General features: G+C 40.5%; 1 protein-coding gene across 2 annotated transcripts; it reads left to right on the forward strand.

Annotated features, from left to right (window-relative positions):
* The first annotated feature begins 26122 nt into the window (after positions 1-26122).
* Positions 26123-96699, forward strand: ATP10B (ATPase phospholipid transporting 10B (putative)). Of its 2 annotated transcripts, XM_042947547.1 has the most exons (20): positions 26123-26836; positions 28636-28721; positions 32598-32704; positions 36121-36252; positions 39602-39729; positions 41679-41931; positions 43033-43271; positions 53279-53470; positions 54951-55551; positions 57904-58013; positions 59851-59977; positions 62894-63078; positions 67084-67405; positions 70179-70255; positions 71612-71737; positions 79017-79217; positions 80294-80374; positions 81712-81816; positions 91045-91232; positions 96123-96699. In XM_042947547.1, the coding sequence occupies exons 1-20, from the start codon at positions 26819-26821 to the stop codon at positions 96358-96360; spliced, it is 3516 nt and encodes a 1171-aa protein (XP_042803481.1). In that variant the 5' UTR covers positions 26123-26818; the 3' UTR covers positions 96361-96699. The 2 variants fall into 2 exon arrangements, with proteins under 2 accessions (XP_042803481.1, XP_042803486.1); XM_042947552.1 differs by lacking the exons at positions 26123-26836; positions 28636-28721 and adding an exon at positions 31452-31465.
* The last annotated feature ends 47480 nt before the right edge of the window (positions 96700-144179 follow it).

The following is a 144179-nucleotide window of genomic DNA, read 5'->3' on the forward strand; positions in this document are numbered from 1 at the left end:
GTTAGAAACCTCTCTTGCTGTTTATTTCCCTCTTAATAAGCCCCATCTCCTCTCAGAAAGCCGTTTAGCACGGCACCACTTAATTTCTCCTCGAAGCAGAATCTGCCAGATGGAGTCTTCATCCCAAGCCATGTTGATTTGTCTTATTTTTAAACAGCAGTGAACATCCCATGAAACTAAAATAGCAGTCAGTTCCCAGGTGTGACTCACTGAGCATGGAGGTGATCAAGAGCGTATGGACACATCCACCTGAGGCAGCTGTTCCAAATGACTTCCTCAGGTGGCACCCAGCCAGCTGCTGGCCACATCTGGATGTCACTCAATGCAGGGACATGCTGATTTTCCGCATCAACTGGGTTCAGCCACTCATTACCTCCTCTGGCTGGACCCCTTGGGCTGTGCATCCTTGCCTTTTCCACAGACATACTCATATTCCTGATTATAGGAATATAGGGAGACAAAGTGGACTCCAGAGGACCAGAAGACTAGCACAAAGTAGCCAAGTGAAAGAAGGTCTCATTTTTTACCCTGATATCTCATTGTTTTCCAAAAAAATTCCTTTAAAATTTGACTCTGATTTTATAACCTAACTATGCTAGGGTTAATATAAACATAATTCTTCAAATTATGTACCAGCTAAATTACTAAACTGTATCCTCTCACCCAGCCCCCCCAAAAAACATGTTTTTTGAAACTAACATCCCAAAATCATGTTGATTCTGTAGCCTCTGTATTCCCAGACACACATAATGGGATGTGTGCCTGAAGCATGCATGTCTCTGTTTGAAAAGCACTCATTCTGTTCACAGAGATGTGCATTCTCTTTCTTGGGGATGGTAAGCCTACAACAGGGACTAAGAATGTTTCTTTACCACCGCATATCATCCTAAGGAAAAGAGGATTAATATAAAGCAAAGACAGAGGTGATTGTTACTAGTAAGGCAGTGACTTCCCTGAGATCCAAGAAATAATAGAAGTCAGAGACTGGTCTGACTTACAGACTCTTGGGCGGCTCCACTTACCACATAACACCTATCATCATGATGGGAATTGACAAGACAACATGCCAGCCCAGCTCACAAAAGTGACCACTTATAAATATGTATATACCATAAGCTCATCTCCATAACCCTCCATCTTCCATCACCCTTATAGCCCAGATCCCATAAGAAGCAGTGGTGTCCTTTATTAGAAGGGGGAAGAATGAAATTCACTATTCATGGATGGAGGTATGTTGGCCTTGCCTCCAATATGTCTATATATACACCAATCCCAACTAGCATTTGACAATCTTCTGAACCAGTGCGCTCTGGAATAGTTGGCAATCAGGATATTCCTCAGAGTCAAAGCCATTCTCACTAAACCCAATCTCAAATACCAGTCAGAATGCTGAGATTATAGCAATCAGCTGATACCCACCATCCCCAAAGGCATTATCTGATAGGACACAGAACTCAAAGAGGGGAGGTGGGGAAGAATGTGGACAAGTTCAGTGATAATCCTTTATCACTTGGAACAATTTTGCTACAATATTTAGGAATTTTTTGTTTTGTTTTAAGCACCCCCTCAAAAAGAACAATAACAACAAAAAAGCAAGAGAGAAATCCAATCTTTCTTTGGCCCTGTGAGATTCCTTTTCCCATGGAGAGTACAGGCCATTCCAGTTTCTTTAAGTAGTCTTATAATTGAACATTTAACAGGTGTTCTCAGGGCTACTCTGAAGAAAAAAACAAATCTTTCCCTGAATCAGCAGAGAAACCATGAATTATTTTACAGTAATGTTCACCTTTCTGATGGAGGGGTATCCACCCTAAATATATCCATAAACAGATAAATATATTTCTGAAGTGCCACTGAGAAATAAATATGGGGGGTGGGGACTGACTGTCCTTGTTCTTCACGGGGGAAAAAGAAGGTGATAAAATAAGCTGATGGAATCAAAAATTGTTTAGAAACCTGTTAAATGTCCTTCCATGGAAAGAAGAAATATTACTAAGATGCTACAGATGCATTGCCTCCCAAATCCTCAGAAGTGATTTCAATAGACATTTGGGTGATACTGCCCATCGACTGATTTTGCCAGTAGCTGCCGTGCTGTGCTTTCTGGAGCCACAGGAACTTCCAAAGAATTCTATGGGTCTTTAGCATGGCAGGGTGTTCCCCAATACTAATGTCCCTGATTATTTTGTAGACTCCGATCAGACCTTCCCTTGGTTGGCCTTCCAGATAGAAGCACACTCATTCAGGGGACTAGGGGAGTCATCTTCACAGATCTTTTATGACAAGGACAATGGGGTCTTAGGAGGGCTTGTTCAGGGTTCTCCAGGGGGCACCAAAGAGGAAGCAAGACCTCAAGCCCTTATCCTTCTTAGGGACTTTTATGAAGTCAAAAGAGAAAAGTGAAATTCCAGTCACATCTCTTTCTCTGTGGAAGAGTAGTCTTGTCATGCCTGGGCACCCAGATTCTAACAGAAACTGAAGCAATAACATGCCCAGAGGGGTTCAGCATCCGTAGAGAAAAACAGCAAAGGAGAGCTTACCTCCTTAGGCCTGGCTGGTCTGAGAGGCATCCAGCTGCAAGCCAGCTGGGCTCAGTTGAAAAGACCACATGTAGAATATTGGTTTGGTTCCACATCCCATATTTATTTATTTATTTTTTTTTTATTTATTTTTGGGACAGAGAGAGACAGAGCATGAACGGGGGAGGGGCAGAGAGAGAGGGAGACACAGAATCGGAAACAGGCTCCAGGCTCCGAGCCATCAGCCCAGAGCCTGACGCGGGGCTCGAACTCACGGACCGCGAGATCGTGACCTGGCTGAAGTCGGACGCTTGACCGACTGCGCCACCCAGGCGCCCCCACATCCCATATTTAAAGAGAAATATTTCCAAATGCAGCCTTAGACGAAACAGCTCACACCTCCAGGACAGCTCTTGAAACTATCATTCATACAAGAATAACAGAGGACACTTGGAAAATTAAATTTGACTTGGGAAGCCCAAAGGTTTCAGGGGACACCTGATGAATGCCTTAAAATATTTACAAAATGGTAGAAGATGGAATATATCAGGCTCTCCAGGAGAGCAGATCTAGCTCAATATTTGGCTATGTAGTTGGAGGACTTTCTAAGATGAAAGCTCCTTGAAATAGAATGTCTTGCCTTGGGTAGTAGGGAGTCCTTTTGCTGTTGGTGCAAAAGCTGAGGCTGCATAACCACCTGAGACCCGAGGAGGGAGGGGGATACTTTTGAGGCAGTAGGATCTCCAAGCATTGAAAACTGTAGGGATGTGTGTCAAGCTGGACCTGGTCTCAGGTTTCAGCTCTATTTTTGTAAGACCTTGGAAACTTTTCTTGGACCCTCAATTTCCTCATTTGTGAACTGGGTCTAACAATATCTATTCTAGTGGGTTATTATGCAAGTAAATAAAGTATTAACAAACATTAATGCTTGGCACAGTAGAAATCCTACATTTGTGATTATTGTTGCCACTGTGATATCTGAGCTTGATAAATTGAATAGAAAGAGACAGTTCATAATCTCCTCAGATTTCTTTAGCCCTCTGATTCTATGATCACCATGGGTCCCATCTTATAAACCTTACTGTTGCTGTCTTCCTAATTCCCTGACTGCCCAGAGTTTTCTGTTTCAGCACAGCCCCAGATCTTCCTCCACAATGGTCTATATCCTCACTTTCCTACTGCCACTTTCCTCTCATAATTAGAAATAATCTTTCCTTGCAACCTGCTTTCTACAGGTTAGCTACCTATTCTGGAAAATTATGTATATTAAGAGTACTATAATAATAATATAATAATATGACTATGTAGTCACCTTCTCCCTCTTCCTTCTTCGGCTAAGAAGCAAAGCTAAGCACAGTCAACAGCCAGCAGTCAATCAAAACTCTAAATGATCGTGAGAACAGATCTTCTACTAGTGGTATTCTATAGGTCATGCTTAGCTTTTCTAGAGAGATTATGATGGTGGTCATTTGGAGGTAAAATACTAAACAGTCTTGCGACAGGCTTCCTGTGGGACATTTAGGCACAGGTGGGACCTTCTTCTGTTCACTCATTTAATTTTCTAGAGAACCTTAAAACTCACTCTGACCCCTGTTGTTCTCCCACCCAAGAAAACAGCAGAGCTACGTGAAGAAGTGCTGGAAGGATGTGCGTGTGGGCGACTTCATCCAAATGCAATGCAATGAGATCATCCCAGCAGACATACTCCTGCTCTTCTCTTCAGACCCGAATGGGATCTGCCACCTGGAAACTGCCAACCTGGATGGAGAGACAAACCTCAAACAAAGGCGTGTTGTGAAGGGCTTCTCACAGCAGGTAAGGATCTTTCTAAGATTTCCAAAGGTGAGGTCAAAGGGAAGAAGCAAGCCAACTCTACTGGAAAACTGAACTCAATCTGGTGCCAGAGGGAAAGTAGGAGATGCCTCCTTTTCCCAAGCACTTAGGTACACTTAATCTTCCCAGCAAGCCTCTTAATGGGTATTATCCCTATACCACTGATGGGGAAACTGAGGCTTAAGAAAGGTAAATAACTTGCTAAAAGTCTCAGAATTCCTAAATGGGGGCCCACTATGTTTAAGGAAACTGTGGTCTCTGTTCTAAACCAAGGAGTCTAATATCTATTTGGTTACCCTTAGGACCAACCCGCTTTCCATGTTTATGCAGCCCTGCCCATCCTGCCCAGCTCTGCTCCCTCAACCTCTCCCTCCCTGAATCTTCTCTAGTACTACTTTGACCCCAGCATAAACTTATAGGAAGGTATTGGTAACTATTTTTTCACTTGTGTACATCTTACCTTCCCTCCTAGACAAACAGGGAACAATTGCCAACATCTTTATTTAACTCCCACATTTACACATATGGTACCTTGAACATCATGGGGAAGTCATTATTGTCTGGAGGTTTAAGAGCCCAGGCTCCGGAGGTTGACAGAGCTACACTACCATTTTTAGCATTGTCACCTCAGGAAAGTTACTCCTCTCTCACTTCTTTATTCCCTCACCTGGAAAATGGGTATAAAAATAGTACCTTCTCCATTAGAGTGATTCTTAAGACTGAACAATATGTATAGCAATTACTTAGTATGAAGGTAAACATATAGTAAGAGACCAGTAAATAGTCTGCAGTAAATATCAACAGTGTTCATAGGCAATGTATTGAGTAATTGAAACTGGGTGTGATTGATATTCCAATTTTTAATTAAAAGTCCCCTTGAAAGGGTTGATTTTCAATCTGGAACCTTTCTCTGCACATGGAAAAGAATAAAATTCTATCACTTTCTTCATTCTGCCAGTCTTCGGCAGGAGAGAAATTGGATGAGTCAGGGGATTTACGGGTGAGAAGGCAAGTGCTTCATTCCTCAGAGATTATCATAAGCTAGAGTTAGGTTATCTAGATTGAAACTTCTTGAGAGAAGACAACTCCACTTACCTCACTTTGCCCCTCCCAAAGCACCGGATGAGCAGTTCTCACAAAATCTCTTTGGTACGATGGATTCCTCAGGAGTCTCTTCTCTTGCCTCTGCGTGTTTCTCCCCTAGTTCTGTTATGAGATTCACATGAGATAAAGGAAGGAGGGAATGAAATATAGGGCTTGGTGCATAGTAGGCCCACAGTAAATGGTCTGTTGCTGATACCTCAGCTGCACTTACTGCCCTGGGCATGGAAACCACCATGACCACATGCCTGCCATCTGCTTTTCTTGTCATTTCTCACGTTCAGTTTTCCATTGGTCTCCAGGCTCCACCCAAGTCAGTCACTGCACTGGTGCTGGGTGTCTAAGTTTTCTCTCCTTTGCTTGTCCCCACCACATTCACCAAATCACCCTAGAGTTTACAAGGGCAGGATCTGAGGAAAGTTCACAAAGCCATTCTAGATACACAGCAATCTATTTCCTGGCTCAGGGCCCTGTGGCCTGCCCTCTAGATCAGAGACTTTTAAGCTTCTTTAAACATAATTCACAGTAAGAAATACATATTATGAATGTACAACACACACAGGTGGATGTGTGTATGTGAGATGTAAAATTGCCACCTGATACTACATGCAAAGCACTCTGAGACTTTCTATTCTATTTCATTATTTTACAAAGCTCTGGGAGCAGTGAAACTTGTGTTTGCTTACAAACCTACCCCTCTGCCGCCCCTTCCCAATCTCCTCATCTCTGTTCTGAGTCCTCTTTATTCTCTCTCAGGCAGCGGGTTTTCAGGGTTGTTGAGTTTCAACCAGTAGCTTCTCTTTTTGTCTCTGGCAGCAGCTCCCAAGCTGTTTCTTGTATTTTAATTAGTCAGATAGTTTGGGATTTGACTGGAATGAAGAGCCAGATAAAAGGGTCATTCACACTCCAGTGCCATAGACCAGCCAATTTAATAACATCTCTCAAACTCTAACCCTGAATTCTCACAGGGTAGTTGGCATAATGATTTACAAAAAAAAAAAAAAAAAAAAGTTAAATTCATTTGTGAAGGGAAGAAGATTTATTTGAGCTTGAAGGTTTTTAGCGTTCTCTATTTGTTCCTTCATTCTCCCCCTCACTTTGCTTAAGTGTGTTTTTCCATTTCTATGAAAATAGTTATAATGATGACGTACTTTTATTAATTCCTTACTGAGCCTTTGCATGATTATCTCCTTTATCCTCACAAATCCCCACTGAGAGAAGGGCTATTATTGTCCCCACTATACACCTGAGGAAAATGAAGCATAGGAAGGTTAAGTAACTTGTCCAAGGTCACTGAGCCAGGAAGTGCTTGAAACAAGATTCAAAACCAAGTTTATCCAAAGTCTCAACTCTTAAGGTTTGTAGAAGCTCATCTCCCTGGCCTATTGACTATTACCCAGAGTTTACCCAGAGATGTTTACTTGAAAGCACACATTTATCATTTTTAATATTCTTTTCACATATAAGTAGTACATGGTAGGAAGAATAAAAGTAGGCTTATCCAGGTCCCTGAAAAAGGAATCTGGGCTGTTCTTTGCTATCTTGTTTCTCCCTTATGTCATCAGTGCAAAAAGATTTCTGAATATAGGTAGAATTCTCTTCTAACTCTATACTATAGCATTTCTCAAATGTGTTGGGCAGACATTGATGACAGTTGCAAGAAAAATACATTTTGCAAAATCAAAAAGACAGAAGACATTAGGTTACAAATTTTCAAATATTTCAAATATTCCTGCCAGACTGCTCAGGTACTTTGGTAAGCCCAAGGAGGAGAGGGGACAGGTACTAGTATGTAGCATTTCTAAACACTTAACCACAGAAGCCTTTTATTCCAAGGAACACATTCCAGGACTACTACAGGAGATGTGGGATCACAATTTAGGGATTTGTCCCAAATACATTAGAGGTGTTCAAGATGTACCATAATTACCACAGAAAGAATCTTTTAAAAATATACATGCATCCTTCCACATTATCACTAAGTTATGGCTCACCAGGACTGAGTAGGGGTCAAGTGTTCATATGTTTTATTTTTATTTATTTATTTATTTTATCTAAAAGGATCATTTATTTTTTTTACAGATGAAAATTTGAAGCATAGCGATTTTATTTTTTTTTCTTTTTTTTCCAATATATGAAATTTATTGTCAAATTGGTTTCCATACAACACCCAGTACTCATACCAAAAGGTGCCCTCCTCAATACCCATCCCCCACCCTCCCCTCCCTCCCACCCCCCATCAACCCTCAGTTTGTTCTCAGTTTTTAACAGTCTCTTATGCTTTGGCTCTCTCCCACTCTAACCTCTTTTTTTTTTTTTCTTCCCCTCCCCCATGGGTTTCTGTTAGTTTCTCAGGATCCACATAAGAGTGAAAACATATGGTATCTGTCTTTCTCTGTATGGCTTATTTCACTTAGCATCACAGTCTCCAGTTCCATCCACGTTGCTACAAAAGGCCATATTTCATTCTTTCTCATTGCCACGTAGTATTCCATTGTGTATATAAACCACACTTTCTTTATCCATTCATCAGTTGATGGACATTTAGGCTCTTTCCATAATTTGGCTATTGTTGAAAGTGCTGCTATAAACATTAGGGTACAAGTGCCCCTATGCATCAGTACTCCTGTATCCCTTGGGTAAATTCCCAGCAGTGCTATTGCTGGGTCATAGGGTAGGTCTATTTTTAATTTTCTGAGGAACCTCCACACTGCTTTCCAGAGCGGCTGCACCAATTTGCATTCCCACCAACAGTGCAAGAGGGTTCCCATTTCTCCACATCCTCTCCAGCATCTATAGTCTCCTGATTTGTTCATTTTGGCCACTCTGACTGGCGTGAGGTGATATCTGAGTGTGGTTCTGATTTGTATTTCCCTGATGAGGAGAGACGTTGAGCATCTTTTCATGTGCCTGTTGGCCATCCAGATGTCTTCTTTAGAGAAGTGTCTATTCATGTTTTCTGCCCATTTCTTCACTGGGTTATTTGTTTTTCGGGTGTGGAGTTTGGTGAGCTCTTTATAGATTTTGGATACTAGCCCTTTGTCCGATATGTCATTTGCAAATATCTTTTCCCATTCCGTTGGTTGCCTTTTAGTTTTGTTGGTTGTTTCCTTTGCTGTGCAGAAGATTTTTATCTTCATAAGGTCCCAGTAATTCATTTTTGCTTTTAATTCCCTTGCCTTTGGGGATGTGTCGAGTAAGAGATTGCTACAGCTGAGGTCAGAGAGGTCCTTTCCTGTTTTCTCCTCTAGGATTTTGATGGTTTCCTGTCTCACATTCAGGTCCTTTATCCATTTTGAGTTTATTTTTGTGAATGGTGTGAGAAAGTGGTCTAGTTTCAACCTTCTGCATGTTGCTGTCCAGTTCTCCCAGCACCATTTGTTAAAGAGACTGTCTTTTTTCCATTGGATGTTCTTTCCTGCTTTGTCAAAGATTAGTTGGCCATACGTTTGTGGGTCTAGTTCTGGGGTTTCTATTCTATTCCATTGGTCTATGTGTCTGTTTTTGTGCCAATACCATGCTGTCTTGATGATGACAGCTTTGTAGTAGAGGCTAAAGTCTGGGATTGTGATGCCACCTGCTTTGGTCTTCTTCTTCAAAATTACTTTGGCTATTCGGGGCCTTTTGTGGGTCCATATGAATTTTAGAATTGCTTGTTCTAGTTTCGAGAAGAATGCTGCTGCAATTTTGATTGGGATTGCATTGAATGTGTAGATAGCTTTGGGTAGTATTGACATTTTGACAATATTTCTTCTTCCAATCCATGAGCAGGGAATGTCTTTCCATTTCTTTATATCTTCTTCAATTTCCTTCATAAGCTTTCTATAGTTTTCAGCATACAGATCTTTTACATCTTTGGTTAGATTTATTCCTAGGTATTTTATGCTTCTTGGTGCAGTTGTGAATGGGATCAGTTTGTCTTTCTGTTGCTTCATTACTAGTGTATAAGAATGCAACTGATTTCTGTACATTGATTTTGTATCCTGCAACTTTGCTGAATTCATGTATCAGTTCTAGCAGACTTTTGGTGGAGTCTATCGGATTTTCCATGTATAATATCATGTCATCTGCAAAAAGTGAAAGCTTGACTTCATCTTTGCCAATTTTGATGCCTTTGATTTCCTTTTGTTGTCTGATTGCTGATGCTAGAACTTCCAGCACTATATTAAACAACAGCGGTGAGAGTGGGCATCCCTGTCGTGTTCCTGATCTCAGGGAAAAAGCTCTCAGTTTTTCCCCGTTGAGGATGATGTTAGCTGTGGGCTTTTCATAAATGGCTTTTATGATCTTTAAGTATGTTCCTTCTATCCCGACTTTCTCAAGGGTTTTTATTAAGAAAGGGTGCTGGATTTTGTCAAAGGCCTTTTCTGCATCGATTGACAGGATCATATGGTTCTTCTCTTTTTTTTTTATTAATGTGATGTATCACGTTGATTGATTTGTGAATGTTGAACCAGCCCTGCATCCCAGGAATGAATCCCACTTGATCATGGTGAATAATTATTTTTATATGCTGTTGAATTCGATTTGCTAGTATCTTATTGAGAATTTTTGCATCCATATTCATCAGGGATATTGGCCTGTAGTTCTCTTTTTTTTACTGGGTCTCTGTCTGGTTTAGGAATCAAAGTAATACTGGCTTCATAGAATGAGTCTGGAAGTTTTCCTTCCCTTTCTATTTCTTGGAATAGCTTGAGAAGGATAGGTATTATCTCTGCTTTAAATGTCTGGTAGAACTCCCCTGGGAAGCCATCTGGTCCTGGACTCTTATTTGTTGGGAGATTTTTGATAACTGATTCAATTTCTTCGCTGGTTATAGGTCTGTTCAAGCTTTCTATTTCCTCCTGATTGAGTTTTGGAAGAGTGTGGGTGTTTAGGAATTTGTCCATTTCTTCCAGGTTGTCCAATTTGTTGGCATATTATTTTTCATAGTATTCACTGATAATTGTTTGTATCTTTGAGGGATTGGTTGTAATCATTCCATTTTCATTCATGATTTTATCTATTTGGGTCATCTCCCTTTTCTTTTTGAGAAGCCTGGCTAGAGGTTTGTCAATTTTGTTTATTTTTTCAAAAAACCAACTCTTGGTTTTGTTGATCTGCTCTACAGTTTTTTTAGATTCTATATTGTTTATTTCTGCTCTGATCTTTATTATTTCTCTTCTTCTGCTGTGTTTAGGCTGCCTTTGCTGTTCTGCTTCTATTTCCTTTAGGTGTGCTGTTAGATTTTGTATTTGGGATTTTTCTTGTTTTTTGAGATAGGCCTGGATTGCAATGTATTTTCCTCTCAGGACTGCCTTCGCTGCATCCCAAAGCGTTTGGATTGTTGTATTTTCATTTTCGTTTGTTTCCATATATTTTTTAATTTCTTCTCTAATTGCCTGGTTGACCCACTCATTCTTTAGTAGGGTGTTCTTTAACCTCCACGCTTTTGGAGGTTTTCCAGACTTTTTCCTGTGGTTGATTTCAAGCTTCATAGCATTGTGGTCTGAAAGTATGCATGGTATAATTTCAATTCTTGTAAACTTATGAAGGGCTGTTTTGTGACCCAGTATATGATCTATCTTGGAGAATGTTCCATGTGCACTCAAGAAGAAAGTATATTCTGTTGCTTTGGGATGCAGAGTTGTAAATATATCTGTCAAGTCCATCTGATCCAATGTATCATTCAGGGCCCTTGTTTCTTTATTGACCGTGTGTCTAGATGATCTATCCATTTCTGTAAGTGGAGTGTTAAAGTCCCCTGCAATGACCACATTCTTATCAATAAGGTTGCTTATGTTTATGAGTAATTGTTTTATATATTTGGGGGCTCCGGTATTCGGTGCATAGACATTTATAATTGTTAGCTCTTCCTGATGGATAGACCCTGTAATTATCATATAACGCCCTTCTTCATCTCTTGTTACAGCCTTTAATTTAAAGTCTAGTTTGTCTGATAGAAGTATGACTACTCCAGCTTTCTTTTGGCTTCCAGTAGCATGATAAATAGTTCTCCATCCCCTCACTCTCAATCTAAAGGTGTCCTCAGGTCTAAAATGAGTCTCTTGTAGACAGCAAACAGATGGGTCTTGTTTTTTTATCATTCTGATATCCTATGTCTTTTGGTTGGCGCATTTAATCCATTTACATTCAGTGTTATTATAGAAAGATACGGGTTTAGAGTCATTGTGATGTCTGTATGTTTTATGCTTGTAGTGATGTCTCTGGTACTTTGTCTCACAGGATCCCCCTTAGGATCTCTTGTAGGGCTGGTTTAGTGGTGACAAATTCCTTCCGTTTTTGTTTGTTTGGGAAGACCTTTATCTCTCCTTCTATTCTAAATGACAGACTTGCTGAATAAAGGATTCTCGGCTGCGTATTTTTTCTGTTTAGCACACTGAAGATCTCGTGCCAATCCTTTCTGGCCTGCCAAGCTTCAAAAGAGAGATCAGTCACGAGTCTTATCGGTCTCCCTTTATATGTGAGGGCACGTTTATCCCTTTCTGCTTTCAGAATTTTCTCTTTATCCTTGTATTCTGCCAGTTTCACTATGATATGTCCTGCAGAAGATCGATTCAAGTTACATCTGAAGGGAGTTCTCTGTGACTCTTGGATTTCAATGCATTTTTCCTTCCCCAGTTTAGGGAAGTTCTCAGCTATTATTTCTTCAAATACACCTTCAGCACCTTTCCCTCTCTCTTCCTCCTCTGGGATACCAATTATGCGTATATTATTTCTTTTTAGTGTATCACTTAGTTCTCTAAGTTTCCCCACATACTCCTGGATTTTTTTATCTCTCTTTTTCTCAGCTTCCTCTTTTTGCATAACTTTATCTTCTAGTTCACCTATTCTCTCCTCTGCCTCTTCAAGCCGAGCCGTCGTGGTTTCCATTTTGTTTTGCATTTTGTTTAAAGCGTTTTTCAGCTCCTCGTGACTGTTCCTTAGTCCCTTGATCTCTGTAGCAAGGGATTCTCTGCTGTCCTCTATACTGTTTTCAAGCCCAGCGATTAATTTTATGACTATTATTCTAAATTCACTTTCTGTTATATTATTTAAATCCTTTTTGATCAGTTCATTAGCTGTTGTTATTTCCCGGAGATTCTTCTGAGGGGAATTCTTCCGTTTGGTCATTTTGGAGAGTCCCTGGAGTGGTGAGGACCTGCAGGGCACTTCCCCTGTGCTGTGGTGTATAACTGGAGTTGGTGGGCGGGGCCGCAGTCCGACCTGATGTCTGCCCCCAGCCCACCGCTGGGGACACAGTCAGACTGGTGTGTGCCTTCTCTTCCCCTCTCCTAGGGGCGGGATTCACTGTGGGGTGGCGTGGCCCATCTGGGCTACTTGCACACTGCCAGGCTTGTGGTGCTGGGGATCTGGCGTATTAGCTGGGGTGGGTAGGCAAGGTGCACGGGGACAGGAGGGGCAGGCTTAGCTCGCTTCTCCTTAGGTGATCCACTTCAGGAGGGGCCCTGTGACAGCGGGAGGGAGTCAGATCCACTGCCGGTGGTTTGGCTCCTCAGAAGCACAGAGTTGGGTGTTTGCGCCGAGCGAGCAAGTTCCCTGGCAGGAACTGGTTCCCTTTGGGATTTTGGCTGGGGGATGGGTGAGGGAGATGGCGCTGGTGAGCGCCTTTGTTCCCCACCAAACTGAGGTCTGTCTTCCGGGGGCTCAGCAGCTCTCCCTCCCTTTGTCCTCCAGCCTTCCCGCTTTCCGAGCAGAGCTGTTAACTTATGACCTCCCAGATGCTAAGTCGCGCTTGCTGTCGAACACAGTCAGTCCGGCCCCTCCGCTTTTGCCAGCCAGACTTGGGGGCTCTGCTTGGCCAGCAGGCTGCCCCTCCGCCCCAGATCCCTCCCGCCAGTCCGTGGAGCGTGCACCGCCTCACCGCCCTTCCTACCCTTTTCTGTGGGCCTCTCGTCTGCGCTTGGTTCCAGAGACTCCGTTCTGCTAATCCTCTGGCGGTTTTCTGGGTTATTTAGGCAGGTGTAGGAGGAATCTAAGTGATCAGCAGGATGCGCGGTGAGCCCAGCGTCCTCCTACGCCGCCATCTTCCGCATCTGACCAAGCATGGATATGTTTTAAATGTTCCCCCTTATATCTCAACATGAACCTACTACCTTCTTGAAAACCTGTACAACAGGTGTCACCTGTGTCACCTTGGGCACCTAAAAAAAACACTTTTAATAATAAAAAAAAAAGCTACCATCTCTGTGCTTCTTACATGTGCTAGTTTCTTTGCATGCATTGTCCCTGTTAGTCCTTGCAACCACCCTGTGAGATGGATATATCTATCCTCCTTTACAGATGAAACTCTGAGGAATAGAAATAGCAAATTTTACCATTGTCTCAGAGAAGGTTTTGGGTACCTACAGATATGGTTTGTATGGAAATTTGATATCTTAAGTAATAAGTATCAATGGCTTTTGTTTGTTTTCCTTCTAAATCCTTAGGGGTTAATACCTTCACCTTGCCAAAAGGGTTTTTACTAACAGATTTCTAGAAATTTTCCACCCCATTCGTACACCCACACTCATTTTTACATCTTGTGGATGATGAGAGATTAGTATATTCTGTTAATTCAAAATCACTAAGACAAACTTTGTCCCAGCTCCCCTATATCAGCATTTCTCAAAGTGAAGTCTGCCAAATGCTTATCTCAAGAGAGAGTTGTTGAAAAACAAGGTTCATGGTCAAATCTGGATGGAAAAATCTGTGTCCTGTCGACCTCTCTTAGAGGGTCCAGCATACATCAACATAGTAAGGTCTCTGAGAAGATCTGCAGGCAACAGATCTTTTAAACTTTAACCCTGAGTTTTCAGAACTGTTCTTCAAGACAACAATTCTAGCATTCCCATGAAAATTTGGGGGAAAAATTAACCTGGATTGTGAAGCACACATGATCAAAGCAGGTGAGCAGTAACAGAGAAGTTAACAATCTTCATGACTTAGGCAATTCATTCTCCACTTACCCAAACAGGTTCCAATGAAATTATAAACATAAAAGAGCTTCTCAAAAGTAATTTCCTCCCGTGACATGAGACATCATTCTCAAGGTCTCCAAAGGGTTGCTTTCTTTTTTTTATAATATTTTTAACGTTTATTTATTTTTGAGAGAGAGACAGAGAATGAGTGAGGAGGAGCAGAGAGAGAGGGAGACACAGAATCCGAAACAGGCTCCAAGCTGTCAGCACAGAGCCCGACACGGGGCTCGAACTCACAAACTGTAAGAATCATGACCCAAGCTGAAGCCAGCCATTCAACCGACTGAGCCACCCAGGCGCCCCCCAAAGAGTTGCTTTCAAATTCTTTTTCTCAGAATTCAACTTGGACCAGGCCAATTGTTTTTTCAATTCAGACTTTTATCATGCTGGGTGATCTTTGAATTCACAAAATTATTGACCTATTCTTGCAGTATTTATTCCTACATCCCATTGCTGAGGAAAGGGAAGGGATCCAAAATTAGTCTTATGCTAAGGTCTGCTGAGCAGGTCAGAGGACTTTATTAGAGAATTAAATTGTACCATTTTCTCTTTGGTGACATTCTGATACCTGAAATCTCTTCTTTAAAAGGATTTCCTAGATGAGTACTGGGAATTTAATGCCTGAAAAGGAGTATGTGACATTTATTTTGGTAGATGTAAATTACCAAAGCCAAAGAGTCAGAAATGAATTCTTCCAGTTAGTATTTCAGATCAAACATATTTCTGAGTATATCTTATCCAAGTCACTGAATCCTAAGTCCTACTAAAACATGTGTCAGATCATTTCCCAGTAATAAACAAGTGCTTGCTACAGCAAGTATGATATATGGACTAACCTCTTCAGCATCAATTGGAAGCTTGTTAGAAATGCAGAATTTCAGGCCCTGCCCCAACTCAATTGGAATTTGCAATTTAACAAGATCCCCAGGTGATTCCTGTGCACAGTAAAGTTTGAAAGCAGTGGCCAAGGGCATCAATGATTGATGTAATAATTGTGCTTATCTGTTTATTGCCCAAATTAAAGATTTTTAATTGACTCTCCTTTTTAACTAGCTTGCATTCCATGATGATTAGTGATTTTAAACCATTTTCTCAATTATGAAGAACCATTGTAGCTTGGATCCTCTGCAGTGAATGTGTACACTGACTTTAACATACTTAGGCAGGAGAGCACTTTGCCAAAAGATTGAGATAGGGTAAATGAGTTATTTGTCACCCTCGTGGTTCACTGATGATGCACCTGGAATGAAGCAAAAGGTAGATGTTCTCTCAACTCTGCCTACCCTGACAACCAGAGAAAAAGTCCCTTTCCTGGTGGATTTTGTAATGGAACCTGCCCCTGATAGGCTGTTGTTCCAAGTTTCCTTAAGAAAGACCCTAAGGGGTCTTTCAGGGCCCCTGGGTGGCTCAGTTGGTTAAGCGTCCAACTCTTGATTTCAGCTCAGGTCATGATCTTGTGATTCATGATTTCAAGACCCACATTGGGGCTCCACACTGCTGACAGCACGAAGCCCGCTTGGGATTATCTCTCTCTCTCTCTCTCTCTCTCTCTCTCTCTTTCCCTCTCTCTCTCTGGCCCTCCTCCACTCACACACACTCTATCTCTCAAAATAAATAAATTAATTTAAAAAAAAAAGAACGATAGACCTTCTACCTATTATCCACTGCTTAAATGTTGAGCAGAGATCAAATTTTCTAGTATCCCTTTAATATAAAATCTACATGATGATATATAATGATAATAAATAATGTCAACAGATAGGTTGATTAAACATACTGTGTGCCATAGGCAGTTCTCCTAAGTGTTTTATACCTATTATCTCTTTATACTCCCCATAAATAACCCTGTGAGATAAGCACTTTGATTATCGCCATTTGACAGATGAGTTAAGTAACCCTGCTAGCAGTGGACTAAGCTTGGACTTAAACTCAGGATTATCTTATTTTAACTCTTTACTATGAAAATTTTCAAGCATATCCAAAAGTAGGGAGAATAATATGATAAGTTTCTAATGTGCCCATCACCTGATTTCAACAATCAACTCATAATCAATCTTGTTTTATCAATAGCCTCACACTCTTCATTCTGCAATTTATTTCAAAGCAAATCTTTAATGTTGCAACATTTTACTGGCAAACATTTTAATATCTATCTCTCAAGGATAGGATTTCTTAAAAATGCCCCTATACCATTATCATTCCTAAAATATTAGCATTAATTCCTTGATATCAAATTTCAATTCAGTGTTCAATATCTTCCAGTTTATTTGAATCAGAATCCAAACAAGTCTAGAGGTGCATGGGTGGCTTAGTCAAGCATCCAACTTCAGCTCAGGTCATGATCTCATGGTTCACGAGTTTGAGCCCCACATCAAGCTCTCTGCTTTCAGCACAGGGTCTGCTTAGGATCCTCTGTCCCCCATCTCTCTGCCCCTGCCCCACTTTTGCTCTGTCTCTCAAAAATAAATAAAAACATTTTTTTTAAAAAAAGCAGAATCCAAATAAGTCTAAACACTTAGATAAGCTTAACTCTCTTTTATTCGATAGGTTCCCTATTCATCTTTCTTTTTTTGTTTGTTTGTTTTTCTTGTATATTTAGTTCTTGTTGCTGAATCAATAAGATTGTTTGTCCTATGAAATTTCCCATAGTCTGGATTTTGCTGATCGCATTATCTCCCAGTTATGTCATTTAACATGTCTCCCCATTCATTGTATTTCTGTAAATTGGTAGTCAGAGCTAGTGCCTAAATCTGATTCAGGTTAGATTTGTGTTTGTGGGTGGATATGTCACTGTTGCATGAATTGATTCCCTACCATCCTGCACAGGTGACCAATGAGTTTGTCTATTTTAGTATCAATATGCACTCATGGATTTAAACATATTTGATGTGTGTCAAATCAGTGCGTTTGTTATCTTTATTGATTGCCCCATTTTTAGCCAGCGGGACCTTCTTCACATTGGCTCCTGAGCTCTTTTTCATGACCTCAATAGTCTTCAATAGATCTAGTCACTTTTAAGAGAAAATGGTGTTTAGAAATCACAATAAGTACATGTTGAAGGTACATATTGGTATTGGATTGATCATTATTTCTGTGCCATTAAATGGACAGAACTAGGACTTTTTAAAGATTAAATAGATGAGGATTTATGCTGGTACTTGAAATTCAGGACTAGAGGTCTTTACACAACCTCACCAATATTAAATATGTAAGTCCTTCTCCCACATTAGACAAAGTCAATTAGCCTCTGTAGTACGAAGTATACTGTATTTTGATATTTGACAAAAACAATCCTTAGAAGTAGAAAAGGGAAGAATTAGTAATAATTTCAAGATGGGGAAACAATTTCTAAAAGATTAAATCTTATCAAAGATTACTCAGCTAATGCAGGGTTATGCCAAACTTGGAAGGCAATTTGGATGTACCTGATTATTTTTCCCTTTGCTAAAGTAATTCTTAGATCCCTTTACATGTTTATTTTATTTCTCAAATAAATACAATTTCACAAATATGAAAATAATGAAACTATACAATTATTTGCAATGATAATAATGAGACCATGATGGACACAACCCTACAAAAAGCTTACTTTTATTTTTTGCAGTCCTCTGACCTTTTTTTGGTGATTCTCCCCTCCAGAGGTCTTCTAAGGCATGAGTGCGTGCGCGGGCATACACACACACACACACACACACACACACACACCACAAACATGGGAGATCCCTTCTCCTTCCCAGTGTTTAGCACTATTTGAAAACTTCTATTAAAAAGTCTTTTTTAGGGGTGCCTGGGAGGCTCAGTTGGTTGAACGTCTGACTTTGGCTCAGGTCATGGCCTCATGGTTCATGGGTTAGATCCTGCTTCCAGTTCTGTACTGACAACTCAGAGCCTGGAGCCTCCTTCAGATTCTGTGTCGCCCTCTGTCTCCGCCCCTCCCCTGCTTGTGCTCTGTCTCGCTCTGTCTCTCAACAACAAATAAATGTTAGAAAACATTTTTAAAAAGCCTTTTTTTAATTTTTGTCCCTTTAGGGCCTTATGAGGAAGCTCTGCTAGGTTATATGAAAGATATAATCATCTAAAGGTGTTAATAGATGATAGCTTCAAGTTTTCTTCTTTCCCACTGTCTCCCTGCCCCATGATAACATATTTACATTTTGGTAGTGGTCTTCACAGTCTTAACCACTAAGGATAACTGTGAGTATTTCAGCCCAATGTGGGAAATATTTGATGCCTCAAAGGAGAACCATACCAATCTAGTATAAGGATTAGTCAAGACTCTTGACTGCATGTGACAGAACCCCAATTCAAAATAGCTTAGACAGAGAATTTATTGAAAGAAAACAGGGTGAATTGGGCCTTAGGGTCATGTCAACCAGAAATTTGGAATCCATCAGTGCAATGCTCATTTTTTTGTCTGTGTTTCTCTCTGTATTTGGCTTTCATCTCTCACAAACAGACCTACACTCACAGCTTCACCTCCTGAGAGGGACTGGGAAAGAGACACAGATTGGTCTGGCTGGTATTATGTACCCACCCCTAGACCAATTAACTCAGGCCAGAGGGAAAGGCATCCTCTGCTTCAACTGTATGGTGGAAATTGGTCTAGGTGCAGGAGAGTTCTGAGCGGCTCAGTAATAAATATCCATTATATAATTATGCTATATACACCCAACTTACTGTTGACCAAGTTCCTCTATCCTTAAGGAGAAAGGCCTGAGGTCGTCTGTCTCTCTCCCATGCCCCTAGTGGTATTCCCGCTTACAAAACCTTCCTTCCCTATCTGCCTTCTCTCTGCCTCCAGGACATCCTCTGCAATGTACCCAGAGTGAATCTCTCCTTCCTCTGTGCTTCCATAGACTTATCACTCTCAGCAGTAGTGCCTACCTCACTGTGTTTCAGTCAATAAATTCATTTACCCAACTAGTATCTGATTAGATCTGTGCTAGGATATTTTGTTGTTGTTCATGAGAGGTGACACATTATGGTCATCTCTTCTGTGACTAACTTAATATTGAAGTTTCTCAAACCAGAATTCATACTGGTTTTTTTTTTTTGTGTGATCTTCTTTGCCAAAAATATGAGGTACAAAATATTGGATGTCATGTTACTTTCTTTGGTCTCAGTTATCCACAGCAAGAAAAACTGATGCAGAAAAAATTTGCCAGTTTAACACTGTATTCTGTTAAGGCAGCACTGCCCACTTGGTGGCAGATGTCCATATTTCAGGTATCATGTATTCACTCATTGATTCACCAGTGAGTCCTTGAATATATCCTCTGTGCCAGGTGCTATAGTGTTCAGCTGTAAATGAGAGAGAGGCTGTGACTCTATACTCTAACAGGGAATCACAAAGACATTTATTAATAAACAGTCCCACAAACAATTAGTAATTGTTTCCTTTTTTTTTTTTTTTTTTTTTTTTTTTTTTTTTTTTTTTTTCCAACGTTTATTTATTTTTGGGACAGAGAGAGACAGAGCATGAACGGGGGAGGGACAGAGAGAGAGGGAGACACAGAATCGGAAAGAGGCTCCAGGCTCTGAGCCATCAGCCCAGAGCCCGACGCGGGGCTCGAACTCACGGACCGTGAGATCGTGACCTGGCTGAAGTCGGACGCTTAACCGACTGCGCCACCCAGGCGCCCCAGTAATTGTTTCCTTTTAAGAATGACAGAAAACATCATTCTTTTCCCAGTATTTTCTTGCCATGTCAAACCCATGCCTTATAGCTTGGAAAGTGTCATAACTTGATTTTGAGATTAAATTTAGTCTTAGTCTTAGCCCTGAATAAGAATCAGAACATTTGTACACTTGAAAAAAGGCCACACAAGACTGTAAGGAATCCTTAGATTGAATCTCCTGCCCACAGCCCTGTAACCCAGTCTGTGTGCTTTGGTGGGAATCTCTTGGGCAGGCAGGGACACACACCCAGGTGATTGCATATGCAGATCATTTCCTCACCCAGAGTCAGAAAGGAAAGTAACTGCCAGTCACTCTGTTGCAAGTTATCTTGAAAAAAACCTCAACCACTGGCCAGGAACAGGAAGGTTATCAAATGCTGGTAACTGTCATTATTTTTCAGACAGAATTCTCAGAAATCAGAGGGTTGCTTATTTGTATGCCAGGAAGGAAACCTCAGTCACCTGGATCAGCAGCTAGGGAGTGAAGAACATTTGATTTGAGCATTCTCCAAACTAATAAGCTTTAAAAAAGAAGTGAAACTTTAAAGAGTATTCTCCTAAGGTTGCATGCGGTGTATCTCCTGTGTAGCCCCTGGAAGGCTGTAATCTGTGTATCTGAAACCTGGCTCCACCTCCATGAGCCCTCCACAAAGACTTAGTTCTGCTTTGCCATCCTCTCTCCAGTATGGGGCTGATTTTCTAGTCATCTACCCTGAGGGTCATGTAGAAACAGAGACAGAGCTGCACCAAAGCTTGGTCATCCCTGATTCAATTCTTTTTCACACATGTCCCTGGATCAAAGTAAAAACTCTGTAAATAAGTACATTCTGTGTTTAAGGAAAAAATTTAGCTGACTTCTGTCTCTCTTCTACTAACAGACTCTTTCTTGAATATTTCCTAATGACCGTGGTGGGGTTTCAAAGTGATCTAAAGTATACTTCTTATCCTCTAAGAATTTAAGACTGTGGGTACCTATTTTTTTTTTTAATTTAAAGACCCTTTGTGATTATCAAAAATCTTTGAAAACCTTACCCCTCCCCAACCCTCCTACCTGAAAGCAATTGTCCTTTGAGTGTCCATTATTATGAAAATAAAACAAAAAGCTGTGGATTTGGATTTGTAATTTGCTGATCTCAAGAATCCCTGCAGAAATTGGAAAACCATGTGTATGAGACTTATTTTTACTCTGTCTACAGATGGCTTCTTGCTGCATATAGGGATTTGTAGATAAGTTGCAATGTTGAATCTACCAATTGGCTTGTAGAAATGGCTTGGTATTTAACTATTAAAAGTGTAAGATATTACAAGTTCCAAGTGAGTAGTATGGATATTAAGAATTGTCTGTTCAAAGGAAGGAGAGATTGCTATTGTCTGTGGTGGACACATGGGTCCTTAAGAAGTCTAATACTTGAGCTTGGCAATGGAAGTTTAAGAGAATTATCAATATGGAAAACCTGCAAATAAGCATGAAAAAGGCCCAGAGAGGGGCACCTGGGTGGCTCGGTCGGTTAAGCATCTGACTTCGGCTCAGGTCATGATCTCACGGTCCGTGAGTTCAAGCCCCGCGTCGGGCTCTGTGCTGACAGCTCAGAGCCTGGAGCCTGTTTCAGATTCTGTGTCTCCCTCTCTCTCTGCCCCTCCCCTGTTCATGCTCTGTCTCTCTCTGTCTCAAAAATAAATAAACGTTAAAAAAAAATTTAAAAAAAACATTTAAAAAAAAAAAAAAAAAGAAAAAGGCCCAGAGGGTTTTTTTTTTTTTTCCTGTAGGCAGATAGCATTAAATGCTTACATTAAGGAAAGGACATGTATAAGCTTTAGAATCAGACAAACCTTGGTGCTCATGAGCTGTGTGACCTTGGGCAAGCTACTTAGTACAATCAACACTCAGTTTTCTTTCCAATAAAATGGGACTAGCCTGTCCTGAACTCTCTACAGGAAATCTGGGAAGATCGATTAAGATCAAGTAAATAAGGGACAGCATTTTGTGAACTGCAATTTCACCAAATAAATAAAAATCATTAGTTTTTAAAGATGGAGATCTATCCATGCAATTGAATAGGCCACTGTTTTTATCAGACTTCTTTTTGCAAGAAGCAGAAATAGTTCTGGCCAACTTAAGCAAAATAGTATCCTTGCAAAAATGTGGTGGGAGGTAGGGTAGAAGGGAAGAAGAAGCACACAGTCTGGCTCACAGAATCAAAAGAAAGTTGAAACCCCAGCTCCCAAAAAAGAACCAAAAAAAGGAAATCTCAGTGCAATGGGAGAGTATTGGAAGAAGCAATTACTTCATGATCTCATTTGTTTTTCCTTCCTTGAGTCATTGCACTCAAGTCAAAGTCCCAGAGTGAGCGAGTCTAATGGGAAGGGCATCCTGACTTAGAATTCATCAACATTACAAAGCACAGAGGAGAGGTAATTTCTCAAAAGGAAGTCAAAGGATTGTTAAGGAAAAGAGAGCAGATTGGAAGGTGGGTAGCCAGAAGGCAACTATCTACTACAAATAATTTCAAAAACTCATTCATACATTTATATAATCATATTTATTAATCAACTTGAAATTCATTTGTGAAGAACAGTGGAAAATAAGTCTAGGAAAATAAAAGTTGAGGTCAGTGCAGGGGAAATAGCCTATTCTGGCTACTAGAACATATGTCATCCTGTTTGCTAAACCTTGGCCTTCCCAGCGGTCCTTGGGGGATGCAGCTTGTTGGTTCTGAGCCGTAGGTCAGTGAGGATACCTTAACCCCAAAGAAGGGGTTATACATATTTCCATTGATGTACCTGGGATAATCTGGGAGTTTTGAGTTATTTTATGATTGCAATAATTGACTTGTGTCAGAAACCTCTCCCTGGTGGGGCACCTGGGTGGCTCAGTTGGTTATGCGTCCAACTTTGGTTCAGGTCATGATCTCATGGTTCATGAGTTCAAGCCCCACATTGGGCTCTCTGCTGACAGCTCAGAACCTGGAGTCTGCTTCAGATTCTGTACCTCCCTCTCTTTCTGCCCCTCCCCTGCTCATGCTCTGTCACTCTCTCTCAAAAATAAATATTAAAAAAAATAGTGAAGAAACTCTCCCTTCTTTCTGATTCTCACTTTCCCCCATGCCTCATATATAATGGATATTCAATAAATGTTTGAATACATGAATGAATGGATAAGAGACTAGTCTGGCCCATGTTGGAATGTTGGGATCTAGGACTTTATTTTTTTTAATTAGTTGAGCCAAAGAATTTCCTTACAAGAAGTCCTATTCCCATGAATCAAAGTTAAGATTTGTCCCTGGGGCTTTTCCCAATTGTTTTGGGTGATCTTTACAGAGAGGTCTTCCTTTCATCTCTTCATCCATCACCTTTCAATATATACATTCCTAATATCACCCTCTCCAGTACTAACCTTATCTCAACAAGTCTTGGTGGTATGCCTGTTGCCACAAGGTATTATGGGAGATGCCCCAGAGGCAGCTAGCAGGCTATGAGAGGAAGCATAGATTCAGATATGTAAGTGTTAAATGGAGTCATGAGCAGTGTGGTGTGGAAGCACATAAAAAGGAACAATTCTCATTGGCTGGGTGAAAGGGTCTGTGGAGATTTGGGTGGGCTTCACAGAGGAGGTGGCAAAAAAACCCCTCTTGAGTGCTTAAAAAATTAATATATGTATATGTGTATGTATGTATGTATGTATACAATCCTCAAAAGAATGTCCCCTATCTGGGTAGGGTCTTAACCTCTACCCTTTGAAGGTACCCCACTTTAAAATGCAAATATACTTGGAAAAGATAACGCATTGCATTGGTTATTAGTTGTGGTCTTTTCTATATATTTTCTACTATATTTTAGACAAGGAATTCACTTTTTTCCATTATCAGTTCCCTTTTATTTTTAACCTTAGCACAGTACATATATTGCAAGGAAACCCCCACCATGCTTATATAATAGACTCCATAGTTTATATAGTATAGAGTGATATATGCAGATGTCTCTTATTACAAGTCATTAGGACCCTCCCTCCCCCCAGTCATAAAACCTAACCTTTTTTTTCCAATTGAAGAGAAAGGAAAAAAAATCCTATCATGTCCTCTCCTGATGGACAGATAGGTTAGAGGGTGTTCTCAATCTGGGCAACTTTATATCTCCTTACCCTGAATTTGTTCTAAAGCAATGCTCAGTTCTATGCAGGAAACACTGGGCAATGTCCTTAAACATTTTTGGTCATCACATCTGGCAGAAGGGGAGAGTGCTACTGGTATCAAGTTCTTAAAGACCAGGAATGCTGCTAAAAGTCAAAGAATTATCCAGCCCAAAATGTCAATAGTGCCAAAGTTGAGATACTCTGGTCTAGAAATGCCTTGACCTGCCTACCAACTAGCTGTCTATATAGATCTTAAGAAAAAGGATGAGAGTGAGCCAATGACTCTAAGAAAAACCTTTTATAAAACATAGAAATCTTTTAGAAACAATCAAAAACATTCAATAGAGGCAAATCAAAGGTCAGTATGACAATATTATGTAATTTAGTTTTTTTATGCTTCCTTATTTGACCCACATTAAAAAGGATGATGCTGATCATGATCATGATAATAATGATGATTTCTAGGCATTGGGATTTGCTTATTTTTTTATTAAGATATAAGTCACTTACTAGTTTTAGGTAAATAACATAATTATTTCATATTTGTATATACTGTGAAATCACAATAAGTCTAGTTAACATCCATTACCTCACATAGTTATATTTTTTTTTCTTGTGATGAGATCTTTTAAGATGTACTCTTAGCAACTTTCAAATATACAGTACAATATTATTAACTATAGTCTTGCTATACATTGCATTGCATGACTTATTTTTTAACTGAAAGTTTATTATCTTTTGATCCCCTTTACCCATTTCACCCACCCCACCTCTGGCAGCCTCCAATCTGTTCTCTAGATCTATGAGCTCAGTGTTTTGGGGGTTGGTTTTTTAATTCCACATATATGAATTTATTTATTATATCAGATACTTCAATTATAGAAAGTAGGAAAGGAACATAGGAAAGGAAATGGAGCCAAGAGGAGACCTTAAACACTGATCTTTACTTTGTGCATCAAAATAACACCATGGTTTAAGAGAGCAAACCATATGACATCAGAAGTCCTATGGTTAAATCCTGTGTTCTCATTTTGCTATCTGTGTGTCACTGGGAAAATCACTGGATCTCCTTGACCTTAATTCCTTCACTTGTAAAATAGAGATAATAATCATACCTACCTGATAGCATTATTGTGTAATTTAAAGGCAATAGTGTATATAAGATATTTAGTTCATTCTTGGCACACAGCAAGCACTCAATAAGTGCTGTGGCAAGAACAGTAAAAATAGGAGGACAAAGAGGATTAAACACATCGATGATGGTAACACCAATTGACCATGTCGACAACAATGATGGTAATTAGCTTTGGATTCCAGTGATTTGAGGGGCAGTCATGGTCCTGTTACCAGCCACAAGACAATTGCTTTACTTCAGTCTCCATTTGCACATCTACCAGTTACTGTGAGAACCTAATGACAGGTGCCTGGCACATTGTGTGTGTTCAGAGGAGGTGGGTCTGGCCTGAAGAACTGCAGAGACATACACCTTCCTCTCTGGAAAGGCTTTATCTTTTCCTGGACCCTGATGGCTCCCCAGGCCTTTTTGCTTATTAGTGGGGCTTTCTCAGGTAAAGGGCTGAGTCGGAAAGAAATGTCAGATAGGTAGGCTACATCCGCAAGCTAAAAAGAGCTGTGTGGTAATGAATCAGAAACTTCTGACCAAGGTCAGAACCTCTGACCAAGGTTAAAATGAGGACCCTCAGGACACCTGGGTGACTCAGTTGCTTAAGCCTTGGGCCCAGATCATGATCTCAGAGTTCATGAGTCCAAGCCTCACAATGGGCTCTATGCTGACAGCTCAGAGCCTAGAGCCTGCTTTGGATATTCTCTCTCTCTCTCTCTCTCTCTCTCTCTCTCCCTCTCCCTCTCCCTCTTTCTCTCTTTTTCTCTCTCTCTCTCCCCCTCCCCAGCTTATGCTCTGTCTCTCATAAATAAATTAACATTAAAAATAAAAAATAATGACCCTGACAGATTTATAGGGTTTCATATAGTACCCCCCCCCATGCCTTCCTATCCTTGGTTCTCCTGGCAGCTGCCTGGAGTGGCTATAGCAAGTCCTTCAGAACAAGTAATCCTGAGAGGTTATCTTGGAAGGTAGCAAGACCCACATGCCCCTCTTCACAGCCCATCTTGAGGAAGGAAGTAGGAAGCCCAGGGAAAAGGTAATTAGAAAGGGCGAAGTCACTTCTCCAGGATAGAGGGAGACAGAGGACCCAAGGCCAGTTCCCAGAAGAAAAAGAGAACATGGGACACTTGAGGAGGAAGGTGACCAGGAAGCCCCAGCTGAGGGACAAGAGACGCAAACCTCACATTGCTGGCATCTGCTGGGTGTGATTAAACAGACACCGCGGACTGACTGCAGCAGGATCATTAGCTCTGAGACCCGCTGCCACTCATACCTGAAATGAGTTTGGATTTAGAAAGCCTGCAATGAGCCGAGAGGTATAGCTCAGAGTGAAGCACACGGCTTAATCAGAGGCATGAAAGCAGCTGACAAATTACAGCGTGATTTGTCATCATCTCAGGACTCGGCAAGTGTTTGTCCCTGAAAGAATCGATACCTGGAGAGAAAAGGACCATATTTTTAGAAACTCCTGGATGGGTAATTTATTTCAAGTGAGTGGAGAGTTTATTTATGTTGGCGCCCCCACAGATCCAATGGACAGTATATTTATACGAAGCCAGAAAATGCTATCATTTCTTCTAATCAATTTGCCCCTTTGAACAGCTGTACCTTGAAGCTTTTGGCAATAAATTCAGCCCCCATGCCGAAAGCTCTACCCAGGAAACCATTTCTAATCCCATCTTTAACACTCCTTCCTTCTACATAGCATGTTACATCTGCTAAAACTTTCCACATGAATTCTATCTTTCCAGACACAAATGAAATGGACAGGGAAGGTGGTGTTAGCCCCAGTCTACAGAGTAGGAAACTGAGGCTTGAGAATTGAAGGGAGTATTAGCCAACGTGGATAGAAAGCAAGATCTCCTCTTCTCCAGTTGTGTCCCTTGCCCCCAACATTGGATTCTAAGATATTGTACAACTAGATAACCTAATGAAAGAGAAATCATGGAGAAAAAGGCAAGAATGTGTCTGAAGTACTTAGCTATAGGAATGTTTACTTGGGCGGGAGGGGGCAGCATGCTGTGCAAGTAGAAAACAAGGGGCCTGCAGTCATACTTGGGTTCAAATCCCAGTGCTGGTACAGCTATGAGCAGCCTACCTACCCTTCTGAGCCACGGTTTTTCCATCCCTAAAGAGAGGATGATTAGTATTCTTCATAGAATAATTATAAGTGTAAAAATAAATAATATGTGGGGCACCTGGCTGGTTCAGTCGGTTGAGCATCCAACTCTTGATTTCAGTTCAGGTCATGATCTCACGGTCATGGGATCAAGCCCTGCATCAGGCTCTGCACTGGGTGTGGAGCCTGCTTGGGATTCTTTCTCCCCCTCTCCTTCTGCCTCTCTCTCACTCTCCCTCTCTCTCCCTCTCCCTCTAATATATATTTATATAATGATAGTATGTCCTCATCACAGCATCTAGAAGAAGCAAGAGTACAGCAAAGCCTGTTTATTAGCTACAGTTTTCACATCATGTTTACAACAGAAAAACAAATTGAGACAATATAACTGTTCTCTAGTGAAATGGTTAAATGAACATGGTGGCATTCATACACCAGGTTTCTATCCAGGTGTTAAGATGTATAAAAAATTTAAGATGTAAAAACTTTCAGTTTATATGAACACCATCTCATCTTCCAAAATCCATAAATGTGTGCACATTATAGATGTATGTGTTTTGTACAATTTACACACACACACACACACACACACACACACACGTATATATGTATTTTAACCCTGGAAGTATTATACACACAAGAATATTAATTCTGGTTACCTTTAGGTGGTGTGATTTATAATCTCTTTTTTATTACTTCTGTGCTGTCCAATGTGGTAGCCACCTACCACATGTAGCTATTTAGCTTTAATTAAAATTAAATAAAATTTCAAAATCGATTTCTCGGTCCTATTTCCACATTTCACCAGGTACACATGATTAGTAGCTTCCACATTGGGCAGTGAGGATTTAGGACACACCCATCATCGCTGTGAGCTCCGTTGGGCAGTGCTGGTCAGGAAACTCAAACCCAGGACTGCCAGAGAAATGTGAGCCAGGCAGGAGCCTCCCTCTGCCCTACATCTGACTTTCTAGCATTTTCATTGCACCTACTTCCTCCTTCTTAATGAGGATTTCACTTTTCTTCTCACATTTTATAACTCTTGCAGTGTGACAAAGCAGGGATTACCTTATTCACAGTGCTTCTAACAGTGATTAGCTCTCCTAGTGATCCTATTAAAACTGGATTCCTCTGAATTAATAACCTCATGGTGATCTCTCTCACACACAGGAGGCACAGTTCGAACCCGAATGTTTCTGCAACACCATCGTGTGTGAGAAACCCAACAACCACCTCAACAAGTTTAAGGGTTATATGTAAGTATCTAATGCCCCTGTGCTGCTGGAAACATTTGTTCTTGAAATGGCCAAAGAGAGAAGCATTGGGGTCCTGAGGATGTGTCTTGCTTTTTGCCTTAAAGAAATGCTAGGGGCACCTTGGTGGCTCAGTTGGTTAAGTGTCCAACTCTTGATTTCGGCTCAGGTCATGATCTCACGGTTTGGTTCGTAAGATTGATTCCTAGTTGGATCTGAGCTGACAGTGTGGAGCCTGCTTGGGATTCTCTGCCCTTCCGTTGCTCGTGCTCTCTCTCTCTTTCCCTCTCAAAATAAATAAGTAAACATTTTAAAAACTGCTAGAGAAACCTAAATTGGGAAACTTTTCCTACTTTTTTTTTTTTTTTTTTTTTTTTTTTTTTTGCCAGCATGGCAGTTAATTATCTTGCAGGGTTAAATTTAACAATCAGACTACACTCTCAGGAAAAGCTAGTATGACGTCATTAAGGTCAGTTTTCTAAAAGAGCTTGTATCGCATCACAGGTAAGAACAGGGACTTTTTAGTTTGACAGACTTGGCTTTGAGTAAATTAACCTCTCTGGGTCTTGGTTTTCCTATCTGTTAAATAAAGATTCTGAGATCTACATCATAGGACTTTTCTAAGAATTAAGTTATCACATGAGAAGCCCTTAGCACAACAACTAGCACAGAGTAAACACTCAGTTAATGGTGGCTGCGCTGTTGCAATTGTTATTCTTATGCCTCAACTTTGGTTTGGCCTCAGAATCTTACTGTGTTTCTGCTCCCACATCAGACTACTTCATGCAGAGAAAGACCAAAAACAAGCAGTGGTAACAGATGTGAATACATGCCCTTATAATAGCCTTTAGAGTACTTACACGGGACATCACCTCATTGAATCTGTACAACCATCCAAGGAAATGAGTATTATGATCTCCATTTTTCAGATAGGGAATCTGATGATCTGAGGCTTTTCCATATAGACCCAAAGGTGCACAATAGGTACCAGACAACACCAGGACTTAAATTCAGGTCTTTCAACTCGTGTGTTTCCTCTTGTTGTGCAGAACAGAGCTCTGCTTGATAAGGGAAACTCTTGACCAAGCAAGTCTGGAATGAAGCTTAAGTAGACTTCTTAGAAGGCAGATGTCTGTGCTTTCTCTCCACCCACATTTTCTCAGGCGTGTATGGGATGTCATGAAGAGCAGTATGAGAGGGGAAAGAATAAGAACAATACAAGATAACCAGCAGCTCTTAAACACATATTATTTCCAAACACACAGAACAGATGGAGACAGGCAGAGAAGGGCCTGAGCTCCTGGCAAAGAGGAGAATTCGTTGCAGACATCTGTTCAGGTAGAGCTTGCCACCTGCCCCAGCAAAGAGGCCCTCCCTCATGCTGTGGTTTGTGGATTTGATTCATCCCAAGTCAGCTGTGAAACATTCTCTTGTTAGAATCAAAAGAATTGCAAATCAAGGGCGCCTGGGTGGCTCAGTCAGTCAAGTATCAGACTTCAGCTCAGGTCATGATCTTGCAGTTCATGGGTTCAAGCCCCACGCTGGGCTCTATGCTGACAGCTCAGAGCCTGAAGCCAGCTTTGGATTCTGTGTCTCCCTCTCTCTCTCCCTCCCCTGCTCATGCTCTCTCTCTCTCTTTCAAAACTAAGTGGACATTAAAAACAAATAATCCAGTGAAGAAATGGGCGGAAGACATGAATAGACATGTCTCTAAAGAAGACATCCAGATGGCCAACAGGCACATGAAAAGATGCTCAATGTCACTCCTCATCAGGGAAATACAAATCAAAAACACCCTGAGATATCACCTCACTCCAGTCAGAGTAGCTAAAATGAACAAATCAGGAGACTATACATGCTGGCGAGGATGTGGAGAAACGGGAACCCTCTTGCACTGTTGGTGGGAATGCAAACTGATGCAGCTGATGTGGAAAACCGTGTGGAGGTTCCTCAAAAAATTAAAAACAGGTCTACACTATGACCAACCAATAGCACTGCTAGGAATTTACCCAAGGGATACAGGAGTGTTGATGGACAGGGGCACTTGTACCCCAATGTTTATAGCAGCACTTTCAACAATAGCCAAATTATGGAAAGAGCCTAAATGTCCATCAACTGATGAATGGATAAAGAAATTGTGGTTTATATACACAATGGAATACTACATGGCAATGAGAAAGAATGAAATATGGCCTTTTGTAGCAACGTAGATGGAACTGGAGAGTGTTATGCTAAGTGAAATAAGTCATACAGAGAAAGACAGATATATGTTTTCACTCTTTTGTGGATCCTGAGAAATTTAACAGAAGACCATGGGGGAGGGGAAGGAAAAAAAAAAAGGTTAGGGAGGGAGGCAAACCATGAGAGACTCTTAAAAACTGAGAATAAACTGAGGGTTGATGAGGGGTGGGAGAGAGGGGAAAGTTGGTGATGGGCATTGAGGAGGACACCTGTTGGGATGAGCACTGAGTGTTATATGGAAACCAATTTGACAATAAATTTCATATTTACAAAATGCAAATGGAAATCACTCTGTGATTCCATGCAAGTTAGTGGGGAACCCTAGTGTTGGAAAAATGCATGAGGGCTGGTATCTGTGGCCTGGGTTTTTGAGTCCTAGGATATCCCATGTACTAGGTGTGCAAACTTGGAAAATTCTCTCACCCTCTCTGGGCTTTATCTTTTTCACAAGGAAGGATAATCACCCTGCTAACTTCCCAGAGCTATCAAGAATCAAATAAAATGATGTAAGTAAACTTAGGTTATAACTACTGTAAGGAATTGTTGGCATTAAAAGGCATATTGAGTGGCAGTATAGCACTTTAGAGCCAGACTTTGTGGACTTGAATCCCTATTCTGCCATTTACTAGCTTTATGAGCTTGCCTCAGTTTCTCTGTCTATAAAGTGGGTATAATAACATAACCTATCTTACAAGGTTGTCATGACGATTAACTGAGTTTGTAAATGGAAAACAATTATAACTGGACCTAGAGAAATGAAGCATTTAAGAACTGAACAGAGAAAAGCCCTACAGGTTCAGATTACTATTTTTTTTGTTCCTCCTAATGTTTTGGGGAAGTTATATTTAAATGACCTGAATATCCCCAAGGAAGAGCATTAGGATCGAGTAAGGGCCAGATCCCAAGTAATAACAGGTGTTGGTTGGCCTCAGAAGTTTCTGGTGAGAGGTGGAAAACTGCCATGCACCTGAGGCTAGAGCAGAGAAAGAGCTCTCCCTCTGCTTTAAGGAGCTGCCTCCCATACACTACACAGAGGGCCACGTCCACCTCCTTGGAGGTCTGTTTATTTCACAAGAGACTGAGCAAGAGGAGGGTGATACAGGAGAGAGGCGTGTGAGAGATTTAGCTCCAAACAAGAGGAGCTTTGCCATCTCACAGTGTGAGAAATGGGGACTGTCTGGTGACTTTGATGTTGACAGACTTGCACATTGAACTTGTGCCATCTGGTCCCAGCTGTGGGGTGAGAGTGAGCAGGGAACACTGCCTGAGGAAACACAGCACAATCTTTGTAGGGCCACAAGCCAGTTCCCACACTGTGTCCCAAAAATTGTTTTGAGTGAGAAATCTGAATCAGCCAAGGTTTTTTCAGCAGAGCTCTGACTTGAAGGTGGGTGAGTGATGATTTCCAGAGGAATGGATAATCCCCTTGTAATGGTCCAGCCCCCACCAGGACTCCCAGGAGCAGTGGAGTTTGCACTTGAACATGAAGATTAGACACAAAGTTAATAATGTCCACCGCTCTTCTGAAAATGAGACTGGAGAGAGGTCGAGTTCACTCACCACTTCTAGTTTTACGACACTAACCAGTGACAGCATAGAGAGGCCACCAAACCACTCTCCATATTTCCTCATCCCCAGGGAGCATCCTGACCAGTCGAGGACCGGCTTTGGCAGTGAGAGTCTTCTGCTTCGAGGCTGCACCATCAGGAACACCAAGGTGGCTGTTGGCATTGTCATCTACGCAGGTCATTGACTTATCTTGTGGTTTCCCCTTATCCTCCCCCCTCTTTGTCTTCCAAATCCATCTTCCATTAGTGGGAATTCACATTTATAAGTGGTACAAGAAACTTCCCATTTCTCAGCTAAGCAAAGAGAGGCTAGAATCCTAACAGCTCACTCCATCTACAAGAAATATATTTAGATTCCAAGCTAACACCACTCATCTGAACAGAAAGAGAAATTCATACTTATTCACCTCGAATGGTGTTTTAACACTAACTAAAGGCAGGAAAAAGAGTGTATCTTGAGCCAAACTTAACAACTCCACCTTTTTGTGAGAAGTGTGATGAGTTTCCTCATCTATGCAATGGCAAGAACATTTGGCTCAGACTCATAGCATACTCATGATGATAAAATGACCCAACATAGGAAAAGCACCCAACACTGTGTCTTAACAAACTGAATTCTCAGTGGGTTTTAGTTGTTGCATATACAATTATGCATTTATTATTATCTTTATTCATTTTGAGGTGCTCTAGTTCTCCTTTATGCTTTGATTTTGCTTTCCAATGGGGAAAAAAAGATAACATTCACAATGAATCTGAAGTCTGAGGGTGCAGTCTTGGGACTGCTATATCCCTCCTACTTCATGTCCAGCATTCAATTGGGGCTCCATCAATTTCTTTTCTTATATCAACAGCTTCAGACTTCTTCCACAGAGAAAACACAGTCTCCCTTGAGTGTCTACCTTCATTGGAAGATCCTAGAACATGTTTTCCTGGGTCTTCGACTCCCTAGGATGTCTTGATATATTTTGCTTGTTCATTATTTTCCTTGATGTGATTTGTTTCAGAATTCATAGAACTCCACTTTTGATGGACATGGAAGGGAATTTAAGATGCTAAGATTCACTTTTTGGGACTGTCAAAGAAAAATAGATCAAGGAAAAATAATGTCCCAATATATCTAGCTTTACCTAACTTGGTGGAGGCTGGTTGTGCATGTCAGTTCAGGTAACTCTTTTCGAGGGTCTTTGGCAATGGAGTTCAATGCCATCTGGTGGACCTACTAAAGATGAACTCCCCCCCCCCAAATGTCCACCCCTCCAAAAAACCCCTGGTCACTTTTCTGCCTGATCAGAAGCAAACTCTGAGTGGGTGATGGATGTGGTAAATGAGGGGGCAGAGTTGGAAGAGAGTGAATCATGACTCTGAGGAGTCAGGCTGCCTGGGGGTGAAATCCACTCACTGGATGCATGTTCCTGAACATGCTGGTTAAGCTTTCAACACAAGGAGACTAATAGTTCCCACCTTATAGGGTTATAAAGTTCAAATGAGATTGTGAAAAGGGGTTTAACACAATGACTGGCATATATTAGGCTCTCAAAAATCGTGAGCAAAAATGGTACCAAGTGTTTTTAGTGTAATTGTCTACAGCAAGGGGTTCTCCACCTTGGCACTATTGAAATTTTGTTCTAGATTGTTCTTTGTGGTCAGGGGCTGTCCTGGGGAATGTTTAGCAGAATCCCTGGTATCTAGATGCCATTAAGATGTGACAACCCAAAATTTCTCAAGACATTGCCACATGTCCCCTGGGAGATAAAATCACCCCTGGTTGAGAACGACTAGTCTAGAGTCATATTTTCTCCTCTGATTATATGGATGGAAAAAATAGAAGCACCTCAGAGACAAAAAAAGGCCAAAGTTAGCCTTCCAGAAGAAAGAGATACAATGTAGAGGTGTTTGCTCCTCACTCCAAACATTTGAGCCCCTACTATGTTTAAGGATGTAATTTGTGTACTTTGTGTATATTAATTCACTCTCCTACCCCAACATACCCACAACTATTATCTCTCATTCTGAAAATGAGGAATTGAGGTACAAAGGGATTAATTCACCCAAGGTCATTTATCTCCTGAGATTAATTCCTTATAACCTAATGTCAAGTATCTGCAGGGCCAAGCCCTGTCTGATTCTGGAGACCACATTCCAACCATTATACCATGCTACCTCCCCTGTGAACCCAATGTTTTCCAGGAGAACAGAGGAATCTCAGAAGGTGAGAAGCAAGATGGGTGGAAAGGGTGCTCTGATGACCCCTTACATGGGGTGAGCCTGAAGGTAGGAAGGCCACAGTGCCTTCAGTGCAGTCATCCTGTGCTCATTGTGCTGTGGAAATTCCCCCACAACTACAGGGACTGGAGTCTGGTTAATAAGCCCAGAGTTTCCTCACTCCTACTGTTTTGCTGCTGCTTTAAATCCACCAGGCAACCAGCTAAACAGCATTAAAGCCATTCACTGCTGGAGCTGATGTATTGGTTTTCTTTAATTTTGCACAGCAAATATGTGGTGTTTTTTAATTTGCTGAGGAATACAGCATGGTGGTTAAGTTTAGCAGCCCCAAAGGACTGTCTAAAGACAGTCTCAGTTTGGCTCTCAGCTCTTAGCTGTATGGCCTGGGTAACATGGATTGGTGGAAGGAGAAAGAGAATGGGAATCAGAATCCTGGGTTCTCAGTATGGCTCTGATGTTATGGCTTATTTCCTTTGGGCAAGTCCCTTCTACTGATTGGTCCCCAGTTTCCAACTGGAACAAGGGTGACTTAGATGAGATTGGTACGTTTCAAATATGTTGTCCTCTCTTTGAACAAAATTTTATGCAGAACTCCAAGATAGGCATGGAGCAGCTCAAGGCTAATGCTGCGGTGGAGGCCCTTACCACTCTTGCACAAGTGAAACCAACACCTTAGGCTAAGAAGCACATAGAAAACTACTGGCCTCAGACACTGTCCTGTCACAGGGCCTTGGCATGTACTGTTCCCGAGCCTAAAACCCTGTTCTCCCAACTCTTCTTTCTCCCTTAAGGTCTTCCTTATATGTCACCTCCTCTGAGAAGCCTTCCCTGACCATGTTCTCTAACACCATCTCTTATTTACCAGCCCATTGCTTATTTCATGGGACTTATTACTGGCTATAATTATTTATTTGTTTTCTTGTGTATTTTCACCAAAATGTGAGTCATCTGTCTCATCCTTGTATCCTACCATTAGCCCGTAACAGTGCCTTTGTGCAAATTAGAAAAAAATAGCCCTTCCTCCAGAGAGCTTTCTGTCATTTGCGTAAATTTATCCTAATAAACCTACAAATCTGACAACTTAAAAAATGAGGGGTGTTTCTAGAGTTGTGCAGTATACAACCTGTACATAGTAGCTCTGTCAGCACATACCACAGCGTCTGGTGCGTAGGGGATGCTCAGTAAAACACGTGGTAACAAATTGTGTAAGGCCTCTACAGCTGTTCTCAGCAATCTCCCTGAGGCAGAAAATATTTAGGTTAGAGGATGAAGCCTCTTTTCTATTATAAGCTCTTGGAAGAGGTAAAGACATGATCCAGGCCAGAGAAAAACAGAAGCTAAAGGACTTACTACCTCATTTTCTTCCAAAGGCCATGAGACAAAAGCCATGCTGAACAACAATGGCCCACGATACAAACGCAGCAAGATAGAGAGGCGCATGAACACAGACATCTTCTTCTGCATTGGGCTCCTCTTCCTCATGTGTCTCGTCGGAGCTGTAGGTATGGAATGTTCGGAAAGAACAAGACCACAATAATCTTCTGTTTCTTTAGGCAAGTTGTTTCTTTAGGCAAGTTGTTTCAGCTCTCTGAGCCTCGATTTCCTCATCTACAAAAAAGAACTAATAAAAAATAAGTCCTATCATGTATTTGAATAGGATATCAATTGAATAAAATGTTTGTGAAAATCTACATGCCTATATAATCTAAATATTAGGAATATCATCTGTTGTTTATTTCTCTGAGAAATACTAATTAAACCTAGGCACTCTCTCAGAATAAAAGAATAAAAAGATGTATCAGTATAAGGACTGGTCCTCAAAGAGCTCATAGTTTATCAGGAAGGAGTCCAATTGTGAACAGGATTGATAACAATTTGTCCTACACATTGAAGACTGCAGAGAAGTACTGTATTAGTTTTCTATTGTTCCTATAAAACCACAACACAAACTTAGCAGTTTAAAACAACATTTGTTTATTCTGTTATAGCACTGGAGGTCAGAAATCCAAAATTAATTTCACTGAATTAAGGTCAGGGTGTCAGCAGGGCTTACCCCTTCTGGAGGCTATGAGGGAAGAATCTGTCCCTTGTCTTTTTGACATTCTAGTGATTCCTTTCTCCTTCTTCATAGTGCATTACTCCAATCTCAGCTCACATGTCCTTCTCCTTTTTCTATAGTAATATCTCTCTTGTCTTCTTTTTTATAAGGACATTTGTAACTACATCTTTGGGCCCATCTGGATAATCAAGGATACTCTTCCCCATCTCAAGACCTTTAACTTAAATCACATATGCAAAGCCCCTTTTGCCATATAAGATAGCATATTGAGGGGCACCTGGGTGGCTCAGTGGGTTACGTGTCTGAATCTTGATTTTGGTTCAGGTTATGATCTCATGCTTTGTGGGTTCCAGCCCCGCATTGGGCTCTGTACTAATGGTGCAAAGCCTGTGGGATTCTCTGTCTCCCTCTCTCTCTGCCCCTCCTCTGCTTGTTCTCTCTCTCTGTCTCTGTCAAAATAAATAAATAAACCAAAAAAAAAGATATATTGATGGGGCTGGGGAATTAGGATGTGGGCTTCTGGGGAGGCTATTATTCACCCTACTATTGGTAATATGAGAGCATCAGGGGAGGAGGTCTTCCTGGAGGAGGTAGACAGAGCTGATTCCTGAATGCAGTAGGTTTTCATCACAGGACGTAGGTGGTAGAGGCAGAATGGGCAGGAAGCTTTAAAAAGAGAGAAGTTACTCTTAGCCCTGGAAACAGCACAAGCAAAGCACAGAGATAGGAAGAAGAATCCTTTTATGCAGAGAAACATTTGACTGTTTGGTGTGGCAAGAGCAAAGCCAACCATGGAGACCTGATTAGAACCAGGCTGTGACCAAGTTCTACAAATGCTGAGTGTGGAAAGCTGCAGGAGGTATAGACATTGGTAATCTCAGCCATTTAAAGTTGATTCTCAGAGGGCAAAGAGGACACTTGCTGTGCCCACTTTCTCTAAGAATGGCCCTCAAGACCTTAAAGGAACCCTCCCCAAAAGAACGAGGGACATTCAAAAGGAAACACTTATGTGCTGGCTCCAGACCCCACCCCCACCCCGTTGACCCCAAAACAGTGGGCAGCAATTGTATTTGCTCTTTATTTGCCTTGGTTGGAAATTGTGTCCATTGCAGTTCTTGGAAAATCATGACTGAAAGGCTAAGACCTCCTAGACCTCAGAGAGATTTTGTGTGCCACCATGGTGAGGACAATGGGATTTAGCCTTGTGAGTAGCCTGCAGTTTTTAACTAATACACTTCCCAGTTGTGTCTAATGGCACTCCAGGTGAGTGTCACCCACAGCTGGAAGGAGAACACCTAGAGGGCCAGGGAAGCAGGCAAACAAAACCATCCCCATGTGGCCACCTCATGTCCTCAGAGACACTGCAGGAACTGTTGCCTCTGCTTCAGAAAAGGCTTTTCAGGGAATGTCCGAGCTGGAAAGGACATTTGAGATCATCTCACTGTGTCTCCAGAGAAAGGAAGTTAATGATTAAAAGGTCACACAGTGAGATAAGGTATAGGCAAACAGAATCTACTTGGCAGATGGCCCAAAATAATAAATAAATTGAGAAAGTAACAGGAAGGGGCAGAATTGTATGCTGAGAATCAAGACTCATACAGAGTGACAGGCCTCTGGTGGCGCCTAATTAAAGCACAGCCCTTGCTGTGAAAGCTCTCTAGTGAGTGCCATTTCCAGAGTTCTCTATCACCTGCTTACTTGGATTGTGTCAGGGTAGTGTTTCTTTTTTCTCTGCCCAGAATGCCCTCCTCAGGCATTTCTGATCACCTTACACCTTCCTTCCTGGTCTCCAGGACACCTCAAGGACTCCTCCTCTGTGCAGCCTTCCCTGGCTTCCCCTGAAGACCAGTGGTCCTTACTCTGAGTCATGTATTTGGCCCTTGGTCATTTGCCCTATAAAATTACCTTCAAATAACCTCATGTCAGTAACTCCCCTTTCTTCAGCCATATATAAAGGCATTGGGGCCAGCCTCTAACGTCTTGGGCAAAGAAGCATCTTGGGGGCAGGGTACATCCATTATATCTTTAATACCCTGTAGTTCCTACCCTGGGGCTGAGAGCATTATACACACTCAGTCTATTTTCATAATAACCCTACAGAGGAGGTATTATTACTAATTGGCAGATGAGAACACTGAGATTCAGAGAGCTCTGAAGCACTTCCTCACACGACAGATGTTGTTATCCCTGTCTGCAGACAAGGAAATGGGGCTTGCTGTGCATTTGCAGATGCTCTGTGTAGTACCTCTCACAATCTGTGGGATTTGTCCCTTTACATCTGGCCTCTGGATTTTTAGCTACCTGCTCAAAGACAAGAACTGAGATTGATTCCTTCCTGAATTAATAAATGGATAGGTGGGTGGATGGATGAATTGTGAAAGGGTGGATGTGTAGATGGATAGATGGGTATGTGCATGGGGGAAGGAGAGGGCCCAGCATACAGGTCTGTTAAGATCCCCGACCATGCACTTTCTGCCACACAACTAAAAAGAACTGTGTTCCCTTTTCTCTTTCCAATCCTTGTATAACATGACTTCATCAAAATATAGGTAATCCCAATGCTAGTCTCCTCCAGGTAAGACAGACTTTAATGTCTATCAAGAGATTGAAATGTAGGTTATGTGAAGGACCACTTTAGATGAATACTCACACACTAGGACTAGGATGTAAAGAATAAGAATGGGTTCCTCCAAAGCACACTCATTTCCAGGAATATATTAAGGACTGCTATAATAGACCAATTTAGAATTAATTAAGGATTCTGCTTCATCTCTGATTTTGCCTCCTCTCAGGTCACAGCCTCTGGAATGGGACCTTTGAAGAACACCCTCCCTTTGATGTTCCAGATGCCAAGGGCAACTTCCTTCCCCTTGCCCTTAGGGGCTTTTACATGTTCCTTACAATGATCATCCTGCTCCAGGTAGGAAGCCTTCCTTAACTAGGGGCTCAAAAAGACCTGTGGCCAATACTCACTCAATTTTGTGAAATAAAGAAAAATAAAATAAAATAAATAAATTAGTTAAAAACTGGCTGACTCAATTAGTTAAACATCCAACATTGGTTCAGGTCATGATCTCACAGCTCATGATTTCGAGCCCCACATCGGGCTCTGTGCTGACAGCTCAGAGCCTGGAGCCTTCTTCAGATTCTATGTCTCCCTCTCTCTCTGCTCTCTGTCTCTGCTTTCCCCCGCTCATGCTCGCATGCATTCTCATTCATTCTCTCTCTCTCTCTCTCTCTCTCTCTCTCTCTCTCTCTCAAATATAAATAAACATTTAAAAAATTTAAAAAAAGAAAGAAAAATCAGTGCTGGACCCAGGAAAGAACTAACTGAACTAAGATGAGAATATGCTCATTGCTTTCTTGTGGGTCTTTGAAAGTACTCAAATTTGGGACAATGTCAGGGCCAGCCCTACCTTGTGGAAGGAACCTTGCCCCAGATAATAGTGGACAAAAATATTTATCAGGCTTTACTGCTTAAGAGTAAGATTACAATAGTGATCCAAGTATACCTGTACCTTTGCCAGATATAATAGAACAGGTAAAATCCTAATGACCTGGGAACAGAAGAAGATAAAATAACCCAGAGAACTACAGGGAACTGTCAATCCCCAAGCATGGGAGAAAGGAACCACAGGTTAGTGTTTTAGCATCAAATAGACTGAGAGGGAAAAAACACAACTGGCCCTGTAAAGAAAAAAAAACACAAAAGCATAGAGCCACCTACAAGAAAGGGGCAGTCAGGAATAAGAGGATGAATAAATTCTTCAGACTCTGTAAGAAATTACAGTCGGTGAAAAGATGAAGTTGCAGTTTTGTTTTATGAAGCTCCATTTACATTCAATTTCTTGCAGTATTTGAGGGTGTTTTATTGTCCTCTTAAAGGTGAACTTTTTCAGTCAGTTCATTCATTCATTCAGCAGAGCAATGCTTTTTAAATGTGAGTTGAGTCATACCCTTCCTTTGCACAGAACCATCCAACGGTTTCACAATCCACTCAAATCCGCAGTCCTTATGGCAGCAAATGAGGCCCTATGTGATTTGGACCCTGACTCCCTCATCTCCTAGCCAACTCCTGCTCATTCATACCAGACCTGCTTACTCTTACCCCTCAAATACCCAGCCCACTCCCACTGCCCAGGCTTTGCCCACAGTGCTCCTCTTCCCACAGATAAGTTTCTGGTTCACACCCTCATTTCTTCAGGTCTCTGCTCAAAGGTGATCATTTATAAAAGAGTCCCTCCCAGCTACCTTCTACCCTCTTGATTTTTCTCTTTCAATGCCTGATATATATTTGTTTACTAGAATATGAGGTTTTCAAGGCTAGGGATTTTTTTTCTGCTCACTGCCATCTTCAGGACCTAGAACAGGATCTGACACATGGCAAGCACTTGATAGATATTAAGTATTTAATCAGTGGACAGTAATCAACAATGGGTCAGAATACGTTTAAAAGTGAGTGGCAGCCACTGGTGGCATAGAGATCTGAGGGGTGTCAGGAAACTGTGGACAGAGGCACTAGAGCTCCTCATCCCCTAACCACCCAGGCACCCAGATGAGTGCCTACTCCAAACCAGATCTCCCTTATTAAAGAAGGCACATACTTTTTGACTTTTTAAATACAATTTATTGTCAAATTGGCTTCCATACAACACCCAGTGCTCATCCCAACAAGAGGCACATGCTTTTCAAATGCCCCTAAGAATTCTTAGGGAGGGATGAAGTCATTGACCTTTAGTTTCTCAGAGAAAGTCTATGATGTGAGCTGACCACAGCTTTCCATTAAATGCCTTCGCTGCTCACTGGTGAGAGTTCTAAGACTTGGAACTAGCCTGCTCTCTGACACAGTGGGAATCAATCTCTCCACAGGTGCTGATCCCAATCTCCCTGTATATATCCATTGAGCTGGTGAAGCTTGGGCAAATCTTCTTCCTGCAAAATGACCTTGACCTGTACGATGAAGAGACTGATTTGTCCATCCAGTGTCGAGCCCTCAACATCACTGAGGACTTGGGCCAGATCCAGTATGTCTTCTCTGACAAGACGGGGACGCTGACTGAGAACAAGATGGTGTTCCGGCGTTGCACTATCATGGGCAGCGAATATTCTCACCAAGAAAATGGTACAAGGATTCTCAGGGGCTTTCACCACTCTTTCTAAATGAATCACTCTGCTCTCCTAAAAGAATGGTAATGAAAGACATTTCCCTGGTTCCCCACAGTTTTTCCTGGCTCTGTGGCAGGTTGCTTCTTATAGCCCTGTGGGCTTCCTTGTCCTAGATCAGTGCTGTTTTTATCACCCGTAAACTTTCCTTTGTTCACAAAGGCCATCAGTGATCTCCTGTGTGGTAGCCCTCCAGTCAGTCTTTGGTGCCATTTACACACAGGATTTCTATCTGTCAGGAATGGATTGGGGATATGTCCAAATTGTTTACCCATTATACAGCCAAGTTTTAAGAATTTGGGGGGTCACTTTACCTGACATGCAAGACAGCCTCAGTGTAGGTACATGGTCAGATTCAATACATCCAGGAAAAGCCTTCCATGTTAACTCATCTCTTGGATTTTTACTGAGGGAGAGCTTCAAGTTGGGAGGTGTGGCTGAATAATGCCTGAAATGTCATCATGCATGAACTAAAGCTGGCCTGTAAAGCTGACCTGATTTTCTCAGCAGCAACCCTCTGCCATCATCACCACACACTGCCCACACTTTCTAACTAAGAGAAGGAGTTTCAAGAGAGCAGCATTCATTCCTTTGAGTGAAAGGAACAGAGAAGAAGAAAGCAGGAGATACTATGGGGAGCCCAATCACCTTTGCCATGTTGGTAACCATTTACATGGGAGCTTCTGATCTCTTCTTAATAATAATAACAACTACCATTACCAGTACTTAGAGTATTCTGATCACTTTGACACATTATTTCATTAAGTCTTCAAAATAACCCTATGATAGGTATTTTTTAAAACCCCTAATTGAGGAAATAGAGGCACAGGTTTAGTCAAAGCTCAGTCACCTAGCTAGGAAGTAGTAGAGTCGGATTTAAATCTGTGCAATTTAGTTGCACCCTTCCCTCTCCGGTCAAGGTAGTCCAGCTGCCCATGCTCCAGGGCAGCAGAGTGCTCTTATCCTGTGCCCTTTGCTCCCCCCCCACAATGTCTGGGATTCCCCCACCTGTGACTTGGCCAAGGTGGACTGGTGCAATAACAGGACTCCTTTCTTGCAGCCAAACGACTGGAGACCCCAAAGGAGCTGGACTCAGACAGTGAAGAGTGGACCCAATACAAGTGCCTATCCTTCCCAGCCCGATGGTCTCAGCGCCCAGCAACAGTGGGAGGCCAAGGACGAGCCCAGCCTCTAAGGAGGTGCCACAGTGCCCGGGTACCTATCCAGGGTCACTCCCGACAAAGGTCTGTGGGGCACTGTGAAAGCTCACAGCCTCCTGTGGCCTTCAGCAGCTCCCTAGTAAGTCCCTGTCTTTTTCTCTTAGAGTTGCAGTGGCTTCTGTTGCAGATAGATGGGAGAGGACTCTGGGGTGTGAAAGAGAAAAGACCATATAAGCCCTAAAGACCTCTTAAAATGGCAGCCCTTTAAGTCTTATATGCAATCTGCATTTGTGTTTTGTTGGGTAAATACAACTCTCATTCATTTTAAATGTTTAGTGTTTAGAAATTGGGAGATGTCACATAAACATATAGATTTCTGGCTTCTTTTTTATTTAAAAAAAATTAATGTTTATTACTTTGAGAGAGACAGAGACAGAGTGCGAGTGGGGGAGGGGCAGAGAGAGAAGGAGACACAAAATTTGAAGCAGCCTCCAGGCTCCAAGCTGTCAGCACAGAGCCCAACGTGGAGCTCGAACCCACAAACCGTGAGATCATGACCTGAGCCAAAGTCAGACGTATAACCGACTGAGCCACCCAGGTGATCCTCTGGCTTCTCTTTTAAAAAAGGAATTGGAAAATTTCTTGACACTAAGCCAGTATTTCCTTGTGGCAATAATTGGCCTTAATGACCAAGTTGATGCTCCTTAGACATGCTCCTTAGAAGCAGGTGGGCTTCTGTTCAACACAGACTATCCCCCTTCTCTGTTTACCCCCATCACTAAACTGAAGGCCAGCAGTGTGTCCATGATACATGTATTTCCAAAATACAGTTCAAGAAAAAAGAAACAGTTGTCATGCTATGTTTCTATAAAGTAAAGAAACAAAAGACGAGCCTTAAGGCTTGCAGATTTCAAAAATGAAGAATGTACTTTTTTTGTGATAATCAAAAAGAGTCTTAAAGCAAAGAACTTCTATATCAAAATCAACCAGCACATTTCATTCCCTTAAATTAATTGCCTGGCCCCTGTGGGGATTTAACTCTGGTCTGGAGTTTTTGTATATGGTTCTTTCACATGTGATCCAATGATACAGCTATCACTAAACATCCAGGTAGCATGTAAAGAAATTGAGTTTCTTCCCCAAGATTACACACCATTCCCTCAAAGGCAAGGCCAGAACTAGGGCTTTCTGACTTCTGTTCCATTTTACTTTCCTCCATACCATGTTCTTTCTCTAGGAAACACACCACCTAGAATCTTCTACACTTACAGAAAAGACCACAGGGAGCCCCAGCTATCTTGAACAAAACACACATATTACAAGAAGTGTGTGCAAGTGTGTACAAGACTGAAGTGCTATTATATCATTATTAGAAAATTATCCTCATAATTTCAAAATTATCCTCATAATGAATTTCCTTCCAATTTTTATTTTCTCCATTAATACACACATAACTACATATATGTAACATTTTTGCAGTCATAATACCTATAAATTAAAGGTTCTGGGTTTTTTTTTAATCTGATATGATATCAAAAGTATCAAAAGCGTCTTCCATATTGCTACCTGGTTTTCATAATCCAGGACTGTGTTTTCTGATCATGACAAAGTAATGCTGTGAATCTGTGTGTTCTGGGTTAGAACTTATCTAACTTCAGGTGAGTACAGTTAACTCTCATGTACTGTCTTGACCAACAAATGCAACATTAACAAGGATAAAACATGAGCCAGGTGTTAAGGCCTATGATGCTCATAAACATACAAGAGGAATGATCCATGGATGCCTTTGGAAAGATTTTTTCTTTTCTCTTTTCTCAGGTGAGATAACAGGGCATGCATATTGCATCTTTTCCTTCTTTGATTTAATTCTGACCCCTCTGAATGAAATGCTCTTCCCCAGCTCATTACCTAAATATTTGAACAACGAATTTAGTGAATTCTCATCAGGCACATGTTCTAAGTCTTGCACTACTTGTGTCTTTTGGCACCTTCCAGTTCTAAGCACCATGGGCATCCCATGTGCCTGAGAATGTCTGCCCCAGGACACATGGGCAGAAGCAGGAAGATTTCCTTTGTAGATCTCAGTTGGAACACAAAGATTCACTGCCCCTTGTTCAACCTGACAAATCTTAGTCACCCAGAAAAAGTGCAGCCCTTAGCCAGCCAGTGTGACTTTTATTTAGGACCTATCATTAAGGCCTACCACCATCACTGGCTGTCCTAAAAGTTAAATCACATGATGTTTATGATGCCCTGCAAGGTTCCTTCCAGCTATAAATTAGCACATTTGGGGTCAAATGTCCCAGGTTTTCATCTCAGCTCCATCATCTATAATGTGACTTTGGTCAACTTACTGAGCTAGAACCTCAATGTCCCCATCTTTAAAAAGGAGTATTGTTCTGTCTCATTACTTTATTTTGAGGACATAACTCTTAAAATTATAGGTTCTAGATAGATAACTAAAAGAAGTCTTAAACTTCTAAATCTTTCTCAAGGAAATCTGTCTTCCTTGCACAAATGTTTGTATCTGATGATATGGAGTGGGAGATGGGAGCTTTCATAAAATGCGATGTCAAGCTCTCTCCCCTGAAATTCTGGTATATTGGTCTAGAATAGGGCCTGAACATTCATATTTTTTTTAATTTCTGATGATTCTAGTGAGCAACCAAGGTTGAGAACCTCTCTAAGCATAGCATTGCCCCGCTAGGAAATAATCTTCATTTGGCTCAAATGGGTATGTTCTACGGCTTGGGAGGCATTGGCTGAACGGGATGATTCATGCTTCCTTAAGGGACTCTGACGCTAATCCATAAAATATCTGTGGCTGGAGTGGCAGATCCTTGAATTAGCCTACAGAGAATATCTGTGGCAGCCCCAGGTGGACCTCCTGGCTCCTGCCCCCACCCAATCTTGGCAGGCTCTCTGAGCTTGCTTCCTCTTCCACCCGCCCATCTGGCATCTGGTCTGGTAGGGTAATACTCTCCAGGCACCACCAGGTCTTTATCTTCCCTTTGTAAATTAGTCAGAACTTTCTCTGAAACCTCCATGATGCCAAATCCTGGCAGTGCAAGCACCCTTCCACATTCTAAAGAAACCAGTTGTTGGTTTTCTTGGAAATTTGCCCTAAACCCCAAATAAAATGAGCATCAAGGCAAACAGCAACAAAAGATGGCTTTTTTTCTTTTACTACAAAGAACAAGGAAGCATCAGTTATTGCTGCCTAATTGGCTGCTATAAAATCTGTGGCTTTAGGGTGGGGATAATATACTTAGGAAAGTGGTGATTTCTGAGCCAATGTTTAAGAGTACTGGCAGATGGAAAATGAAATTCCCCCCCCTCCCCCGGTGTATAAGAAGCCAAGCTTTGAGCAGAGAGTCTTTGTTTAAAAGTGGCACTTGCAAAAGGTTTTCCAGAACCATCAGACCAAAGAATATCTTCCTAATCATAAAATTTGCCGCTTAGGCTCCTCCAGATGGCACCACAATTTCCTTCCGTGGGCCTGACTTCTCCTGTCTGGAAAGAACACAGTTAAGGTAAAGGAGGTGTCTTTGGCCCTCTGCCTCCTTTCCTTAACTTGGTTTTCCTTCCTTTCTTTCCAGACTGGCAGGGACAGCCCACAGATACACACTCCCACTTTAAAGTTAGGTAAGAGGGGCGCCTGGGTGGCTCAGTCAGTTAAGTGTCTGACTTCGGCTCAGGTCATGACCTCACGGTTTGTGAGTTCGAGCCCTGCGTGGTCGGGCTCTGTGCTGACAGCTCGGAGCCTGGAGCCTGCTTCTGATTCTGTGCCTCCCTCTCTCTCTGATCCTCCCCCACTCATGCTCTGTCTCTCTCAAAAATAAAAAAAATAAACATTAAAAAAAAAAAAAGTTAGGTAAGAGTCCTGATTTAATTAGCCAAGCACACAAAATCTTTTTGGAAGTAATATGACCACACAGGGCAGGAACAGATAAAGCCTATCTCAGCTGGGCCTACCTTAACTTCCCAAAGGGTCCCAAAGGGCAGCACACAATTGCAGTGACCCTGTTCACAAAGGGTGGGGTCTTGCAAGATCTAGAAAACTCCCTTCTTGCTCACCCACTTAATTTCTTTCCTTGAGGTTATGTCCCTTTTGGACAAAGCTTACCTTAACAATCCACATGCTTCTATTTAAGCAAATATTTGTTAACATTGGGTTCTCTCGGTTCTTGAATGGAAGGCAGTATCCTCTAGGCCACAACCTCAACCTGGGCAAAAACATCAATCCCCTAGGGGCGCCTGGGTGGCTCAGTCGGTTGAGCATCCGACTTCGGCTCAGGTCATGATCTCACGGTCTGTGAGTTCGAGCCCCGCGTCGGGCTCTGGGCTGATGGCTCAGAGCCTGGAGCCTGCTTCCGATTCTGTGTCTCCCTCTCTCTGCCCCTCCCCCGTTCATGCTCTGTCTCTCTCTGTCTCAAAAATAAATAAACGTTAAAAAAAAAAAAACAAAACACATCACTCCCCTAAAACATATTTGAGCCTCCAGCTTCCCAGCAACCAGTTAAATTTGTTTCCACGATAGTAATATAACCACATGGTTAAGTAAGTAGTGGAAAGTAACTAAACTTCAAAAGGTAAAAAGTAAGTCTCCCTCTCTTCTATGTTCCCCACAACCCCAGCAGCAACCATTATTTGAAGTTTCTCATGTATGACCCAGAGGTGTTTCACCTATATAGAAGCATACAAGTGTGGTAGACACATGAGCACATCCTTTACTGCACATAGGAGCATCCCCTACACATTGATTTGGACTTTGGCATTTTACTTAGTGAATCTGAGGGAATATTTCATATCTGTAGACAGACATGCTGGAGATCTGCCTCATCTTTTTATTAATGGCATTAGAATTTGTTGGATGGTTGAGCCATTGCTTACACATGTATATTTTTCTATAGTATTCATTCTTCTAGCATAATTGTTAAACTGTGTATACCTTTTTTATCTTGATTGATACTTCCCAAGAGGTTGTACCAGTTTAGACACTCACCAAAAATATATAGAAGTTACAGCCTAGTAGAGAGGTGAGAAGAACACCAGTGCCTACAGAAAACTGCTCTTGGTGCTGAGTGTATGGGTACAGAGGGGCTATAGGCATCCAATGAATGATAGTCATCCACGTGAACTTGAGTAAGTTATCATTAAAACTGAGAAGAGACCTGAAATCATTATTACACTCTGTGTTAACTAACTTGGATTTAAATACAATTTAAAAATTTTATAAATAAAAAATAAAACTGAGAAGAGAGTAGCAGATTAGCGGTTGGCCTCCTTTTCCCAGCCTTCAATGTGGAATATACCCCAGTCATGTAGCATACAGTGTCCATATAAATCCTCACTACTCAAACTGTGGTCCTCAGACCAGCAGCATGAGCATATTTGGGAGCTTCTAGAAATGCAGATGCTCAGGCTCCACTCCTGACCCACTGAATCAGCATCTGAGTTTAAGCATCTGAGTATAAACAAGATGCCCAGTTGATTTGTGTGCATGTTAAAGTTTGGAAAGTTCTGGCATCATGTTTAAGGGTTCAGCTTTTGGCATCAGGAGGCAGAACTGGATTCAAGACCCAGCCTTTTTCTTGATTTTGTGACCTTGAACAAGTTACTTAAATTCAATGAGCCTCATTTACCTCATAATTAAAATGGGAGAATAATAGTAGCTATTTCAATGCTGTCGTGATGAGTAAATGATGTAGATAAACACACTTAGCAAAGCACCTGACTTTGTTGTAAATTGTCAATAAATGTATTCTAATGATAATAATAGGATCTTTGAGGGTATAGTGTGAGGCCTGAGATCACCTTCATCAAAGGTTTGTATGAGCTTTACATGTTCTGCAATAGAAAGAAATCTAACCAGTTGGGTACCTGACTGCCACAAAGCTCTAATCTGAAGAACTGGTAACCCACAATTTTATTTCTTTTCCTTCAGAGAAATAGACTAGCCAAAGGGCCCAGAGGTGGGTGCGGGCACTGCTTTCTCTAAGTATCCTAAGTGCCAAGTTCCTAAATGTTAATGGGCCAGACAGGAAACCAATGGGCTGTGGGCAAGAAGAACCATGAAGAACCTTGCCCCATGAAAACAGTCTGTGGTGACTGGATAAAGCTTAACTGACATCTACGGCTGACACCTGCAGGCTGGGCTTGCTGCCATTCCCAGAGAGAAGTAGGCCCTTTGCAGAGATTTTTTTTAATGCATTGCTTTATGATTGGAAGGAAATATACTAAAGAAGTATTTTAACAAAGAGATCCCATGAGTTAATCAGTGGTGGGGTAGTGTGGTGTCCTAGATAGGAGTCTGTCAACAGAAGTTTGAATGCCTGCAGTCTGCCAGGCACTGGGGACATATCACAGATTGCCTCTGCCCTCATGGCACTCATATACTAAAGGGTAAATGGACATGCAATAAATAACCCTAAATCATTTTAACTGTGTCACAATTTGGAAAGACGTAATACATAGCTTAGAGCAAAGCAGTGTGTTGTCAGAGGTTGGGAGTCAGGTGATATGAAAGCTGCCCTAGTTCTGACCCTAATTCATTGTGAAGTCTTGAATAGTTCACCTCCCTTCTCTCTGCCATTCAATTTTGTCATCAGGAAAATGAAAGATTTGTTTTGGTGACGTCCAACCTTGTTTGCAACTCTGGGCATCTGTGGTAAGGGTTAAAAACATCCCATTCGTGGGGTGCCTGTGTGGCTCAGTTGGTTGAGTGCCAGCTCTTGTCATGATCTCATGGTTAATAAGATGGAGCCCCATGTCTGTCTCATGCAATTAGCACAGAGCCTGTGCTAGGAGTCTCTCCCTCTCCTGCTCAGCCCCTCTAAGAGGGACTATGCCTCTTTCTCTCTCTCTCTCATTCCCTCTCTCTCTCTCAGAATAAATAAAAGGGGTTTTTAAGCATCCAATTGGGGCTCCTGGGTGGCTCAGTCAGTTAAGCGTCCAACTTCAGCTCAGGTCATGATCTTACCATTCCTGGGCTTAAGCCCCATGTTGGGCTCTGTGCTGACAGCTCAGAACCTGGAGCCTGCTTCAGATTCTGTGTCTCCCTCTCTCTCTGCCCCTCACATGCTCGTACTCTGTCTCTGTCTCTCTGTCTCTCTCAAAAATAGACATTAAAAAATTTTTTAATAAAAAATAAAGCATCCCATCATGTATACCCCCCCAAATGAAGTCTATTTTCTTAAAAAAAAAAAAAGGAGATTCCCATAATATCTTTTATAATCTCAAATACTATCTGATGAGCCTTAAGGACTGGATATATAAACCTGTTGTGCATGGGATGCCAAACACTAAAGATGCTGTCTGTCAGCAAGTATCAGAGGCTACTTCCTTCTTGTGGGGGACCTTGTCTGGCACAAAGGTTAAGAGCATGAATTCTAGTTGGACTATGTCAAATCAAGTGAAGGAGTCTCGCCTACTTACTGTGTGACCTTAGGAAAAACACTTAATCTCCCTGGATAGCAATTTCCTCATCTGATACACAGATAACCAGGAGGAGAATAGTACTCAACAGATAATGTTGCTGTGGAGATGCAATGAAATAATGGATGTACACAGAATCGATGTACACAGAAGAAGCACTATATGAATAGGAACTATCATTACTACTTTGAGAAATGAGCTCAGAGCTCCTTGAGTGATGATTGTACACTGATGACAGGCAGTAGATGGAGCCTGGAATCTGGTGAGGGGAGTCTGCCAGGGAGCATTAAGAGCATTAGTAAGGGAAGAAGTCAACTTTACCATGACCATGCAAAGGACTCAGTTAAAGGGTCTGACATCTGATTCTGGCTTTCTGCTGACTCACTGAGTGATATTGGTCATGTCAGCCATCTTTCTCAGTTTCAATTAAGTTGAGACTCATTTCATCTCAACCTGGGACTGTGAGAAGCCGGTGAGGTCACATAAAAGACATTGCTTGGAAAAGTAGGAAGAACTTGATCAGTGTGAACTATTGCTAGGAAGATGGCATTCAAAGGCTGAGAGGTTGGATGATACATGCTCCCTTCCTTGGCTTTCTGAAAATAGTGACACCATATGGTGTGGATCGTTCACTGCTGCTTATCACAAGGCAATGAGAAGAAATGCAGATTTGTTTCAGTCTTACTAGCACTCTTCCTTTTAATAAGAAGTACTTTTTTCTGGTTGTTGTCTTCTTAAGAGGGTATGAACAAGAGGAGGTAAAGTGTTGACTCTTAGAGAACACTCCAAATGAAAGCTAGAACTCTCTGCTCCCATCCATTTCTTTTCACCTCCCTGTGCTATTGGAAAGCCCAACTCTCATCTCTGCAGGCATCAAGTATCTCCCCTGTGTGTCTGGGTTTCCTCTCCTGTGGCTCACCTGTGCCAGCAGCCCCAGGGAGGATAGAGTCTGACTTTTGAAATCATTGCATTTGGTAATCAGAGAAGACACATTCTGAGGACTCTTTATCCACAGGGTTTTGTTTCATTTTTTTTTTTTTAATCTCAACCTGGGTTCTTATTTGTAAAATCTGTTAGCTCATTGGCACTCAGTCTTACCCTGCATAAATTAATCAAGATTTCTTCAGTCCACGATTTTTTTTTTAATTTTTTTTTCAACGTTTTTTATTTATTTTTGGGACAGAGAGAGACAGAGCATGAACGGGGGAGGGGCAGAGAGAGAGGGAGACACAGAATCGGAAACAGGCTCCAGGCTCCGAGCCATCAGCCCAGAGCCTGACGCGGGGCTCGAACTCACGGACCGCGAGATTGTGACCTGGCTGAAGTCGGACGCTTAACCGACTGCACCACCCAGGCACCCCAGTCCACCATTTTCAACCATTAACTCTCTTTCTTCTAAACTTTAATTAACCTATGAACTATTAACACTGATATAAATGGTTTTGTGTGGCAATTTCTTTGCATGGTAGCTTTTGTCCTATCTGTTAAGAGCCAGTGTTTGTTGAACTTCTGCTTCAAACAAAACAATAGTTGGGGCTCTAGAATGTACAACTTTGTGGAAAATGCAGTCTCTATCTCTGAGGCTATTATCTCTAGAGAGATTCAATATGGATATAAAAAAATTAAATTTAAAATATAGGTCAATATGTGGTGAATTCCAAAGGGATGGTACAACTGGCAGCTTCTACAAGGATGTGAAAAATTGGAAATCCATGAGTCAGATCCTGCCCACAGATTTTTCTTTTCAAAAAACAGGAGTTGTCACATCATCTCTATCTTGAAAAATCAATAGATTTGGCAAACTGGACTAGCGCCAGAGCATTTCACCAGCAGAACAGTTGCCACCTTTCACACAGGTAGCACTTGCCAGGTCTCACAGCCCCCGCCATCCCACAGTGTCTTCATCTGTACCTGGGCAACTTCCCTCATCCACCTTACCTGCCTGATTCCCATGGAGATTCTGAGTTCAAGAACACACTATTGTGGCTCAGAAGACTGAGAACTCATTGTGGGCTGGATAAGATCTCATGAACATATGAATATTTCTCATGGATCCTGAAGTCTAGGTAGCATTTTGGTAGGCAGGAGAGGTCTTTTTAAGCAAGGTATGATCAGAGGCATAAAAAGGGAGTACATATCCAGGAGGCAGCAAACAAACCAACAGGCTGAGCTGAGGGCCTACATTGAGAAGCGGTGGAAGTAAAGAGTAGAAATGCAGACTGTGAAAACATTTAGATGCCAGACTGAATTGATTGTGCTAACAATTAAGATCTCCTGAAAGTTTTCAAGCTCAAAAATACCTTGAGGGAAAGGATGTTTTAGGAAGACGCATGGATAACATATATGAAGGGTTAGAAAGAAAAGAGATAAGAGATAAAAATTACTTTAGAGGCTGATGCAGGAATCTAGATTTGAGGGCTAGAGGTCTGAGTCTGGCTGAAAGCATCAGCAGTGAAAGCAGGGAGCCACAGTGAGGGAAGGGCTGCCAGAGTCTATAACCAATGAGTATGTGACATGTCAGGTTGAGGGAAAGGGAGGAGTCACATAAGAATGCATTGACCAGGCCTGTGGGAGGAAGAGATGTGCTGGAGGCAGGACTTTCAGGAAGACTGTATTATCCTTTCTGCAGATGTACAAAGAATCTTCTGGAGGGGGTCTTCCTCCCCAATCCCTTCATGAAATATTCTCATCCAGGCCTTTCTTTCTCAGGAAAAAGATGTGACTCCAGACAAAAATCTACTGGCCAAAGTACAAGATGCTGCTCTGTGGCTGGAGACCTTGTCAGACACAAAACCAGCCAAGCCTTCTCTCTCCACCACCTCCTCCATTGCTGACTTCTTCCTCGCCCTAACCATCTGCAACTCCGTCATGGTCTCTACAACCACTGAGACCAGGCAGAGAGTAAGGACCACCGATAGTGGGTGGTGGGATGGATGGGAGATGGGACAAGGGGTGAAGCCCTGAATAGAGAGACAAGATACTTGGACCCTAGTCACAGCATCACCATTTCACCACTGTGGGACCTTGAACAGATTTTTTTTTCTGGGCCTCAGTTTCTTCATTTTTTAAAAGAAATGGAATAAGTTATAGATGAGCTTTCTATGTAGCTTTTAAACTTTGTATCTATCTGTCTGTAGGGTAGATATTAAGAGTTAATATTTACTAAGCAGTGCTGTGTGTCAGTCTCCATGCCAAACACATCACCTGCATTATCATTTAACCCTCACAACCCAACAACCCTGTGAGCTATGTCCTTGCATTTCACAAGTGAAGAAACAGTGGCTCAGAGAGCTTGGACAACTTCACAAAGGATGTATGGGAACTACACAGAAGAACCCTCTGTACAGCTACATAATAATATCACATTATACTGGTCTCTATTCTTATGTGAGGGCAAATAATAATTAATAATAATAATAATAAAAACCATGGGTGAAGCTCTGCCAATTTTGAGATAATGCAGCTGTATGGCCATTTATAGAAGTTTATACTCTGAATTGTTTTTTTCAGCACTAAAGATAGATTGATCTTCGATTATCCACAGACTCTCACCCAAGCTCCCTTATGAGTGACTGAAGAGAATAATTGAGTGTTTTAACTTGTGGCTAATGAAATCAAGAAAAAGAGGGTTCACCCAGGTACCAAACCAAAGCCTCCCATATTACACTTAGATCCCATTCAGCCACTAAAAAGTCACCAAGTTATCAAAAGTTTTTAGGGAGATTTGGGAGGCAGGAAATGTTTTCTGAGAAATTAACTCTATTTTCAAGAAAGGAAGAAGTACATATTGGGAAGGACAGCATCCAACTCCCAATTTTCAAGTTAATGGGGAGATGTTAGCTGACAGGTAACTCAGGAGTCCAATCTCTGGAGCCAGGAACACCCAGATTTTAGTCCAGCTCTACTACTACACTCTAGGTGGTCATAGCCAATTTATTGAACCTCTCTGTGCCTCAGTTTCCTCATCTAGAAGTTAGGATTACATGGCATCTGCTAGAATTGCTGGGGAGGGCGAGATAAGATACTGCGTGCAAGGATAAAGCAGACAAGGTCATGGGAAAGGCCCGGGGAATGTAAACTCTTACTATGGGTCTGGCTTTTGTCTCCTTTTCTTTCCTTTGTCCATGACCAAAGCAGGATTGTAAAATTGAGCATTACCAATCCCTAGAATGTCAAGGCTGGAAAGCAATATCTGGCCTAATCTTCTCATGCTGTAGGTAGGTAAACTGAGGCTCACAGAGGTGAGACTTGCCTATAATCCCTAAAGCCCCAAATAATCCATTTATTGTAAAATGACCTTCCTCTTCTGCCATAAAACAGCTTGATTTTTTTTTTTCCAACATTGAGAGTTAATGTTCCACTTTCCTCCTTTTACCACAAGGTCACCATGCCACCCTCTGCCAAGGCTCTGGGGACATCCCTGGAGAAGATTCAACAACTGTTCCACAGACTGAAGCTTTTGAACCTTAGCCAGTCATTCTCATCCACTGTGCCCTCTGACACTGACCTGGGAGAGAGTTTGGGGGCCAACATTCCAACCCCAGACTCAGAAGAGAGAGATGACATGTCTGTGTGCAGTGGAGGTAACTCCACTGATGGTGGCTATAGGAGCAGCACATGGGACCAGGTTGACATCCAGGGGTCTGGATTAGACGCTTCCTTGGAAGAGGTGCTGGAGGCCCCAGCTCTAGGCCTGGCCAGCCCTGAGCTCTGTTATGAGGCTGAGAGCCCTGATGAGGCAGCCCTGGTGCATGCTGCCCATGCCTACAGCTTCACTCTGGTGTCCCGGACACCAGAGCAAGTGACCGTGCGCTTGCCCCAGGGCACCTGCCTCACCTTCGATGTCCTCTGCACCCTGGGCTTTGACTCTGTCAGGAAGAGAATGTCTGTGGTTGTGAGGCACCCACTGACGGGTGAGATCATCGTCTACACCAAAGGCGCAGACTCAGTTATCATGGACCTGCTGGAAGACCCGGCCTGCGGTGAGTCCCACCTCACCAGGGTTCCGGGAAGAGGGGTCCTTGGTTTAGGAGGCAGTATGGAACAGTAATGAGGAGCTGGAGTTATAGTGTCATTTAGTCCAGCAGGTCTCAGCTGGAACAGAGGCCACAAGATGCTTTCTTCAAAGGAGTTCTCTTAAATCATGCTGCATTCTGCATCTCCTCACCCTGGATTATTACAGTGCTCATGAGCTTATTATAGTCTTATACTGAAGAAACTTCTTTATTTATCCCAGTTTCTGGTTTTCCAAACTCATTTTTTAAACATGGATTATCCACACACAATTTTTTTTCTACCAGGACACTCATTAACATAACCTAGAACACACTGTGGTCCTCTTACTTGTGGAGAGAAGCCAGCTGAACCCAGAGAAGGAAGTGACTTAATAGAGGTGGCACAGCTAACCAGTGGTAAATCCTAGGCCTAGGTATATTTAATCTCAGTTCAGAGTTCTTTCTATGCCACCAGAATTCTACACCAGGCTCAGTTCTCTCTGGGAAGCCTCAGGTGTCCCCCTTTATCATCCTTTTCCCCAGCCTCCCCCAAATGGATTTTCATAAACTTGCTCCAAGCCAGAAAAATGTTCCAAAGTCCCTACATATCAGTGTCCAATTTTGCAGCATGAATTAGTGTGCAGCCGCTTCCTTATTGCTAACAAGAAGACAGTTATGGGGCTGTGATTCTCCCAGGATAGTAGATTCCAGCCAAGCTTTAGAATTGCCCAGGCAGCCCTGTGCCTCCTGCATTATCAGCTATGGATTAAAGCCAAGAGGTTCATGGGGATTGATGAGTATTTAGAATGGGAAGGGAGCTAATTAGGTCTCTTCATCCCCAGACTCTGGCAGACAAGTGAATTCAGTGTTCCTGAGTCAAGGGAACCACGGCACTCTATCCCTGGGCAACAGCCATCCAAGCTGCCCTGGAGATATTTTTTTTATTTGTCCCTCACCTGATTCAAAAATAGAGATGCTTCCAATAAAAGACATGTACACAATATTACTATTAAAACTGAGAGTCAAAGCTTTGAAAAGCAGGGAAGAAAATAACCCAAGATGTAATATATTTACAGTGTTTGAACATTCAAATTGACCCTGAGGTTCCTAGTAGCCTGAGAAAAAAAAGTGAACACTCCAGGGCACACAGGTAGAAGGCAAAAGGGTTTCATCTTGGGGAGCTGATGTCTTTGAAAATAAAATATTGTAGATAGTGCTCAATAAGACAGTAGTGCTCAATAGGCACAAAGATTGTGCTTCAGGCACTAGGGGAAAAGTAGAACCTGAAAAATGAGAAGATAATCTTTAAAAGGATTTTTATATTGCATAAAATATCCTTGGAATAATACCATGGGAAAAATCAGAGATTTGTTGGATTTCCTTATAATTATTTTACCGTAAAGAATTGTATGTTTAATTTTTGCATTATATGAAGGGAGTAGATGAGGTACATAAAATCTGCTTGCTACTTCTGGCCTCCAAAGATTGCAATCCAGCCCTGGTAAAGAAGGATTCTGAAGCTTTCTCCCAGCTGACTTTTACACAGTGCTGCACCTGATTAGTGATGTCTGTAACATCTTAGATAAAGGAGGTGGTGATGGCATCAATCCTGCCCCATACCCACCAACCCAGGCTGAAAAATTATTTTTATCTGATAGATAAAAGTACTATAATTGCAGGAGAAAAAGATAAATTTCTTCTGAAAGAAACATGTAAGACTTCCTAAAGGGGACTTTGAGCAACACAATGAAATATTTTTATACTGGAGTTATAGGAAATGCAAAAAATATTTTTTCTAAGGCCATTTCCTATTATAGAAAGAAAGCCTAACTCAGAAAAACACCCCCCTATGTGGTGAAGAACTTAACAATGAGATTCAGATCTGTGGCTGTCTTGGGATCTAACTTGATATAAAGACTGAAATAGATGACACAGGGGATGATGGATGATATGTCTAAGACTTAGCAAACAGTTTATCCAGGGATAAACTGGCTACCTGGAAAACACCTGAGGTAATAACAAAGATTCAGACTTCTGGTCCATCCCCTGATTCAGAAGGACTTCAACTGGACCTGGGAATCTCTATTATTTGTTTAAGTTCCCAGGTGATTCTAATGCAAACAAGTGTTTGGGAACAATACCTAAAATGACCTACCTTCCCTAAATAGAACTTTTCTCAGCTAGGCCTTTTTGGTCAGATACAGAAGGCAGAGAATTTAAAGACTCCTGGAGTCATCACCTTTTGGGACGTCCTGACAGCCAAGAGAGATCTTCTATGTTTCTGGGGTGGGTTATAAGGGGATTCCTCCTCACTCATGGAGGACAATGACTATTTTACAGCAACTGATTCTGATGTGGAAAAGAAGGTAAGGAAAATCCGAGCCAGGACCCAGAAGCACCTAGACTTGTATGCAAGAGATGGCCTTCGAACACTGTGCATCGCCAAAAAGGTAAAAATAAATTTCTCCTTTAGTGGCTTTAAGGTCTCAACACTGAGTTGGTCATTTCTATTCCATTTTAGAAGGCCCTTAATAGTGGTTGTTTTAATATTTTCAAAATTAGCTATTTCAAACATTCCAAATTCTGACTCACCACAAAGACCAAGGATTTTGATAATTATTCTGGGACAAAACTCTGGATGGCAAGATTCCATATTAGCATGGCTTTGTTGTTCCCCATTTTTCATTATTTATACATATAATTGGTAACCCATTACTCATAAAATAATTTTTACTGTTATAATTTTACCTTCAAAGTATCCTTTTAAATTTTGCATTATTTGCCTAGATTTGAAATTCAAGAGATACTATGTGATCACATAAAATTCTAGATTTCTGATTTCTCTTATAAATGTAGAGCATCTGATGAATGGGGTCGACATTCTTGAAAGGCAGCTAATAGCTAGAACCAAGTAGTAGCTGATCCCTTTGATGAGGGATATATTCTCCTGTGTTCTGTAATTGGTCACAGCCCCTAACTTCCCTGTTGCATTGCCCTTGGCTCAGCTATAGTCATGTATTTACCCACCTCTCACCCTGCAGGCCTTTTGACTTTGCAACACCTGCAAGGAAGGCAGGCAAAGAGAGATGAATATCAGATTAGAGGCATCTAATGAGGCACCTAAAGTCAGATGGGGAGCTATGATGACATCCACTGCTAGATGGCTAAAAGTAGTTTCTTCTCTGCAGATCCTCAGAGCTCTTCATCTTTTATGGTGCTTAGTGCAGCAAAGTTTAAGAGCACCCACTTTAAAGTCAGACCTACCTGGGTACAAGTTCCAATCTCACCACTTACCTGGTGTGTGACCTTGGGAAAGTTTCTTCACCTCTCTGAGTTTGGGATTTTCTTATCTGTAAAATATACTAATGCCTCCTACCTCAAACAGTTGTAATAGAGATTACTGAAATAACACATGTGTAGTGCCTGAGACAGTGACCAGTGCTTACTACTCCACAGATTATAATTATACCCTTACCACCTTCTATTTTCCCCTGAAATTATTTGTGCCTACTTTGCCTCCTCTAATAAGACAGTGAATTCCTCAAAAGCAAAGGCCTATTGTGTCCCCTTGGTTTTCCTTATAATTCCATGTTGGACAAAAGAATAATTTATTGTAATAAGAGACAGTATGCATGTAATGCTAACAGAGGGATATAAATGTGCTGTGGACTCCAAAGGAGGAAGAGATGCCCTCTAGTTTGGTTCTTCCAGCTATTGGGTACTCCAATTGCTGCCACCTCTCTACCTGGCTCTCCATCCTTCAACTGATGTCTTCAAGGAACAGAAAGAAAGCCAAGTCCATTGCTTGCATTTGCCCCTCCCTGTGACTGACCCCTTCTTATCAGTGTATCTCAACTTGGACTTCACTTTGTCTAAGAAAACTAAAAATCCAAATGAAATAATCCTTCTTCCCACAGCTATCACCCTATCCAGTCACATTCTATCATGTCACTCTTTATTTTCCTAAAATTATCTGTTCTTTTAAATAATTTACATGGATTAATATCTCTCACCCTCCACTACCCCATAAGCCCAGGAATCTTGTCTGTCTTAATCACTGCTATACCTCCAGTGCCCAGAGCATAGCAGGAGCAGGGGCTCAATGGATGTTTGGTGATAATGGAACATGAGGATCAATCCTTCGTTGATTCATGCATTCAAAACAAACAAACAAACAAAAAAACATTGAGGAGAAATAATTGTGTAGGGAAGCTCAGACAGGCCAGGCACATCTGAATTGGCCAGTATTCACCCAGCATTGTGAAAGAACCTCTTCCTGTTCCGTAGGTCATAAGTGAAGATGACTTCCGACGATGGGCCAGTTTCCGGTGTGAGGCGGAGGCATCCCTCGACAACCGAGATGAGCTTCTAATGGAGACGGCACAACATCTGGAGAATCAACTCACCTTACTCGGTAGCTAAAAATAAGTCATCATTAAATTAAAAAAAAAAAATGCTACAAGCTGGAAAGGGAGTTCTTGGCCCGACTCTGACACTGCTACAGATGTGTCTCAATTAGGAACCTTCCCTGGAGTGCCCTTCCAGGTATTTGGCACAAATGGTGCCAATATCCAACCCAGACTCCACACACCACTTCCTGAGGATGCCCAGGAGCATTCCCACACTTTCTGTTGGACAAAACCCAGGAGCTTGGTTGCTTCTCCATTTTTTCAAATGCTTATTGAGCACCTACTATATGCCAAGGTGCATGCTAGGCATTGGGACTAGGGAACAAGAGCCACAGGCCCTATCTTCTCAGAGCTCAATCTAGCAAGGAAACTGGATGATTCAACAAGGAATTTCAAGTGAGTGTGATGAGGGTTGGGCTGGAAGACATGCCTGGTTGTATGGGACCACAATCTAGACTGGGGCCAAGGAGAGTGCAGGAAGGTAAGAACTGAGCCAAGCAATGGAGCTAGTCAGGCAAAGAGGAAGAATTTTCAGGCAGAGGGAGGGGACAGAATGAAGAGATAGAGGTGAGACAGACCCAAGAGGCTAGGAACTCCAAGGTCTGCTATGACTGGACCACAGAGTTGGGGGGAGAAATGATGTGAGGTGGGAAAGGTCAGTATGACCCAGGTTATGAAGGCACTTAAATCATATGCTAACAGTTTAGAGAGAAGGGAGTAAAAGCAGGGACAGGTTCATGCTTTACAAAAATTACTCTGGCTGCTGCTGTATGGAAATTCGATTGATACACTGAGGGAAGACGAGAAGCAGGGAGACCAGCTAAGACTGTAGTATTGTGTTTCTGTGGGAGAAAAAGCATTTACCCAGGTAGAAGGAGGAAGCTTTATTTAATCAGGGTTAATTACCTCACAGATCAGGAGCAAGATCTGAAAAAGGCAACATGTGACAGCACCCTGCCACTGGCCACATGGCTAAAGCCTTCTTTCATCTTGGGAGGCAATGCTGAACTGGGGATGAGGGCCAAATCTTGGCCTTGTGCTATATACAACCCCCACCCCCCTGAGCTTTAGTTTCTCTTCTGTATAAACCATACTGCTCCAAGCTCTCAGCCACGCAGGGGTGCAAGGCGACAGACCTAGGGTTGCTGGAAGAAGATGGTGATGCCTTTACATACTAAATATAGCAACAGGATTTGGCAGGAGGAGTGGCAAGCAAGGGAGACCATTTGTTCCCCACCTCCTTCTGCCTTATTTTTGTTCCTGTGTTTTGATTCCAGGACCTTTGCCTATTGCCTCCCAAAGCCCCTCTGAAAGCTGGCCATGAGAACTTATTTTAACAGAAACCAGAGGGTAGCCAGGCCAGACAGCTCTATCCACCACACGAGGCCACAGAATGTCATCCCATTAGGGCATGTGACTCCTTCCTCACCTGCCTGAGGCTGCTTTTGTTTCAGGGGAGGGTTCTAGTTTCAGTCAGTGAGAGGTGCTCCTCAGCTGGTTCGGCATGAAAGAGAACGTGCTTGTCAAGATCTGTTGGCTTCCCTTTCTGGGAAAGACTTTCACCACCTCTCTGTTTCATTTTTTCTTTCACACAAATAAATGTGTTTTTCCTCTCTCCTCCTTCACTCTGCCTCCCTATAGTATAAATCAGCTTCAGAATCTCACCTTCCAGGCTAACCCTTGGAGAGAAAGACAAGGATTGAAGCAACACTTATCATGGGGTTGTTTACCTGCACATCTGAGCCTGCAATACAAAAGAGGCACTTATCAGGATAGAGTCATCATTTTTGTTCCCTCAAAGTGGCTTTGGAAGGAGAGGACTGGGACTGGGAAGAGATTTCATCTTACCACCAAGAATCTGCCCTGTCACTAATACTGCATTTGCATTTACACTGAGTCCCACACCATGAAATGGTCTTTTCAGTATCCATCCAGTGTAACTGCTTTGCCAACCTATTGTCAGTAGGGATTGTTAAAAGAAATGAAATGCCTTGCTCCTGCCCAGAGTGAAGTGGGTAGCCATTAGTCTGTGGTCTGAAAAGAATCTCAATTTAAATACAGATTTTTGCCTAATCAGTTAGTAACTATTTGATATTTGGGTATATATTCATCAGGGTTGGTGCAAAGCTTGAGATCGTTCAAAAATTATGGAATCTGCATGTTTAATTCCAAGATTATCATCAAAAACCTGAGTCCTTATTTTGCTGTGAACTGTTAGAGAGCAAAGGTCTCAGTCTCTCTACTTCTCTCCACTCCCATTGCTGGTAGGCCCACAGGGGCTACTCCTCCACAACTCTGCTAAACCTCTCATCCTGCTTCCCAATCTGTTCCCTAGAATGATCTTCTTAAAACTCAAAACTGATCCTGTCACTCTCCAACTTAACTCCCTTTAATAGCTTTCTTGTCTACCAAATAAATTCCAAATCCTTTAATGCTCTGACAAAGCTCTGCATGATCCAACAGCCTTACCTCCCTTCCTGGCCCCATCTTTCACCCCATTCTGCCTCCCTTTCTTCACCTTCATCTACTCTGGCCTCTGAGCCTTCATACATGCTCATCACTCTACCTGGAATTCTCCTCCTTTGCCACTTCTTGGCCTTATCTTCCAGGTCTGAGCTTAAGTAGCACTTCCTAGCAAGGCCTTCCCTGACTATCTAAATGAAGTTCAGGTCTTCTAGTATATGTTCACCTGGCATCCTGGGCTTTGCCCCTCATATAGTTCAGTTATAAATTCTTTTTCAATAATCTTTTCAGCTGCAAGAGGGACCAGCTCCGTTTCACTGCTGTATCTTGGGTGCTTAGCAGAGCCTAGAACATTGGAGATATTTAGTAATCATTGTCTGACTTGATAGGGCTTTGGGGAAATTAAACAGCTACTTTTTCACTCTAAATGTAAGCTCTGGTGTCTTTGATCACTCCAGGAGCCACTGGGATTGAAGACCAGCTGCAAGAAGGGGTTCCAGACACAATTGCTGCTCTGCGGGAAGCTGGGATCCAGCTCTGGGTCTTGACTGGAGATAAGCAGGAGACAGCAGTTAATATCGCCTATTCCTGCAGATTGTTAGATCAGACTGACACTGTTTACTCCATTAATACAGAAAATCAGGTGAGGCCAAAGTAGGGACCACATGTCCAAGTGCAGAACAGCCCCTAGACCAACAAGAGATAGGGTTATGGGAGGGATTTGGGTGCAGAGGGGAAGCACCCCTACCCTTAAAATATCACTGAACCTTGGGGCTCAGAGGTCCCCAGAAATCATCCACCTCATCCCCATGCATGGCTGACCAGTTTGATTATATTACATCTAGTAGTACATGTTAGAAAGTTTTGATCTTCCAGATTTCACCTTTGGCCCAATCTCCTCATTTTACAAATAAGGAAACTAAAGACCCTTGAGACTAAGTCACTTGCCCAGGGTCACCCTGATAGTTTCTAATAGAACTAAGTCTAGAACACCGTTCTCTGCCAGGCCAGTGCTATCTTCATTATACCACATTGTTTGCTCACAGAACCCCAGTTGTTAGTTTCTTATACTTTGGACTAACTCTTCCATTGAAAAAGCCCCAACTAAATTGAAATGATTATGAGTTTAAAACTGCAGCTCCAATTTGTATGTCAGATTGGTTTGCCACAGAATAAAACCTGAAGGAAATGATTCATGAGACCAGTAAATTTTGACAGGATAGGAGAGAGAGAAGCAAAGTCCTAAAACTGCAATTTTAAACCCCAGTAAGTTGTGGGTGGCAGGGGATGGGGTTTGGAGAAAGGGCTGTGTAAAATCTGGAGAAGAGTATTCAAAGTTATAATACAATTTTATATTTAGGAGAAAAAATCTATTTTCACAATGCAAACCACAGAAAGTGAAATTTTAACACCTTGGTTGATGAATATGGGAAGTAGGCATTGAGATGTATGCTTCCAAAAGGAAGCAGGAAAACATTGTCCTGGAAGGGCAGTGGGAGCAGGGCACTGGAAGGGAGACCTAGACACACCATGGGAGAAAGGATGGAGAAGAGGGAGGAACATGGGAAAGAACAGCACAAAAACAGGATACAGGGACAGTGCCGGAACCTCTTTTGGTTTTGCTTAAAACAGATATGGACCCAGAATAGAAGTTCGGAAGATTTAACTCTGGTTTTTATTCCATAACAAATCCATATCACATACTTTTTAAACAGTAGTGTATACTATGAAAAGTGCCTGAGGCCCTTTAGATGAATTGGAGAAATCACTTTCTTGTCAGGTGCACAGATTATGCTCTGATTATATTAAACTCCAATGAATTTTCAAAATGAAAATAATCTTGGGGAAATCTTTGGCATTAATATTATGCTTAGGAAAGAAAGTAATTTGCTGCTTGCTTGAGTACTTGATCCCTGTAATAGCGTTGATGTCTGCCTGCCCTACTCACAATGGAAATTCTGTTTGCAATGATCATTTCACTTCAGGTAATTCCAGGAGGAGGACATGGGCAAACTTGTGAGTCAGCCAGTCCAAGGGGGATAGAGTGGGCTTCTGTGGTTTCTGTTAAATACAATGCATTCCTATAGGAAGCTGAAGATGTTTAACAATTAATTATCCAATGTTCCTAAGGAATAGCATGTCACATTTCATGTTTGGTTCAGTCACTGTTGAATCATTCAAAGATGTTTGGGACCCTGATGGTACCTGAATGTTAGGACCAGCCCATGCCCTGAGTCCTTTAAACCTGTAAGATTAGTCTTTCTACCTGAGAAAAAGTGGTGGGTACATGGAAATGTTAAGCCAAAAACAGGAAATCCATTCCAAATCTCAGATTTATTTAAACCTTAGTTTAATATAATTATGTATTCAGTGGATATTTCCTCCAAGGGTTTTAATCTGCCTAATTCATTATAAATTGATTTAGGGCTACTGTTTCTTTGTTATGTATCTTAAAGCTGTAAGCAGGTTATGGGACCTCTGTAGACCTCAAGGTTCTCTTTCATAAAATGAGAGAATTACTATCATCATCAGTGGAAGTGCTGGTCTGTCAAGGAATTTAGAAGGAACTAGAGCATTAAAAACCAATAACAGAAATGATTGTCATTATTAGTAGCATATATTGAAAGCTTAATATGGTCCAGATATCATACCTCCCTAAACTTCACCCTCATCAAATGTAAAATAGGGATTAGAAAGATTTATTTCAGAGGCTATTGGAAGGATTAAATAAGATCATAGAAGAAAAATACTTATTAGCACAGTATTTAACACACTCCAAAATTCAGTGGCTGAAAACAACCAACATTTATTATCCCACAGTTTCTGTGGGTTAGGAGTCCAGGGTCAGCTTAGCTGGGTACCTCTGGTTCAAAGTCTCTCTGAAGGCTGAATTCAACCTGTCAGGTCTGTGGGCTCATCTAAAGGCCCCAACTAGTGGGTTGTTTGGGAATGAAGAGAAGGCCATCCTCAAAGCTTACAGACATGATTGCTGGCAAACTTCATTTCCTTACCACATGGGCCTCTCCATAGAGCTGTTTCACAACATGGCAGCTGCTTTCTCCCACAGCAAGCCATCCAAGAGAGAGGGAAAAGAGTGCCAAATTGGAAGCCACAAGTCTTTTTATAAGCTAATCTGGAAAGTGACATCCTATCACTTTTGCAGAATTCTCTACATTAGAAAGGAATTGCTAGGTGTGGCTCATAACCAAGGGGAGGGATTGCACAGAGGCATGCATCCCAGGATGGCAGAGATCATTGAGAACCATCTTGGAGGCTGCCTACCACAGTACCCGGCATACACTAAAGGTTAAATGAATGGTAACTATTGTGGTTATTACATCATACTTTGAAATAAGCAAATTCAGAAATTTTATTTTGAAACATATCTCCAGTGACTTCCTGCAGTCCTGCGTTGGAGGAATTTATATAATTTATGCTGGCCCCAACTCCCAGCAAGGACTATCTTGATCTCTTTCCCAGATAAGTGCCTCAGGCATAACCACCCACCCCTGGCACAGCTTCCTCTCACCCCTCTAGGTTCTGGGCATACCCTACTGCTTGCAACACTCAATTTAGCATCCCCTAAGGGAAGACTCGGGAATGATTAACTGCAGTTCTGCTCACTCCACAAGAAAGTATCCCAAATAATCTCAGAAGCTTCTAGATCAATGGTCCCCAAACCTGTCATATCAGAAAAATCTTCACAATTTTTGCTTAAATCCACATATTACCTGTACTTTTTTTTCCAGTAATGAATTCATTTAAATTGACTCACTTTGAACACTTTTAAATTTATTTTTAGAATAATTTTTTAGGACTATACTAAATGAAAACCATCATCCTTGCCATGGATAAAAGAACACTGCTAAATAAAGATCATGTGAACAAAACAATGCTATTAAAATCAATAATACTACTGACTGCCACAACTTTATTTGAAAGTAATGTTGCAAAATCTAATAAGGTACTAAGGATATATTTAGAACCAAAATCTGACTTGATCTCTGATATAATCAAAAGTAAAAGAGGAAATGAATGCTTCACTATGTTTCGAGGTAAATGTCAGAAAAAATACGTTTCTTTACATCAGTAAAATGTTCACATTCATAGTCAGTTTTAACATGTATGAGCAACACATTCATATCAACAGGTAAACACGCAGTGTATTTTTTCAATTGGGAAGCGATAATTCAAGCAGTGATGATCTGCCTCCACTAGTAAGTTGGATGAGCTAGTGCAAGTTACTAAAGATTTCACTGTTTCAACTTCCTCATCACTCAGTTTCCTCAGGAGAACCAAAATGATTTGTAAGAAATAAGCACTGTATTATCATGACATATCATTATTTACCATCACATTCATATTTATTAGCTTATACCGTCCCTGTATCATTCCCCATCTTGCTGAGCTATTTCCACTCCCATTGCCTAGCAGTCTCTCCTATTTTGCCATTAATTTGCTTCCAAATTAATATTGCTTTGATGCTTTTTGAAAGGTTGAAGAGAAATGTAAGAATCAGAAAATGATTCCTGGGTAATCTCTATGGTGGTAGAATTTCATAACTATTTTACTAAAAGATAAAGTGAGATCTTTAACCTACATTTCTGTGTTGTTTACTAATACCATACTTGTTATTCTGACTCTATAGGAAACCTGTGAATCCATCCTTAACTATGCACTGGAAGAAGTGAAGCAATTTCATGGACCACAGAAGCCAAACCGCAAGCTCTTTGGGCTCTGCCTACCTTCTGAGACACCACCTCCTACCTCAAGAGCTGCAGTTCCAGAAGTTGGATTGGTCATCAATGGGAAGACATTGAATGCCATTTTCCAGGGAAAGCTGGAGATGAAATTTTTAGAGCTGACTCAGTATTGCCGGTCTGTCCTATGCTGCCGTTCTACCCCTCTCCAGAAGAGTATGATAGTCAAGCTGGTGCGAGACAAGTTGAGCGTCATGACCCTTTCCATAGGTACCCATCATGCTGAGATGTGGGTGCAGCTTGTAAGGCTGATCTGACAAAAGTCCTGGGCCAGAGGTGGGAGGTCACATATCAAAGTTGAGACAGCCAGGCTGAGGATCATTTTCTCAGACTGAGAGAGTTCAAAGTGACAATCAATACGTGGCAGCTGGAGATGAAACAGAGGCTAAGTAGAGTGAGAAAGTGATTCACAGCTCTGAGGATTAGCAGGTCACAAAGGAAAACAGGGCTTGGATGGAGGTCAAAGCCAAAAGAGACCTCAAATTTAGAACATTCACATAACTCAATAATGTACACTCAGGCCAATCAGTTCTGGGATGCAGACCATTTCCCTTTCGATACTTAACACATGGCATAATAACATAAACCTAAGATGTTTGTGGATTTGATATTCTGCATATTGACGGCTGGTGGGGAGATTTTAGAAGCTGAGACTTTCACATATGTTCATTCCTAAATACAAGGCCCAGCACAAAGCACATTCTCAACAAATGCTAGCCTCTTGGTTGATGAAAAAATTTCTCATAAGAGACTAAACTTTAATCATGGTTAAGGCAGAGAAATAAAAACTGTACCTACATCAACAAGCAAACCTGGTTTGCAGGAATCTTCATGATGTAGTCTCTGCTAACCCTCCAGTCATGTCCTTAACCACAGAAACCCCTGTCCCCAACATTTGAACTCCATGCTCCAGTCAAATGGAACTGCCTCCATTCTCCATGAGGTTTGTCCTATCTCTCTCACTCCCAGGCCTTTGTACAAGCTATTTCCTCTATAAAACACCCCTTCTTCTAATCCCACCTAACTTTCCTTATCTCTGAGAACTCCCACAGCACACAGCCCTCAGAGCTGCAGAGCACTGGTTTGCCTTCTGTGAGGGCCTGCTCAGCAGACCATGAGTTCCTTGAATAGAGGGACCATATCATTCATACCATTTCATCCCATGCTCTGCACACTCCAAGCACATAGTAAATATTGCATTCATTTAAGGATATTCTTGCAGATGGTTCCAGGTTCTATCCTTCCTACACAGACATGGAAAGAGATTTTCCTTCCAGGCATTTCAAATAACTCTATATTATATATTGTTTTTTTCTCCCATTCTTCAGGTAAAAGCAGTTCAAAACAAAAAGGGGAGGGGAGGAGTGGGTAGACAGGATACAGGGAGCAAAACTTTAGCAACTGCATCCTAATTTTATTCCCTGAATTGCCCTCTTCAGAACTTTAGACACACACAAGGCAACAGCCCAGGACTGACTCCCTGAGGTAAGAAATTGGTTCTGCTGCCATAGAGGCAGAAATAAAAACAGCAGGGTAAGCAATGGCATGATTCCACACCTCTACTTCCAGTAGTTTGCTAACAGAAGAGGTTAAAGGGTGGACTTGTTTGCCATGGGGAAGATAAAAATTATGTCCTGTTATGCTATCATGAAAAAAAAGTAATCATTACAAAAATAATGGCTACTTATAGTGAGAAAATTGTTAATATTAACAAATTTCATTGCCAAATAATTAAGGGAAGAAAATTCTCCCAATCCCATAGTCTCTATGGTATCTAAGATAAATTTAATTACATATTATTATGAGAACTTACTGGAAAAAGAGGTGTGGCCAGGAGGAGAATAAAGGCAATGCAGTCCACAAACCAGTCCACCAGGATGAATCCAGCCCACTACATGGTTTTGCAGGGATACGAAGAACGATTTTTATGTTTTTAAATGTAAAACGTGTAAAAGACTGCCTCTCAGCAAGAACAGTTGTTCAATTTTGCTTCTTGGCCACAGAGCTTAAAATATTTACTATCTGGCCCCTTACAGAAAAAGTTTGCTAAACTCTATTCTGAAAGATAAAGCTCTGGGAAAAGCCAGGTTTGTAAGGAAAGCCTCAATTGTGTAGAGCTGTGCTGTCCAAAATGGTTGACACCCAGCTCTGCATAGGTATGGAAATTTAAAATTAAACAAAATTTCACCAGCTGCATTTCAATGGTCACATGGGGCTAGTGGTTTCCCTCTTTGACTGTAAAGATATAGCACATTTCCATTATCACAGAAAAAGCTATTTGACAGTGCTGGAAGCTATGTGTATATGTGTATTTCCATGCCCTAACCTCCAATTTTCTGAAACAACTTAGTTCATTAAACGGGAACTCAGTGTGATTAAATGTTCCTCAACCAAAAAAACCCAGTCGATCCTATTTTCCTATATTCAGAAACAAAACTGAATACCATCCCTGTCCCTGGACACTATTGACAATCTTTGATGATTTAGCTGTCCAGACATTCTAGCAGTCTTAATATGGTCAGTATTTTAAGTTATACTGAGTTAGGAAAGTTATCAGAAAGATCTTAGTGCCAATGCTTCTGGGCCTTTTCCCTAGCTGTATTACCCTTGCTAAATCTCTACTTTGCTCAAATTCTCCATTTAGTCATTAGTAAAGTCCACTGTAACATTTGTGAAGGCCTTTTTTGTAAACTGTAAAGCACTGCTCAAGTCTCAGTCACTACTGTATTCCCAATACCTAATGTGCCTAGAAAAAAAGACACAATAAACATTTGTTGAATAATAGAGCTTCTTGTCAAAAAAGAAAAAACCTCTCTCAGGCCAAATAGCAGTGACTTTTCCTATAGGACTAATCAGAGCATTGTAAAAGGATTCGATTATATACAAATGGGGACACGTTAGAGCCACTCATGTAACACCCTTTTCATTGTCATGCAGCAATTAGACCAGCAATAAAGATACCTCATGACATCTCTTCTTTCAGGTGATGGAGCAAACGATGTAAGCATGATTCATGCTGCTGACATTGGAATTGGAATATCTGGACAGGAAGGCCTGCAGGTATTGTTCCCCTCCATTCTTCTCCTTTCTACCCTAACTCCCCTTATTGGAGAGTTATGGAATTCCCCACAGTGTTGGAGGAATCTCTCCCCAAGACCTTTGCAGAATTATCATCTTAGAGTTGGGGGGTGGGGGAGGGGGGCTTCCTTCTTATGTAACTTACTTCCTCTTACATAACCTCCATCACTATACCCCTGCTGCCCAGTCCCTCTGGTACAGAGGAAAATAGAAAGATGTTTGGCTTTTTATAGACAGCTGGCAATACCTGTATTCTAAAGCCAAAGAGTACCTAACCATTCAGGTAGGGCTAAGCCTTCCTCTGACTCCATATTTCCTCCCTGTAGCCTATACCCACATCCAAGGGTATAGTGCCCTCCATGAGCAGTGACAGATATAAGAACATTTGAAAACACATTTCAATTGCCATTTTAGTCTTGATGGCTAGATTGACCTATAAATTGTTTGGTACACTTTAATAGACATACCTAAGTCAAAATTCAGCTTGGGACAAGCATATAACTTGAGCTACTAATGTCTCCCATTAAAACAAACCCCACCTTATCATTCTGAACTATTAACAATCATATTCCCACCTCTGGTGCATACAATAGGTATTGCCTAAGTTTGTTGATAAGGATGAAAGAACGCAGTTACCTTTTGAGTATCTACCATATGCCAGCACTCTACTAGGCACCTCACTTGATTCTCCAATTAACATGAACAATCACAACCCCATGTGTTAGGGATTATTACTCCATTCTTTCAAATGAAACTTAGTCTGGGAGAGGTTAAACAGTCTGACCAAGACTCACACCAGGATTTATAACCAGGCATATTTCAATTTTATACTCTTAAAAGAGTACTAAGAGCTATGTCTTGTTCTAAGCAATCCTAAGGGCAGAAGACATATTTCAGCTCCATGTAAAGGAAGAACTATCCAACCATCAGCTCCATCTGAGAATGGATCAAATGGTCTGCCACAGGAGGTGACCAAGGGAGTTGAGAGGTTTGAGAATTACTTGCACAGAAGCCCCTACTCTCTGGTTAGCCATCATATCTCTAGCATGGTGCCAACACATTTTAGGCCATAGTTACTGTTTATTGGATAAACAGAAGGAGACGAAGGGCCAGACTAGACCAGTGGTCCCTTATGAGCTGCCTTTCTTGGATTCTAGTAAGGTTTGGCTTTTCCAGAAGAGAGGATGGGGTGAACCACCCAAGGGTGCCACATAATTACAAAGGGTCTTTTCGGCCCTACCAGCTGTGGACCTAGAACAAAGCATGGCCCTTGAGGGAGTCTCTGTGGTTCACTGGCAGCTGTGGATAGAGGCTGATGTCTCTGTTCTGCCCTCTCAGGCTGTCATGTCCAGTGACTTTGCCATCTCCCGCTTCAGACACCTCAAGAAGCTGCTGCTTGTGCACGGCCACTGGTGTTACTCACGCCTATCCAGGATGGTGGTGTACTACTTCTACAAGAATGTGGTGAGTAGCCCTATAGCAACCTCCCACCCAGGCCTTGGGAGGCCCAGCCAGGGACCCAGCTCCCACCACAGTGGTAGACAAACCTTTTCAGCATAAGGGAGTAAGTCAGGGTGGCCTGGATTTTGAATCCTGAGACTGTCTCCTACTAGCTCTGTGAACTTGAGCAATGTAATTCATTTCTCTGAGCCTCAATTTCTTCTTTGGTAAAATGGGCTAAGACTATTGTGTGAAGTTATTGTGAGCATTAGCAATACTGTATGGAAAGCACCTGGCACACAGAAGGCAGTGTGAGTGGTTACAAGCACAGACTCTTGCGTCAATCTTATTTGGTTCAAATCTATGCTCTTACATTTGATAATGGCCTTACACCTTAGTTTCACCAACTGTAAAGTGGGGATAAGAGTACCTTTCTTGTATATTTGCTACAAGGATTAAATGGGAGCTTGTATATAAAGTGATTGGCACATAGTAATCACCTTATAAAGTTAGCCATTATTTTTTATTATTGTTACTATTGTCATTACTCTTAGATGGGCTCCATAAATGAGATTTATTTTCTGACTGCAAGGAAGAAAAAACTCAAATAACTAGCCTGACATGTATCTGAGATTTTTCTCTCCCTATAGAGCCACCCCAATGCAAGAGCTATAGCCTATCCCTTGTACAGGTTAAGACCAGTCTCCTAGCTTCCACCTGAGACTCTATGTATCACTTCAACTTTGCCAGCCTTCCCAGCAGAGAATTCACAGAGGTCAGGATATTTAAATAAAATATCTATTAGCAAAAATGTTTTAAAGGGGGAGATCATCTGGATTTTAGTTTTGCCTGACTCTAGCATGCTGTGTGAACTTGGAAGAGTCACTTAACCACTCTGAGCCTTGGTTTCCTCATCAGTAATATGGAGACACTATGACTCCCTCTTCCCTAGAAGTATTATTTAAGAGGCTTTAGAGTCAGAGCTCAGGAAAGTATGTAACACTATAAAATACAATCCTAGGAAGACACCATTGTTTCTCCTGAAAAATAGTTCATTTTTGTCTTATTGATAAGGGCCCAAAGCAGGCACACACCAACTGAGGCATTAAAACTGTCAGCAGCTTTTGTTTGAAAAGTCCTTGATTAACAATGGGAATTAGAAGAAGCCAGAATATTGCTGTACTAAGGGGAGGTGGGGAGGGACAGGGGAACTGAGTTTTTATTACCTAGTTCAAGGACCTTTGAATAATCCCCAGGAGTCTGCAAATAGAATCTGATTCCTGTTTGCATAAGGAAAAAGGGAGGATTAAGAGCAGGGTGGTAGAAGAAAAATGCATTAGCTAAGTAGCAGCTATGAAATTGCATTGTGTCCCCTTATTCCACTCTCCCAGTCCTGATTTAGGCATGTCACAGTTGCCCTTGCTCAAGAGTGAGCATTTTTGTGCAAAGTTCAATGTGTATGTAAATAAACAGCATGACAAAAAATAATGTAAATTCGATAAACTGGATGGTAATATTCAGCAAGTCTATGCAAACAAGTCACTCTATTTAACTTGAAACTCACTCTGAGCATGAAAGACTGTTTACTTAGAATTCAAAATGCCCATTTAATTTTTTTTCTTGCCTCCAAAGGAGCCGTTCTTTTGAATAAGCACAACCTCTTCTCTGCATTAAATTTGTGAAATAGAAAAGGAAACGTTTCCAGCCAGCCATGCTTTCAAAGCTTAAATGGTATTTATTTCCAGCCCAATGCCGTGCTCGAAATTGTGATACTGATGCGGCATTATCTCCCCATTGCAATTAGAGGGTGAAGAACTATGACTTCCACATCCAAAACCAATTTCAGAGGGGATTAAAACCCTGCATGCTCTGAAATTTGAACAATGAATTAATTACTGCACTGTAGCCACTTGGGAGGAAAACGCAGGCCCCAGTCTCCGTGAGGCTGTCACCAGGTTCAGTGGGTGCCCTCAGAGGTGCAAAGATTCCAACCAGAGGAAGTGGAAGCAAACAAGGTCCTAACAGGGCCTGCGGAGGAAGGAAACACTTCAGTGTTAAACTCCAGGGTGGGTATTGGGACAATAGAACAGCAAAGATTTATTTCATTTATTCAAATCGTCATTGAACAGCTGTGTCTGGAACCTTATCAGACACTGGGTATAGAGAATTAGACAGACGTGGTCCCTGCCTCATGAGGCTGACAGTCTAAATCAGGGCTCAGTAAGCTTATTCTGCAAAGAGCCAGATAATATTTTTAGTTTTGTGGGCCATATAGCCCATTGTACCTACTCAACTCTGCTGCGGCCACATGAAAGCAGCTATAAGACAGCATGCAAATGAATCCATGTAGCTGTGTCCCAATAAAACCTTATTTATGGCTTGATTCAGCCTCCAGGAAGTAGTTTGTCATCTCCTCATCTTAATAAATCTTGCTTCTCAAAATGTGGCTCCTGGACCCGCACATTTGCATCACCTGGATGCTTATTAGAAATGCAGATCCTCAGACTGCATCCCAGGCCTCCTACCTCAGAATCAGCACTTTTAGTAAGAGTCCTGGATGATTTGTATGAACCTTAAAGATTGAGAAGCGCTGGTATAGGGGAAGGAGATTAAAGTTTTACAAACATTTTCTTAGGCACATCTCCCTCAAAGAAGGTCAGGGTGCTATGGACATATCACCAGGAGATTCTTGACCAAATAAATTAGAAAGACAACAACGTTTAAGCTATGACCTAAAAGAAGAATTTGCCAGTTTCCCTGCCAAGAAAAAGAGGCTTAACAACCTGAGTCTTTACAATTTTATGTCATATGCTATATCTAATTCCAAAACGAGATGTACATGACTTACAGTAAGAACACAAAGCAATAGGGAAGTTACAAGAGAAATTTATAAGAGTACAGACCAGAACCATAGAAAGAGAAGAGGTAGTTTGCACCAGGAACTTTGGATAAGATGCTAAGTATTAAATGTTTGGTTAAAACAAGCAGACCAGTTCTTCATGAGGAATACCCTCTCTTTGCTTTAAATGTAGAGATCAATTATTCAAGGAAATGGTTAGAAAAAGGTCACACAAAAACCTTCAGGAAACTGTCTTCAGTGGCATTTTTGTAGGAAATGAAAATTAACCTCCATATGGCCACTCTTTTTCTCTAACAACCCTTAATAAAAATCAATATTAAATTATAATTCAGTAAGAGTATTTCTATGGAAAAATGAGCAAGTGATATCCAAGCAGTGTTTTATTGCTTTGATTAGGGCTTAAAGCCCTTTAATACTGCAGTGTGTGTAGTGTAAGACAAGTTCAGTAAATGCTAGTCCTCCAACACCCAGGTCACCAACGTTCCCCATGCCACCCTTGATTCCTGTAGTTTTTTTGGTACTTAGTACAACTTGGTACTGTTTGGCATAGCATTATTAACATTAACATCCACCATCATCTACAGGGAACCTACCACATACCAGACACTGTGCTAAGAACTTTATGTATGTATGTAACTATGAGAGACAAGTGTAATATAGGGGTTAAGAGCGTATGTGCTAGAACAAGGCTGGGTTCAAATCCCAGCCCCACTCTGCTACTCAGCAGCAATATGGCCTCAGTAATTTACTTAAGCTCTGTGTCTCAGTGTTTTCATCTGTAAAAGGGAGATACTACCTAATTCACAGGGTTATTGTGTGCATAAATGAGTTTACATGTGTGAGGTACATAATAAATGCATCATTTGTCCAGATTAAACTAGGATGATGATGATGATGGCAGCAGGTGCTAACAACCCTGTGAGGTGGGGACAGTTATCTCTCTATAGATATGGTTGCTGAGAGCCAGAGGGGTTACCCAGGTCACATAACTAAGTACATCACAGAATTGGGATTGGACCTAGTTCTACTGTACTCCAAATTCCCCAGACTGAATGCCCTCACTACCATGGCACTCAGTGCCTCCTAGAGGTCTAAGAAGCCTGTTCTCCAGTGGTTGCCAAACTCTTTGAAGGCAGAGATCACTCTGATCCATGTTGTGTGTTGTCCACTGTCCAAGCATCTCTAGCACTGTGTCTCAACATAAATTGTTCAAGAAATATCATGTGATGAGATCATCACACTTGGACACGGAGCTTCAAACAGCCTCCGACACCAGCCAGGTTACTGCTCTCTTCCTCCCTTGGCTTTAGCCTACGTCTGAGGCTTGGGTGAAAACTGGGTCAAGCATCACAGCATCCACCAGATAAGATTGCACAAATTAAAAGCTGGAATTTGGCAAGATGAAGTTGATGGAGAGGAAAGACTGAGGCTTAGAGTCAGAAGGACCAAATCTACATTGCAACTATCAGAGCATGGCCTATAACTGGCAAACTTCCTCCCTTGGCATCCCTGGAAGAAACTGCCAATCACAGCATTCTGTGTCCAGTACTTTCCCCACTTCTAGCACTTTAAAATGGATCCTACTGGCCTCTCATAGTGTAGAATCAAGGATTCTGGACATTAGTGCCGGAGACTGAACTGTGATCTCCGACCTTGAATTCACTTTAACAAGTGCATCCACTTTCCACATCAAGTTCATGAGGATGGATTCTGCATCCAGAACCTCTGGATTTGAACTCCAATTTTGTTACTTACTAGCTCTATACCCCCAGCCCAATGACTTGACCCCTCTCTGAGGCTTAGTTTCCTAAATTGTAAAATGAGAGTAGTAATCACTACCTCAAAGGGCTGCTAGGTAGATTTAATGGGTCAGAACATAGCTTAGCATATAGTATGTGCTTTATGTGTCTTTGTTGCTGTTGTTATTTGCTGTTGTTGCTATTATTGGCCTCATCTGTAAGATGGTGTCCCTTCCAGCTCTGGTATCCTAGGCTACTACAGCCTCAAGTCACAGTTCCAGCCCCAAGTGGCCAAGGGCATTTGGTGTGGTCACTTAGCTCATCTGAGCCACTTGACCTACCCATGTGTAAGAGAGAGAAGAGTTACTATTTTTCCCATTTAGCTGAGGAGGGAGAAGCGAGACAAGATTCTCAAAGGGGAAAGAAAGTCAAAGCTTCATAACAGCTGCTGAATGATAGTATCAAGGGAACTTCAGTACTTCAGTTCTTCTTAAACCCACCACATCAAGTGCACAAGTGGTTGCTGTCGATCTGGAGTCTCAAAGTCTTCCCATAGTGCATTTCAAACCTACCTGTAGCTCAGTAAACAGACTGAGTCTTCTCCCTTCTTTGGACACAAAGATGCAAGATCCAGGAAATCTCAGGGCATCAGGATCTCTTTCAGAACCAGAAAACTTCCCACTGGTCACCAGAAAAGCCAAAGGATGGAGCTCTTTGGCTAGAAGCCTCTCAGTCAGCATTGTTATTGTAGAATCCAATAGGAGATTGAGAAAGTTTAGGAATGGTCAAAGAGGAAGGCTTGAAACTCAGATGCTGGTTGTGTGATTTTCTGGCTCTGAACTTAGGCAGGAAGTAACTGAGTATCTTAGAGCGTTAGGTTCCTTATCTGTAGAGTGGGGCTAATAATATTATCATTGAGATATAACACTAATATAATATGTACTATCTTTAGCAATAATCTTTCAACACGGGACAAATGATAAGGTCTATTGCACATCTAATATACTATATAGTAATATGCTATAATATATATCACACACCTGGCACAAATAGAAGCTCCAGTATAATCATTGGTGTCACTAATAACATTAACATGCCCATATTATTACATCCTTTTCAAAATAACACTAGTCTGGCAGTTAGGTTATGGGCGTTATAGTTTGTACACAAACCTAAGGAACAATTTCTTACTATACTTTTTATCCTGTGTGCCTCAGCCACACAGGACATTCTGGTCCCAGCACTGGGAGCAGCAGCTTAAGTGATGACTTTGGTCAAGTCACCAAGCCACATCGCAGGGGGGTAAACAATACTAGTGATCCCAGCCCATCTCAGGTGGGCAGTCTTTTTTTTTTTAATTAAAAAAAATGTTTTTATTTAAATCCAAGTTAGTTAACATATAGTATAATAATGATTTTAAGAATATAATTTAGTGATTCATCACTTACATGTAATACCCAGTGCTCATCCCAACAAGTATCCTCCTTAATGCCCATTGCCCATTTAGCCCATCCCCCACCCAACACTCCACCAGCAACTCTGTTCTCTGTATTTAACAGTCTCTTATAGTTTGTCTCTCTTTCTCTGTTTTTATCTTATTTTGCTTCCTTTCCCCTGTGTTCATCTGTCTTGTTTTTTAAATTCCACATAGGAGTGAAATCATTTGGTATTAGTCTTTCTCTGACTTATTTCAATTAGTGTATGTTATAGTTCCATCCGTGTTGTTGCAAACAGAAAGGTTTTCTTTTTGATAGTCAATATTCCATTTTATGTATATGTGTGTGTGTGTGTGTATATATATACATATACATATACATATGTACATACGTATATACACATAACATCTTCTTTTTCCATTCATAAGTTGATAACATTTGGGCTCTTTCCATACTTTGGCTATTGTCAATAGTGCTGCTATAAACATTGGGGTGCATTGCCCCTTTCAATCAGCATTTTTGTGTCCTTTGGACAAATACCTAGTAGAACAATTGCTGGATCACAGGATAGTTCTATTTTTAATTTTTTGTTTTCCAGAGTGGCTGCACCAGTTTGCATTCTCAGGTGGGCAGTCCTGAGTGGAAAACAGCTTCAGAAACCATAAAGCAACAGTTAAGGAGAAGATATTCTTCCTCACCTGTCTGAGTTGCATCACCATTAGGAATATATTGTGAGGAAAATCTCATGAAATCATCTTCCCACCAGGCTTTCTGCCCAGTATCTGGTCTTTCTATCATCCCTTCCCTGGGACACCCCCTTCTCTTCCCACACTACTAATCATAACTACTGCCTTTTGATATCCTGTGCCATGGTCTAAGATGCTACTATTCCCATCTGAAAGATGCCAAAATGATGTTCAGAAAGGTTAAGTGATTTGCTCAAGCTCACACAGCTAGTAAATAACAGATGTAATCATTCCAAACCAGCCTTTTCTGCCTCCATAACCTGTGCTCTTAACCACCCCATTACACTTACCTTAACAAGTTGGTGCAATTCCCTTCAGGTCCCGAAGAGCCCTAATAGTAATAGTAGTAGCAGCAGCAGCTCTATGGATTATTTATCTCTGATGCTTACACAACTCTGCATGTCACAAATGAGAAAATGGAAGCTCCAAGTCAGCATAGTGACTTGCCAGAGGCTTCTAAGCAACGGTTGTTGACTACTGCCCATGGGTCCTCACTCACAAGGCCACTCTTTCTGCCTGCAGTGTTATGTCAACCTGCTCTTCTGGTACCAGTTTTTCTGTGGTTTCTCTGGCTCCACCATGATCGATTATTGGCAGATGATATTCTTTAATCTCTTCTTCACCTCCTTGCCTCCTCTCATCTTTGGAGTCCTCGATAAAGACATCTCTGCAGAAACACTCCTGGCATTGCCAGAGCTGTACAAGAGTGGCCAAAACTCTGAGGTAAGCTGGAGGGGCCTCAACTCCTCCCTGTCTCTGAATCCTCCCTGCAGGTGTCAGAGAAAGAGCACTGGCATGGGGTTAGGGGCCCTACACTCTGGTCGCTACCCTGCCTCTTAGCTCCTTTGTGACCCAGTAGCTCCACTCCCTGTTCCTGGTCTGTTTCGCATTTGCTGTTGAGGGCGATGGACCAGACCAGTGGGTATTTTTCTTTTTTAGTTATTTGTTAATTAAGTAACATGGGACTGTCCTAGTTGAATGCGGAGAGGACATGCACAGAGATCCCATTGCCCTCAACTGGCCCCTTTTCCAGGCCTTTGACAGAACCCCCAAGGCTTGGTTTGGGAACCCCTGGGATTAAAAGCTAGTTTGCTCATCACTGGGTGATAAATAAGGGCTTCTACTCATGTTGGGGAATACAAAGCTTAGAACACAAGATTACACATGGTCTAGAATTTGCTGGTGGCCAGTAGACTAAAGAAGGCCTGGGAAACCATCAGGATGGTTTCCTGGAAGACAGAGGTCACACTGACACCCTTAGTGATTTGGAGAAGCCAGACCATGGGCAGTGAAGCACAAAATGAGAACACTGGTCTCTGAAGCCACTGAGCCCTGTCTCTTGGGAATCTGTGATCCTGGGCTGTGATGGAGAGCTCCCTTTCAGAGGCTATATAGAAACCTTAGAATCTCTAAACTTACCCATTGTGTATTAGCGCTAGCATGGTGCTAATGAATGACAGTTATTGATAACTGAGCACTTACTAGGTACTACAGCACAACCACATTTAGATTTCTTGAAACCCAAGGAGATAGTTGGTGTTTTCATCCTTTTTTATGGAAGAAGAAGCAATTATCAAAGCGGTTTAGTGACTTTCACAAGGTCGTAAGGTTCAAGGTTCGGGCAGAGCTGAGACTTGAACTAAGGTCTGTCATCCCCAGGTCTGTGTTCTTAATGGTCCCATTCTATTGCCTCTAAGATAAAAAGCATTCTAAATACCCTATTGTTTGCCCCAGATAGCACAAGAACATTCCTTACAAAGGCTTGCTTTGATGGTGGTTGATGTGTTCTTTTCTGGCAGTGCTATAACTCTATGACTTTCTGGATTTGCATAGTGGATGCATTCTATCAGAGCCTTGTCTGTTTCTTCATTCCTTACCTGGTAAGTCGTATAGTCCCTTTCTAATCATACAAATCACAGAGTGGATTGCAACTGGTACTGTAAACATGAATCCTAGACTAGTAGTATCTTTCTGGATGATGCAGCACAGAGGATCCAAACAGGTGGTCTGCAGACTATATCCAACTCAGGGTATTTGAAAAATCAGAATTTTTTCCAAAACATCTTAATTTCTGCCACCTTTTAAAAAACTGGAAACTGTCATTACACTGGGTCATTTTTGCCACGTGGCAAAAATCCAGAATTGATTCACAGCCCTGCTTAGATGGGGTGCATGTTCTTCAGTTTGCCATAGTCCCTACCACTACATTTTGTCTTATACCTAGCTTTCTTCACTCATTTACTATTTCTTACTTGAATATTGAAGGTATTTGAATTTACAACCCTTGATTTATATTTAGGTTTCTGCTTTCAAGGTCAAGGCCGCACACATTCAGGAAATAAGTTCTGATAATAAAGGATACTACATTATCTGAAATAAAAGCAAGAATACAGAAAGCAAGGGATACCAGCCCCATCTCAATTTGGTTCCCAGTTTGAAGACTGGGAACAAAGATAGCAGAATATAATCCGTATTTCTCCTGGACAGGGAAAACAGAATATGGGTCAAGTGCTAAACTGTGGTGTCTACCCTGCCTCACATCCTTTTGCAGTCAGCAACAAGATGGGTCGAGTGATTTTGTGCTTCATTTGAATTTCCCTAGCTTACAATACCTTCCTTCTCTAGGACTCTGCTTACCTTTCCTACTTCATTTTTTTCCCCTACTATGCGCTCAACTAATGGACCATCTGGGACCTTTTTGAACTTTTCAGCATCAAGTTCTCACTTTTCCCTGGTCTGCCTTTCCTCTCTTTTCAAGAGATTAACTCCTCTGATTATGATATATATTCTCTTCTGTACCCCCTGGGGTACTTTGTATACCTGGTACCATTGTATCATTTGCTACCTTAAATTGTACTACATTTTCCCTGCCTAGTAGACTATAGACTCCTTGAAGGTACACAGAAGCATCTTCAGCAGTTGGCATTGTGCCTGCTGGTTGCTCAATAAATTCCTTGTTCATCCATTCTGCAATGTTCTGGAATACACATCATGGCTTCTGCTACAAATATGTTTCCAAGGAATTTAACCATATTAACTCACTCCTCATCTTGTCTGTTCCTTGGGTCAGTTCCCCAGGGATGGCAGCTGAGTATCTTCTCATTCCTTCCCCTCCCATGATACCTGCCTTCACTGATGCTTTATCATCACTGTGTCAAAATCAAGGCCTTGAATCCAAGGATACATCTGACAGTGCCTGTTTTTTCCTCCTCTGCAGACCTACAAAGACTCTGATATTGATGTCTTTACCTTTGGGACACCCATCAACACCATCTCCCTTGCCACAATTCTCTTGCACCAGGCAATGGAAATGAAGACCTGGGTAAGCACCCAAGAGCCCCTTTGACCTGAAAAATTTCATTCATTTTACTCTGTATCATTGATCTAATCAATAACTAACTGCTGAACTCCTACACTGTGTCCCATTTGTACAGGAATGAGGGAGGTATAAAAGATAAAGTCCCCAGCCTCAACTTGCTTATTATCTATCCAGAATGATAAAACTAAGACCTATAAAATAATGAGACAATTTTTTGCAAAAATAGAATGTATTTTCCAAATTTTTATATAAATTCTAGTTAGTTAACGTACAGTGTAATGTTGGTTTCAGGAGAATTTAGTGATTCATCACTTACATATAATACCCAGTACTCACTACAACAAGTGCACTCCTTAATGCCCATCACGCATTTAACACATCCTCTGACCCACCTCCCTCCATCAATCCTCGGTTTGTTCTCTATAGTTGAGACTTTGTTATGGTTTGCTTCCCTTTTTTTTTCCCTTCCCATATGTTCATCTGCTTTGTTTCCTAAATTCCACATATGAGTGAAATCATATAATATTTGTCTTTTTCTTACCAACTTATTTCACTTAGCATAATACACTCTAGCTCCATCCATGTTATTGCAAATGGCAAGATTTTATTCTTTTCATGGCTGAGTAATACTCCATTGTGTGTATGTATATATACACCATATCTTTATCCACCCATTAGTAAATGGATGCTTGGGTTCTTTACATAGTTTGGCTATTGTTGATAATGCTGCTAGAAACATTAGGGTGCATGTACCCCCTTCAAATCTGTATTTTTGATTTAAAAAATCGAGGATGTTTCAGAGATGAGGAAAATGGTAGCCTGACTATACTTGAGGCTGTGTTAGGGAGGTCTGTTCTCTCCATTTAATTTCAGGGTAAGCACATCACAAGCATGTCTAAATATCACATTTCAGTATCTAAAAACAGCAATGCCAGTTTTCTCATTAAATTCTTCTAAACAATGGTAATAACAACAAAGAGCTTAAAATTATTTACCAGGTACCTATTTATATGATTTTTAGTGTATTATCTCATTTAACCTCCTAGAGACCTTTGTTGGTGGGTGGGGGGGTCAGTGTCAGTCTTACTGAGGTATAATTGACTTATATAGCACTGTATAAGTTTAAGGTGTACAGAATAATCACTTGACATACATATATTGTGATATAATGGATGTTAACTAAACCAGATCAGCCCCTGACATGATGTGCAGTAGCTAGTAAGAGCCACCCAAGGAAACTTCAGATCCCAGACCCCCTGTTCCAATTCATGCCAAAGATAAATAGAATAAAGTGATAAACCCAAAAAATGTATAGCAGAGCCAAGTACAGGATAAATTTCCTCAAGAAGCACCAGCATGAGGAGAGACTGAAAAACAGTGGGACAGGGGAGGAAGAGGTACTGGGCTGGCCCAAACTGAAGGCTTTCTGGAATCCAGGACAGGAAACTGTGGCAGAGGAGAGTCTTGTTCCTATGGGTTAAGAAAGACTGGAGCCCTGTTTACTGCTAGGTCCAGGGTCTGGGCTGAAATTCCCCACTCAAGAAAGCAAGCTGAAGAAAAGTTGACATGCTATTTGGAATTCCAGTTTTATCAGAAGCCATGAGGAAGGTGGTTAAGAATCAAAGAGACAACTTTAATCCTGGGAACTGAAGCAAGCTAGGGAAACATTTAGAACTCTTCAAAATGAAAATTTTGTCATTGAAATTAAAAATTCAATTCATGGGATCCACTCTAGATCAGACACTGGCAAGGAGTAAACTACCAAATTGAAAGATATTACTAGGAACTCATCTGGAATGCCACACAAATATGAAAAAAGTAATTCAAAGGAATAATGGCTAGAAGAAGAATGGTAGAGAAGCAATATCTGAAAAGATAATCATTGAAAAAGAAAATTAATATAAATCTGGATATATCATAGCAAAACTATACAATGTACAAGAGACGATCTTAAAGTCTACCAAAGACTATGGACAACTTACTTGAAAAGGAATAGCAGTTAAACTGACAAACAATAGAAGCTAGAAAACAGTGGAGTAATCATCTTCAAAGACCTGAGGGGAAATAAAGAGTTGCACATCACGTAAGACCAGGGCAAAATAAATGACATTTTCAGATACTGAAACAAAAGTAGAAACATACTTCTGCAAGAACATGAAAGCTAAAACTGTAAGAAACAACATAACGGTAAGAAAGAGCTATTCAAGGGGCGCCTGGGTGGCTCAGTCGGTTAAGCATCCGACTTCAGCTCAGGTCACGATCTCATGGTCCGTGGGTTCGAGCCCCGTGTCGGGCTCTGTGCTGATGCTGGCTCAGAGCCTGGAGCCTGCTTCTGATTCTGTGTCTCCCTCTCTGTCTGCCCCTGCCCCATTCGTGCTCTGTCTCTCTCTGTCTCAAAAATAAATAAAGAAACATTAAAAAAAAAGAAAGAGCTATTCAATAGACAATTTATGCTACAGCCTTTGTCATTAATGGGAGGAAGATAGAAATAGGCATTTAACTATCAATTTTTCCATAAAAGTCCCTATTTAGTGTGTCTAAAGATGTAAGGTATCTTAATACTTGAAAATGTAGCTTAAAAACTTAAGGTTAACCATAAAGGAATGGAAATAAATAAGAGGAAAATAGAAAACTATCAATTCTGCAGGATATAGGAAAGATAAAAAAATTAAGAGCAAAGAAAAATGATTGCCCCCAAAATAAAACACAAGATGTTCAAGAGAAACCCAAATATATCAATACCCATAATAATGTAAATAGATTTAATTCACCTGTTAAAACCAAAAATTATCAGATTGGATATTTTTGTCCAGCAAATATAAGGGGAAATAGACAAATTCACAATTATACTGTGAGAACTGTGAGATTTATATAATTCTATCAGAAATGGATCAAACAAAAACAATATAGAAGCCTTGAATAAATTATCACATAATATATAAAATCCTGTTCCAAACAAATACCAAACATGTATCTTTCAAACACAGATGATATACCAAAAATTAAAAGACCAAATTCTCACAAAGGAATTTGAAAGAATCATAAACAGATTTTCTGACAACACATTTAGATTAAAAATGAGCAATAAAAAGAGAGCCAAACAAACTTAACATGCTTGGAAATTTCAAAATGTACTTCTAAATAATTCACAAGGTTCAGCATATATCATGATGGAAATTATTGCTAAATGCCTATAAAAGTACCATATATGCAAACTTATGGGATGCATCTAATGCATTTATTATTTAAAAAAAAAAAAAGAATTCAATTCAAGAACCTAAAGAGAAAAATCAAGGAAACAATTGAAAGGATCAGTAAGACCAATAATGGAGTTCCTCAAAACCCTAATAAAAACTAATCTGTGTTACTCAGCCATAAAAAAGAATAAAATCTTGCCATTTGCAATGACATGGATGGAGCTAGAGAGTATTATGCTAAGTGAAGTAAGAAAAATACCATATGATTTGACTCATGTGGAATTTAAGAAATAAAATAAACAAGCAAAGGCAAAAAGAGAGAGAGGCAAACCAAGAAACAAACTCTTAGCTATAGAGAACAAATAGAGGGTTACCAGAGGGGAGGTGGGTGGAGGGATGAGTTAAATAGGTAATGGGGATTAAGGATTGCACTTGTGATGAGTACAGGGTGTTATATGGAAGTGTTGAATCACTATACTGTACACCTGAAACTAATAGTACACTGTATGTGAACTAACTGGAATTTTATTTTAAAGTTTATTTATTTATTGTGAGAGAGAGAGAGAATCCCAAGCAGGCTCCATGCTGATAGCCACCCAGGAACCCCCAAACTGGAATTTTAATTAAAACTAATCTCTGGCAAAACTGATCCAGAAGACACACACACACACAGACATACACAAAGACCACAAAAACAAGATGAAAAAGACTGATAAACATAGCTATAATAATTTTTTAATATTTTTTGAAAATTTAAACCAAGTTGATAATTTCTTTAAAATTTACCAAAACATAACCGAGGTCAGTCAGCAAACCTGAATAAACTAGTCACCATTACAGAAATTAGCTAAAATAATCCTGATACCGAAATAAGCATAGGTCACAAGGAAAGAAAATCATAGACCATAACAAACAGAGATATAAAACTTCTAAATAAATTATTGGCAGGGTGCCTGGGTGGCTCAGTCTGTTAAGTGTCCCCCTCTTGATTTGGACCCAGGTCATGATCTCTCAGTTCTTGAGATGGAACCCTGCATTGGGGTCTGTGCTCACAGCACAGAGCCTGCTTAGAATTCTTTCTCCCTCTCTCCCTGCCCCTCCCCTGCTGGAGTTCTCTCTCTCTCTCTCAAAATAAATAAACATTTTAAGTGAATGGCAAATCGACTCAGCAGTGTGTTAAAGATAATAAGTCCCGACCAAAGAGCTTTTATGTCCTGGTAGTAGACTACAAAATATAAGCTAATGCCATCACTCTGGAGAGCAATTTGAAAATAGCTGGAGGAGTTTAAGTACTCATCTGCTATGACGCAATTCCACTTCTAAGTATGATGCATCCTGAAAATTACTCTTGCATGTGTATATACAGAAACATGTTCAAGAATTAATCATTCTTAATAGAAAAAAAAAAAGAAAAGAAAAAGCATAAGTGTTCATCAATAGGAAAATAAATTGTGGCATATTCATACAATAGAACAGGTAAAATAACTAACTAAAGCCATATCTATCAACATGGATGAAACTCCAAAAGGATAAGGTCTAGTGAAAAAAAAGTTGAAGGATACATATACATGATAAAGTAAAAAAGTATTCATAAACATGTAGGTATAAAATGTGTCTGAGAGTGATGAGAACACTGAATTTATGTTCTAGACTAAGGAGAAAACATTTGCAGGGTATTATGGGTGCTTTAATTGTATATGTTAAACTTAATTTTTTAATAAAAATTGGAGGCAAATATGACAAAGTTAAAACTGATAAAGCTAGGTGCTGGCTATATGAGGTGTACTATGTGTATGCTTGAAGTATTTCACAATTTAATTCCATTTTTTAAAAAACTAGCCCAAGATATTTCCCAAGAAGAATTCTACTCTCTTTTAACTTTTCAAAATGCCTTGAAATGCATAAGCAGTCCTCAACCATATATTATATGGGTGATGAGACTAAAGATTCTATATCCTAACCGGTCACTCAGCCCACTTTCTCACAGCACTGCATCTGGCTGCTTTCAAAGAGGGTACCTGTTCCTTTCACTCACCATTCAGCATTATTAACTCACCTAATGCATCTCTAGACTAGCTAACCCAGTGGTTACTGGCAATTTCCAGTGCTCTTGGCAAAGGAGTCAGCTATTGGAATCATTATGAAAAAACGCATTTCTCTTTTGAAAGTACCTGAAGCAGAAGGACAGTCTCTTTGTTTTCCCAGATAGAAATCTAACATGAATTTGAATAACTGTCAGTTTCCACAGTTCCCACCAAAGCAGCTAACTGCTACCTAATAAAACTAACTAAATAACCACAACAACAACAAATAGCTAACTGCTTTCTTCTTCACGAACAGGGGCTGGAGTATTCAGATCATCTCTCCTACTGAAAACTAAAAATGAATAATTAAAAAAAAAACTCTTCAAAATCATAAAAAAGCTAACAGGATAGTAACAAAAACCTTTGAGAAGGGGGGATTCTAGACAAAGACCCAAATCCTGTTTCCTTGAGGGTATTTGCAACCCTGCTCAAAAAGAACTTTGTTTCTGGCACCTTGACTGAGCAAAAAGTTCAGAAATCAAACCCAGCCACCCAAGGCAAGAGTCTAATAAGAGCCCACATTAAATTAGGACCCCCAAAAAAGCAAACTGGTGCAGCACTCTGGAAAACAGTATGGAGGCTCCTCAAAAAATTAAAAATAGAACTACCTTACGACCCAGCAATTGCACTACTAGGCACTTATCCACGGGATACAGGTATGCTGTTTCAAACGGGCACATGCACCCCAATGTTTATAGCAGCACTATCAACAATAGCCAAACTATGGAAAGAGCCCAAATGTCCATCGATGGATGAATGGATAAAGAAGATGTGGTACATATATATCCAATGGAGAATTACTCGGCAATCAAAAAGAATGAAATCTTGCCATTTGCAACTACATGGATGGAACTAGAGGGTATTATGCTAAGTGAAATTAGAGAAAGACAAAAATCGTATGACTTCACTCATATGAGGACTTTAAGAGACAAAACAGATGAACATAAGGGAAGGGAAACAAAAATAATATAAAAACAGGAAGGAAGACAAAACAGAGGAGACTCATAAATATGGAGAACAAACTGAGGATTAATGGAAAGGTTGTGGGAGGGGGGATGGGCTAAATGGGTAAGGGACACTAAGGAATCTACTCCTGAAATCATTGTTGCACTCTATGCTAATTTGGATGTAAATTTTTAAAAATGAATATAAGAGAAGGGAAGCAAAAATAATATAAAAACAGGGGAGGAGAGAGACAAGAGATTCTTAAATATGGAGAACACACAGGGTTACTGGAGGGGTTGTGGGAGGGGAGATGGGCTAAATGGGTAAGGGGAATTAAGGAATCTCCTCCTGAAAGCATCGTTGCACTATATGCTAACTAACTTGGATGTAAATTTTTAAAAAAGAGAGAAAAGAAAAAGAAAAACATCAATCAACTACTGATACCACTTGATGCTAACCAGGTGATGGATTTTCTTCCCCTGGAAGCCATGAAAAGTTATTTTCAAAGACTTTTTTTCAAAGAAGTTTTTATGATTTATTGCTTCCATCTTTTTAGAAGGCAAATAAATGTTTAATTCTTAAAAATAAATAAATTAGGACCCCAAAGCTATACCTCAGGGTAATGGTACACCCAAAAAATGGACCTACCTATTCAATCTCCCCAGCAGGTACTGTAGAAATCATTCTCATTGTGAACAGGGCTTGGAGAATCTGTAAAAAAGACCTGTCCTAGGAAAAGAACCATGAGCTGGCCTCAGACATATTTGCAGCCCAAGTTTCTAGTTCATCGTTGAGCCAAATTTTGACATATGAATTCAGTTTAAAGTGAATTCAAGACTGACAGTTGCCAAGGACATTGCAAAATAAACACATACACCCTCTCTAGAGAAAGGTATCTCATCCTATGCCTCAAACTGTTCCTAGCAACTTTAAGGGCAATGAGCATCACATAATCCAAAGTAACCAACTCTCAAAGAAACAAAAACCAATTGGTGAGGATCAAAAAAAAAACAAGCATCAGGGGCACCTGGATGGCTCATTCAGTTAAGCAGCTGACTCTTGATTTCAACTTAGGTCATGATCTCACAGTTCATGAGATAGAACCACACACTGGGCTCTACACAGATTGGAGCCTGCTTAGGCTACTCCCCTGCTTATGCACTCTCTCTCCCAAAATAAATAAATTAAAGAAAAATATTTCAGATGTTGGTATTATCAGATATATATTATAGAAAATTATGTTTACTATGTTTAAAGAAGTAAAGAATAAGCTTTAAAATATCTGCAAGGATTGGTAAACTATATAAAGCAACCTAGCAAATTTAAAAAGAAACCAAATAAAACATTTAGAAATAAAATACAGTAGCTGGCTTAACAAAAAATCAGAAAAAATTGAAAGGGAGATTTATTGAATTTGTCAAGAGAAATTATGCAAAATATAAAACAGAAGAAAAATAAAACTTATGGAAAAGGTACAAAATGTATAGAGAATAGTGTGGCATCTGAAAAGGTCTACATACATTTGATCAGAGTCTAAGGAAAGGAGAGAGAAAATGAGATAGGCAGTAAGTTTAAAAGATGGTTACTAAATTTCATATATTAAAAAAATAAATAAATAAAATGTAAAACACACACAAAAAAAGATGGTTACTTAAGAATTTTGCAAAAATGAAAAACGTCTATCCACAAATTCAAGTTCAACAAAACCCAAGATAAAAGAAACACATACTTACCATAAAGAAACTATAGAATACTAAAGACAAAAACCATAAAAATAGCCAGATCTTAAGACATAAAGATTTCGTTCTTAGAAACAAAAGTAACAGACATCTCAGTAGCAAAAACATAAGCCAAAAACAATGGAATGCTATTTTAAATATGCAAAGAAAAAAAGAACTGCCAAACAAGAATTCTGTTATCTGTCAAAAATATCCTTCAAGTATGAGAATGAAATGAAACATCAGAATAGATCACCAGCAGATTCCCACTAAAGGCAATTCTAAAGGAGGTACAAAGCAAAAGGAAAAAAATCTCAGATGGACAGTCCAAGATGCAAGAAGGAATGAAGTCATAAACAGTAGTCAACATGTAACTGAATTTTATGAATATTGACAATATTCAACTATAAGGAGGCAAACCATTAAAGACGCTTAAATACAAGGAACAAACAGGATTGCTGGAGGGGAAGTGGTGTGGGGATGGGCTAAATGGGCGATGGGCATTAAGGAGGGCACTTCTTGGGATGAGCACTGGGTGTCATATGTAAGAGATAAATCACTGGGTTCTACTCCTAAAACCAGGACAACACTGTATGTTAACTAACTTGAATTTTTTTAAAAAAATCAGAAAAAAATGCAGTAGCAATAAGTCAGGAGAGAGGTTAAGAGTTAAAGTGCTCTAAAGTCCTTGTATAATTCAGGAGGAGGGAAAAGTAGTTACATATTTTAGACTGTGGTAATTTAAGATTGCTTATTATCGTTTATTGAGTAATCACTGAAAGAATAGAAATGGAGTGTATAACTTTCAAACCAGTAAAGGGAGAAAATGAAATTGTACAAAATAGTAAGTTAAAAGAGGATAAGAATGGGGAAAGAAACACAAAACAGAATAAGATCAGACAACAGAATACTGTCTGCTTTGAAAATAATAAACTGCAGCCACATGTGAAAAAAATGGATTCATCACACCAAATAGGATTCTATTTACCTAACATTTAGAAACAGTAGATAGGCAGTGAAACGACAAAGGATGGCTTGGAAATTATCACCAAAGTCAAGGGTGAGACAGAATCTTTCAGGGCTCTTTGGGTAGGTGTGTTCAAATTCTGGATTATAGCAACATGGGTGTTCACTTTATAATGATCCATTAAGCTGCATGGTTTTTTTTTAATTATTTATTTCCCCCCAAAAAATGTTTACAACAAAGTTAGCCAAGTGCCATGATTGTACTGCCTCCCGATCTAAGCTATACTTTTAACAGTGTTTACTTCTCCTTTCCTTCCACAGACCATTATCCACGGACTTGTTCTGGCAGGCAGCTTCCTGATGTACTTTGTGGTGTCCCTTGTTTACAATGCCATCTGCATCAACTGCAACAGTCCCACCAATCCCTATTGGGTGATGGAAGGCCAGCTCTCAGACCCCACTTTCTACCTCATCTGCTTCGTCACACCAGTCACAGCTCTTCTGCCAAGGTTTGAGCACAGGGGCTGTCGTCTTCATAGAGCTACCAATGCCCACTTATTAATCCAAGAGTCAGGAGTTTGATTCCTGATAGGAACCTTGAGACTACAGTTTCAAAGACAGGGTACTAGGACAGAGAGAACAATAAACTAAAAAGCAAATAACACAGAGTGTGGTCCCAGGTCAGCCACAGAGTAGCAAAGTCCCCAACTGGCTTGGCCTCAGTTGTGGTATCTGTAAAATGAGTAATAATTCCTGTCCTCCTGCCTTACAAATTTTGTTGTACATAAAGGATCATTTATTTACTAGCCAAGGAGTCTCATACTCAAATATCTACAGGGACAGACAAGCAACTGCAACAAACCAGGTGAAGTACAGACGTGGGGAAAAAGACCTTCTCAGCTTCACCCTATCATTGCCACCAGGAAAGATCAAGTCTTAGCATTCCAGAGCTTTAGATTTTTTTTTCATAAATCCAAATTTTGCATGAAATAGTCAACTTTTTAATGTTACTCAAATTTGTTTAACACACACACACCCACAACCTGTATTAGCCAAATAAATCATTTATGCCCAGGGACTATTTCTAACATTTCTAGCCTAAACCTTCTGCATTTGCCTTATCCAGAAAAACAGCAACAATAATACCTTATATTTCCTTGAAGCTCACTCTTGCCACATGCTACCTAGCACTTCATTTTGCTTTTGCCATCACCTAGAAGTTAAACAGAGCTATGGTTCTAGTCCCACTTGCTCATGGGACAGCTAAGTCCCAAGAAAGAACATAATGTGTCCACAAGTCCACCACACCTAACAGTGGGAGCTGGATTCTCCCAATTCAATGGCCAATGTTCTATTCTGCAGCCCACACTCTAGTCAGAGCAGTCAGTGAACTTCACAATGATGTACCCCATGGGCAAGACTTAGCCCCTCTCCATTCTTAAGATCTTTCCACTCTAAACATCAAAATTCAGCCTCCCTACCATTATAAGCTATAGTAAACAGACTATCTCAACATTGCACAGAACTTTTTCTAATCCAAAATTAGGTAGAACTATAGCAGACCTTACTTCCTTTAATAAATGTGGCACCTTGCTTAACCTAGGTTGGTTTCCATTTCCTTGTCCTAAGCCAACTCAGAGCCTTGACCTCTGATGCATAAAGGCTGAAGATACCTAGATGGCAAACATAAATACCAGTTGAGTTCTAAGTAAGCTCTATGTGCAATGCCTCCCTCCTTGTCCCTTGCTGGTGTCTGCAGCATCAGTCCTCTCCCACCTCCCTGCTTCAAAGTTTGGATTCAACACCACCAGGCTTCCTGTGCTCCCCTGAAGGCCTATGCCTTCTCACCTTCCTGCCCTTATTCATGCAATTTCTTCTACTTGGAATACACTTCCTATGACCAAACCTCCTCATTCTCTGACATCATTTCAGGCATCAATTCCAACCCTTCTGTGACTTTGCCTACCTTCCTACCTGGAAATACATCCCCCTCTCCTATGTGTTCCCATCACCTTTGTGTAACCCTGTCACTGCCTTTAGCCATTTGTTGTCTGTCTCTGTCTGACCATTAACTCCTGGATAGAAGGTATCCTTCTTACTATTATATAACCAGCATTTAGCACGGTTCCTATCACATATGCTGCACTCTGAGATAAACGAGCAATAGATGTTAGAAGAACAGAAAGGTGAATAAAACAGAGCCCTTGTTCTCAAGAAACCTGCAACTCAGTATACGATTCAGACACAACTGTGACCATAATACAGGTGAAAGTGACTAGTTTTGATAGAGGGCCCTGAGTGAAGAGCAGGAAGCAATTAAGAACAAGTACAAACCTCAGAGGAAATATTGCCCACCCCACACCTTCTTCAGCCCAAACCCTTGGGGGAGACAAAGAAGATTGTGCTCTCATTGGAAAAAAAGCATCAAATATATGGGTTAAGTATTTTTGTCCACACTTTTGGGTTACACACAGTTATGATCACCATTACCCAAGGACTGAGCTCCCTGTTCTGTATCAGATTTAGGATATGGAAAGAAAATTATCATACATTCTTTGCTTACCCTTGGCTAGAAAACACTTAGAGCCAACAGCAACCAGTTTGATGATGATCCTTGGAAAGAATGAAGACTGTTGACAAGACGAACCTTCAGTGTTATAGATTGTTAAAACAGATGAGGGACAAATTAGGGGAAAGCTGGAAAATATTTACTTGCTAGTTACCAATAACACAGAAGTTAAATCTCTGCTATTCTTTATTATCATTGTAAAGTTGGATTTCTGCTTAATGTTGTTTACTAAGAAAGGCAGAGGTTTCCTCTGATAGAGAAACAATTATTTTAATAGTTCCAAGGACTGTGGACTTATAACTTTGGAACAATAAATGTTTCTTAAATCTACATAATCGAATGTTCACCACAGAAAACTATTTGTTCACTTGAAGTTATAAACTATATTTATCATAATGGAGATTGATCTCACTCACCAAGCTTGTGATAATTAGCCCACTAGCTGTGACCTCACTTATCTTGGTCTAATTAATTCAAGCAATATTAAAGAACTGTACTGAGTCTCTTAAACTAGGAATATGTAAATTATTTTACAGATAAGACAAAAGAAATAACACACTAACTTTACAACACAAAGCAGTATCTTAATTAGCTACAAGAGAGGATAACAGTCCTTGAACACTCTTTCCTTGGCTTAAATCACACAACATTCTCTTCATCTTTCTCCTACTTCTCCTTTATTTTCCTTGCTGCTTCATGTCCTTGACATAGTTGATGTCTAGTCTTAGTCTTGGGTTCTTCTGTCTTCTGACTTTATGTTCTCACCATATACATAGCAACCACTATTGTGAAGTTAAATATCATTTTTAACAGACAAATCTCCAATGTAAATTCCCAGTCCAGACCTCTCTTCTGAATTCTAGATACATCTTTCTAGATACCAATCATCACCTCCACTAGGCATGTTAGGTCTGAGGAAACAGAGAGACCTCTATAATTTAATTCATAATCCATCCTCTGTCAGCACCACCATCAAAGAAACTTGGGTCTCCTCCAGAGTTCTCTCAAATGCTACCCACACAGGACCAGGACAGACCCCTGGGAGTTATCCTTGATACCACTCACCACCTCATATCTGGCTTGTCACCAAGACCTGACAGTTTTGTCTTGTACCTATTTCTCATATCCATCTGCTCTTTCTATTTCTAATCTTTTTACCCCAAATTACTTCAGTAGTCTCCTATTGGGTTTGCTCTAACCTATTATTATTGTGTCAAAGTGTAATCGTGTCATCCGTGTATGTCCCTCCCAAGAGCTTCCCAAGGTCATCACAATAAAGCACAAAAACCAAGATATGGCCCCCAGACCTTGCCTGTTCTGGCCTTACCAACACCTTCTGTGTCATATTTCCACACTCTGTCCTCACCATCCATACTTCAGCCATCATGCTCAGGATTTTGTTCTCTCACCCCTTCTTTGCCTGGCTACCTCCTATGCATCTCTCAGTCCTCAAATGTTTCCTTCTCAAGAAAGTTCTCTCAAACTAGATCAGGTGTTTGACACTCTCTGTGCTCTCTGCATTTAGAAGTCTACGTACGTGCTACATGAGAGCAAGAACCTTGTCTTGTTCACACTTTAATCCCTTGGGGCCTGGCCCATTGTAGGGACTCTACAAATATTTGTTAAATAAATGGCTGGAAGAAGGAAAGTAATAGCTTGGAGGAAAGGCTTAAACTGAGAAAATTCAAATTTCCAAGCAAGAAAGTTAGTATTTCCTGAAACATATATATGGTCACCAGTACTGCCTCACTGGGTGAGAAGAGAAAGAATGAGGGAAAGTTTATCTGATTTCATGGAAACTACTGTTGTCTTCAGAAACCCTTTGGCCACTGTAATGTCACCCTAAAGTTTTTAGACAATAGTGGAAGGATGGAGTCTTTCTATAAGGCTTTAGAAATAAAAACTTTTAAAGGATTATTTTTGGAAATGATCACAGGTATCCTGAGCAACTGAATTACACATTAGGTTAAGAAACTGACACCAAAAGAGGGAACATGAATTGCCCAATATCACAAAATGATGTAATGGTGTGATTTTTTTCTCCATATACCACATGGTTTTATTCACCTTCTCATTCCTTTTTTCCCTAAACTTAGATTCTAAACACAGATGGAGACTCCCAAATCCAGAGTCCACTACCTTCAACTTGACAGGGGGAAAGAAACACCTGAGTTAACCATTCAGGGAGGTCAATTAACTTCTCTGGAAATCTTGGGAAACCCTTCTTATCACTTAGGGACTCAGTTTCTTCATCTAGCAAATAATGATAATATAGTGATGCTGTCAAGTCAACCCACAGATTCAGGGAAAGAACATGTATTTAGAAACTACTTAAACATTAATAAGTTAGGCAAAGCATTGACATTACAAAGGAAGTACATTTTCCTGATTTAGAATTGCCCAGAAATAGAATGCACCACCTTGTACATGGTGGATAAAAGCCTTGGGATCCAGAGTGCTTGGTTCTGATCACTACTCCATCACTGTGTGGCTCCCCTGGACAAATCACTAATCTCTTGGTGCCTCAGTTTCCTCATCTGTACATACAGGGAAACGAAAGTACAACTTCATGGGATTGTTGGAAGAATGAAGTAAGTTAATGCCTAAATCACTTAGGATAGCCCTGGTAGATAATAACTGTTAGCTATTATATTTTGTTATTGTTGAACTCCCCAATTCCAGAGATGCCTAGACATAGATTTGATAGCCAACAGGAGTGTAACAAAGAGGATCTTGCCCTGTGTGGGGAGTTAGATTCTAAGGTCCTTTTCAATGCTAAAATTCAAGTCAACAAAAATCAAAATGCCTTTATTCTTTTATTTCATACCAGGTACTTTTTCCTATCTCTACAAGGGACTTATGGGAAGTCTCTGATCTTAAAAGCTCAGAAAATCGACAAACTCCCTATGGACAAAAGAGATCTAGAAATCCAGAGTTGGAGAAACAGACAGAGGCCTGCCCCCATTCCTGAAGAGGCTCAGCATACCCACCATCCAGTGCCACCTGTCCCAGAACAGGACTTCAGAGCCAACAGCCCAAAGAGCTCTAGCCCTTCCAAGTACAAGTGAAAGAAGGACTGGGTGCTGCATGGAGAGAAATGCAGTAGAGACCATCTGAGGAATGACCCATGCCCAGAGGACTCCTCAGCTAAACTCTAATCCAGGGAATACCTTCTTCTGGGTCTAGTAGGACAATGGCTTCTGGAACCTACTCAAGTGGACAGATTGCTGAGTACCAGCCCTCAAGCAGGAACAGTCATCGCTGATCCCAGAGTTCACTGACCATATGAATAGCCTGCAGAAATCTGTATAAACTCAGAAGAAACCACCCAATCAATGGCCTAATTAACCCATGACTCTTCCTCTTCATGGAGGAAAGGATGTGTCATTCTTGTTCTTTTCTCCTGACCAGGTTTGACTTCCTTGAAGAAAGTGCTGGCCCCAAGGGCTTTGACATAAAAAGACTGGAAACCAGTCACCCTCTACCTTTCTCCTGCTGCCAGGTAGCAGATCATGCAAACAGAATTTTTATAAGGAAGGTATGTTTCTCATGCATTGAGTTTTAATTTTTTTTAGCCCAGAGACATTCCTGTGGCTCTTTAGATAAGTATAGCCAGTGGCCAATGCAACTAGGCCATACTTTTCCAATATTCTAAGAGATATATTTCTCTTATAGGCAATTTCTCAGGCAATTTCTCAAGGTATGGAAGTTTCTGGGCTTGTCAAGCCATCACATCACCTCGTTGTGCCAAGAGTTAAAGTTTCAAAAGAAACCCATACACACAGGTACTTTATCTTGAGTATATGAATTCTTGAGTATATGAATTCTTTCATTCATCAAGAATTGGGTTGTTTTTGTCTCTAACCCAAAGAAAACCATATCTAAAGATTAAAACTAGATTTTAACTCAGTGTCACAGAGACTTTTGAGAATTATAGGTCCACACCTAGTGTAAGAGGCAGAAGGAACATGCTAAAGCAAATGGGTGCACTGGAAACCCCAAGCTTTAGCTAATAGACCATATGTCCACAATCTGTACCAAGAGGATAGGAGCAGTATTCTTTTTTAAAGCTATTTATTCATTTTTAAAATACAAGTACACATCCTCATTCAGCTCTAAGATTGGTAGACTTTAATACATCTGCATCCAGAATAGTATGTATGAGAGCAACACTGAGCCCAAACAATTACACCTTAAAGACCTGGAAGACACCGACCCATGCTTCAGTTATTTTAGGGAGAATCAGAGTAAGTCTCACTGTAGAGGTAAAAGGATTACACAACTTCTTATCCATAGAGTTATAAGTGCCAAAATGTAAAAGAACTCAAAAAAGTATTGAAATTTTAAAAATGACTGATAGAATTCTAAGAGGCTATCAAGAGAATTAAGGTATACTATGGGCAAGGATAGCCTGTCCCTAGTTGTTAAGATAAGCCAGAGAAGGCTACTGAACCCTCTCCTCTTTAAGATAGTACCTATATATTCAGCAAAATCCCTGTATATTAGGGGATGGATGCAATGTTGTGATAAGTGTTTGAGCCTAAGAGTCATAGCACCCCCACACACAAGTTGACTTAACACTTGAGTAACTTTTCAGCAAAGATGAACAAAAAGATCTCAACAATCAAGTTGACAAATGGCAAACTGAGCTCATCCACTGACCATTCTGCTAACAAACCTAACTGGAGGGACCATTTGAAGCATTATCCTGGAGTCAGTATGCTGAATCTCTTTTACTGACTGTGCCACATGATGTTACTAATAATGGCCAACAGGAGAATCCTACATGGAGATTGTTAGAGAGGCAAAGCAGTAATGATATGAATTGTTCCAAATGAGAAGATTGAGCCAAAACTTGGATCTCAAGGTCCTCCCTTTCCCCCATTTGATTCCTGCCCACTCCTGCAAGCCATATTGAGATAGGTGGGATGTTTCAGAGAGGAAGAGAATAGTGGAAAGAACACTGGCTTCAGGAAATCTGGATTGAGTCATTGCTACTGTACTCTCTAGGAGCCTTGAAACAAGATGCCACACCTGCAAATTAGGTTAGAACTGGCCTACCTCCTGGACTTGGCCTAAGGATCAAGTCAAAATTACATAAGGGACGTGAAAACCCTTTGAAAGTTGTAACACCCTCAACAATAACACAGGAATTTTTATTTCAGAGCTAAGAGGAAACAAGGTAATAGGAAAGTCATGCAGATGTCAGACCACTGTACCTAAATGCCAAGCCATACCCAACATTGTGATGTCGCACTCTTTCTTGCATGACCAACCATCCCAGTTTGCCTGGGGTTTTCCAAGTTTTATACTGAAAATTTCCTCAGTCCTGGGCCACCTGAGATAGCTGATTACATACTCTTGCCCCCCTTTGAAACCAAAGCAACTGTGACCACCCAACATGCCATTTAGGGGAAAAGGTTATGATTTTTCCTATAACATTATGCTAATGACTGTACTTAGTAATTTTTATACTTTTTCTTTTACTGATTGACTGGAAATGTGCTATTCTTTATTAGAAAAAAAGAAATAAATATTGTTTTTTCACAATTGCCGGCAGTTCTGGGCACCATCTCATTTGTTCACCCATCCTTCTTCACACTCATTTATTTATTCTAGTCATCTGTCCATCCATTTATCTATCCAATAAACTTCTGTTAAGCCCCTACTAGATGCCTTGTGATGTGCTAGGGGCTGTGAGTTTAAGACAGAGACTCAGTCTTAAGACTCAGTCTTAAACTCACACTTTGTCAGACAGACTATCAGGAACATATTTGATCCAACATGAGAGTGTGACACAAGCCAAAATGGCTGTAGGAATTAGAAGCAGCAGCACAGAGAGTCTCCTCTGTCTGAAACTCTAACCTGGCTACTCTCCTCTTGCTGGAATCCTGACACTAGCCTCAATTCCAGATTGATACAGGTGCCTCTTTTCAGTCACTCATTCAGAAAATATCGAGTGCCTGCTATACACAGCACCGTATTAGGCAGTAAGGATAAAATAGGAAACAAAACAGGGCCATCTCCTCCCAAGGAATTTACAACCTAAAAGGGAAGAGAGGCAATAATCAAGTAAATAAATGGGATCATTGTACTCCATGAGGAGAAAGAAGAATGGAGAAGAAGGGACCGGGTGGTTCCCAAGGTGATCAGGAAAAGGTCTTCCCATGGAGGGGAGGAGAGGAGACTTCAACCATGAAAATAAGACCGGGCCATTCCAAATGGAGAGAATTAATTACAAAAGTCCTAAAAAGGACAAGTTTGGTATACAGAAGGAAGAGGAGGAGGAAAAAAAAAAAAAGGAAAGGTCAGCATGACTAGAACACAAATAAAAAAGAGATAGTGACCCTGTGATAATGCTTATAGGAACAACTGTACTAGCTCACTGTGTGCTACATACTAGACTAAGTGCATATCATCATGTAAACCTCAAAGCAACCCTCTGAGATAGGGACTGTTATTTTCTACTATTTCAGTTAGTTTCTGTGACATAACAAACCACTCCCCTTCCCCGCAAAATTTAGTGGACTAATACAATTACTTATGTTTTCACAATTCTATTTGAGGTGGGATGGCTGGGATCTCCCATCCTTAAAATCATCAACCAACAGTGTCACATGTCAGCAATGTTCTGGGAGTGAGAACATAATCTACAAAGCCTCTTGAGACCTAGGCTCAGAACTCACACATCATCAGTGCCGCTGATTTGTATTCTATCAAACAAATCATAAGGCCAGCCCAGTTTCAAGGGGTTGGGAAAATATCCTCTACCTTTAATGGTAGGATCTACAAAGAAATTTGAGGTCATTTGCAATCCATCACATTACATTCGATTACAAAAGGAGAAACTGAGGTAAAGTCAAGTTACATAAATAGGACACAGTCTCACAACCCGTGGGGTGGCAGCATTCAAGAGTCTGAAACCAGAGCCTATACTCCTAGCCACAAAGCTACACAACTACAAGATGGGGCTGAAGGGGCAGATAGGAACCAGATGACAGAGGGTCTGGTTTTTTCCATTCTTCTGAGAGGCAAGGTAGTTCAGTAGTTAGTTAGCTAGAATTCCACCACAACTCTGTCACAGACTGGCAATGTGACCCGGAGAAAGACCACACCATGTTCAACTGGATTGAGCACCCACACAAAAGTCTCAGAAAATACTAATAGCTAAGAAGAACTATAACTCATGCCTGCACATCCCTAAAATATCTTCCAGTGAGCTGATCACCTAGCCAGAACTTTCTATCCTGCACTGAGAGTCCTAGGAGAAATCAATCATACAGGAGCAAATTCTCCCAGGAAATTAGAGAACACAAACACACACATACCTACCTCTAACCCAGGCAGGATTTCACTGATAAGGAAGGTGGGGATGGGGTGTCTGGGTGGCTCAATGATTAAGCATCAGACTCTTGGTTTCGTGTCAGGTCATGATCTCATGTTTAGTAAGTCAGAGCCCCTTGTCGAGCTCTGACAGCACAGAGCCTACTTGGGATTCTCTCTCTCCCTCTCTGCCCCTCCCTGCTCATTTGCACTCTCTCTCTCTCTCTCTCAAAAATAAACAAACTTAAAAAAAAAAAAGAAGGATGGGGATTGTGAGCTGGGGCAAGTAGGCCTTTTGAGAGCACTACAGAAGGAATCTTGCCCATCCCAATTTTAGGCCTCCCACAAGGAGGATCTGGGCATTGTCAGGAGCTGAGACAAGAGCCTTTTTGTTCAAAGGCGTTCTGGTGCCACCTAGCATCAGTGGAGGAGCTGCCGCTTCTGAGGACTCTTCTGTAGCTAGAGCAAGGTAAACAAGACAGAAGAGAACTGAGCCAGGAACCGGGAGCCTAGATTTTAAGTCCACTCTGCCAGTGGTATCCACTGTGACTCTGGACAAATCCCTTCACCAGGTTTCAACCTCAAACTGAGGTTCTTTTGGTTTTTCTCAAATGCTCAAGGTGGGAACAGGACTGGTTCTAACATTCTGTGGTTCTAAGAGCTATTTGGGGGAGATTACAGTGCAGGAATGCCCCTGTGCAATCAAAGCCTTTAGTTTAGTATCTGTGCAGCTGTCTGATTCTCTGTCATGCACACACATGGTGGAAGATCCCATGAGGGAGAGACCCTGCAATCTTGTTCTCTGTTATGTTCCAAATGCTTAGCAAATGGCAGGGTTCAACAATGTTGTGAGTCTTGCTGTTGAAGAAACTCATTGATGGGGTCTGGTCTCGGAGTATAGCAGGCAGGAGAAGAGCAACACTATTTGAGAAGATAATGAACCCCCTAAGCCTTTTTGAGGTCCCTCGTTGTCTTTTTCACCTCAGTGAACAGTAAGCAGCAAATACCTAAAGCAGGTCCAGGACAGCCACTATCTCCAGCTGTCATGAGGGAAACCAGAGCTAGGACACCTCTTTCCCTCAAACAGGCCATAGGCTCACTCAAGGTGCTGAGGAGTCTAAGGAGTGGAGAAGAGCAGATTTAGTCTCCTATGACCTCCTTCAATACCTCCACCTCCCCTTAAACACAACTGCTTTCTCTATAAATAAAGCACCAAGTTGAGTCTCCAGTAGCCCCTTCCATGCATATCACTGCCCCTAAGCCCCTCCTCTGCTGATATTTAAACTATCACTGGGCTCCTGGGTAGCTCAGTCAGGTACACATCTGATTCTTGATTTCAGCTCACGCAATGATCTCCTGTTTCACAGATTCAAGCCCAGCTTCAGTCCCCATGCTGTCAGTGCAGGGGATTTTCTGCTTGGGATTCTCTGTCTCTGCCCCTCCTCCACTTGTGCTCTCTCTTAAAATAAATAAGCTTAAAAAAAAATTAAACTGCCACCATTTTTGCCCTCTCAGTCTGTCTTCAAGAGAAGCCAGCCCCTCAGAGGTCAGGCCTGAGGAAAGAGAAGCCCAGGCATCTCAAGAACCAAGACCACCTGGGAGGTGACATTATCCTCAGTGCCTGCCTTCAAACCCAGTTCAACAAAGGGAAGCTGGCTGACCAGACACTTAACTGAACTTTAAGGAAAAATGTTTTTCCCCCAGTATTATAGGCTTTTCCTACCCCAACTAACCTCTATCCCACAAGATGTGGTGAAAGATATTCCTGCAGATGCAGATGACAAAACTCAGATAACAGATATGAGTCCAAGGATTACCAGGTAATTTAGAATTAGAACTGAGACTGGAATTGGGGTCTCCTAACCATTCAGTGAGGGCTTTTCAACTATCTTGTCAGCCAGAGATTAACTGGCAATCCTTTCCAGGGCTGATTGGACATTTAAATATCAGAATATTAATGAAAAGGAGTAAAATTTTCAAAATATCAGGCCACATGGCAGGTGAGTCAGGGTAGACCTGTTTAACCATGGAATCCTTCCAGAACTCCTCATATCACCCTCTTTGCCAATGGGCAGCCTAGGGTTGAAGAAGGGGATTATACCAGTAAGCCAAATTCTCTTCTCCCATCTGCAGGGGCAGAAACGAATTCTGAAGCCCCACCAACTGCTGCTTCTGAGCCTCTGATTCTGCCTTCAAAACAACCCACCTTTTTCTGAAGAAAGAAGGAAAAGAGAGGGGAAAAAAGAAAAAGAAAAGAAAGAGGGAAGGAAGGACTGTATTATGCTTTTGTCCCTTTTACAAAAACAAATGTTTAAAAGAAACATCCTATTGCTTTCCCCATTTGTAACAGACCGGTATGTTGGGCAGTGAGAGCTCTCTTTCAAGAGAGAAGTACAAGAACCTAGGGCAGCTTAACATCTGCTATGCTTCTAGACAACCATTTCTCTTTTTGAAGAGCAAGGAACCAAAGAGGCAATGCAAGGCCCAGATAAGAGGGTGAACTTGCCAGAGAATGAGAATCACCTCTGCTACCCTCAGATATCTCATGAGCTTGCCCCAGGTGGCTGAAAGACAGTAATTTAGAAGATACATTCTATGTTGAAAATAAAACTTATGGGATACCCTTAATAGGTGCTTTTACCAAATAGACCCATTCAATCAATTGGTTCTGGATAATCAGAGGATGTCTTTCGGGCCATGGTCTTAATATCATGACCTAATGTGAGATTTTGGTAACTCATCTGTTTTAACAGCAGTTTGGGGTACTTCATCACAAAGAATAAGCAGGAGTTCAGGTAGGGTGGCAGGCCAGAGCAGAGGGGTAGGGGATATACACCTTTGACCAGAAGACCCTTTCTTTAGAAATCCCTTGCTTCACCCCCTGGAAGTGATGGCCTACACATCAGACAGCTCTTGCAATAGGACAAACAGAGAATATACCTCCTTTTTTTGTCCCCTGCAAATGCTAATGTGTTTTTCCACTTGGTTTCCTTGTTCCATTATATAGAGAAGCAAACTGATGTTTGATAACTTACCCAAAGTCAACAGGCAAATTTGTGGCTGAGAGCAGAAATTCAACCCCAAGTTGCCCAACTTCAGGGCCCAAAATATTAACCACTAGGCTATATACTTACATAGAATAGAAAAGAGCCCTGACTGAATTTAGAGTTGGGAGATCCAGACCCCCAAATCTACAAGTTTCTTATTGTGAAAGTTTTCTTCCCCTTTCTTTCTCCATCTGTAAAATTAGGGGATTGGTCAGAGACTTCTAAGGACCCCAGATTTTTCTGAATTCATGATTCTCACCTGTAAGAACACATACTCCATTTACTCATAAATTCCCTTGAAGCTTTCACTCAACCTATCAATAAGAAATCTTTTTTCAAGTAGATGTGTTAGAAACCAGACTAATCAGCTCTTGTAAAGGATAATTAAAGGCACTAGTAAGTCAACTGAAGACCTGCTGACTGGCTAAGCAAATCACAAATACAGCTTGGGGAGGTGAGCAGGAGGAGTAAGCAGGTGTTAGGGAAGAAATCTGAAGGATATTAAGATAACTCCCAAAGGAAATAAGAGTTGTGTGCTCTACTTATTTCCCAGCTCCTGAGCCAGGTATACACTGGACCTCCATTACTTGGTCCTGATCTACCTTGCCAGGCTCAGAGCCCATGTTCAAGGAAACATAATTGCTCCCATTATATAACTACATTTTATACTTTCCCACCTCTGTGCCTTTGGTTTGAGCCATCTCCTCTACCTAAAATGCCTGTTCAAAGCCTGAATCTCAAATATAGCCCTCTACAGACCACTTCTTCCATAAAGCTATCCCTAGTTGCTGACCTCCCAAAGCTCTCTGCACATCACTTACAGAACTCAATACAGACACATCTAGTTACTCAGATCTTTTTCTTTCTTTCTTTTTTAAATCATTCCTTCTAGAATGACAGAGCCTGAAGTAACAGGTCCTAAATGATTCATCCTAGGGCTAGACCAAGGCTTGGCCAATGATAGTAGGGGACTAGCTCATAAGAATGTTCTTAAGAAAAAAAACAATGTTTTCTCATCTACTCCTGACTACAAATCCAGGGGGCAGGGGTAGGGAGAGGCATTTCATCTACCTCTCCCCATCCCAGGAGGTCTCTGCCTTGGCCTCCTCCTTCTTCTCTTCCTGAAGGCAAAGACCAGAAGATGATACAATGGTCAATGTTCCAGGAAAATCAGTGGTTCTTGAGGGCCTAATCTTAAAATGGTTCCAGATACATCTTTGGCTCTTCTCTCTCTTCTGTTTCCTCCTTCCATGAGGTCAAACGGCACAACTAAGCTAAGATTCACCCCACAGGGAAGGCCAACCTCTCTTTTACTCCCTTTTCCCTCTTATACTTTGGGCCATGGGCTCAGTTATTAATAAACTATTTCTGTTTCCATTCTTCTAATGACTCTGGTAGTACTAGTCTGGGGAAGGAAGTAGAGCAATGGGAAACTGGAGGCCCACAGAGGAAAGACAGTGACTATTCATGTAAGATGCCCACATTCTTGTATTCTATGTCCATGACACCAAAATAGCATCAAAATTTTAATTGGTATTTTTATTCCCATTTTATAAGTAAGCAAACAGACTCAGAAAAGTTAGGTACCTTATACAAAAATGCACTATTAATAAGAGGCAGGAATAGTATTCCAAACCCAGACCAGATTCCCAGCCCACTGTAACTAACAGAAAGCCTGGTGTTTGGTAAATAGCACATCATGTAATTTTCCACAGTTCTGTCTCACAAACTCCCTCAGGGTCTTGTCTGTACCTCCAGCCACTTAAGCTTTCCACCCTCTTTCCCTCCCAGTTTCTCCATAGACACACCTTCCAAACACTGACACAGAGCCTAGGAGAAGGACTGGCACCCTGGAAGACATGATGACATTGGCCTAGCTCTAATTACAGCTCCAACAGCCTGTCTGTGCCTAGCAGACAAACCATACCAGAAGCACATTAATTTCTGCCCCAGCTGGCTCCCACCATGGGAAGGCTCACATTGCCATGCTCAAAGGGGCCCTGCCTGAACCCCTGATGAGGGAGGAATGTACCCAGCCCTGCCTCTCTTCTTATTTTTAATTAGAAGTTCCATTAAAACCACTACAGCAATGAGGCACACACCAGGCAACATACTTCAGAACAATTAGCACACTCTTCAGGGGGCTAAAATGGCCTCAGCCCTGGTCTGGGCGACATAATTGCACCAAAACATACAGCCTACCAGGAGGCTCCCATTTTAAGTGGAAAGAAACAATTAGTCACACAATCTATCAGGCAGTTAGATCTGTAGGAAATTATTCAATGTACATAATTTAAAAGTTTGCCAGGGGTTGAGGTATATGGAAATTATTACTTGCCTACAGCTTGGTACACCCATAAGCAAACCACTATCCCCGCCCACCCCCACCCTATGCTATTAATGCTCTGTGTTTGTGTGTAGATAACCACTAAGTAAAGAGACTGGTTGTAATTACATGTCTGGATCATGGTAGACAAGAGTATTTCATTCCTAAAACGTGGGAAATAATCAGTGGGGCAGAGAGGTTATGGAACCCCAATCTACCTCACTGCCACTTTCTGAATCCCCAAGCCACTAATTAAAACCTGCCCCTAAGATAGCTCCTGGCCAACTCATCCTGGTGATTTTGAGAAGTAAATAAAAAGAGCAAATTAGAAGGCCAAAAAGACCTTGAACACCAGGAAAGTTGCAGAAAACCACCCGAGGCTCCCTGGACTCTGTTTGAAGCCACACTCCTGGATTCCACATGCAGAACCATCTTGCATGCGTTTGATAATCCCTCTCTAGTGCTCATTGCTGAACCTTCCACAGACCAGCAGTGCTGCTATAATTAATATTCAACCGGCATTTCCACTGCGCACTCAAAGCCTGTTCTTTCAGCCTTTTCAAATCCAATTCAGACCAACGTAATCTTTGCCCTTGCATTTTGGTTCAGGCAGCAGCGATTGTTAGGATGGCAGATTATGCTTTATTAGCATCTATTGAACAGCAAAGAAGCCTGGCATGATAGTGGTCATCACTAGGTCTCTGAAACTGAACTAGGTCTCACAAACTAAAATTAACAAGCCAGCAGTACACAAATACTGGGGCAGGAAGGAGGCTGTTTCAGGAAGAATTATTATTTATAATTTTTCATACAAGACTAAAGATGGAGTGCAAGGTTATGAGGCATCCAAAAAAGGGGGTATCCCAGCTAATAGGCCACTGTTTGACTATTAACTTTAGAGTCTCCACAATTTCCCTTCAAGTGTCATGATTTGTGCATCTAGAGCAACTGGTATAGTATAAGGAAGCCTTAATTCAAATCCTGGACTAATCTACTGGATGACCTTGTGCAAATTCTTTCCCTCTCAGGGACTCAGACACTGGTGTTTAAAATGAGAGTTAAAAAGGATCAGTGGTATTTAAACTATCTCTCTGAGATGGATATGGTCAAATTCCCTTCCCTACATTACCCAGAGAAGCTCTCATCCTGTTTCATATGCCAGCATTTTCCCTAAGATTCTTTTTTTTTTAAAAGCATTTTTAATCTGTAGAATACAAGTTTGAAGCCACTAGATGATTTCTAAAATCTTTCATGCCTACAGGGTCTATGAAGTAGTAAGAACTGAAATGGTACAAGGAACACACCATGCTAGTACAGAAGCAGCTGTATATTTTGTGGCCAAAGAAATATAGGAGGTAGACAGAAGCAGCACCAAATTAACACAGAATCTCAGCAAAGTGCAGAAAACACTCAGAGATGATACTAATGACTGTAGATACATAAACACGGAGCACAGGAGACATGCGCTATGTCTGAGAGATATGTAGACTTTTTTAGTAACTAATATAGCTCAGCAATATTCTATGGCAGATTTATTGGATATGTGAAAGGCCCCTGGGTCCACATTGGTAAGTCCAGATTGTTAAGACTTTCTACCCCTTCTCTTGAATGGATGTATTGCTCAGTCATACAAGCTTTGAAATTTGGGAAGATATCAGCAACTTGAAAAAAATCTTCTAAAGACAAATTCTTAAGCTTAAAAAAAAACACAAATCTTCCAAGATGAAACCAAATGTCTCTAGTTAATGAAAGCCTGGCAAACTCAAATAACCAACAATAGCAAAGTTAACTTCTGAAGAATAAAAAGAAATAATCAGCTCAATTTCCACTTAAATGTGATGGATTGACATACACATTTTTCTCCATTCTTTTCTAAAATCCCATTAGAATATGAGTTAAGGAAGGAGAAAGTCTAAAACCTCAAGAACAATAAGACACGGAAAGAAATAGATGCAAAAGGGAGGGGTCAATGAAACTAAAGAAAATGGAAAAGAAATGAAGGAGTGGTAAATAGATTAGATATCATCTTTCCTCTCTCTGCAAAGGATCTACAGGGTGAGAAACCAGGATAAAGTCAAAGAACCTCAGAATGGCTCAGAAATAGAGAGCAATGGGAATATGGTGAAGCAGGAAGATCCTGAACTCACCTCTTCCCATGAACACACCAAGGCAGCAGCTACATATAAAGCAACTCCCTCTGAGAATGCTCTGAAGACTAGTAAAACAACTCTTCCACACATAAAAAAAAAAAAATCAATGGTAGGAGGAGCATACATGTGATCTGGTCAAAATCAAATCCCTAACACAGCAAACCACATGGTTTGGTGCACCAAGAAAATGAGCTCCCATAACATTTGGCTTTGAAAAATCAATGGAGCTTAACTGAGAGTTGCAGAGGGCTATAGGAAACCGAGACTCCACTTTTAAAAGGCATACACACAATCTCACTTATTCTAAGATCCAGCAGAGTCAATAGTTTGAAAAGCCCTGGGCCATACAGGAAGATTTATTGACTAATTTTAGGGCATGTGCCAGAAGGCCAGGGATCTGTGGGAACTTTTCCTGGAAAAAGAAATACTGAAAGGTTCCATTTTTCTTGCCTTCCTTCAGCCTAACTGGCCAATGCTAGTAGGCACTAGTTCTGACACTCTCCATCTACTTCTTGAACACCAATTACTATGCCCCAGTGTTCCCATGTGGGCCGACCCTGCCCCTAACACCTTTCTTAGCAGGCACCCTTCCAAAGCACCTCCCTTCCTATAGCACGCAACAGGCAGCCTTGATCAGAACCATGTACCTTCAAAGTGACTTCTGCCCCAAGGAGGGTAGGAGCCAGTCCCACCCACCCAAACATCTATAGTAGCTACAGCATGTCTCTCAGCCAGTCATGCCCACCATTGTGCTTGCATCACTTACAGCCCAGTCATTAACAGGAGGACACATGCAGCCCACACAGGAGTACCCCTGGGGTACCTGGTTCTCATGACCAAGAGGGATTGCATTTCTGGGTCCCACAGGACACTTTCTATATGACACCACTCCCTTCAAGACCAGGAGACATAGCTAATCTACCTAATACATAGAAACAAACAGAGAGAGATAAAATGAGGAGACAGAGGAATATGTTCTAAACAAAAGAACAAGACAAAAATCACATAAAAAGAACTAAATGAGATGGTGGTAAGCAATCTACCTGATAAATAGTTCAAAGTAATAGTAATAAAGATGCTCATTGAACATGGGAAAAGAATGAATAAACTCAATGAGAATTTCAACAGAAACATACATACATACATACATACATACATACATACATACATAAAACCAATCTGAGCTGAAGAATATAATTGCTGAAATGAAAAATACACTAAAAGGAATCAACAGATTAAAGGATGCAAGAGAATAGGTCAGTGATCCGGAAGACACATAATAGAAATTATCTAAACTGAACTGCAAAAAAGAAAAAAACAATTTAACAAAAATAAGGCTAGGTTAAGGGACCTCTGGGACAACAGAAGAAGAGAGAGAAAGGGGGAGGGAGAAATTTTAGCTGAAGAAAAAATAGGTGAAAAGTTCCCTATTTGGGGAAAGAAACAGATATCCAGGTCCAGGAATCAAAGAGAGCCCCAAACAAGATGGACCCAAAGATGTCTACACCAAGACACAAAATAATTTAAATGTAAAAAATTTAAAGATAAAGAAATAGTCTTAAAAGCAACAAGAGAAACACAACTAGTTATCTACAAGGGAACATCCATAAGATTATCAGCTGATTTTTCAGCAAAAACTTGCAGGACAAAAGGAAGTGGAATGATATGTTCAAAGTACTAAAAGGAAAAAACCTACAACCAAAAAGACCTCTACCCAGCAAAGGTAATATTCAGATTTAAAAGAAAGATATGGGGCACTAGGTGGCTCAGTAAGTTAAACATCTGACTCTTGATTTTGGCTCAGGTCATGATTTCACAGTTCATGGGATCAAGCCCTGCATTGGGCTCTGAGCTGACAGTGTGGAACTTGCTTGGGATTCTCTCTCTTCCTCTCTCTCAGCCCCTCCCAGCTCACATAATCTCTTTCTCAAAATAAATAAACTTTTAAAAAAAGAAAGAAAGATAAAGAGTTTCCCAAACAAAAGTTTAAAAAGTTTGCCACCACTAACCCAGCCTTACAAGAAATGTTAAAGAAACTTAAACAGAAAAGAAATTGCCATAGCTAGAAGAAAATTATGAAAGATAAAATTTCACTGGTAAAAGCAAACATATAGTAAAGATAGTAGCTCAATCACTTATAAAGCTAGTATGATGGTTGAAGAACAAAAGTAGTAAAGTTAGGGGCAACTGGGTCGCTCAGTTGGTTGGTTAAGCATCCAACTCTTGATCTTGGCTCAGGTCATGATCTCACTGTTCATGGGATCAGCCCTGCATTGGGCTCTGTGATGACAGTGCAGAGCCTGCTTGGGATTCTCTCTCCCTCTCTCTCTGCCTCTCCCCCAATCACACACATGCTCGCTCTCTCTCAAAATAAATAATTGTATTACTTTTTAAAAATGTTTAATTCTATCTATAAAAATTAGTAAAGGAAACACAAAATAAGAATATTAAAATGTGACATCACATACATAAAAAGTTAGGGAGGAGTAAAAATATAGTTCTTTTAGAATGTGTTCAAATTTCAGTAATCATCACTTTAAAATATACTGCTATGTACATAGGGTGTTATGTATGAACTTCATGGTAACCACAAACCAAAAACCTATATTAGATACATAAAAAAAAGAAAGAGAAAGGAATCCAAGCATAACACTAAAGATAATTATCAAATCACAAGAAAAGAGAGCAAGAGAAGGAATAGAGAATAACTACAAAAACAGTAAGGAAACAATTAAAAAATGGCAATAAGTACATGCCTATCAATAATTACTTTAAATGTAAAGGACTAAATGCTCCAATTAAAAGACATATAGTGACTGAATTGATTTTTAAAAAAAATACCACCAGTATACATATGGATGTATGTGTGTGTGTATGTGTGTGTGTGTATACACACACATACATACTACCTACAGGAGACTTACTTCACATCTAAAGACACATACAAACAAAGTAAAGAGACAGAAAAAGATACTCCATGCAAATGGAAGCCAAAAAAAAAGTTGGGGTAGCAATACTTATATCAAACAAAATAAACTTTAAAACAAAGACTATAACAGACAAAGAAAGGCATTAGAGAATGATAAAGGGATCAATCCAACAAAAGGATGTAACAATTATAAATATGTATGTACCCAACAGACATATGTCTGTTATGTATTAACAGACATAAAGAGAAATTGATGTTAAGAGAGAATATGATAATAGTAGGGGAGCTTAACACCCCATTTACATCAATGAATAGATCATCCAGACAGTAGATTCAAATGACACAATAGAGCAGATGGACTTAACAGATACATACAGAAAATTCCATCCAGAAAAAAAACAGAATACACATTCTTTTCAAATTTGCAGGGAACATTCTCCAGAATAGATCACGTTAGGCCACAAAACAAGCCTCAACAAATTTAAGAAGATTGAAATCATATCAAGCAACTTTCCCAACAATGGCATGAAACCATAAATTAATTACAAGATAAAAACGGGGGGGGGGGGAGGGGGAAACAGGCACATGAAGACAAAACAACATGCTATCAAACAACGAATAGGTCAAGGAAGAAATCAAAAAAGATAATAAAAAATATAGAGACAAATGAAAATAGAAACATAGTGTTCCAAAATCTTCAGGATATTGCAAAATCATTTCTAAAAGGTCAACTTATAACAATACAGGACTACTTCAAGAAACAAGAAAAATCTCTAACAATCTAACTTTATACCCAAAGGAACTAGAAAAAGAAGAACAAAGTTCAAAGTTAGCATAAAGAAGGCAATAATAAAGATCAGAGTGGAAATAAATTAAATCAAAACTAAGAAAAAAGTAGAAAATGGACACCTGGGTGGCTCAGTTAAGTGTCTAACTCTTGAACTTGGCTCAGGGTTCTTGGATTCGAACCCCACATCGGGCTCCATGCTAATAGTGCAGGGAATTCTTGGGATTCTCTCTCCCTGCCTCTCCCTCATTCCCTCACTCTACTCACTCAAAATAAATAAACTTTGAATTTTTTTTAAAAAATCAATAAAATGAAGAGCTTGTCCTTTGAAAATATTAACGAAATTGGTAAACCTTTAGACACACCCCTCAAGAAAAAGAGAGAGGGCTCAAATAAATAAAATCATAAATTAAAGGGGAGAGGTTATGACTAACACCACAGAAATATAAAGGATTATGAGACTATGACAAAAATTTATGTCAACAAATCGGACAACCTAGAATAAGTGAATAAATTCCTTGAAACATACTATCTCCCAAGACTGAATCAAGAAGTAGAAAATCTGAAAAGACAAATCACTAGTAATGACATAATGAATAAGTAATAAAAAAAACTCCCATCCAAGTCCAGGACCAGATGTCTTCCCAGGTAAATTCTACCAAACATTTAAAGAAGAGTTAATATTTATCCGTCTCAAACTATTCCAAAAAAAATTGAAGAGAAAGAAACACTTCCAAATCATTCTAGGAGGCCAGCATTCCCTGATCTCAAAACCAGATGAAGATACTACAAAAAAGAAAATTACAGGCCAATATCCCTCATGAATACAGGTACAAAAATTCTCAACAAAATATTAGTAAGCCAAATTCAGCAATGCATTAAAAGGAGCATTTACTACAATCAAGTGGGATTTATTGTAGGTATGCAAGGATGATTTGATATCTGCAAATCAATTAACATGATACAGCACATAAACAAAATGAAGAATAAAAATTATATGGTCATATCAATAGATGCAAAAAAAAAAAAGAAAAAGAAAAAAAAAGCAGGTGACCAAATGCAACATCCATTTGTGATAAAGATTCTCAACTAAGTGAATATACAGGGAACATATGTCAACATAATAAAGGCCATATATAACAAACTCACAGCTAACATCATACTCAACAGTAAAAAGCTGAAGGTTTTTCCTCTAAAATCAGGAACAAGGCAAGGATGTCCACTCCTACCACTACTATTCAACATAGTACTAGAATCGTAGCTCAGTAAGCACACAAGAAAAAGAAATAAAAAATATCCCAACTGATAAGGAAGAAATAAAACTATCACTGCTTGTAGATGACAGGATACTATATAGAGAAAACCCTAAAGACTGTACCAAAAAACTATGAGAATAAATGAATTCAATAAAATTTCAGGAAATGAAATTAATACACATAAATCTGTCACATTTCTATACACAAATAATAAAGTAGCAAAAAGAGAAATTAAGAACACAATCCCACTTACAATTGCATGAAAAAGAATAAAATGCCTAGGAATAAATTTAACCAAGGAAGTTAAAGACTTTCACTCTGAAAACTATAAGACTTTGATGAGAGAAATTGCTGATGACACAAATAAATGGAAAAGTATACCATGTTCATCAATTAGAGGAATTTTGTTAAAATGTCCATACTACCCAAAGCAGTCTACAGATTCAGTGCAATTCCTACCACATATCAATAGGATTTTGTGTAGAACCAGAACTAATACTCCTAAAATTTAGGTGGAACCACAAAAGACCCTGAATAGTCAGAGCAATCTTGAGAAAGAACAAAGCTGGAACTATCGTGCTCTCAGATTTCAAATTGTACTACAAAGCTATAGTAATCAAAACAGTATGGTACTGGCACAAAAATAGACACATATATGGCACAAAATAGATAACCCAGAAAGAAACCCATGCTTACATGGTTAATTAGTCTATGACAAAGGAGGCAAAAGTATGCAATGGGGAAAAGACAGTATCTTCAATAAATGGTGCTGGGCTAGTCAGAGTGGCTAAAATGAACAACTCAGGAAACAACAGATATTGGTGAGGATGTGAAAACAGGGAAACCCTCTTGGATTGTTGGTGGGAATGCAAACTGGTGCAGGCACTCTGGAAAACTGTGGAGATTCCTCAAAAAATTAACCTATTGCTATAACCCAGCAATAGCACTACTATAAATTTATCCAAGGATACAGGAGTACTGATTCACAGAAGCACATGTACCCCGGTGTTTATAGAAGTGCTGTAAACAATAGCCAAAATATGGAAAAAGTCTAAATGTCCATCAACTGATGAATGGATAAAGAAGATGTGGTATATACCTATACAATGGAATACTACTCGGCAATGAAAAAGAATGAAATACTGCCATTTGCAACAATGTGGATGGAACTGGAAGGTATTATGCTAAGTGAAATACCTCAGTCAGATAAAGACAGATATATGTTTTTCACTTATACGTGAAAGTGGAGAAATTTAACAGAAGACCATGGGGGAATGAAAAGAAAAAAAATAGCTACAGAGAGGGAGGCAAACTATAAGAGACTCTTAAATACAGAGAACAAACTGAGGGTTGAGGGGGTGGAGGTAGGGGGATGGGGAAAATAGGTCATGGGCATTGAGGAGGGCACCTGTTGGGATGAGCACTGGGTGTGGTATGTAAGTGATGAATCATGGGAACCTACTTCTAAAGCCAAGAGCACAGTTTTACACTGTTAGCTGACTTGACAATAAGTTATATAAAAAAAATAAAAAATAAAGTGCACAATTCAAAAAAATTTTTTTAATTAAATAAAAAATAAATGGTGCTTGGGGGAGGGGCCAAGATGGCAGAACATCATGAAAGTTTTTTCAGCTCTGTCAACCCTGCAATTCAAGCAGATCAACACTAAACCATCTTGCACACCTAGAAAACTGATTTGAGGATTAACACAACAATCTGCACAACCTGGACCACAGAACTCGGCAGGTGCGTGGCACAGAAAGGTGAACTGGGGGAGAGAGAAGCCACAGAGGACAGGGAACTGTTTTTGCTTGCAGAGAGAGGACAGAGATGGGTGGAGGGTGGGAGGGAGTATGGGAAAATCACCCCTGCCCCAAAATCAGCTGGAAAGAAAGTGGAAGAGTGGACAAGGGACTGAACAAAGAAGAGAAAAAGGAGAAAGGAGAGGGTTTAAATTCCCTTTCGACTCTATAGACGGGGAGATCAGAGTCTGAAACTCCACAGCTTGATACCTGGCGGTGCTCTGGTGGGAAGGGCGAATCCCCAGGAGCGGAGAGCAAGGTTCAAGGGGTCTTAGGGCCACATGGGGAGTGGTGGTTCCCTTGCTGGGAAGACATTTGGTAGAGGATGTACAGCCTCCACACAAAGGTCCCAGCAGACCCTGGAGAACAACCACTTAGACCAAGGATGTTAAGGGTGAAGCCTGGTGCCAGATGTATGTTGTGATTTACCATAATTCCTGAAAAGCTGCTGCTACACAATCGCATGAAATTTTTCTGGGGTGGGCTGGCACCTAGCCACAGTCACTGGGCATTAGCAGCAGCACAGTCTCATAAACATTCCTGGGGATGGGCCAGAGACCCTCCCCCAGAGGGTCTGAGCAGGTCAAAGGCACAGTCCCTCAGAAGTTGGGGGTTGGGAAACACAGCCCCATCTGAGATAAAACTCAGGAGGGAGGTAATGCCTGGTGGCCTGACGACTTGATCAGGGACAGTGTAGAAGCAGGGAGTAGACAAAAGCAGGAAACAATGGAGGGATGCTTGGTTGCCAGTAGGGGAGAACAGAGAGTTCTGATACTAGAGACTGTGTAACTGGGTGACGCCATTTTCGCCTCTCCCACACGTGCACATATATGCCTACACATGCCACAACAATCCACCCAAGTAAGCTAAGCATTGCAATCTAGTGGAGAATGAAGCCGTTACACTACACCCCACCCAACTGGGCCAAGAGCAGCTCAACTTCTCTTGAGAAACACCACAAGTCTCTCCACCTGCTTAGTTTACAGGCTATAAAGTGCTTCATAGTTTGACTTCTAGGGGAAACCAGATGTAATTTTAATCATATTTAATTCTGTTTGTTGGTCCATCTATCTAACTTTTTTTCTCTTTTTCTTTTCTTTTCTCATTCAAATACAGGAAGAGAATTTTTTTTCCATTTTTATTAAAAAGATTTTTAATTTTCTTCTACTCTATTCCTTCATTTTTTAATTTTTAAATTCTAATTTACTTTCATCATTTCATTTTATTCTATTTTATTGTATTTATTTTTTCAAATTTTCAAACGTTTCCTTTTCCTTTTTTTTTTTTTTTTCCTATCTTTCCCTTTTTTTTCTTAATCTACCAAGCTTCTTTCAACAACCAGACCAAAACATACCTAGGATCTAGCACCCTTTATTTTTTGTGTTGTTTTTAATTTTTTAATTTTTATTATTTTACTTTATTAATTCCTTTTCTTCCTTCAAGATGATGAAAGAAAGGAATTCACCCCAAAGGAAAGAACAGGAAGAAATGACAGGCAGTGATTTAATCAACACAGATACAAGCAAGATGCCTGAACCAGAATTCAGAATCAGGATAATAAGAATACTAGCGGGGTTGAAAATAGATTAGAAGAATCCCTTTCTGCAGAGATAAAAGAAATAAAAACTAGTCAGGATGAAATAAAAAATATTATAACTGAGCTGCAATATCGAATGGATACTACAGTGGCAAGGATGGATGAAGCAGAGCAGCAAATCAGCAATATACAAGACAAACTTCTGGAGAATAATGAAACAGGGAAAAAGAGGGAGACTAAGGCAAAAGAGCACAATATAAGAATTAGAGAACTCAGTGACTCATTAAAAAGGAATGACAGAGAGAGGAGCCAAGATGGTGGAAGAGCATGGAAGCTTTTTGTGTGTCTCACATCCATAAAATACAACCAGACCAACACTGAACCATCCTACATACCTAGAAAACTGATTAGAGGATTAACACAACAATCTGCACAACCTGAACCACTGAATTCAGCAGGTACGTGGTGTGGAGAGCTGAACTTGGGGAGCAAGAAGCCCTGAAAGGTAGGGAACCAATTTGCGGGTGGAGAGAGGATGGAGACTGGGGAGGGGGGTAGAAAACGGGAAAATCACCCCTCCCCAAAAGCAGCTGGAAAGAAAGTGGAAAATTAGAAACAGCCACAGGGCTAAACTAAAAAGGGAGAAAGGAGAAAGGCGAGGGTTTAAATTCCATTAAGACTGTAAACAAGGGGAGCGCAAAGGCTGCAATTCTGCAGCTTCATACCTGGTGGTGCTCTGGTGAGAAGGGTAAATCCCCATGAACGGAGTGGGATCTGGGAGATGCCAGGGCCACATGGGGAAAAGCGATTCCACTGCTAGAATGACATTTGGTAGAGACTGTTGAAGCCACCTGGTTCCAGCAGACCCCAGAAGGCAGCCAAGTTCACTGGTCTGGGGCAAGGTTGTTAAGGGTGAAGCCTGGTGCCAGATGTGTGTTGTGATTTTCCATAATCCCTGAGACGGGGCTGCTACACTGTCTCGCGAACATTTTCTGGGATGGGCTGGCACCTAGCTGCAGTCTCAGGGCACCGGCAACAACAGGGTCCAGCGGGCGTACCTGGGTGCAGGCGATATATGGCCATTGCTCATTTGGCCATTTCTTGGTGAGACCCTCCTGCAGAGGGGCGGAACGGGTCAAAGCCACAGTCCTTCGGAAGTAGGGAGTCGGGGAAAACAGCCGTATCTGAGACAAGGTTTGGGAAAGAGGTGCTGCCTGGGGCCAGGTCATGGAGAGTGAAGAAGCTGGGAGTGGACAAGAGCTGAAGACAGAGGGTATACAATTGCTGATCGGAGAGAACAGAAAGGGTACCTGGGTGGCACCATTTTCACTGCTCCCACGCATGCACATACGCACCTATGAGCCCCGCAACAATCCACCCCAGTAGGCTAGCAGCACCAGCTAGTGGAGAGCAAAGCTGTTACACTGACAACCGCCCGACCAGGCTAACTTCGCTCTTCAAGAACACAAGTCTCACTGCCATCTTAATTTATGGACTCTAAAGAGCTACGTAGACTGACTTCTGGGGGAAAACAAAACAATTTCAGTCCTACTTCAATCTATTAGCAAGTTCATCTATTCAATTTTCTTTCTTTCTTCATTTTCCTTTTCCTCTTTACAATTCTTTTCGTTTTCTTGAATAAAGAGAAAAAATTCATTTTTATTTTCAATTTTCATTAAAAATATCTAATTTTTATTACTATACTTTTTATACTTTTGTGTAAATTTTTGTCAAATTCTACTTTACTTCCATCATTTTATATTAGTCTACTTCAGTGTACTCACCTTTTCAAATTCTCAACTTCCTTTTTTTCTTTTTTTCTTTCTTTTTCTTTTTTCCTTTTTCATTTCTTTTGCTTTTCTTGATTGCAGAAAGAGAAAACCTCCATTTTTACTTTCAAATCCTATTAAAAATATTTATTTAATTTTTATTACTATAATTTTTGTTGTTATGTTTTTTCAAATTCTATTTTAATTCCATCATTTTATTTTAGTCTACTACAGTGTATTCACTTTTTCAAATTTTCAAATGATTTTTTCTTTTTTTATCTCTCTTTTTCATTTTTCTTTTTTCTTAAATACAAAAGTTAAAAATTCATATATATTTTTAATTTTTATTAAAAATATTTTTCTTTAATTTTTTCTACTACATTCTTTATTTTTAAAGGAAAAGATAAAGAAATATTTATAACAAACAGAGCCAAGTATCTTGCTCCAGAATGTTTAGCTCTGTCTTAATCCAAAGTCTATAAAGAGAAAGTGCCAATACTCTTTCTTCAACAAATTCTTGAATTCAGAATTCACATTCTTAGTTATGTGCCAACTTCTCTTACACATAAAAAATTTAACTTTTAATTACATATAAAAAATTTAAAATATCTCTTAGCAAGGAAGACAATTAAGAATCCCCAAAACTGGAAGTTATTCCAGGAAAGAGGTTATTAGACCATAGAAAGAGGATAAGGGAGTAAAGGTCTTAGAGACATTGAATTAATGTTCTAAGACAGGGCCTCTGACCCAATTCTGCCTCACCTGCTTCTATAAATAAAGTTTTATTGGCTACAACAATGAATTATTCTTAACGTGTTGTCTGTGACTGCCTTCACATAGTTATAACAGAAACCGTAAGGCCCAAATTATTTAATAAAGCCAATATTTTGGGGGACAGAATATTTAATATCTGTCCTCTTAGATAAAAAAAATTACTGGCCTAAATTTTAAGAGCATGATTCTACAGACTTTATTAAAGGGGAAAGCATGAAAAGAAAAAAGAAGATTCCTAGTTAGAAGAAGGCCTATATATGTAACTGAAATTAAATAAACTCTTTGTCATAGAAAGATTAGGAACCAAGGAAGCCATACTAATATGAATAAATTATTTAAGAAATAAAAATGGAGAAAAAAGACAAATCTCCTATGCAGAAGAATTCAAAATGGTTTGTGTAAATATCCTGCCCTTAAGGAGATGGGACATTTACTTCCCATTCTTTTTTTTTTTAAGATGGAACTAGTTTATTTTTTTTATTTTTTCAATATATGAAATTTATTGTCAAATTGGTTTCCATACAACGCCCAGTGCTCATCCCAAAAGGTGCCCTCCTCAATACACATCACCCACCCTCCCCTCCCTTCACCACCCATCAACCCACAGTTTGTTCTCAGTTTTTATTTTTTTTTAATATATGGAATTTATTGTCAAATTGGTTTCCATACAACACCCAGTGCTCATCCCAAAAGGTCCCCTCCTCAATACCCATCACCTACCCTACCCTCCCTCCCACTCCCCATCAACCCTCAGTTTGTTCTCAGTTTTTAACAGTCTCTTATGCTTTGGCTCTCTCCCACTCTAACCTCTTTTTTTTCTCCTTACCCTACCCCCACGGGTTTCTGTTAAGTTTCTCAGGATCCACATAAGAGTGAAAACATATGGTATCTATCTTTCTCTGTATGGCATATTTCACTTAGCATCACATTCTCCAGTTCCATCCACATTGTGACAAAGGGCCATATTTCATTCTTTCTCATTGCCACATAGTACTCCATTGTGTATATGAACCATAATTTCTTTATCCATTCATCAGTTGATGGACATTTAGGCTCTTTCCATAATTTGGCTATTGTTGAGAGTGCTGCTATAAACATTGGGGTACAAGTGCCCCTATGCATCAGTACTCCTGTATCCCTTGGGTAAATTCCTAGCAGTACTACCGCTGGGTCATAGGGTAGGTCTATTTTTACGTTTTTGAGGAACCTCCACACTGTTTTCCAGAGTGGCTGCACCAATTTGCATTCCCACCAACAGTGCAAGAGGGTTCCCGTTTCACCACATCCTCTCCAGCATCTATAGTCTCCTGATTTGTTCATTTTGGCCACTCTGACTGGCGTGAGGTGATATCTGAGTGTGGTTCTGATTTGTATTTCCCTGATGAGGAGTGACGTTAGCATCTTTTCATGTGCCTGTTGGCCATCCAGATGTCTTTAGAGAAGTGTCTATTCATGTTTTTGCCCATTTCTTCACTGGGTTGTTTTTTGGGTGTGGAGCTTGGTGAGCTCTTTATAGATTTTGGATACTAGCCCTTTGTCCGATATGTCATTTGCAAATATCTTTTCCCATTCCGTTGGTTGCCTTTTAGTTTTGTTGGTTGTTTCCTTTGCTGTGCAGAAGCTTTTTATTTTCATAAGGTCTCAGTAGTTCATTTTTGCTTTTAATTCCCTTGCCTTTGGGGATGTGTCAAGCAAGAAATTGCTATGACTGAGGTCAGAGAGAGAGGTCTTCTGCTTTCTCTTGTAGGTTTTTGATGGTTTCCTGTCTCACATTCAGGTCCTTTATCCATTTTGAGTTTATTTTTGTGAATGATGTGAGAAAGTGGTCTAGTTTCAACTTTCTGCATGTTGCTGTGCAGTTCTCCCAGCACCATTTGTTAAAGAGACTGTCTTTTTTCCATTGGATGTTCTTTCCTGCTTTGTCAAAGATGAGTTGGCCATATGTTTGTGGGTCTAGTTCTGGGGTTTCTATTCTATTCCATTGATCTATGTGTCTGCTTTTGTGCCAATACCATGCTGTCTTGATGATTACAGCTTTGTAGTAGAGACTAAAGTCTGGGATTGTGATGCCTCCTGCTTTGGTCTTCTTCAAAATTACTTTGGCTATTTGGGGCCTTTTGTGGTTCCATGTGAATTTTAGGATTGCTTGTTCTAGTTTCGAGAAGAATGCTGCTGCAATTTTGATTGGGATTGCATTGAACGTGTAGATAGCTTTGGATAGTATTGACATTTTGACAATATTTATTCTTCCAATCCATGACCATGGAATGTTTTTCCATTTCTTTATATCTTCTTCAATTTCCTTCATAAGCTTTCTATAGTTTTCAGCATACAGATCTTTTACATCTTTGGTTAGATTTATTCCTAGGTATTTTATGCTTCTTGGTGCAATTGTGAATGGGATCAGTTTCTTTATATGTCTTTCTGTTGCTTCATATTACTAGTGTATAAGAATGCAACTGATTTCTGTACATTGATTTTGTATCCTGCAACTTTGCTGAATTCATGTATCAGTTCTAGCAGACTTTTGGTGGAGTCTATCGGATTTTCCATGTAGAATATCATGTCATCTGCAAAAAGTGAAAGCTTGACTTCATCTTTGCCAATTTTGATGCCTTTGATTTCCTTTTGTTGTCTGATTGCTGATGCTAGCACTTCCAACACTATGTTAAACAACAGCGGTGAGAGTGGACATCCATGTCGTGTTCCTGATCTCAGGGAAAAAGCTCTCAGTTTTTCCCCATTGACGATGATGTTAGCTGTGGGCTTTTCATAAATGGCTTTTATGATGTTTAAGTATGTTCCTTCTATCCCGACTTTCTCGAGGTTTTTATTAAGAAAGGTTGCTGAATTTTCTCAAATGCCTTTTCTGCATCGATTGACAGGATCATATGGTTCTTATCTTTTCTTTTATTAATGTGATGTATCACGTTGATTGATTTGCAAATGTTGAACAAGCCCTGCATCCCAGGAATGAATCCCACTTGATCATGGTGAATAATTCTTTTTATGTGCTGTTAAATTCGATTTGCTAGTATCTTATTGAGAATTTTTGCATCCAAATTCATCAGGGATATTGGCCTGTAGTTCTCTTTTTTTACTGGGTCTCTGTCTGGTTTAGGAATCAAAGTAATACTGGCTTCATAGAATGAGTCTGGAAGTTTTCCTTCCCTTTCTATTTCTTGGAATAGCTTGAGAAGGATAGGGATTATCTCTGCTTTAAACGTCTGGTAGAACTCCCCTGGGAAGCCATCTGGTCCTGGACTCTTATTTGTTGGGAGATTTTTGATGACTGATTCAATTACTTCGCTGGTTATGGGTCTGTTCAAGCTTTCTATTTCCTCCGGATTGAGTTTTGGAAGCGTGTGGGTGTTTAGGCATTTGTCCATTTCTCCCAGGTTGTCCAGTTTGTTGGCATATAATTTTTCATAGTATTTCCTGATAATTGCTTGTATCTCTGAGGGATTGGTTGTAATCATTACATTTTCATTCATGATGTTATCTATTTTGGTCATCTCCCTTTTCTTTTTAAGAAGCCTGGCTAGAGATTTATCAATTTTGTTTATTTTTTCAAAAAACCAACTCTTGGTTTCGTTGATCTGCTCTACAGTTTTTTTTAGATTCTATATTGTTTATTTCTGCTCTGATCTTTATTATTTCTCTTCTTCTGCTGGGGTTAGGCTGTCTTTGCTGTTTTGTTTCTATTTCCTTTAGGTGTGCTGTTAGATTTTGTATTTGGGATTTTTCTTGTTTCTTGAGATAGGCCTGGATTGCAATGTATTTTCCTCTCAGGACTGCCTTCGTTGCATCCCAAAGCGTTTGGATTGTTGTATTTTCATTTTCGTTTGTTTCCATGTATTTTTTAATTTCTTCTCTAATTGCCTGGTTGACCCATTCATTCTTTAGTAGGGTGTTCTTTAACTTCCACGCTTTTGGAGGTTTTCCAGACTTTTTCCTGTGGTTGATTTCAAGCTTCATAGCATTGTGGTCTGAAAGTATGCATGGTATGATCTCAATTCTTGTACACTTATGAAGGGCTGTTTTGTGACCCAGTATGTGATCTAGCTTGGAGAATGTTCCATGTGCACTCGAGAAGAAAGTATATTCTGTTGCTTTGGGATGCAGAGTTCTAAATATATCTGTCAAGTCCATCTGATCCAATGTATCCTTGTTTCTTTATTGACCGTGTGTCTAGATGATCTATCCATTTCTGTAAGTGGAGTGTTAAAGTCCCCTGCAATTACCACATTCTTATCAATAAGGTTGCTTATGTTTGTAATTGTTTTATATATTTGGGGGCTCCTGTATTTGGTGTATAGACATTTATAATTGTTAGCTCTTCCTGATGGATAGACCCTGTGATTATTATATAATGCCCTTCTTCATCTCCTGTTACAGCCTTTAATTTAAAGTCTAGTTTGTCTGAAAGAAGTATGGCTACTCCAGCTTTCTTTTGACCTCCAGTGGCATGATAAATAGTTCTCCATCCCTTCACTCTCAATCTGAAGGTGTCCTCAGGTCTAAAATGAGTCTCTTGTAGACAGCAAATAGATGGGTCTTGTTTTTTTTTATCCATTCTGATACCCTATGTCTTTTGGTTGGCGCATTTAGTCCATTTACATTCAGTGTTATTATAGAAAGATATGGGTTTAGCGTCATTGTGATGTCCATAGGTTTCATGCTCGTAGCAATGTCTCTGGTACTTTGTCTCACAGGATCCCCCTTAGGATCTCTTGTAGGGCTGGTTTAGTGGTGACGAATTCCTTCAGTTTTTGTTTGTTTGGGAAGACCTTTATCTCTCCTTCTATTCTAAATGACAGACTTGTTGGATAAAGGATTCTCAACTGCATATTTTTTTCTGTTCATCACATTGAAGATTTCCTGCCATTCCTTTCTGGCCTGCCACGTTTCAATAGAGAGATCTGTCACGAGTCTTATCGGTCTCCCTTTATATGTGAGGGCACGTTTATCCCTTTCGGCTTTCAGAATTTTCTCTTTATCCTTGTATTTTGCCAGTTTCACTATGATATGTCCTGCAGAAGATCAATTCAAGTTACATCTGAAGGGAGTTCTCTGTGACTCTTGGATTTCAATGCCTTTTTCCTTCCCCAGATCAGGGAAGTTCTCAGCTATTATTTCTTCAAGTACACCTTCACCACCTTTCCCTCTCTCTTCCTCCTCTGGAATATGAATTATGCGTAGATTATTTCTCTTTAGTGCATCACTTAGTTCTCTAATTTTCCCCTCATACTCCTGGATTTTTTTTTATCTTTTTCTCAGCTTCCTCTTTTTCCATAATTTTATCTTCTAGTTCACCTATTCTCTCCTCTGCCTCTTCAATCCAAGCTGTGGTCATTTCCATTTTATTTTGCAGCTCGTTTATAGAATTTTTTTAGCTCCTCCTGGCTGTTCCTTAGTCCCTTGATCTCTGTAGCAATAGATTCTCTGCTGTCCTCTATACTGTTTTCAATCCCAGCGATTAATTTTATGACTATTATTCTAAATTCACTTTCTGTTATATTGCTTAAATCCTTTTTGATCTGTTCGTTAGCTGTTGTTACTTCCTGGAGATTCTTTTGAGGGGAATTCTTCCATTTGGTCATTTTGGATAGTCCCTGGAGTGGTGCGGAACTGCAGGGCACTTCCCCTGTGCTGTCTTCAATAACTGGAGTTGGTGGGCGGGGCCGCAGTCAGACCTGATGTCTGCCCCAGCCCACCACTGGGGCCACAGTCAGACTGGTGTGTACTTTCTCTTCCCCTCTCCTAGGGGCAGGATTCACTGTGGGGTGGCGTGGCGGTCAGGGCTACTTGCACACTGCCAGGCTTGTGGTCCTGGGGACCTGGCATATTAGCTGGGGTGGATAGGCAAGGTACACATTGGTGGAGGGGTAGGCTCAGCTCGCTTATCCTTCAGTGATCCACTTCGGGAGGGGCCCTGTGGCACTGGGAGGGAGTCAGACCCGCCGCCAGAGGGATGGATCCACAGAAGCACAGCGTTAGGTGTTTGCATGGTGCAAGCAAGTTCCCTGGCAGGAACTGGTTCCCTTTGGGATTTTGGCTGGGGGATGGGCGAGGGAGATGGCGCTGGTGAGTGCCTTTGTTCCCCACCAAGCTGAGCTCTGTCCTCCGAGGCTCAACAGCTCTCCCTCCCGTTGTCCTCCAGCCCTCCTGTTCTCCAAGCAGAGCTGTTAGCTTATAACCTTCCAGATGTTAAGTCCCGCTTACTGCCTGAACACACTCCATCCGGCCCCTCTGCTTTTGCAAGCCAGACCCGGGGCCTCTGCTTGGCCAGCGGGCTGCCCTCTGCCCTGGCTCCCTCACACAAGTCTGTGTAGTGTGCACCACCTCTCCGCCCTTCCTACCCTCTTCCATGGGCCTCTAGTCTGCACTTGGCTCCAGAGAATCCATTCTGCTAGTCTTCTGGCAGTTTTCTGGGTTATTTAAGCACGTGTAGGTGGAATCTAAGTGATCAGCAGGACACGGTGAGCCCAGCGTCCTCCTATGCCGCCATCTTCCCCTCTTCTCTCCCTACATTCTTTACTTTTATGTGTATTTTTTCAAATTCTATTTTACTCCCGTCATCTCATTTTAGTCTACTTCAGTGTATTCAATTTTTCAAATTCTCAAACGATTTCCTTCCCCCCTCCCTTTTTTTTCTCTAATCTGTCAAATCACTGTCAACACCCAGACCACAACACACCTAGGATCTAGCATCATCTATTTGATTTGTGTGTGTGTGTGTGTGTAATTTTTAATGTCAATATTTTTTCATTTTATTTTTTTATTTCAATTTTTCTACCTCATTAATTCCTTTTCTCCCTTCAAAATGACAAAACGAAGGAATTCACCCCAAAAGAAAGAGCACAAAGAAACGACAGCCAGGGATTTAACCAACACAGATACAAGCAAGATGTCTGAACCAGAACTTAGAATCACGATAATAAGAATACTAGCTGGAGTGGAAAATAGATTAGAATCCTTTCTGCAGATAAAAAAGAAGTAAAAACTAGCCAGAATGAAATTAAAAATGCTATAACCAAGCTGCAATCACAGATGGATGCAGCAGCAGCAAGGATGGATGAGGCAGAGCAGAGAATCAGCGATATAGAGGACAAACTTATAAAGAATAACGAAGCAGAAAAAAAGGGAGATTAAGGCAAAAGAGCACGATTTAAGAATTAGAGAAATCAGTGACACATTAAAAAGGAACAATATCAGAATCATAGGGGTCCCAGAAGAGGAAGAGAGAGTAATAGGGCTAGAAGGATTATGTGAGCAAATCATAGTAGAAAACTTTCCTAACCTCGGTAAAGACACAGACATCAAAATCCAGGAAGCACAGAGGATTCCCATTAGATTCAACAAAAACCGACCATCAACAAGGCATATCATAGTCAAATTCGCAAAATACTTATGCAAAGAGAGAATCATGAAAGCAGCAAGGGAAAAAATGTCCCTAACTTAACAAGGGAAGACAGATCAGGTTTGCAGCAGACCTATCCACAGAAACTTGGCAGGCCAGAAAGGAGTGGTGGGAAATATTCAGTGTGCTGAATCAGAACAATATGCAGCCAAGAATTCTTTATCCAGCAAGGCTGCCATTCAAAATAGAAGGAGAGATAAAAAGTTTCCCAGACAAACAAAAATTAAAGGAGTTTGTGACCACTAAACCAGCCCTGCAAGAAATTTTAAGGGGCAATTTCTGAGGGGAGAAAAGATGAAAATATATATATACGTATATGTATGTATATATATACACACACACACACACACACACACACACCAAAAGCAACAAAAGATTAGAAAGGACCAGAGAACATTACCAGAAACTCCAACTCCACAAGCATCATAATGGCAATAAATTCATATCTTTCAGTATTCACTCTAAACATCAATGGACTCAATTGTCCTATCAAAAGACATAGGGTAACAGAATGGATTAAAAAATAAGATCCATCTATATGCTGTTTACAAGAGACCCACTTTAGACCTAAAGACACCTTCAGATTGAAAATAAGGGGATGGAGAACCATCTATCATGCTAATGGTCATCAAAAGAAAGCCAGAGTAGCCATACTTATATCAGACAATCTAGACCTTAAAATAAAGACTATATCAAGGATGCAGAAGGGCATTATATCATAATCAAGGGGTCTATCCACCAAGACGACCTAACTATTGTAAACATTTAAGTGCCAAATGTGAAAGCACCCAAATATATACATCAATTAATCACAAACATAAAGAAACTCATCAATAGTAATACCATAATAGGAGACTTCAACACCCTACTCACAACAATGGACAGATCATCTAATCAAAAAATCAACAAGGAAACAATGGCTTAGACTGACACCCTGGACCAGATGGACTTAACAGATATATTCAGAACATTTCATCCTAACACAGCAGAAAATACATTCTTCTCCAGTGCACATGGAATGTTCTCCAGAATATACCATATACTGGGACACAAATCAGCCCTAAGTAAGTGCAAAAGGATCGAGATCATACCGTGCATATTTTCAGACCACAATGCTATGAAACTCGAAATCAACCACAAGAAAAAATTTGGAAAGGTATCAAATACTTAGAGACTGAAGAACATCCTACTAAAGAATGAATGGGCTAACCAAGCAGTTAAAGAGGAAATTAAAAAGTATATGGAAGTCAATGAAAATGATAACACCACAATCCAAAACCTCTGGGATGCAGCAAAGGCAGTCATAAGAGGAAAGTATATAGCAGTCAAGAAGGAAGAAAGATCTCAGATACACAACCTAACCTTACACTTTAAGGAGCTGGAAAAAGAACAGCAAATAAAACCCAAAACCAGCACAAGACAGGAAATAATGAAGATTAGAGCAGAAATTAATGTTATCGAAACCAAAAAGACAGTAGAACAGATCAATGAAACCAGAACCTGGTTCTTTGAAAGAATTAACAAAATTGATAAACCACTAGCCAGTTTGATCAAGAAGAAAAAGGAAAGGACCCAAATAAATAAAATCAAGAATGAAAGAGGAGAGATCACAATCAACACAACAGAAATAAAAACAATAATAAGAGAATATTGTGATAATTACATGCCAATAAAATGGGTAATCTGGAAGAAATGGACAAATTCCTAGAAACATATACACTATGAAAACTGAAACAGGAAGAGAAAGAAAATTTGAACAGACCCATAACCAGTAAGGAAATCGAATTAGTAATCAAAAATCTGCCAAAAAAACAAGAGTCCAGGGCCAGATGGCTTTCCTGGGGAATTCTACCAAACATTTAAGGAAGAGTTAACACCTATTCTCTTGAAACTGTTCCAAAAAATAGAAATGGAAGGAAAACTTCCAAACTCTATGAAGCCAGCATTACCTTGATTCCAAAACCAGACAGAGACCCCACAAAAAAGGAGAATTATAGACAAATTTCCCTGATGAACATGGATGCAAAAATCCTCAACAATATATTAGCCAACCAGATCCAACAATACATTAAAAAAATTATTCACCACGACCAAGTGGGATTTATACCTGGGATGCAGGGCTGGTTCAATATCCACAAAACAACGTGATTCATCACATTAATAAAAGAAAGGACAAGAACCATATGATCCTCTCAATAGATGCAGAGAAAGCATTTGACAAAATAGAGCATACTTTCCTGATAAAAACCCACAAGAAAGTAGGGATAGAAGGATCATACCTCGAGATCATAAAAGCCATACATGAACGACCCAACGCTAATATCATCCTCAATGGGGAAAAACTGAGAGTTTTCCCCCTAAGGTCAGGAACAAGAGAGGGATGTCCTCTCTTGCCACTGTTATTCAACATAGTATTGGAAGTCTTAGCCTCTGTAATCAGAAAACACAAAGAAATAAAAGGCATCCATATCATCCAGGAGGAGGTCAAACTTTCACTCTTCACAGATGACATGATACTCTATATGGAAAACCCAAAACATTCCACCAAAAAACTGCTAGAACGGATTCAGGAATTCAGCAAAGTTGCAGGATATAAAATCAATGCACAGAAATCAGTTGCATTCCTATACACCACCAATGAAGCAACAGAAAGAGAAATCAAGGAATCGATCCCATTTACAGTTGCACACACACAAAAAAAACATATAATACCTAGGAATAAATCTAACCAAAGAAGTGAAAAATCTATACACTGAAAACTATAGAAAGCTTATGAAAGAAATTGAAGAGGACACCAAAAAATGGAAAAAGATTCCATGCTCCTGGATAAAGAACAAATATTGTTAAAATGTCAATATTACCCAAAGCAATCTACATATTCAGTGCAATCCCTATCAAAGCAATACCAGCATTCTTCACAGAGCTGGAACAAATAATCCTAAAATTTGTATGGAACCAGAAAAGACCCCAAATAGCCAAAGCAATCTTGAAAAAGAAAACCAAAGCAAGAGGCATCACAATCCCAGACTTCAAGCTATACTACAAAGCTGTAATCACCAAGACAGCATGGAGCAGACACTCAGATCAATGGAACAGAATAGAGAACCCAGAAATGGGCCCACAAATGTATGGCCAACTAATCATTGACAAAGCAGGAAAGAATATCCAATGGAATAAAGACAGTCTCTTCGAGTGGTGCTGGGAAAACTGGACAGCGACATGCAGAAGAAAGAACCTGGACCACTTTCTTACACCATACACAAAAATAAACTCAAAGTGGATGAAAGACCTCAATGTAAGACAGGAAGCCATCAAAATCCTTGAGGAGAAAGCAGGCAAAAACCTCTTTGATCTTGGCCTCAGCAACTTACTCAACAAATCTCTGGAGGCAAGGGAAACAAAAGCAAAAATGAACTACTAGGACCTCATCAAAATAAAAAGCTTCTGCAAAGCAAAGGAAACAATCAGCAAAACTAAAAGGCAACCATGGGGTGCCTGGGTGGCTCAGTCGGTTGAGCGTTTGGCTTCGGCTCAGGTCATGATCTCACAGTTTGTGGGTTCGAGCCCTGCACCTGGCTCTGTGCTGACAGCTTAGAGTCTGGAGCCTGCTTCAAATTCTGTGTCTCCCTCTCTCTCTTCTCCTCCCCCGCTCATGCTCTCTTTCTCTCCTTCAAAAATAAATAAAAACATTTTTTTAAAAAGGCAACCAACAGAATGGGAGAAGATATTTGTTAAACGACATATCAGAAAAACAGTTAGTATCCAAAATCTATAAAGAACTTATCAAACTCAACACCCAAAAAACAAATAATACAGTGAAGAAATGGGCAAAAGACATGAATAGACACTTCTCCAAGGAAGAAATCCAGATGGCCAAACGACACATGAAAATATGCTCAATATCACTCATCATCAGGGAAATACAAATCAAAACCACAATGAGATACAACCTCACACCTGTCAGAATGGCTACCATTAACAACTCAGGCAATGACAGATGTTGGCGAGGATGTGGAGAAAGAGGATCTCTTTTGCATTGTTGGTGGGAATGCAAGCTGGTGCAGCCACTCTGGAAAACAGTATTGAGGTTCCTCAAAAAACTAAAAATAAAACTACCCTATGACCCAGCAATTGCACTACGAGGCATTTATCCATGGGATACAGGTATGCTGTTTCAAAGGGCACATGCACCCCCATGTTTATAGCAGCACTATCAACAATAGCCAAAGTATGGAAAGAGCCCAAATGTCCATCAATGGATGAATGGATAAAGAAGATGTGGTATATATATACAATGGGGTATTACTTGGCAATCAAAAAGAATGAAATCTTGCCATTTGCAACTACGTGGCTGAAACTGGAGGGTGTTATGCTAAGTGAAATTAGTCAGAGAAAGACAAATATATGATTTCACTCATATGAGGAATTTAAGAGACAAAACAGATGAACATAAGGGAATGGAAACAAAAATAATATAAAAACAGGGAGGGGGGCAAAACAGAAGAGACTCCTAAATATGGAGAACAAACTGAGGGTTGCTGGAGGGGTTGTGGGAGGGGGGATGGGCTAAATGGGTAAGGGGCATTAAGGAATCTACTCCTGAAATCATTGTTTCACTATATGCTAACTAATTTGGATGTAAATTTTAAAAAATAAAAAATAAAATTTTTAAAAATAACAAAATAAAATAAATATTTAAAAAATTAAAAAAAAGAAATAACACCAGAATCATAGGGGTCCCAGAAGATGAAGAGAGAGAAAAAGGGGTAGAAGTTTTATGTGAGCAAATCATAGTAGAAAACTTTCCCAACCAAGGGAAAGACACAGACATCAAAATCCAGGAAGCACAGAGGACTCCCATTAGATTCAACAAAAACCTACCATCAACAAGGCATATATAGTCAAATTCACAAAATACTCAGGCAAGGAGAGAATCATGAAAGCAGAAAGGGAAAAAAGGTCCTTAACCCACAAGAGAAGACAGATCAGGTTTGCAGCAGACCTATCCAAAGAAACTTAGCAGGCCAGAAAGGAGTGGCAGGATATATTCAATGTGCTGAATCAGAAAAATATGCAGGCAAGAATTCTTTATCCAGCAAGGCTATCTTTCAAAATAGGAGAGTTAAAAGTTTCCCAAACAAAAATTAAAGGAGTTTGTGACCACTAAACCAGTCCTGAAAGAAATTTTAAGGGGGACTCTCTGAGGGGAGAAAAGATGAAGAAAAAAAAAAAGACCAAAAGCAACAAAGACTAGAAAGGACCAGAGAACACCACCAAAAACTATAACTCTACATGCAACACAATGGCAATAGATTCATATCTTTCAGTACTCACTCTAAATGGCAATGGACTAAATGTTCCAATAAAAAGACATAGGGTAATAGAATGGATAAAAAACAAGATCCATCTATATGTTATTTACAAGAGACCCATTTAGACCTTCAGATTGAAAGTGTGGAAGATGAGAATCACCTATCATGCTCATAGTTGCCAAAGAAAGCCTGAGTAGCCATACTTACATCAGACAATCTAGATTTTAAAATAAAGACTAATAAGAGATGAAGAAGGACATTATCTCATAATTAAGGGGTCTATCCACCAAGAAGATCTAATGATTGTAAACATTTATTCTCCAAACATGGAAGTGCCCAAATATATAAATCAATTAACCACAAACATAAATAAACTCATTGATAATAATACCATAATAGTCGGGGACTTCAACACCCCACTTACAGCAATGGAAAGATCATCTAAACAGAAAATCAACAAGGAAACAATGGCTTTGAATGACACACTGGACCAGATGGACTTAACAGATATATTCAGAACATTTCATCCTAAAGCAGCAGAATACACATTTTGCTCCAGTGCACATGGAACATTCTCCAGAATAGATCACATACTGGGGCACAAATCAGCCCTCAACAAGTGCAAAAGGATCGAGATCATTCCGTGCATATTTTCAGACCACAACGCTATGAACACAAGTAAAAATTTGGAAAGGTAACAAGTACTCGGAGACTAAAGAACATCGTGCTAAAGAATGAATGGGATAACCAAGAAGTTAAAGAAGAAATTAAAAAGTACATGAAAGCCAATGATAATGATAATACCAGAGCAAAATCTCTGGGACACATCAAAGGCAATCATAAGAGGAAAGTATATAGCAATCCAGGCCTTCCTAAAAAGGAAGAAAGGTCTAAAATACAAAACCTACCCTTATACCTTAAAGAGCTGGAAAAAGAACAGCAAATAACACCCAAAAACAGCAGAAGACATGAAATAAAGATTAGAGCAGAAATCAATGCTATTGAAACAAAAAAAACCCAAAAAAAACAGTAGAACAGATCAATGAAACCAAAACCTGGTTCTTTGAAAGAATTAACAAAATTGATAAACTCCTAGCCAGTTTGATCAAGAAGAAAAAGGAAAGGACCCAAATAAATAAGATCAAGAATGACAGAGGAGAGATCACAACCAACACAGCAGAAATACAAACAATAATAAGAGAATATTATGAACAATTATATGCCAATAAAATGGCTAATCTGGAAGAAATGGACAAATTCCTAGAAACATATACACCACCAAAACTGAAAGAGGAAGAAATAGAAAATTTGAACAAACCCATAATCAGCAAAGAAATTGAATTAGTAATCAAAAATCTCCCAAAAAACTAGAGTCCAAGGCCAGATGGCTTTTCAGGGGAATTCTATAAAAAATTTAAAGAAGAGTTAACACTTATTCTTTTGAAGATGTTCCAGAAAATATAAATGGAAGGAAAACTTCCAAACTCATTCTATAAGGGCAGCATTATCTTGATTCCAAAACCAGACAAAGACCCCACTAAAAAGGAGAACTACAGACCAATTTCCCTGATGAACATGGATGCAAAAATCCTCAACAAGATACTAGCCAACCAGATCCAACAAAACATTGAGATAATTATTCACCACAACCAAGTGGGATTTATACCTGGGATGCAGGGCTGGTTCCATATCGACAAAACAATCAATATGACTCACCACATCAATAAAAGAAAGGACAAGAACCATATAATCCTCTCAATAGATGCAGAGAAAGCATTTGATAGAATACAGCATCCTTTCTTGATAAAAACCCTCAAGAAAGTAGGGATAGAAGGATCATACCTCAAGATCATAAAAGCCATATATTAAAGACCCACCGCCAATATCATCTTCAATGAGGAAAAACCGAGGGCTTTCCCCCTAAGGTCAGGAACATGACAGGGATGTCCACTCTTGCCACTGTGGTGATTCAACATAGTGTTGGAAGTCAGCCTCAGCAATCAGACAACACAAAGGAATAAAAGGCATCCAAGTCAGCAAAGAGGAAGTCAAACTTTCTTCGCAGATAACATGATACTCTATATGGAAAACCCAAAAGATTCCACCAAAAAATGCTAGAACTGATTCATGAATTCAATAAAATCAATGCACAGAAATCGGTTGCATTCCTATACACCACCAATGAAGCAACAGAAAGAGAAACCAAGGAATCGATCCCATTTACAATTGCACCAAAAACCATACAATACCTAGGAATAAACCTAACCAAGAGGTGAAAAATCTATACATGAAAACTATAGAAAGCTTATGAAAGAAATTCAAGACGACACAAAAAAATGGAAAATTTTTCACTGTTCCTGGATTGGAAGAACAAACATTGTTAAAATGTCGATACTACCCAAAGCAATCTACATATTCAATGCAATCCCTATCAAAGTAATACCAGCATTCTTCACAGAGCTAGAACAAATAATCCTAAAATTTGTATGGAACCAGAAAAGATGCCAAATAGCCAAAGCAATCTTGAAAAAGAAAACCAAAGCTGGAGGCATCACAATGCCAGACTTCAAGATGCATTACAAAGTTGTAATCATCAAGACAGTATGGTATGGCTCAAAAACAGACACTAAGATCAATGGAACAGAATATAGAACCCAGAAATGGACCCACAAACATATGGCCAACTAATCTTTGACAAAGCAGGAAAGAATATCCAATGGAATAAAGACAGTCTTTTCAGCAAATGGTGCTGGGAAAACTGGACAGCTACATGCAGAACAGTGAACCTGGACAACTTTTTTTACACCATCCACAAAAATAAACTCAAAATGGATGAAAGACCTAAATGTAAGACAGGAAGCCATCAAAATCCTCAAGGAGATGGGAATGCAAGCTGGTGCAGCCACTCTGGAAAACAGTATGGAGGCTCCTCAAAAAAACTAAAAACAGAACTACCTTATGACCCAGCAATTGCACTACTAGGCATTTATCCACGGGATACAGGTGTGTTGTTTCAAAGGGGCACATGCACCCCCATGTTTATAGCAGCATTATCAACAATAGCCAAAGTATGGAAAGAGCCCAAATGTCCATCGATGGATGAATGGATAAAGAAGATGTGGTATGTGTGTGTGTGTGTATATATATATATATATATATATATATATATATATATATATATATGCAATGTAGTATTACTCAGCAATTAAAGAGAATGAAATCTTGCCATTTGCAACTACGTGGCTGGAACTGGAGGGTATTATGCTAAGTGAAATTAGACAAAGACAAAAATCACATGACTTCACTCATATGAGGACTTTAAGAGACAAAACAGATGAACATAAGGGAAGGGAAACAAAAATAATATAAAAACAGGAGGGGAACAAAACAGAAGAGACTCCTAAATATGGAGAACAAACTGAGGGTTGCTGGAGGGGTTGTGGGAGGGGGGTTGGGCTAAATGGGTAAGGGGCACTAAGGAATCTACTCCTGAAATCATTGTTGCACTATATGCTAATTTGGATATAAATTTAAAAAATAAAAAATAAAACAAGTTAAAGTTTAAAAAAAGTCCTCGAGGATAAAGCAGGCAAAAACCTCTTTGACCTCTGCCACAGCAACTTCTTACTCAACACATCTCCAGAGGCAAGGAAAAAAAAAGCAAAAATGAACTACTGGAACCTCATCAAAATAAAAAGCTTCCGCACAACAAAGGAAACAATCAGCAAAACTAAAAGGCAACTGACAGAATGGGAGGAGATATTTGCAAATGACACATCAGAGAAAGGGTTAGTATCCAAAATCTATAAAGAACTTATCAAACTCAACACCCAAAAAACAATCCAGTGAAGAAATGGGCAAAAGACATGAATAGACACTTCTCCAAGGAAGACATCCAGATGGCCAACTGACACATTTAAAAATGCGCAACTTCACTCATCATCAGGGAAATACAAATCAAAACCACAGTGAGATACCACCTCACACCTGTCAGGATGGATAATATTAATAACTCGGGCAACAACAGATGTTGGCAAGGATGTGGAGAAAGAGGATCTCTTTTGCACAGCTGGTGGAATGCTAGCTGTTGCAGCCACTCTGGAAAACAGTATGGAGTTTCCTGAAAAAATTCAAAAGGGAACTATCCTACAACCCATCAATTGCAGTACTAGGTATTTATCCAAGGGATACAGGTTTGCTGTTTCAAAGGGGCACATGTACACCAATGTTTGCAGCAGCACTATCAAAAATAGCCAAACTATGGAAAGAGCCCAAATGTCCATCAATGGATGAATGGATAAAGAAGATGTGGTATATATATATATATATATATATATATATACACATACATACACACAATGGGGTATTACTCAGCAATCAAAAAGAATGAAACCTTGCTATTTGCAACTTTGTGGATGGAACTGAAGGGTATTATACCAAGTGAAATTAGTCAAAGAAAGACAAATATCATATGATTTCACTCATATGAGGAATTTAAGGTACAAAACAGATGAACATATGGGACGGGAACCAAAAATAATATAAAAATGGAGGGGGGGGGTACAAAACACAAGAAACTCTTAAATATAAAGAACCGAGAATTGCTGGAGGGGTTGTGGGAGAGGGGATGGGCTAAATGGATAAAGGGAATTAAGGAATCTACTCCTGAGATCATTGTTGCACTATATGCTAAATAACTTGGATATAAATTTAAAAATTAATTTAAAAAAATAAAATGTGCTGGGAAAACTGGACAGCCACATAGCAAAATAATGAAACTGGATCACTTTTTAACACCACAAACAAAAATAAACTGAAGGTGAATTGAAGACCTAAATGTGAGTCATTGAAGTGTCTGACTCTTGATTTTGGCTCAGGTCAATATCTCACGGTTTGTAATATCAAGCCCCATGTCAGGTTCCATGCAGATAGCATGGAACCTGTTTAAGATTCTCTCTCTCCCTCTCTCTGCCCCTCCCCCACTTATGGATGCTCTCTCTCAAAATAAACAAGCATTTTTAATTATTTTTAATGTTTATTTTTGAGAGAAACAAACAGAGCATGAGTGGCAGAGGGGCAGAGAGAGAGGGAGACACAGAATCCAAAGCAGGCTCCAGGTTCTGAGCTGTCAGCACAGAGCCCAGTGCGGGGCTTGAACTTGTGAACTGTGAGATAACCTGAGCTGAAGTCAGATGCTTAGCCGAGTCACCCATGTGTCCCAACAAGCATTTTTTAATAAAAAGTTTTTTTTTAAAGAAAATAAAAACACTAATTAGGAAAGATATATTTGCAGCAGTATTTACAATAGCCAAGATAGGAAAGCAATCCAAGGGTCCGTTAATAGATGAATGGATAAAGAAGATGTGAAATATAGATATATGAGGGAATATTATTCACCCATAAAAAAGGATACGATATTTTTTTTTTTTTTTGCCATTTGTAACATAGAACTGTAGGCTATTATGCTAAGTGAAATAAGTCAAACTGAGAAAGACAAATAGCATGATTTCACTTATATGTGGAATCTAAAAAACAAACAGCAAAATCCTATCAATACAGAAAGCAAATTGATGGTTGCCAGAGAGGAGAGGGGTAGAGGGGATGGGCAAAATGGGTGAAGGGAAGTGGGAGGTACAGGCTTCCAGATATGGAATGAATAAGTCACAGGAATCAAAGATACAGCATAGGGGATATAGCCAATGATACTGTAATATTGTTGTACAGTGACAGTAGCTAAACTTGTGGTGAGCATAGCATGATGTATAAACTTGTTGAATTGCTATGTTATACCCCTGAAACTCATGTAATGTTGGGTGTCAACTCTACTCAAAAAATTATAAACAACAAAACAAAAACAAAGCCCCAACTCAGACTGCAAATCTCAGTGCTTAAGTGAGACTGCTCATCTACTGCCAACAGACTGGGATGAATGGATACAACTTGCTGTTTCTGCTCCCTATCTTCCTCCCTCTCTCCCTCAGAGATCTCATCTCCTTTCCAAAAAGACCCAGGGCCAGCTGGGTTTGAACATCACTTATTCTGTCCTCAGCAGTAAATCAACAGTGATCTAAAAAGCATGGAAGCTGGGAGCAGAGAATACCCCCTGGTTGCCTCCCAGTTCCCAGCATGAGGAGATTCTGGTTATCACCCTGCTAATGATTTTACTAATTATATTCCATTCATCTGCATTGCTCTGCTGAGATGGGAGCAGGCAATACAGTTTGATGTTTATTATTCTCTTACTCTGCTGGCCAGAACTCTCCTGCCCACTCATCAAATTCAATGTTTTGTCAGGCTTAATGGCCTTCAAGTCCTGACCCCAAATTCCTTTTATTACACTTGCCACCCTCTACTCTAGGACCACTGATAATCAATTTAATTCAATATATAAAATATCAATCAAATATCTACTATGTGCCTAGTAGTGTGTAAGGCTCTGGGAATTGAATAATGGACATAATAAAAACAAATACAGTACCTGTTCACCCTAAATGGCCTATGGTCTCATGGGGGTCAGATACAGATAGACAAAAACAATACAGTGTGATGAGGCTTCTGATGGGGGAAGTAGAGCAGGCTCTGGGGACCCCAGTAGAGGCATTGCAGCCTGGACTATCAGCAAGGCTTTCTCAGAATGGTAAGGAGCCAATTTATCTGGCCAAGAATTCACCACATTGATGGAAAAGGTGTTGACTCTTCTTCCTGAATCCCCGGTGTCCTAACAGAACATGTGGCTGCGGGCGATTCCTCCACACAGATATGGAAGCCAGACAGAATTCTGCCACATAACTGTCCTTTTATGTCTGGTCCTATATAAATATTCTTAAAGAAGAATTATGAGAAATACTTAAAAGTACCAGTCTGGGGAGCCTGGATAGCTCAGCTGGTTAAGCCACCAACTCTTGATCCCAGCTCAGGTCATGATCTCATGGTCCAGGAGGCTGAGCCCTGTGTTGGGCTCTGAGCTGACAGTGTGGAACCTACTTGGGATTCTCTCTCAAAATAAATAAATACATGTAAAAAACAAAAATATTAGTCTACTCAGGCTCTCACATTCTCAGCACAAAAACAAAGCATCATGAGTATTCAGGTGCCCTCCCCAAATCTTCTCTGCCTCCAAGACCCTCAAAAGCCCTATTGGCATCTATGAACATTCCTAGGCCTGAAAGGGGTGAGAAGAGAGAATTTTTGTACCTAATGAAACCCAATACCAAGAAGGCTTCCTTACAGGAGCTAAGGCATTTCAAAGAAATGCATTTTTAAAGAAATAACCCACAGAGTGGGAGAAAAAATAACTACTTCACCTTGCTCTCTTTCCTCCCTCCCACCAGAAGCAGAAGGTCAAGGAAACTCATTGCTATATACCAATGGGTCTCACACTCTACATCAGAATCACCTAAGGACTGTGAAAACAAATAGTCCTGGGGCACCTGGATGGCTCAGTTGGTTGAGCATCTGACTTTAGCTCAGGTCATGATCTCACAGTTCAGGAGTTCAAGCCCCACATCAGGTTCTGTGCTGACAGCTCAGATCCTGGAGCCTGCTTTGGATTCTGTGTCTCCCTCTCTCCCTGCCCTTCCCCTGCTCATGCTTGGTCTCTCACATGCTCTCTCAACAATGAATAAACACTAAAAAAAATTTTTAAATATTTCTGGGCCCTACCCCCAAGTTTTCTGACTCATTTGGTCTGGGGTGGAGCTCAAGAATTTGCCAGAAAATCACCATTGATGCAGTAAGATGCTGATCTCTAAACACACAGTGAGAATAACTGCCATAGGCTCTACTAGACAGGCCAGCCTCCTGAGGTTCAGAGCAGGATGGAAGGGGTGGAAAACTGCATCTATTAAATCTAGACTATTAGACCAGGGGACAGCAAACTTTTTCCATGAACAATCAAATAGTAAGTATTTTAGCCTTTGCAGGCCATACAATTGCTACTACTTAACTCTGCCGTCATAGCACAAAAAAGGTCACAGACAACACATAAATGAATGAGCATTTTTTATTTTCCAATAAAAATTTACTTTAATTCTTCGGAGTAAATAAATTTTATAAGTGAATTCACTTATGAGACTGAGTCTTACTCACCTTTGTATCTCCTTAATGTTCAAAAAACACCAGCATAGTCATTCCCTGAGTATCCACATATAAATGCCAGGAACTTTATGTACATTATCTCTTTGCTTCGAGGAAACCTAGATTTAATCTATCCCAGTTAGGACCAGTAATTGGGTAGCTCTCAATTTATTTGTTAAGCCAATTTTTCATCTCCACTCTGTGTCAAGAACTGTGCTCGTCACTAAAGATCCAGAAGTAAAAAAAGACATCCACAGTCCCTGTTTGGGGGGTTAACTGGCTAATGAGATGTTGGTTATGGTTTTCTGGTTGCAAGCAACAGACACGAGTTTAAGTAACTTAGATAAAAAGAAATGGGAATGCCTGGGTGGCTCAGTCAATTGAACGTCTGACTCTTGATTTCGTCTCAGGTCATGATCTCACAGTACATGGGATGGAACCCCACGTTGGGCTCTGTGTTGACAGTATGGAGCCTGCTTGGGATTCTCCATCTCCCTCTCTCTCTGCACCTCCCCCCCACTCACTCTTGCCATCTCTCCCCAAATAAATAAACAATTTTTTCTAAGGTATTGGAAGAATACTGGAGTGCCCAGAATCTTGAGAGACAAACGGGTCAGCCATTCTTCTAGAAGCCTGGAAACTAGAACACCTCCCACAAGAGCTGCCAAGGCCCAACCCACATTTCTGTATTCTGTAAATTGAACTGTCTCTGGGATGGGGGGGCTGGCTTAGGTAATTTTTAAATTTCCCCTGATGATTCTGATTTGTAACCATGGTTGATAACTACTGCTCTGGTCTCTTCAGAAGGATTGCATTCCTCCTTTGTCATTGTGGTTTTTAGTAGATCACAGACTCCTGATAAAGTTAGAATAAACATTCAAAAATCCAACTCAATTCCCCAACTCCCCACCAAGTTTAATCGGCGGACAATAATATACTCCATCTTTATAGCACCTTTTCAAAGCATCCTTAAGGTTTTTTTTTTTTTTTAATCTCAAATGAGACTCACAGCTGCCCTGTAAGATGTTATGATTACTCCTTAATAAATAAACTGAGGATCAGGTAAATGATGTGCCCAAATCCACACAGCAGGTGAATGAGCAGAGCTGAGACTAGAACCCAGGTCTCCTTAGGTTTACCAGGGCGTTGGTTTACCAACTTGAGCATGAATAAGACATATTGAGGATACTTGTCCCAGTGCAGTGTCCTTGGCTTCAAGCCCAGAGGTTCAGATCCAGGAAGTTGAGGCACAAGCACCTACATTTTTACCAAAGTGATTCTGATGCATAGGACCCAAAAAATCTCAGTTTATGGGGCACCTGGATGGCTCAGTCAAGTGTCTCTTGATTTCAGCTCAGGTCATGTTCTCATGGTCATGAGATCAAGGCACGTGTCAGTCATGGGACTTGCTTAAAATTCTCTCTCTCTCTCTCTCTCTCTCTCTCTCTGCCCCTCCCCTACTCTCTCAAAAATAAACATAAAAAAAAAAAACTTTAAAAAAAAGATTCTCTTTCTCTCTCTCCCTCTGCCTGACTCTCTCTCCAAAGGGTTGGGGCCAGGGGGGCGGGGGCGGGGGGGGGGGGGACTCAGTTGGTAAAATATTACCATCAAGGAAATTATCTTCAACTCATAGCTTTGATTATTATTCTGCCCAGAAACAAGATAGGCAGAATTCTACCCAATTCAAGATATTTTCCAAACCTAGGTCTCATTTTTCCCTTTATCTTATTACCTACTAGAATTCTTTCTATGGAAATAGTCAAACTCTTGATCCGTGATATGGAATTTCACTTCAGCCAACTCAGACCAACTAAGAGTGGCTTCTTAGAGCCTTGGATTGAGAAATGAGGAGATTGGACCAGATACAGCAAGAGAATATACTCTGATCAGTCACAGACACAGTGAGAAACTCTGGCAGCCCAGACTGTTATCTAGATAGTACTTTATCCTCATTTTTTTCTCACTTTTCTACTTAGAGAGTATTTCTATAAAGAGAGACCTAGTTTCTCACTAACAGATAATGATTTTTTAAAATTGCTTCCATGCTGTCCATAAACTATGGGTTCTGCTTGAGACATTCCGGATGCCATGATTCAAATGTAAATAGCCCCTAAAATCCATCAATGTCTGGATAGCTGATTAAGCACCATGGACTGTAACAGTGTTCCCTTTTCTGATCTTCAGGCATTTTTTTTTTTTATTTGTGTGAGCTGATGTATTACCACAATGAGGGGACTTTCTCACATTCTGCTCATGATAACAGATGAGGTGTGAAATTGATTCTGAACACCTAGGAGGGTTATGATTTATCATCATACATTAGGCCCTGTGGAGCTTTACTGGATGAATCCCAACTACATCCAGAATCCACCCACACTTCCAGAAAGAGGACACTTAGTGACTCAAGATATGTTAAGTACAGCTATTTCATAGTTGGCACCCAATATAGGGCTCCCTTTCATTCATGAAGTCAACAAATATTTACTAAGCACCTAATATATTCCAGGTACTATTTTAGGAGCCACAGATATTCCACTAAACAAGAGAAACCCACTTATTCCTAGACCTAGTTTCCCTCCTGATTATAATTAGGTACATTTAACTTACCCTCACCTTTGGATAAACACCAATAGCCTGGTACTGGAGGATCAATACAGGAGGTATCCTGAACTGAGTATCATTGTACAATTTTCTGGACTGCAGATAGTTGGAGGAGCCAACCTGATGGATAATGCTGCACCTTCAATATTGTTACTTTCAGTACAAAGAATGGATCCATGGAAATTTCTAATGGGGGTGTCCCACACATGAACCACTCAGGAAGCCACTCAGTCAAGTAGGGCTTCAGGCAAAAGGCTTACCTAACTGGAAGTATGCAGACATCTGGAAACAGTCTCTTCTGCCAACCAATGCCTAAAACCACGTCCTTACACAGAATGGGGCAGGTCATCAGAAACACTTAAGTTTTTTTGAACATATACTTTCCTAAGGCCTTGTTCTCCCACCCCCAGAATTCTGCCTCTCAATTTCTGGGCTGGGCTCCAGGCAGATCTATTTTGGAAAAACTACCCATGGTTAAGTCTGATCAATCTAGAAGACATGGTCTATCATACTTCATTGAGATACAAGCCTAGCCTCTGTCAAAACACAAGGTACAAATTATGGTAAATGAATAGAAACCCACCAATGGGAATCACGGAGGTGGTCTTCTAGTCCTGATTTTGTCTCAATCAGCTGTGTGACCTCAGACCAGCCACTCCAGCTTTCTGGGCCCACTTCATCATTTGCACACAGGGGAGAAGGAGTGAGGATTCTGAAGGGTCTTGAGGAGCTAAATTTCTATAGCTGTGTTTTTTCACATTTGCAGGCCAGTTTCAAATATTCATTGATTAAGCCCCAGTGTGAATATCACTGTTAAATAGTTCTTATGAGAAAGTAATACATATTTAAAACATATTTGTGCCAGATCAGTCCATTATGTATTTAAATATCTTCAGGATCCATGATTAGACTTCTGAGGTGTTCAGTGTAGAATTTTTATAAACTCCCCGGTAGCAGAGTCATCCTTGCACTATTTGTCACCCTGCCTTCTGCCTTCCCACCCCCTGACCCATTGCTTAGGTTCTCCTGCAGCTGCAGGAGTTAATCATTATCTGACTCTCAAGTGGAAGCTACTGGATTTCTCTATCAATAGGTCTGTAAATTCCTTCTTCTCATTAATGAATCTGGAGTTGTCTTTTTATTGACCTTTAAAAGACTGATTTTTTTGCCTAATCATCTCCATTTGATTAATATCCTTGCATTTTTTTTTTTGTTCTGATTGCCTGCCTCTCTATACCCTACTCACGTACACCTGCAGGCAACACTCTCAGCGCTGATGGCTAAGACCATCAGGCAAGCAGCAGATCAGATGGTAAACATCAAGATTTTTAGGTCTATGGCTTCTCCATACAGGTCATCTACTTTGACAAAATGAAGGAGACTGAAATCTGAATCTCTTGCCCATTCTAACTAGTCATGTTGTCCATACCCCTGTGTCCAGCCAAGTTACAGGTCAACAAGAATAATTCCCTGGGAATTCTTTACCAATCCACAGTCGACTCAGCCAACTTTCATCTTTGGAATGGGGTTTGTATTTCACCCCTCTTCTGGAATCATAGCATATTAGAACAATGGGTTTCAAAACTTTAATGTAGTAAGAATTCCACAGGGGAGTGACAGTTGTTTGCCTACCTGCTTGAATCCCCACACTCTCCCTTCTATCCCCTATTCTATACTGCCAGGCCTAGAAGCCTGCATGCTGAAGGTCCCAGGTTGTCTTGCCAAGGGTTTCTCATTAGATTCAGTCAGTGTGAACCACTGGCAGCCAGAAAGAA

Source organism: Panthera leo, chromosome A1, assembly GCF_018350215.1.
Source record: "Panthera leo isolate Ple1 chromosome A1, P.leo_Ple1_pat1.1, whole genome shotgun sequence".
Taxonomy (NCBI): domain Eukaryota; kingdom Metazoa; phylum Chordata; class Mammalia; order Carnivora; family Felidae; genus Panthera; species Panthera leo.

Excerpts from the sequence above, each read along its gene's own strand:
- ATP10B (XM_042947547.1), top strand. Across the intron at positions 58,014-59,850 it reads CACTGTGCATCGCCAAAAAG|GTCATAAGTGAAGATGACTT; the intron begins GTAAAAATAAAT and ends CCTGTTCCGTAG. Across the intron at positions 59,978-62,893 it reads GAATCAACTCACCTTACTCG|GAGCCACTGGGATTGAAGAC; the intron begins GTAGCTAAAAAT and ends TGATCACTCCAG.